General features: G+C 38.8%; 2 protein-coding genes across 4 annotated transcripts; both read left to right on the top strand.

Moving 5' to 3' along the window:
* The first annotated feature begins 1,288 nt into the window (after positions 1 to 1,288).
* On the top strand, positions 1,289 to 65,797 carry dcp1a (decapping mRNA 1A). 3 transcript variants are annotated; one of them, XM_052018836.1, is made up of 10 exons: positions 1,289 to 1,338; positions 1,847 to 1,993; positions 5,320 to 5,360; positions 18,861 to 18,988; positions 34,635 to 34,701; positions 37,237 to 37,375; positions 39,436 to 39,555; positions 41,302 to 42,003; positions 48,633 to 48,842; positions 63,992 to 65,797. In XM_052018836.1, the coding sequence occupies exons 2-10, from the start codon at positions 1,862 to 1,864 to the stop codon at positions 64,067 to 64,069; spliced, it is 1,617 nt and encodes a 538-aa protein (XP_051874796.1). In that variant the 5' UTR covers positions 1,289 to 1,338; positions 1,847 to 1,861; the 3' UTR covers positions 64,070 to 65,797. The 3 variants fall into 3 exon arrangements, with proteins under 3 accessions (XP_051874796.1, XP_051874799.1, XP_051874798.1); XM_052018839.1 differs by lacking the exon at positions 1,289 to 1,338 and adding an exon at positions 12,704 to 12,790 and having other exon boundaries at positions 1,891 to 1,993; XM_052018838.1 differs by lacking the exon at positions 1,289 to 1,338 and adding an exon at positions 12,704 to 12,802 and having other exon boundaries at positions 1,891 to 1,993.
* Positions 65,798 to 80,884: 15,087 nt separating this feature from the next.
* Positions 80,885 to 112,412, top strand: LOC127571736 (transketolase-like). Its single transcript, XM_052018396.1, has 14 exons — positions 80,885 to 81,218; positions 88,682 to 88,799; positions 91,793 to 91,906; positions 92,226 to 92,323; positions 95,067 to 95,258; positions 98,038 to 98,165; positions 99,385 to 99,578; positions 102,365 to 102,529; positions 102,990 to 103,146; positions 103,409 to 103,539; positions 106,133 to 106,216; positions 107,629 to 107,725; positions 109,717 to 109,839; positions 110,834 to 112,412. The coding sequence occupies exons 1-14, from the start codon at positions 80,905 to 80,907 to the stop codon at positions 111,010 to 111,012; spliced, it is 2,094 nt and encodes a 697-aa protein (XP_051874356.1). The 5' UTR covers positions 80,885 to 80,904; the 3' UTR covers positions 111,013 to 112,412.
* The last annotated feature ends 9,484 nt before the right edge of the window (positions 112,413 to 121,896 follow it).

The following is a 121,896-nucleotide window of genomic DNA, read 5'->3' as shown; positions in this document are numbered from 1 at the left end:
ATCCCTCTCTAGTGTCTTGGCCTGTTTCTATCCTTTGAAGCCTCTCTGCATCTTCTTCGTAACTCACATAGCCACACAGATTTGTATCAGCAGATTTTGATATATTAACCTGATCCCTTCATCCAAATTATCTATATAGATTGTGCGCATCTGGCAACCCAATATTCACAGTATTACAACCTGAAATGACCTGTTTATTCATTGTTTTCTGCCCATTAATCAATTCACACCAGTGTATTACCCTCAATCCTACCTGCTCTAAGTTTGCGTAATATATTCTTGTTTGGCCCCTTATCAAAGTCCAAATACACCACATTCACTGGTTCCCCCTTCTCTATTCCACAAGTTACAACCTCTTAAAAACGCTAACAGATTAATCAAACATGATCTTCTATTCATAAATCCATGTTAACTCTGTCTAATCCAATTATTATTTTAGAAGTGCTGTGTTGCCATTTCCTTAATAGATTGTCATATTCACTCTTCTACTGATGATAGTCTGCACTCCCCTTTTTCTTTCTGTCTGTTTTCCTAAATGATGAGGTCACATTTTCTATTTCCAAATTTGTGGCAACCATTCTAGAATCTATAGATTTTTAAAATTTAGATTTCTTGAAAGATTTGGCTGTGAAGATAGTGGATGCCCAGAACTCTTTCAAAACCTTGGGTTGCAGGTCATCAGGTCATGTGTTTTTTTTTTGGCTTTCAGTTCCCCACGAAGTAACACATCATCCTAATTTGGAAATAAATTATCACTCTATCATTCGCAGAGTCAAAAACCAGGAATTCCCTGCATAAAAACACTGAGAACAGAATCACCACATATTCATCAGGTAGTTCAACAAGGGGCAATTGGGGATGTGGACTACAGCCTTACCAGCTGTGCCCAATTCTTATGAATAAAAAAAATAGAGATTTGTATTTCTGTTGGTACCGCACGCACAAATTGAACACGCACATAAGTAATGATTCCAAGTGTGCAAAATTGTAAGGAAAAAGATCATTCATTTCCAAAGAATTTGGCAAGTGGAGGTTGTTACCAGCGCAATGTAATCATCTTGAATTAAACAAAACTGGAAGATTTAATGGTTGAGCAATGATGTCATTCATAATCCATAATCTGTAAACATCAATACTTGATCCATCAAATAGATTGTCAGTTTACACATCAATCAACAGGCACGTATATTACAAGCACTGCTAGCATTTTTCTGTGAGTTACAAGTAGCAAGCAATTTCTAATGGCGATTAGTTGAAACGAATTAAAGAATGAGTTCAACCACGTTTAAATGTTTTATTTGGGACGGGAGGGACAGTATCTTGGATGTCGGATTGAGAGTGAGCACGTCGCAATTTTGGAAATGCCTTCGTGGTTATTTCTGTAAACTGTAGAACAGCGAACAATTAGCAATGTGGGACTAAGATCAATGCTTAGCAAGTAGCATGAATTATACAGCTGATGGTTTAATATAGATTTTTGAATAAAATAATCTTTCTGATGAATGCTAAGTAACAGTTCTCTGAACTGGAGTTAAATAAAACCATCTTAATTTCGCCACCGGTTTGATGCGGGTTGGCGGAATTTTCTGATGCAACACAGAAGCCCGTCCACAATTTTATCCCGAACAGCGCAAGAAAATTACAACAAAAGAATGCTCTTTCGTGTGCAATGAAAATAAACGACATTTCACTTCGCTAAGCGAAAGCACTAATGAGCGTGGATATTTTGGTGCAGTGAAGGTTGTTTCCGGGGGCACGGTGGAAGAGTTAGAGGGGTAGGAACGGTGGCTCTGGGTTGTCGGGCGGGAGGAGCGGTGTTTGAGTTGTGCTTTTCTCCTTTACACAGGTTGGGGAATCCAACATGGAGGCGTTCAGTAAAGGGCGCGATATTAGTCTGTCAGCTCTGAAGCAAAATGACCCTTTCATCTCCAGTATCGTCGATGTGACCAGCCAGGTCGCGCTGTATACTTTTAACCCCAAATCTAGCGAGTGGGTAAGTTGCCACTGTAGTTAAATTTGCGCCAAACGAGAGAGGCTGTGCTCTGTACAAACAGCTGTAACTTCACTGGAAAGCTGTGCACTGAAGTTTTAACACTGGGGCGACTGGTATTTGCTGAAAGCTTACGGCATTTCTTATGCCAGTGTAAACTTGTTAAAGGTCTGATCACTTACCTAAGAGTACTGATGAACACCTGAAGGCTGAAATTAAGGAATTTACAGGAGCATTCGCCGTAAATGGCTATGCTGTTTTTGTACATGTTTCACACGATCCTCCTTGCACTCTACGTTATTCAACCACATCAAGATATTTTCTTCGTGTGTTTATCTAGCTTCCCCTTAATCGTTGAAAATTATTAAAAGTTGAGAAAAGTTCAACGTTCTGAAAGCCATTGGTTCTGCTTAAGAAAGCAAAGTAATGTCATCAGAGGTCAGCCTAGTTGGAATGAGAAATGGAAATGTATTCACATCGTGATAATTAATCTTTTAAATGGCTTTGGGCTTTGCTTTATTTTAAGATTTTAATATCCTTGACTTTTTCTAAATTTTATGCAAAACCTTATGTCAGTAAAGATATTGACTTGACTTAATATTTGGTCTGCATGGATTTACTTTGATAGTTGTGTTTTTACTGTGTAACTCATCATTTAGGATTGTATCGTCTAGTACTTTTGGCAGACGTGGCTTTAATTAAGCCATAAATGCATCTTGGGTAATTACAATGCATACCCTTTGGCTTTTCCAAAATTTTAAAAATCATTATGAAAATTTCACATAAGTAGCATTGTATGGTACTATTTCTGGCCCTTAAGTTTTATCTTACTTTATTTGGCTAAATGTTGGAATTGCTATGAAGTAATGAGGAATTTCTCTGAATATCCACTTAATTCAAATCATGCTAGCTTTATAATAGTGAAACAAGTTTAAATATTGATCATTTCCAAATTGGAAGTTCTTTGGCTTCAGAAAGAGCTCTTTGCTCCTTAAGTTATTAAGCGGTATGTTATTCAGAACCAGCTACCCCTTATTGATATCACATGGGTGGCACCTGAAGAATCATCCATGCCTCTTTCCCTATTCTCGTTTTAGGCATTCTGTTGGAGTTGGGCTTTTATCAGTAACTATTAGCAGAGGTCTGGGATGTTATTTGCCTTTATGGCATTGCTCCATATCCACTGACTCCATCAGCTGTCTTTGATCATACTTCTACCACTCCACTTTCTGTATGGATTCTTCCATTCTCCCAGTAATTATTGCTGATTTTGTCTTTGGTGTTAGTGCTTCTAATGTGTCTTTTCCCCTCTAAAATGTGGTAGGTCACTTGCATTCCTTTTTCCAACCTGTCTCGTGGCTCCTTTCCTCCCAGAAAATTAATAAAGTTCCTCTGACCTGAAATTTCACTCCACCTGTAGTCCAGAATCACCATTAAATAGACCTTGCCCACACCTCTTCTCTGAATTCCTATGAATCACTTCCACATCCTGTCCTATCTTCATCCCCTTCCTACAGAAGCTCAAACAGTGCTTCAAATTTGGACTCTGGGCTCAATGTTTGAGACTGAAGGAAATTTAGATCATTATCTGTCATTCCATTTTTTCTTCTGGCCATTTGCTTTTGATACTGATTTTGCTGTTTCCATATCCTTTGGACCCATTATTTTTCCTTGCCATTCTCTGAACCATTCACTTGGACCATTATCCTTCTGAAGTTTCTCTCCTTCCTTTCACTCCAGCACAGACCTCCTTTTCCTTCATTCTTCCCTTCAATCTGTCTCTACTTCCTTAAATCTGAATCTTCTGTGTTTCCCATTTCAGATGAAAGCACATCAGAACTGATGACCCACCTTAGTTCCTCTGTTCACAGATGTTGTCTGGCCTTGTGAAGAACTAGAACATAGAACAGTACAGGCCCTTTGGCCCACAATGTTGTGCCAATGTTTTATCCTGCTCTAAGATCTATCTAACCCATCCCTCCCACATAACTCCTCATTTCTCTATCAATCATGTGTCTATCTAAGAGTCTCTTAAATGTCCCTAATGTATCTGCCCCCACAACCTCTGCCGGCAGTGAGCTCCATGCACCCACCACCCTCTGTGTGTAAAAAAAAAAACACTTACATCTGGCATCCCCCTAATACCTTCCTCCAATCACCTTAAAATTATGTCCCCTTGTGCTAGCCATTGTTGCCCTGGGAAAAAGTCTCTGACTGTCCACTCGATTTATGCCTCTTATCATCTTGTACACCTCTATGAGGTCGCCTCTCATCATCCTCCTCTCCAAAGAGAAAAGCCCCAGCTCGCTCAACCTATCCTCATAAGACATGCTCTCCAATCCAGGCAACATCCTGGTAAATCTCCTCTGCACCCTCTCTGAAGCTTCCACATCCTTCCTATAATGAGGCGACCAGAACTGAACACACCACTCCAAGTGTGGTCTAACCAGAGTTCTATAGAACTGCAACATCACCTCGCAGCTCTTGAACTCAATACCGTGACTATTGAAGGCCAACACTCCATACGCCTTCTTAACAACCTCTAACAACCTGCGTGGCAACCTTGAGGGATCTATGGACGTGGACCCCAAGATCCCTCTGTTCCTCTGCACTGCTAAGAGTCCTGCCATTAACCTTGTATTCTGCCTTCAGATTCAATCTTCTGAAGTGTATCACTTCACATTTATCTGGGTTGAACTCCATCTCCCACTTCTCAGCCCAGGTCTACATTTTATCAATATCCTGTTGTAATTGACAGCAACCTTCTACACTATCCACTACACCACCAACCTTTGTATCATCAGCAAACTTACTAACCCACCCTTCCACATCCTCATCCAAGTCATTTATAAAAATCATAAAGAGCAGGGGTCCCAGATCTGTCTTCTGTAGTATTTACAGTATTCCTCATAGTCTTTACAATATTTTGCTTTTGAGATTGATTTTTTTTTAAAACTTAAATTCCACATCCAATCTTTCCATCTTTGTCCTTTTTTACCACCTATCAGTTGGGTCACTGATTATGATTTGGCTTCTTTCAATTTATCTAAGTGAGTTACTGAATCAATTTTGGACTATTTTCCTCTGGCACTGTGCAAGGTGGTAGTAAACAGATAAATGATTGGGATCCTACTTTAATGGCTGCCCTGTACTCAACTGTTTGAGCAATTAAACCAGCATGATGATTTGCTTGTTTGGATAATTCTGAAGAAGTTCTCAGTAATTCAAGAGCTTAGAGTATTAAGGCCTGTGGTACAAGATTTTTTTTTCAGATTTGTGGAGATCTTTTGATTAAATAGTTTAACTTAACTTTTTTTTTAAATATATAGGAGAAGACTGATATTGAAGGTACTTTGTTCGTGTACACCAGGTATGTTTATAAATTGCCCAATAAACTGAATTATGGGATTTAACTAAAAACAGAAAGTGCTGGAAACGTTTAGCAGGTCAGACAGCAAGATAAAGAGTTAATGTTTCGGATGGATTACATTTCATCATTTGAGAAAGTTAGCAATGATACAAGTTTTTGCAGTTGTGGGGAAGGGGTGGAAAGAACAAAAGGGAAGGTCTGTGATAGGATGGAGAATCAGGCAAGAGTGAATAACATGCTGTGAAGTAGTGGTGCTGGGTGAAAAAGGCTGGTTAAGGTTGGTGAATTGCAAAAGATATGTTTGAAGGCAGTGTTTAGAAGAGGAGAATTAAATCTGAAATACAGGAAGAAGAGAAAATTATAATGCTTGTAATATAAAATACAAGCCTGGAATAGCTGGTTATCTGAAAGTAATGAGTTCTGAAGGCCGTCATGTGCCAAGTCAAATCCTCTGCCTTGAGTTTAGTTGGAACAGCATGTAGGGCTAAATAAGGATCAAAATGGCTTGGAGAATTAAAGTGATGGGTATTGGAAGCACAGAATGACCTTTATGGACTGTATAGAGGTATTCTGCAAAGCAGTCCCCATGTCTATGTTCAAGTTTCTTAATGTGGGGATCATCACACTATGAGCATTGAATGCAGGGTACAAAATTAGAAGTATAAGAAAATTGCTGGGTTTAATTCTATATTTGATAGCAGGTTGAACGAAAACAAATCATATAGTGTAGTTTAAAAGGGGTGGTGGTGGTGAAAATTTAAAAAAATGAAAATACAAATGACGGAAATTTGAAATAAACAGGAAATGTCAGATACATCTGTGGAAAGAGAAAGAGTTCTTTCCACAGATGCTCCCTGACCTGTTGAGTGTTTCCAATTTTTTTTCTTTTTTTTAAATAGATATTATTTTGAGTATTCATGTGCAAGTGTTTGAAAATGGCAGATGAAGCTAATAAAACAGATGCAATCTTAGACTCGGCCTAAGATTTAAAATTCAGGCAGGAAGTTGTGCTTTAGACTTTGCTGGAGTATTGTATTCAATTATGTGAGCCACTACTTGGGGATATGAAGGCTTTGGAAAGTTCACAGGGAAATTGTAGTTAGTTTGGAATTCACTGTCTGAGAGGACAATGGCTACAGATTCTATAATAACCTAAAAAGGGAATCAGATGACAACTGGAAAGAGCAGAAAAAATATTGGATATATTTAAAGCACGGGGGAATGGGAATAACTGCTCTGCACTTCGAAAGACCTGGTCCAGATGAGAGTTCCATTGGCCTTCCATGTTCATGCTGTTCTTTGATCCTAATAAATAGTGAAAGTTATTTTTAGAGACATGTTTCAACACTCCTCAATATTGGAAGGAAAAGTAATGAAAGACAGCTATGAAAATGTGCCTGACAATCTATCTCAGTGATACATCTAAAATAAGGATTAGGTAATTTTACATTTTAATACCATAGTTAATTTTTAATGTTGCTCAATGGCTTTAATCTGTGCTCCAGCTTCAGCAAGTTACGGAAATTGAAAATAAGAGAAACGTATAAATAGAATTTCAGAGCAGTCCTGGGGAAATGCTGTGCTAAAGATGCCAAGTTTTGTTTACTTTAATTGGAGCAGGATAATTCTCTTGGTTTCCTGGATAATAATATTGCTAACAAAACAAAATAAATGGTTATTTACCTCAATGCTGTTTGTAGGATTTGATTGTGTGAAAACTGACTGCTGTATTTGGCTGCACACCAATGACAGAAACACTTGGGTCTATTTAGATGGACCAATGAACTTGCTGTTCATCATGACAAGCCTTCTTTTTAGGACACACTGATTATAGTCCATTCAAATTAAAAGGTGCAAAGGGTTATCTTCCCAACTATTTATAACTGGAAGTTGAAAACATTTATCATCGAAAAAATGTTATACTCTTTGGTGCCTGCCTGTTATGGACATTGAAAAGACGGAAGTGTGCCTTTCCCTCCCAAGAGTATAGCACTAGGTGAACAAAATTAACTTGTTGTAGACTTTGATCTGTGCTGCAAAATAGATTTTCATAACTTGCCTGTATAAATCGATTATGAAGGAGCATAAATGGAAATGTATTATAAAGCAAATTAAATTGAAAAGAGCTCCTGTAATGTAGAGTATGCACCCTTAAATTCTCTGCTTTAAATTTGAGTTCTGCCTGAGTTGCCACTGCATACGTTGAAAATAGTGACCTTAATTATTGTTCACTTTTCTGCTTATTACCAAATAAAGAATAGCAACTTCATGCTACTGTATATTGTTTTGAACTTTCTCTATAACAATGTGCCACTGTCTTTTCGCAACACAACCTAGCTTAAAAAGAACTAGTATGGCAAGGTTACATCACTGTACCACTTTCTCATATTTGACTTTAATCGACAGCAAGTCAGTAGAAAATATTACCATGCGACAAAGGTCTGTATTGATTGGTGCTGTGGATTATTGACATATTTGTTTAGTAAAATAATTAATGGTGGGGTCTGTAGCCAGATTATGTATAGAAATATTCAGTTAAATTTGTGTACACTATTGATAACCATGCCTTTTTGGTGTATGCAGGACATGAATTAGGAGACATCTCTAGCCTCCTCCACCATTAAATAAAATCATATCTGATCAAATTATATCCTTAATTCTGGATTCCTGTTTACCTACAATAACCTTGCACCACCTTATCAAGAATATTTTTCTTGGTCAGCATGGACGAGTTGGGACGTAGAGCCTGTTTCCATGCTGTATAACTCTATGACTCTAAATATTCAAAAATTGCTTTCGCTGCCTTTTTGAGGAAGAGAATTCCAAAGATTTGCAACACTATGAGAAGATAAAAATCACCCCAACTGTCTTTAATGGATGACACCTTATTAAACAGTACCTCCTAGTTCTAGATTCTCCCACATGGAAGCTTCCAGCTATGTGCACCTTGTCTAGATCCCTCTGATCTTGTATGTTTGAATCAAGTCGCCTTTTGCTCTACTGTCCATCCGTTCCTCAAAAGAGTCTGCCCATTCTAGCTGTTATTTTAGTAAACCTTCTCTGATTTGCTTCCAATGGATTTATTTATCCTTAAATAAGGAGGCCAATAACAATATGTAGCATTCCAGATGTTTCTTTTCTTTAGAACTGGGGGTCACGAATGAAAAGTTGGGGAAGTTGTCCAATTAAGATAGAAATGGGTAATTTTATTTTGTCTGAGGGTCATGAGTCCTTGGAACACTTTCTCAAATAATGACAAGGAGAATCTGTAAATATTTTTCAGTCAGAGGCAGAAAAATACTTCAGAAGTAAGAGGATGAAAGTTTACAATGGTTAGCCGTAATCTTCAGTGGTTGAGCAGGCTTGAGGGTCCTACTCCTAATTTGTACAGAAAAGTGAACAATAACTTTGCCATACTAGTTCTTTTTAAGCTAGGTTGTGCTGCGAAAAGACAGTGGCACATTGTTATAGGGAAAGTTCAAAACAATATACAGTAGCATGAAGTTGCTATTCTTTATTTGTTAATAAGCAGAAAAGTGAACAATAATTAAGGTCACTATTTTCAACGTCTGCAGTGGCAACTCAGGCAGAACTCAAAATTAAAGCAGAGAATTTAAGGGTGCATACTCTACATTACAGGAGCTAAGTGGCACACCACTTGTTACATCTTGCCAATCAGAAAAATACTATTCTGTCTACTGCTTCCTATTAGCCAGCCAATCTTGCATCCCCATCAATATGTTACTTCCTACATCAACAACTTTTATTTATTGTGAAATGCTGCGAAGGTCATTATCGAAATGGAGATCTAAGTATAGTGCATCCACTAGTGGTTCTTTATACACAGCATTTGATACTTTAAAGACTTCCAATAAACTGGTCAAGCAGGATTTCCCTTTCACGTAACAACGTTGACTTTGCCTGATTATATTTAGTTTTTCTAGGTGCTTGGTTATGTGCCTCTTTAACAACAGCTTCCAACGTTTTCCTAATAACATGTGTTAAGCCAACTGGCCTGTAGTTTCCTGCTTACTGTTTCTTTCCCTTTTTGATAAAAATGGTTATACATGCATTATACATTCATCAATCTAATGGAACCTTTCATGAATCTAAGGAATTTTGGAAAATTAAAACAAATGTATCAACTCTCTCTGGACATATAAGACTCGATGATGAAGTCAGTTAGAGCCCAGGTCTTGTTAATTCCAGCCCCACTCATTTGCTCAGTACCACCTCTGGTGACTTGTAATATCCCTCAGTTCCTCCCCTCCCTTCCATTTCCTACATAACAGCTGTTTTGTGGATGTTGTGTGTATTCTGGATAGTGAAAACTGATGCAAAATATTTATTGAATTCATTTGGCATCTCCTTATTTTCCATTAATAATTACACCTAAATACTTTCTATAGGACTAGCAATCACATTGTTAAATTTCTTTTAAAATATATTCTTGTCTTTTTTACATTCCTGGTTAGCTTTATTTTGTACCCAAATTTTTCCTTCCTTATCCATATGTTAGTTATTTCTTGCTTTTTTATACTCTATCCAATCTTCTTACCTGCCACTCTTCTTGCAATTGTATGCCTTTTCTTTAAGTTTTATACTATCATTAACCTTTTTTGTTAACCGTGAATGATATTTCTCATCGGAATATATGTGTATTCTGAAAGATCCCTTTAAGTATCTGCCACTGCATTTCAACTGACTGATCCCTTAACCTAATTTTCCTGTTCATTTTAGCTAGCTCTATTTTCATGTTCTCATAATTGAACTTATTTAAATTTAAAATACTAATCTTGGGCTCATCATTTTTTCCTTCAAATGAAATGAAAAATTCAGTCATGATTGTTTCTACCAAGGGTTACCTTCACAATGAGATCATTATTTAAACCATTTTGTTGAACAATACCAGGTTAAATATCGACTGCTCTTTGTCTCCAGATCATGCTGCTCTTAAATAAAAATATCCCGAAGACCTATGAATTCCTCCACTCCAGGCTACCTTTGCCCATTTGATTTTCTATATGTAGATTAAAATTCCCCATAATTATTCATATATCTTTCTGACAAGCACCCATTCTTTTGTATTGTTCTCCTGTGTGGTAAACGTTTAGGTGGCCTGTACACCAGTAACACAAGTGACATCTTGCCTTTATTATTTTTTTTCTGCCCAAATTGTTTTCTATACCTTAGTTTCCTGAATTTGGGTCATCCTTCTCTATTGCACTTAGCCGTCATTAAGTAACAGAGCCAATCCTCTACCTCTTGCTTCATTTCTTGTCCATTGTAAATGTCATTTGCCTTTAAATATTCATGTCTCAATCCATGTCATCCTGCATCCATCTTTCTCATCCTTGTGTATTTCTGCTTGCATCAAGATAGTATTTTGTTTGTTCACAAAAGACAATAAATGGTACTGATGCTTGAAGTGGGGAGGAAATCTGATTATGACACTGGTACAGCAGAGCCATTCAAGTTGGCGTAGCTTCGTGAATGAATACTTTTCTCTCTGATTGTGAGCATGGATCCCAAAGGCAGTGTTGCTTGCCTGGTGCAAGATTTAATGACACCTCATGACTGGAAGAAATTTAGTGTGTTAGATCCAGTTTCTCAGAATGATATGTTATGAAACCAACCAGGGAGCAGGTGGTTTCAGAATCTGGTCATGTGTAATAGGATGAATTGTAGATCTCATGGTCAAGGAAGAGTGAAAATAATGTGATAGAATTTCACAATGGAAGTGAAAAAAAAACCTAAAAACTTAAATGTAATACAAAGATATGCAGGCAAAATTAGCTGGGAAAATAGGTTAAAATGTATTTACATCAGCAGACATTTAAGGAGACTTCGTAATTCTTAACAAAAATGTACTCCATTGAGAAATAAACTCTACAAAAGATAAACTACATTGGTCAAAAGAGAGAAGAGGTCCTGCAACTTGAACTTGGGAGCTAGGTAGGAGATTAAAAAGCAAGATCTCGAGGTAAATTCTGGATGATTTCTAGTGCCACGGTACTTCTGGGAATAAGAGAATAGGTTGGATGAGTGGATGGCTGAAGAAAAAGGTGCAGGAGGGAGGGTGTTGCATTTCTGGATTATGCTGACTGTTTCCGAGGAAGCCAGGATCTGTACAAGCTTGTGGGGGTGTGCTGGTGCTGTTGAGGCTTTAAACTAATTTGGCAAAGGAATAAGATACAGAATAGGGGTTGGGGAATAGCAAATCATAGAAAGAAAACTCATTCTAGTTGGCATAATATACATAGACTTGATAAAGCACAAAGGAGTAGTGAAGGCTGGATTAAATCTCTTTTAATGCAAAGAGCCTGACAAATGAGACAAACTAAGGGCGTTGATTAGCATATGGAAATATGATGTCAGGCAGATAAATGGTTGAAAGAAGGGTAGGACTGGAACTCAAAATTTCAGGATATAGAATCTTCTGATGTAATGGGTAGATGTAAAAGTGGTGGCAAAGCAAAATTAATCACGGAGTCAATTACCAGTATTTTGTCAGTAATAGTTGGGCCCCACATTACCATGAAAGGGGTGGGGTTGTCGAATTCAGTCAGAGAGAAGACTCAAAAGACTACTGTTCTCGTTCAATCTCTTTATTGCTTGATCCGAGGAGAGAGCACCAAGCCAGGCACCTACATCCCAGAATGGGTAGTCTCTAAGATGCATTGTTCTACATACATTCTTATACTTTTTCAGAGGTGCAAACAATTACCATACAAGGAATGATCATGCATTAGTCAGGCAGCATGGCATTTATTTTCTACATTGTGATTGGTTACAGACAAAGGAATTTACTTTTAAAAAAAGTTACTAAAGCTATAGTTCCTTAATCTTTTCAGACCATCTTGTTCCACCAATTATCTTTGTATACATAAGGTTTCTCATGGTGGGCTCAGGGTCAGTTTAGTGGAGCAAGAGTCAATTGTACAGACTTGCTGAGACAAGAACTGATTGTACTGTATAATCATACCTCAAGGCTGAAGAAAACTAGCTGAAGCAAACAAAATCTCTGAAGCAAGGCACTGCAAAGTGAAGCACAGCTATTTCAAGCAGTCTATTACAGCCATAGTGATGTACCCTTTAATTCACGTTTCAGGGCTCACAATCTTTTACTCTCCTAATACACCTATACCTACACCTACTATACCTTATACACATTATCAGGGTGGGGGGGGGGGTGCAAAGCAGAATTTTTAAAGTGCATCCAGGAGAAATTTCTGAACAAGTTTGTAGATAGTCCTACTCTGAAAAGGCAATGCTGGGAGACCAAGTAGTGGGATAACATTTTGAAGATAATGGCCATAACTAAGTTTTAATATTTGTTACAGGGAAGGACAAAGATGGATCAAGAAAAACTAAGAACCTGATTTGGGAGAAAGGTTGTTTATCTACGCCCCCAAGCCCCAAATGAAATAGTGAGAGTTCAGGTATTCTCTTACAGTAAATGTTAAGGTCAATATGTCCAAGGAACTTTAGGGCATTGAGGATTGAATAAAGAAAAAAAATGTTGCTTGTGGCAGATATAGAGAACTGAAAAGGGAGAGGTCCTACAGGGGTCCAGAAAGTAAAGAAAGGATACTTTTAAAAACAGAAAAAAGGGGAGATTAGCTGGTGGTTAAATTAAGGAAAACCCCAAAAGTAAATTAAAGGTAGGAAGGTAATCAAAGAAAGAGCTGGTCCCATTAGAGACTAAAGTGACTTGCTGCGCATGGAGTCAGAGAATATATGAGAGTCTTAAATTAATACTTCTCGTCTGTTTTCACTATAGAGAAGGAGGTTGCCGGGGTTCAGGGAGGGGGGTGGTGGAATTTTAGAATGAATTACACTGAAAAGGAGGAGGTATTAGATGCTTTAAGCTTAAAGGTTAGATAAATTCGCCAGGGCCTGGTGAGATATGTCCCAGACTGCTATGGGAGTAAGGGAGGAAATTGGGGATGTGACAGAAATTTTCCAATTTTCTCTGACCACCAAAGAGGTGCCAGATGTTTGTAGGGCAGCAAAAGTACCTTTATTCAAAAAGGGCAGTAGGGATAAACTAAGTAATTGCAAGCTGGTCGGTGTAACATCATTGTTGGAGAAATTATTGGAAAAAATTCTGAGAGACGATTCATCTGCACTTGGATGTGCAATAATTAATCACATATAGTCACCATGGCTTGAAGGGGAGATCCTGTCTGACTAATTTGATTTAATTTTTTCAAAGAGATAACTCAGGATGTTGATGAGGGAAGAATGGTTGTTGGAGTCTGAAGAGACTTCAGGAAGGTTTTTAACAAGACCTCACTAAAGTCCGTGGGAGATTGGTCCAAAAGGCAAGAGCCCTTCTGATTCATGGCAATTTGGATCTGAAATTGTCTTGGTTATAGGAAGCAAAGGATGATGGTAGAGGATTACTTTTTTGCACTTGGAAGCCAATGATCAAGGGCATACATCAGGGATTGCTGCTAGGACTCTTGCTGTTTGTTATTTACGTTTAATGATTTGGATGTTAACGTAGGATGTATGATTAGTTAGTTCACAAATGACACAAAAATTTGGGGAATCAAAGATGGTGAGGAGGGTAGTCCACCACTTCCTCTGGCAGCTCATTCCAGATACCAATTACTCTTTGTTTGGTGGGGGTGGGACTGGATAGGCAGGTTTGTTTCCTTGGAGCAGAGAAGGCCAAAGGAGACCTGATTGAGATAGACAAAATTGAATGACATAAATAGGGTAGATATTGAGAAATGTTTTTCCTTACCCAGAGGACATAAGTTTAAGTTAGGGGTTAAGACACCTGGATGGGATTTGAGGAAGAATTCTTTCACTCACTGGGTGGTTGAAATCTGGAGTGCACTGCCCTAGGGGGCTATGGAGGCAGGTATTCCCGAAACATTGAAATATTTAGATGAGCTCTTGAAACATTATGGATTGAGTGCTGGAATTTGGGATTAGTATAGATTAGAATTTGTCTGCATCAGCTATCGTGGTAAGCCAAAGGGTCTAGTTCCATGCTGTATGACTGTGGTCATTCATTTGTCATTAAAGAAGTTATGAAATACAGAATAAAATATGGTGAGGATTCCTGGTAGGATAGAAAATTCAGGAAAATTTTAGAAACCTGTAATAGAAAAGAAGAGTGAAATTGTGAGTAAACTGGCAAGAAAAATAAATATGGGTGTTAAAAGCTTTTGAGTATACAAGGAGAGTGATTTTTTAAAAAAAACATTTTGCCTTGGTGGATAAGGTTGGAGTTAATATTAGAGAAATAAGAAAATGACCGAGACTTGAACAAATATTTCATGCCTTCACACTAGAAGACGCCTGAAAGCGTCCTAATAATAATGGTTGGAAAATTAAGGGGCAAAAGAGAGGGAGAAGCTTAAAATAATCATCACCAGGAGGAAGAAAAAAATAAACTAATAAAATACTGGATCTGTATTCGAGGAATTAAAAAGATGTAGCTGTGGAGATAGTAAAGCTATTGGTTATTATCTTCTAAAATTCCTTGAGATTCTGGAATGGTTGCAACAGATTGGGGAAAACTGCAAATGTAGCTTCCCATTTGAGAGGGAGTGATTCATAAAGCAGGAAACTAAAGCTAGTTAGCTTAACTTGTCTTTGGAAAAAATGCTAGAATCTATTAAGGAAGTAGTAGCAGGACATTTAGATGGTTAATCGTCTGTGACGTTCTGAAAAGAAGAAAATATCAGCAAAAAGATTGATAATGACTTAATCGAATAAATTTCTAGGATTGATTGATCACAGGAGGAAGACATCTGGCATGAAATATGGGGCAATAACTGAGTGCAAGATTCTTGGACAAGTGCATTTCCTCCAACCTCAATATCAGTGAGACCTAAGTGTAGACTAAGCAACAGTTTTGCAGAGCACCTGCACTCTGCAACGGCCTACTTGAGCTTCCATTTCTTGCACTGAACTGTATGTCTTCCACCTTCTCTACTGCCACAGTGAGGCCAAATGCAAACAAGAAGAACAGAACAACATCTTGTATTCTGCTTGGGTAGCCCACATCCCCAATATTCCTTCCCCACTCTCACCAGTCTACATGGATTCTCCTTTCCACTGTTCAGCTTTTTCATCCCCACCCCCCTCATTACCAAGACTCTTCTTTCCCCTCCCCTCCCCCTCCCCACCACTTGGTTCCATCTGCCCCACACCTACATACCGATCAACCTGGGTTTCTTTCTTCTCCCTTGGTTCACCTTTCCTAGGCCCTACCCCAACTGGTTCCATCTGCCCATCATCCCACCTATCACTCAAGCTTCTATCTCAATAGTCCACTCTCCACCTACCCATCATCTGGTCCCACCAATCACCTTCTGTCTTTTTGGTCTTGATGAAGGGAGTTGACCCAAAACGTTGACGATCCCTTTGCCTCTACAAAAGCTGCTTGATGTGCTGAGTTCTTCAACCAGATTGTTTGTTTTTTGCTCCAGATTCCAGCATCTGCAATCTCTTGTGTCTCCAATGCAACATTATCTACTTATCACTAAAAGAGTAAAAACTGAGAAATTAACTCGCTTTACTAAGACTGTCTCAGAGGCCAAATAAATTGGAAACAAGTTGGTGGTCATCTGGGTTGCAGTGAAATAAACAGTCCACATTAAGACATATCCAGTGGCATCTCAAGGCCTCAATGGCAGACAGAAGAGCTGGCTATTACTGTGATAATAAGAGATAACTGGAGGCCCAGACAACAAATAGCAAAATAGCTAGGTGGGAAGACTTATGAGACTTGTGTGTGGAGTGAGATCCTTGTATGAACTGTAAGAAGCAATTGATCCCTTTTTCTTTTGTTGCTTGTGATTGGCTCAGTACCAATAACTAGGATGCTACACAGTTGCAGAAGTTGAGATGCTACTGTAGCAATCAATAGCCCAGATGCAACAGGACAAAGATGGGTGAAATGGGTAGGACCTGGACTGGACTATCGGTGTTGCCTCTCATGGGAGGAAGACAGGAGGAATAGGAGGGAAATGGATCTTGGAAGCCGGATTTAACTCCTTACCAAACCTACATTCACAAGGAGTGACCCCAAGCCTGAGACTTGGACATCAAAGGGAAGCCACAGGTCTGACCGAGACAGATCTCTTTGGTCTCAATGGCAGTATACTGTCCAAGTTGAATGTTTGTGCTTTCACTTTGCAATTAAGAATTTGAATAAAGTTAAGTACATCTTTTACCAGTTGTCGATGTTGTGTTTCTAATAAAGGTGTGAATTTGGCACAACACTACCATGAAATTGGATGCAACATATTTCATTCCTCTGCCATTTCCTTATTTCTCCATTATAAATACTTCTGTTTCTGTAAGGGACCCATATTTGCTCTCTCTGACATATTTTCCTTTTTATGTGCCTTTAGAAGTTGTTACAGTCTGTTTTTGCATTTTCTTGCCAGTTTCCTCATTTTTCTTTCTTCCCTTTTCATTATCAATTTCTTAGCCCTCCTTTGCTGAGTTCTAAAATGTTACAAATTCTAAGACCTGCTGCTATTTCTGGCAGCTTTGTAATCCATAATGTAATATCTTTAACTTCTCTCAGTCACCATCCACTGTGTCTGTTGGATTTTCTGCTTTAAAGAAATAATACTTTTTGCAGATCATGTATAATTTCTTTAAATTCTAATCATTGCTTATCCGCTATAACATCTTTTAATGTAGTTTACAGATTTAAATAATTATTGTAAACAATCTAAATTACAAGTTGTAAATGTTCTGTTTTCCCAGGATTCTTTGGGAAACCACCAAATGAAAGCTATTTGTTTTGGTGTGATTGATAGCAAACAGTAGACAATGACTTCTATTGAAGAAACAGTTTGGTTGCATAAATCTTTCCAGGATCTGTTATGATTGGGTAAGCCTGTCAAGGTGGACCTGACTTGAGTTTCAGTGAAGGTAGAGTTAGATACTATATAAATCCATGCACCCATGCCCCCCCCCCCCCACCTCAATTCAGCTGAAGAATCATCTCATTCTTGTGCACTCAAATCGAACCAATAAAACATTGAACATACACTGCCAAAGTCTCTGGTTTCATGATTGGCAACAGTTCCTCCTGAGGAACTCACTATAATGAGCTAATTTTGTAATTACTGCATGTTGCCTGCCATTAATAGCAATTTCACAATTGGTCGCATTGCTCTAGAGAAAGCAATCCTTGTATGCCTCACATTGAGCAATGAGAATTCCTCAGTTGGCAACTGAGCATCTTCTGGTTGGTGGACAGAAAGGCTGTCACTAATTGGCTGCAAAGGGTTTTTGATACTCTCGCAGCTTGTATAGGATAATTGTGCAGCAACTACTTAGACCTTGAGCCACATTAGAGGTTCTAAAGCAGGCTGGAAAGGGAGGCTCCTTCTTTTGAAAAAAACATAGTTAACTGTTACCTGAAGTTGATTATTAATCTGGTGCTATTGGCCATTTGCTTTCTTCTGACTGTCACTGACCAATGTGAGGAATATTGTTACTCAATGCATTTAAATAGTTTACGTATGAACGAGTGGTACCCATGAGTCATCCTGAAGGTAGAAAAGACATTTCCCAAAAACTCAACCAGTGTAGAATACAATGTGAGAGCCCAAGTTTGGGTGCAATCTAAGAAGATTTGATTAAATATTGATTTTTTTTTAAAGAAAATTCTTAGTGCTGTATTCAAAGTGAGAATATTACTATCAGACTGATAAGAGTGATCAAGGCTGAAAAAATAAGATCCATAATGAAGTTTTACAGAAAATTGGCTATGGTGTCAGGACAGATACAAACTAAAAAGATTATTTCTGTTGCACATGTGTGTATTGGGACTTTTTCCAAAGTATTTCAACCGTGATGCACTAAAGGGTTTGTTTTGTACTTGGCTGTTGTCAACAATATTGTAGCACATCACAGTTGAAGTCCTCTGAGATGGGCTGTCAGGGAGTAAAGTATGTGCACCAAATGTAGGCAAGGTTTGATATAACAGATGGATGCATTGATCAGATTTATTCTGGAAAATGACCCAATTATTAGATTTAAGATGAATATTGAAGGAAAGCTGAGGTAGAAAATTATTTTTCAGACGATTGATTACCCTGTCCCTGCAATTATCATGGCAGTGAAAGTTTCCACTGTCAGGTATTTGCAGTTCCGGATGGTTCAAATTTATTACTGGCAGTATTAAAGTAGAATGGAGACTTTTTGAGGCAAGCCAATTTACATTGTTCCAAAAGTATCCGTACCCATAAAATAAATTTATTCTTTACATTTGGGGATTTAATAACAATGGAAGGAAACTAGAGTGAAAACAAGAGTCAATGAACTATAGCTTTGCTCTTGGCTGCGTACGTTGGGAAAAGACCTGATTTAGATTGGTCAAGAAAGTATTGATAGAAGAAAGGGAAGTATTTATTTCTGTAGAAGTGGTGTTAAATATTGCATTGTCAACATTTTTGTATTCTTCTTGTATCTAGAGTTTAAATCAACATGTACATTAAATTTTATTCGCAGGTCTGCTTCCCCTTACCATGGCTTTACAATCATGAATCGATTAAATATGAAAAACTTAGTCGAACCCATCAACAAAGATCTGGAGTTTCAACTCCAAGACCCATTTCTTCTTTATAGAAATTCGAATTGTAAGTATGTATCTTCAGCTTGCAATGTTAAATTACAGTATTGCAGTTTAATCTGTATTTAACTTGTTCATTGATCAATAGCTAAGTAAATGCAAATGGAAAATAAATATAGGAGAAACAAAGGACTGCAGATGCTGGAATCTAGATGAAAAACACGATAATGCTCAAGGAACTCAGCAGGCCAGGCAGCATCCGTGGAGAAAAGCAGGCGGTTAATGTTTCAGGTCAGGGTTCTTCTTCAGGACTGACGATAGGAAAAGGGGAAGCCCAATATATAGGAGGGAAAAGCAGAGCAATGATAGGTGGACATAAGAGGGGAGGCGGGGTGCGCACAAGGGGGTGATAGGTAGATGCAGGTAAGAGATAGTGATAGGCAAGTGCAGGCAAGGTGGGGAGAGCAGATCCACCAGGGGATGGGTCAAAGGTAAGGAGAGGGGAAAAAAGGGGGATAGAAAAAAGAGAGAGAGGCTAGGCTAGGAAAGGGAAGAAAAGAAGAAAAATGGGGAGGGGGTGTGGGGATTACTTAAAGTGGGAGAATTCAATGTTCATGCTGTTAGGCTGCAAGATTCCAAGACGGAAAATGAGGTGCTGTTCCTCCAGTTTGTGCTTGGAATTCTCCTGGCAGTGGAGGAGGCCGAGGACTGACATATCTGTAATAGTGCGGGAGGGGGAGTTGAAGTGACTGGCAATGGGGAGATGCAGATCGCGGTTACAGGCTGAGCACACAGGTGTTCTGCGAAATGGTCACCTAGTCTGTGGTTGGTCTCACCAATGTAGAGGAGGCCACACTTCGAGCATCGAATGCAGTAGATGATATTAAGGGAGGTACAGGTGAATCTCTGTCTCACCTGAAAGGACTGTTTGGGTCCCTGGATGGAGGTGGTGTAGGGGCAGATGTTGCACCTATGGCGGGGGCAGTGGAAAGTTCTTGGGGTGGGAGCCAGATGGGCAGGGGGATCGCAAGTGCAAACTGGAGGAACAGCACCTCATTTTCCGTCTTGGAACCTTGCAGCCTTACGGCATGAACATTGAATTCTCCCACTTTAAGTAATCCCCACAACCCTTCGTCACACCACCCCCCACCCCCACCATGCTTCTTCTTTTCTTCCCTTTCCTAGCCTATCTCTTTTTTTCTGTCCCCTTTTTCTTTTTTCTCTCCTTACCTTTGACCCATCCCCCGGTGGATCTGCTCTCCCCTCCTCCCCTGCACCTGCCTATCATTATCTCTTACCTACATCTACCTATCACCATCTTGTTCCCACCCCTTCTCCCCTCTTTTGTCCACCTTTTGCTGCTCAGCTTTTCCCTCCTATATATTGGGCTTCCCCTTTTCCTCTCTTCAGTCCTGAAGAAAGGTCCTGACCCGAAACGTTGACTACCTGCTTTTCTCCACGGATGCTGCCAGGCCTGCTGAAGATAAATAGAGTTGAGCTACTTGTCTGATGTATAGTTTGAGAAGAGAGCAGACCTACTCTACATCCCGCTGAAACATACCTAATATGGAAGCACTTGGCTATGACAGAAAGTAGCTAAAATTGAAGGTTTCTGTTCCTCAGTGTGAACATCACATGAGAGCAAAGAATTCAACACTTAATTTTAAAAAGATTTTAAGCACAGAGCAAAGATGTTCACATGTGCACGGCTGATGAGAGCACATTATGCAAGGACTCCGTTTTAAGAGCTGACTCAGATAGTACACATATTCCCAGAAATGCATCCTGAGTTCTAAATGCCAAATTAACCAAAATGGGTAAGGTTTTTAAGTTTATTTGAAACATGCAAGGAAACAGAATTTAGAGTAGGCAGCTACAGTTGAAACACATTAATAGTGAGATACTATTGCAGAAGTTCTACATATGTCCCTAAATTTTATGATGAACATTTGATTTGGAGCTTTTTACGTGTGTGTTTCTCTATGTCAGATTACTTTTCTGAGTTTGTCAAGTCAGTCAGGTAATGTGCTTATATTCATACAATTGTTACCTGTCTATAACCTGGGCTTTGTAGCTACCATTATCATAAAATATAGGATTATCCAAGTACTCTCGGAGGTTTTGAGCCATTTCTTGAGGGTAAAAAGGATAGGCAAAACAAATACATTGAGACATACTGATAAAACTCTGAGGAATATCTTTTAGTTGAAGCTTTGTATAAATAATTGTAGTGCCGATCAAACTAATATTGTCCTGCTGCAGGATTTCGACATGAAACATTGACCATCCCTTTGCCTCCACAGATGCTGCTTGACCTGCTGAGTTCCTCGAGCAGTTTGGTTTTTGCTCCAGATTCCAACATCTGCAGTCTTTCGTGTTTCAACTTTTGTGTTAGAAAAATAGGCTTCTTTACCATTAGCCAATTGGGTTATTTACACTGGCTCATCTCAAGCTATTTATCATGAAAGCTGTCTGGATGACTTGCTGTAAACAGCAAAGAACCATTGGTTCAGCATGTGAAGATGACATTCTTTGTTGCTTTTGCCATAAGAGTGCATCTGCAATAGATTTGGTTTTGATTGGTATTCCATAATCTGGAAGAGTACAGCCCTGCTACTAGGATACTTTGCAAAAGAAATACTGGGCCATGTGCTGTTTATACAAAGGCAAATGTATCATAAAGGTTCTTCTGTTTTTGCTTTTGTTTAAATAAAATTACATTTTTAATTTAAAACTTTTAGTCAGCAGGAAAAACCTATTTGGAGTGACTTTCCTCCTGGATCCCCATCCACCATAATTCAGGAATACTCTACTCTCAACTAGCCTGTTAGTGCAGCTGTGCCAAAACTCAAACAACACTACACCATCCAGGGCAAAGCACCTTGTTCACTGGAACCTTAACTTTCATTTTAAACATTAACTTGCTCCACCAGTGGCAGAGTGACTACATGATACATTGCTACAGCTTACCCTAGCTTCATCAGTGGCTCCCTGACCTTATAATTACTGATAGCTAGAAGAATGAAGATTTGTGCTACTTGGGACCGCCACTGCCTGCATTGGATATATTGACGGTTCTCCTTTCCTCAACAGCATTATAAAACCTTTATTTTGGGCATGGCAGCGACAGTATTCAAAGTGGCTGCTCACTGGTACCTTATCAGGGACAAGTGGCCATGGCCAATAAATGCTGCCATTGTCAGTAATGCTTGTATCTTACGCAGAGAAGTGATTAAAGGGGTACAGTAAGTCAAATATTTAGTGTTTGTTAATGTCTGTTTTACTTTTGTGATGAAGTAATGTACTGTCATAGAAAATAAGAGGAGTAGACCATTTGGAGACAAATGACTGGAGATGCTGGAATCGAGCAAAAAATAAACTGCTGGCAGAACTTGACAAGTCAAGCAGCATCTGTGGAGGCAAAAGAATGGTTGATCTGTCAGGTTGAGACTGCACAGGACCATTTGACCCTTTTGGTCCTGCATCCCCATTCAACACAATCGTGACTTATCATCTTTCTGTTGATCATACCCCTTGATGCCATTTGCATCTCGAAATTTATCTATCTCCTTAAAAGTATACATACAATAACTTGGCATTTTCAGCATCTCGTAGAGTGAATTCTACAGGTTCACCACTCTCTGTATGAAGAAATTTTTCATCTCTGACCTAAATCTCTTGCCCTGTAACATGAGACTGATTCTTAATTCTAGACAGCTAGGGGAAACATCTGCCCCACATTTAGTCTGTCTAGCCCTATCGGAATTATTCTTTTAAGTTCTAGTGAATGTACACTGAGTTGACTTCATCTTTCCTTGTATAACTGTCCTGTCATTTCAGGAATCAGTCTGCTGAACCTTAACTGCACTCCCTATGGCAAGTATAACCCTAGGGAAGTAAAACAAAACTGCATATAATACTTCAGGTGTGGTTTCAATAAGGCCCTCGTATTTGTAGCAGGCATCCTTAAGTGCTCCTGTTATGAAGGCCAATGTACTATTTGCCACCTTAATTGCTTGTTACACCTGCAAGTTTGCATTCAGTGACTGGTGCACAATGACCTCAAGTCTCTGCACATAACACTTCCCAATTCACCACCATCTTTAAAAGAAAATTCACAATTATCCAAGTAGTGCTGTATCTGCTGTATTTTTAACCCTTTACTTGATCTGTCTAAATCCATCCTGAAGCCTTGTTGCATCCTCACAACATAATCCCACCAAGTTTCTTTTTGACTGCAAACTTAGAAACATTACCTTTGGTTCTCTCATCCAAATCATTGATGTATGCTATGAATAGGGGCTCAATTATCAATCCCAGTGGTTATCCCTCCAGTTACTGCCTATCACTCTGAAAAAGGCCCATTTTATTCCTAGTCTCTGTCAACCAGTTTTCAATCCATGGCAATACATTATTCCCAATACCATACAATATCATGAAGACCGACTGTTCCTGATTGAATCATGTCTGGCTTTGTAAATCTCGCCAATGGAAAAGCCTCTCATTGTTCTTAAAGGGTCTCTACTGGATTCAGTGAATTTTTTGGAGGTAAGCAACCACTGGCTTGCCACAGCAGACCTTTCTGTGTGCTTGCTCGTTGCAATATTTTTGTTTGGATATCACCAAACTACCCCCATTGTCTTGCAAACATCTTGATTTGTGTACATGTTGAGTTCTCGTTTGAAAGCTACTGCTGCATCAGTTCATTGCATCACGGATCTAATAAATGGCTGCATTTTGGAATAAAGTCTACATTCCCTCCAAGATTTTTAAACCAATTATCTTAAATGCATGTCCATTGATTACTGATTATCCTGATTTTGATGTGATGTAAATCATCTTTTTCTACCTTGTTAAATCTGCTTAATTTTAAACACCTGTTAAATTGGCCCCTAATCTTACTGTAAGATGAATATTCCCAGTTTCTTTCATCTCTCCATAGAACAAGTCTCTCGTCCTTAGTGATATTCTGATAAACCACCTTGGCACCATTTCCAAATAACATTTTGGCAAGTCTGCACCTGGAGTATAGTGTACAGATTTGGCCTTTTTCTCTGTAATTATGGATTCCAGAATTGTGCATATTTCTCTTATAGTGGCCCAGGCAGTCTTTTAAAAAGACCATGGGTTACTCAAATTCTAGCATATAATTAATAAATTTGGAGTTGCACTTTATTAAGACTATAACTCAATTGCACAGATCAATTTATCTGGTAGTAATTCCCTATTATTCCAAACAAGTACTCAAACTGAATCATTGATTGCTGCAGGATTTAAACAGGCTGGTAGAATGAGCAGACATGTAGCAGATAAATTTAATGTGGAGAAATGTGAGGTGATGCATTTAGTGGGAAGAATGAGGTGAGGCAATGTAGAGAATACAGGATACTGTTCTAAAATGGGTGATGGTTGAGAAAACAAGGCAGAAGCAATTCTGATTTTTATCAATAGAGACACAGAGTATAAAAGCGGGAAGATCATGCATAACTTTTATAAATCATTGGTCAAGTCTCAACTGGAGTATTGTGTTCAATGCTACTTGCCTCATTGTAGAAAGATTAAAAAGGCATTATAGATGTCCAGAAAAGGGAGTGGTTCTGGGGATGAGGGACCACAGTTATAAGGATAGATTTAAGAGGCTGAGACAGTTTTCTGGAGAGATGAGAAGGCTTAGTGGAGACCTACAGGAAGTATTTTAAATGATGAGGGGCCTGAACAGAGTGAGTAGTAGAGAGGCTGTTCCCTTTGATGGAGAGATCAACGACCAGGTGGTCACTGATATAGAAGGGAAGAGAATTAATAGTGAAATGAGGAAGAATTTTTTTTTATATGGCATATAGTGGAAGCAGGTTCCATTGATACCTTCAAGAGGGTATGACATAACTATATGATTAGGACAAATTTGCAAGGCTACGGAGAAGGGGCTGGAGTATGGGACTTGTTAGGTTCTGTGGTCGAGAGCAGGCATGGACATGATGAGCCAAATGCCTGTCTCCTGTGCAATAAACTTCTGCAATTCTATGATCCATCTTCTTGAAAGAACCACACACGCTTGTATAAAAACATGGTGCTGGCAATTAATTCCAGATACAGCACCGTTTAAGCCTCTGGATGATGAAGTGGTTGATAATACTGTTAAGCTTGCCTTCTGTTACAAGAAGAATGCTTACTGTCATGCAAGGCCGATTTGGTTTTTGGATCATGCTTGTTTTTTTATGATTAGAAAATATTCATGTAGCTGTTTAAAAACAAATGTGTTACAAAAACACAGGGTTTGAATTGCTAAATTATCTTCCCCTTGTACACTTTTTAAAATGGAATATTATTCCTATGGTAAAACTAGCATAGTGGTCTTTGTTTTGCAGAGATGTTGATAGTTACATTAACCTACCCAAATGTACTCTAACCTATGTTGCATGTCTGTTTCGTTCATCCAAATCTAATTTACTTTTACCTTAGCCCTATTCTGCAGTGTAGAGTTCCACATTCCAGCCACTGAGTAAGAATTTTCTCTAATATTTCCTAATAAGTTTATTTGTATCTGTATTTATAGGTTCACATTTTGGATTCTTGTAGATATTCAGTTCATTTTAGCCCCTCAAGTCTTTAGTGATGCAGGTTGGACCTTTTTCTTTAGAACATTGTTTTCCAATAGTTGTAAATTCTCAGTTCTGGTACCATCTTTTTAGCTTTTTTGCTTTGCACATTCACCATTTTTGCACTTGCTCCAAATTTTGAGTTCATACCACAAATATTATTCCTGAATGTGCTCTAGCTTCATTATTTGATGTCATTATATAGAGTAACTGAAAATAATGGTATGTAGACATGTAATCATTGTTCAGCATATTATGATGCTTTTGATTCAGGAAGACCATGAATAAAGCATAAATTTAAGTAAAGCAGTTAGCCTGCTTTCACAAAGGGCAAAGGCTTGATGTTTTAATTCAGCAGCTTTAAAACATATTTGACTTTATCTAACTACTCTCTCAATTCCAATCTTAGATTTGGTGTTTTTCAGTTTTATATTACTGATATTAAAAAATTATTTTATTCATCTCTTGTTTCTGCACTTTTGAATTGGTATTGTAGTTCAAATTTGGAATTGGTTTATTATTGTCACTTGTACCAAGGTACAGTAGAAAAACATGCATACTATTCATCCAGTTAAATTCATTACACAGTGCATTGAGGTAGAACAAGGTAAAACAATACAGAATGCAGAGTAAAGTGTCACAGCTATAGAGAAAGTGCAGTGCAGGCAGACAACAAGATGCAAGGTCATAACGAAGTAGATTGTGAGGTCAAGAGTCCATCTTATCGTACTAGGGAATCATTCAATAGTCTAATAACAGTGGGATAGAAGCTGTTCTTGAGCTTGGTGGTACACGTTTTCAGGCCTTTGTGTCTTCTGTCTGATGGGAGAGGGGAAAGAGAGAATATCCCGGGTGGCTGGGGTCTTTGATTATGATGGCTGCTTTCCCGAGGCAGTGAGAAGTATAGACAGAATCCATGGAGGGGAGGCTGGTTTTCGTGATGTGCTGAGCTGTGTCCACAACTCTCTACAGTTCCTCGTGGTCACTGGAAGAGCAGTTCCCATACCAAGCCGTAATGCATCCAGATGGGATACTTTCTTTGGTACATCGATAAAAGTTGGTGAGTGTCAAAGGGGACATGCCAAATTTCTTTAGCCTCCTGAGGATGTAGAGGCGCTGGTGAGCTTTCTTGGTAGTGGCGTCTACATGGTTGGACCAGGACAAGCTATTGGGGATGTTCACTCCTAGGAACTTGAAACTCTCAACCCTCTCGACCTCACCACCCCCCTTCCTGAAGTCAATGACTAGCTCTTTTGTTTTGCTGACATTGAGGGAAAGGTTGTTGTCATGACATCATGCCACTTGACTCTCTATCTCCTTGTACTCCGACTCATTGTAATTTGAGATACAGCCAACTACAGTGGTATCATCTGCAATCTTGTAGACGGAGTTAAAGCGGGATCTGGCCACGCAATCATGAGTGTATAGGGAATAGAGTAGGGGGTTGAGAACACAGCCTTGTGGAGCACCAGTGTTGAAAATAATTGTGGCAGAGATGTTGCTGCCTATCCTTGCTGATTGCAGTCTGTTGGTCAGGAAGTCAAGGATCCAGTTGCACAGGGAGGTGTTGAGTCCCAGGTCTCGGAGTTTGGTAATGAGTTTGCTTGGAATTATAGTATTGAAGGTGGAGCTGTAGCACAGTGACAACTGCCATAATCCTCTTTCAGTAGTTTTAACCATATTATATGATAGTGGCAGACCATTATTCAATGCTTTTGAAATTCATTCCATTATGTATTTGGAGCTATAGACTAGAAATGAATTTATAGGTGCAGATCACTTTAATAACTTTCTTGAAAATCTATTCCATATTATGTGACAGAATTAATCTGTTATCCTTTTGTCAAAGATCCCTTTTTTGTTCTGCCATTTCGTTTATATAGAAAAAAAAATTGTAGAATGGTGGGTCACTGATTTGCAATTTATGAACCTTTTGCAAGTCTGCACATAGTTCACTCTAATTAAACTGCATTAACTTTCTGTGATTTCTTTTTTTCCAGTTATCAGATTTATGGAAGTTGCTATACATAGTTGACATTCACATTTTTGAAACTTTTGTCTTAGATTACAAATAAAATATTTTTGCATTTGTAGGTTAGTGTTAATGTAATGCTCCTGAACTTCTGCTTTTAAAATAAATTTAATACTGTGATTGTAATGATCAGAGCACACAGCTGTTCAAACCCAAGGAGCTTGCTTGTGTTATTTTGAAAAACTGAAGTATAATCTGAAAGCCAAAAGCCACTCCTTTTATTTGTTACACTTTCTAAGTCATACTTTAGATTTTCATGCCTGGTCAGTGGGTAGATTGCATGTTTGTGTTTCGGGTATCCTTGTGAAATCTCAGTTTGGTTGTTCAAATGGAAGGATGTGGTCTGAGAGGAAAGGATTTTTTTTAATCCATTCAGAGTTAGTGACTGAGGGGATTATCATTGTATGATTAAGAAGCTCTCCCACAATTTTTTTTTGTCAATGAATCAAGGTTAATTTGAAGAGAATGTTTTTATATATTACTGCTTTACTGCTGGTGTGATTTTTTTTCTGCAGCCAACAACTTTTAGCTTAGACTGGAGAGCTTGAGTTAGCAGAGATTAGGTAGGCTGGGACTGTCGTCCCTAGACGAAGGAGGCTAAAGGATGACCTTACAGAGGTTTATAAAATTGAGGGGCATAGATGGGGTAGATAGTCACAATCTTTTTCCCAGGGTAGGGGAGTTTAAAGCTAGAGGGTGTATGTTTAAGGTGTGAGGGGAAAGATGTAAAGGGGATCTGAGGGGGAAGGTTTTCCCACACAGAAGATGGTGGGTATATGGACTGAGCAGCCAGAAGTTATGGTAAAGGTGGGTACTATTATAACATTTAAAAGATATTTGGAAAGGTGTGTGGATAGGAAATGTTGAGAGGGATATGGACCAAACACAGGTAAATGGGATTGGTAGAGACAGGCATCTTGGTTGGCATGGACAAGTTGCACTGAAGAGCCATGTTGTATAATTCTATGAATCTAGTGATTATACACTGATCTTTGATCTTAGAAGGTTATAGACTGAAACATCATTTTCTGAAGGCTGCACCACAATGGGTGCAATCTTTCAGCCAGAGATGAACCAAGAGACAATCTGCCCCCTTGTGGATGGGAAAAGATCTTAATTATTATTTGAAGAAGAGCAAATGAATTCTCCCATTGTCCTTGCAGCATTTCTCCAAATCAAAATAGGTTGTTGGATCATTGAATTCATTGGTACTTGTGGGATTTTACTCTCCCCAAATTTGCAGTGTTATTTGTTTGGTATCACAAAAGAGATTAGAGTTTTTAATGGGTACTTTATTAAGTTTGGTGTGTCTTCTGGTCATGGAAGGTGCTGTCGCTACATAAAATGAATGTAACTTGTTTGAGGTACTTGATGGAATCATCAAAAAAAGTTAACATGGAGGATACTTGGCCCATTTTGATTTGTCAAAGAGCAAAGCAGCCTAATCCCATCTTCTAACACTGAGCCTGTTGTACAATAAATTATATCTCTTTCAGTACATGTGCACTTCATAAGTGTGAAGGTTTATCCTCTGGCATTCTTTCAGGCAGTGTGTTTCAGACCTCTACTACCCTCTGGGTTAAGGTTTCTTATCTCCCCTCTAATCCTATCAATTACTTGAAATCTACATTCCTTCTGCTGGAGGAAATGGGGCTAGATAGAGTCAACAGGAAGGACACTTTGTTATTCTACAGATTTCAGTTAAGTCTTCCATCCGCTCCAACCAAAGAAACTCAACCCAGGTTTATATAATTCTTAATGGCCACAATTTTCTATTCCTGCCATGTGTTTATAAATTTCCTCTTTACCTCTCCAGCACCATCATATTTTTCGTGTAATTTGGTGACTACAAGTACTTGAACTATAATCTACTTGATGTCCTGTACAGTTCTAAAATAAGAACCCTTTTCTTGTATTTCTAAACCTCGCCTAAAAAAGGAAGGCATTCCATATCCCTGCTTAACCTTCTTATCAACCTAACCTGCTACTTTTAAAGATCTGTGGTTGTTCCTCTGTCACTCCACACCACTCTATCCTCACATTAGTTGCATATTTGTGTTGCACCAACCCATTATGTTACTTTGCACATCCCTGGACAGCACAGTGATGATTTCCATTTGTTATTTCTTTGTGCATTACCAGACTGTCTATGTCTGAAGCCTAAAACTTCCTTCCTTGTTGTCAACCACATGGCTAATGTCTGTGTCATCTTCAAAATCATGTCCCTCTACAGCATTAGGTGCCAAATCCTGAGATTTGTGGAACACCAATGGTAGCAAAAACCAGTGAGAAAAAAAACACAGGAACCATTACCGTTCACTTCCTGCCAGTTTTGGATCCAATTTTCCTCCTTTTTTTCGATCCTATGAGCTTTCAGGTTTTTAGATCAGCTTGCCATGGTGGGCCTTATCAAAACCCTTGTTACCTTCATCAATGCACAGCCCTTAATGTCCCCATCAAATTCTGTGTCACAGTAAAGAAAGTCTCTAGTTCACTGGTTACGACAGATGTAAATGAATCCTGATATGAGAGAATTTCAAATTGGTGTATGCAAACAGCCAAAGAGGTTTCCAAGAATGTTTTGGCTGTTTTCCTCCTTTAATATGCAATAAACTCCTAATTATGAAAGACAACCATTATAAAGGTAATACATTTAATTTGTGACTTAAGTCATCATTTTTATTGAAGGCTGTCTGTTTCTTTTCCACTTTACCACAAATGTGCAACAGCATGATGCTGGAGGTATTGCATTGTGCTAATTAATGTAAAGTTTGAGTTCTAAAATTGTATATCCTCAGTCTTAAATTCTGTAGTTTTCTCTGATTTTACAGATTTCTCTAGTTTAAAGTATAGTTGCCTTTAATTATGGCCATACAGCATTAATCTTCATTGAATTAGTCACAGTGAGATGCAGCAGATTTGTGTCCTGTGACCTGATATGGTAAGGATGAGCGGTGTGATTAAATGTTTACACCTGTCACTGAATATAGAAACAAATGACAACTGAAACCATTTTATGTTGTCATACATGTAAGGAACTATTCAAAATTAGTTTCAGTTTTGTCACCATTCTTATTGATAATTGGCTGTACCATAGCAAAATAGAAATTGATGTTATTAGTCTTGATACTGTATATGTAATATCCTTTTTTTAATATGGCACTTGTTAGCAAAGACAAAAATAATCCTTGGTACATACGTGAACTGCTGTTTGACGTGGATTGTATACTACTGTATTGAGAACTAAATTTATATGACCATTAACTTTGTTTTGTGGAGGGATAGCTTATCAGTTGGTTGTAAAGTGACTTAAAAACAGCATAGTACATTTCCTCTTCATTCATTTGAACTAACTGAATTAGCCTGTGATTAGATAATGCCCATTCTGTCAAGTTAATGTGTTTAACAGTGTAAGTGTTACTATAAATATAACAAGCCAACTTGGTCCAATATATTAACAGCTGACACATTCCAGAAGAATCCACTTTGGGAAGGCTCTGATAAAATGAATGTTTTTAAATATCTAATTTCTGGTTTCTTTTATTGCTTTGCAGCTTTAAGGTTATTCGCAAAGTTTGTAAACTGCAGCATCGCATTCTAAAGATGAGCATAATACCTGTAGTTTTCAAAATGTAATGGATATAAATGTAATATTTTGATCAAAAGTCTTTAATTCATTGAAAGATTAAACCCTAATGTTAAATCACTAATCAAACAAGAATTTCCCAAACCTAATCCCAGTAAACCTGTTTATGATGCCTTCAAACATTTCAAAAAGTTACTAAATGAGCATGTATAATATGTTATCACTTGAGTGTATTGTACACCCCTTGCAATCATGTACTTTTTTCTTGATGATAAAAGCTTAATAAATGTAATTTTTCAAACTAAAACTGAAATGAAGAAAACACTTACCTGTTATTGTAAAGTATGGCTCTAAATTGCTTTCGCTTACAATGTTTCCTTTATATTTGGGACATGCTTCTTGCTGTGAGTTCCACTTTGTAAAAAGCGACTTTGAAAAATCTTCCATATTCATGAGTATAATATCCCAAGGTTCTCAGTTCAAGAGAAAAATAGAAGGACGAGTTAAAGCCATGGTTCAATCAGATTACTGAAGAATTGTGGAGCACTTAAGTGGAATTCTGTGTTCACTAGGGTACTGATAACAGATGCAAATATCCCATAGCATTCAGTACAGTAACTGGTAGTGGGGTCTTGAAAATACCACTTGCTTCAACTATCAGCCAAGTTTGAAGCCTTTGTGCTTGTACCTCCATCCAAGTGCACTTTGCAAGCAGTACTCGTTACATTTGTTTTAATGCTGGAGACGGGTTGTTGAAGTACTAAATTTTGGTTGGAGTGATGTAGTGTCAGAGTTAATGAATGCCCGATTTTGAGAAACATAGTGGCAGCTGAACTTAGCAGTGACAACAGATATGTGAGGCATTTGCAACTTTTAGTGGTAGAGTTTACTCTGACATTGTTATTGGACTACCTTTTGGGAAGGGATTTGTGGCTGTTGGAAATCAGACAAATTTATACATTGTCATTTAATTTAGCATGATGCTGAATGTAGTGCAATAGACCACCTTGCAATTTATTAGCTAAAGTTGCAAGTGACTGTCTTAGTTTAACTGATAGTGACTGCCTGTCTTAGTTTAACTGATAGTGAGTAACTTTGGATACATTTTTAAAATAGTTTTAAATAGATTTCTTGTAGACCTTGTCCCATAATAAATTTGTAGATAAGAGTGGATTGTATTACATAATTGTGAAACATTGATTTAGTTGATTCTGATGTCCATTGATAAATTAAGCTGGAAAATGAATGGGATAATTGCAAATGTTAATTCTGTACCAAAACTAAATTGTGTAATTTTGTTGAGATCTGCTGGATTAAAAATACTTAGTATGCAGAAATTTAGTTACAAATCAAATTGTTCTATTCCTATATTGTTTAATCAGTACCAAGTTTTAAAAATGTGTAGAATAGACATTGCTGAATCAGATAGGATTTACAAAAAAGTTTCATGGTTACCGTTATTGAGACTCACTTTAGTTAAATTTATGGTTGTTTGCCATGGTGGGATTTGGATTTCTCTTTTTGCATAAATGAACCTTGCTCCTTGTATGTATTTGTGGTGACAATTCTGAGGGTTAGTAAGTAAATGTTAATAAGATCAAGCTGCTGTACCTTCAAATGCACTCGTTTGCACTCCTAATCCAGTAATTATTATTCCATTATCATTTATGAATATAGCAGGTTTTTTTTGATAGTTCTTATTCTTTATTCTCCAATAAAGAGGGAAGAATGTCGGAGCGATGCTGACATGACTATTGATTTCGAGAAATCGAATGAAAGATACTGAGAGGCACAATTTGATAAGAATGCTTTATCCTTTTCTCCTCCTTGTGCTCTCTTCACCAGTAACATCTCTTCTGTGTTGCTTAATTCAACCCAATGAAATGCTCTCGAATAAAGACCTGCCATTTTGAATCAAGTTCTGTAGTAGTCTTCAGAAGATTTTTTGAAATGGCCAAGGATAACCAGCTGGTCCTGGTTGCTGGTGACAGGTTGCAATGTGAAGAGCTGTGGGTATCAATTTGTCCCATCGTACAATATCTTCAAGTATTCCTGAGTAGCCCCTAAAGAATACTGGTAAATGGTACCTTTAAGTACTTCTTGACTTTTTGAACCTGCTTGAGTCAAAATGTTTTTCCGTTATAATGAAAAGGTAAGAGCTTCTGATTTCTCATGACTATCTCTTTTTGTTCATTTGTATGCGTTATAATCCAGTTCTTAAAGTATTTTAAGTTGATTATTTAAAATACAAAACAAGCTGGATAAATGTATAATTTGTCTGCTAATAGCAAATGGAAAATCAAAACTGTTAAGTAATGTCACTGTATAATTGTAATATGCAGGTGAATGTAATTCAGCATGTATATTTCCACTGCAGAACAATACGGATTTTAAATTTTGATCCTGCCAATAAGTTTACCTTTTCCTAATTTTTTTTTGAAATCTTAACCTGTTTTGATGACTTGTTAATTGGAACCATATGGTGTGGCATCTTATAATGACAGGTTTAAAGTAGATTAGATGTGACTATTCTGTGGTATTTTCCAGTGGTTGTCAGAGTTTGATTAAAGTTCATTCTGAAATGAACCTTGTGAATTATTTGCAAGGAAAAAACATTCCAAGCTAAATCATGTCAAATTATTTTGTTGTGCCATTTTGAAAATGTTTGCCAATGAAAACTACAAATTTATGTGCTTTTCAGTGCTGTAGTTGGAACTAATCACAACCCATAAAGATTGATAGCTGGTAACAAACTGAACCATCTGCTATAGCGTGAGATCTTTTGAACTGAAAATGTAGCAAGTGGTTCTTTTAAATAGTATTAGATCAAATGTTGCTGTGCTGTCCATTTTTGATTTTCTATTTTGTGCCACTTTTTAAATGTAGCTTGTTTAATAGCTTATTCGTCCATTGAAGTTAAGATTTTTATACTGCAGAGGTTGGCAGTTTATTTTAACCTTTCCCTTGTATTCTTATTGGTTATCAACCTGAAAATTCGACTGTTTCTTCTGCAGATGTTACCTGAATTGAGTGTTTCCAATGCTTTCTAGTTTTGGATGCATGAGTTAATGCCCACAATTTACAGTAAATGAGTTTAAATCTGAGTTTCTCTTTATCTCCTTTTTTGTTCTAATTCACTTTTTGTGAAGGTGCTTTTTCATGCAACATCAACCACCAATTAAGATGTGCATATGACTTAATCCTTTGTGCTTGCAGCTGCTACTCTCGCATTGAGCTTTAGAGCAGTGAGGGAAATTCAAATCTTTCTGGAAGATGCATCCATAATTGGTAGATTGCAATAAACACCTGATGCAAATTTATATCTTAACAGTTTTGTGTCTGTGTTTATAAATCACCTTGCTTTCCACAGTGCTATTTGTTTGGTAAAGAAGAAAATAATTTATCAATAGCTGTATGGCATTGTCATCAATGACATAATGTTTGAGAAATTTATCACTGGGGGGAAAACTGATTTTTGTTTTTCTTTGTTTTTTGTTAGTGTCAATTTACAGCATCTGGTTTTATGACAAGAATGACTGTCAACGAATTGCACAACTCATGTCAAAGTAAGAACTGAAATTTGCTTGCTTTAAAATCAACCAAAAGTTATAATTATAAGTAGTTTGTCTTAAATTTCATACCAAAATTAGGCTAAAATTTTCTAGTGTTTGGACATTATTCCTAATTTGACAAACCAATAATTCAATGTGCAAATCTTAAATGTTTTCAAAATTACTGTGTTTAAATCCATTAAATAATATCCTCTTACTCTGTTCTTCTCCCCATTTTCATTTTGTAATCTGTTGTGCTTGTCTATTTAATTTTTTTATAACCTGAAAGGAAAATGACATATTTAAACTATACTTCATTAGCAAAATGGAACATAAAGTAAGATCTATTCCATAATAAAGATAAGTCAACCCATAAGAGACTCTGTTAATTATGCAGTCATTTAATCTCCATAACATAAATAATAATGTTGCAGATGACTAATGATACAATTTGGCTTTTTTACTCTGATAAAACCTGAATATTTAGGCACCAGTGCTGCGTGATCACTTTCAAAAATGAAGAAATTTTGTGCATGGAAGGCAAGATCACCAAATGATTACCAGCGTATTTGTAAACTGCATGGAAACCACTGAAGAAATACCAAAATAGCATTTTGTTTTATTCTTTGGGGACATTTATGTCCATTTGCTGATTCGACAGGAGCTTTCACGTTTTTTTAGATTTAACTTGAGCTATGATGGAATGAGCTATTTAAAGGACACTGTAGTCATGTTAGTACACCTGCTCTTGTGGCAGCTGTTGCTGTTTTTATCTCAGGAAGGTCAGCAGTCTCTGGCTGCTTTCCTCAGCAGTCCATGGAGAAGAACACTTTCATAATTTCATTAAAACTTTCATGAAAACTTTCTCAATTTGCTTTAGCATTATTTCAAGTGTGTTCAGTGTAGTCTCAGATGCTGTATTGATGAGAAGGCAACTGCAAGGAGCCACCACCACTTGTTTAACTTGTGGTATTCTGGAATATAAAAATTTAGATGCAGAATTAAGTAGAATGATTGCAGAAAATGGATTATCAAATATCTTTGTACATTGGTCTGTTCTAACAAACTTAAACTTGTTCAGGTGCTGATGTTAATGTTTCTTAATCCTCAAATGATATAAGTTCATAACAATGTTCCTATCTCTGGAATTACAGTGATGAAAAACTTGTTCTGTCATTGATGTAAAGCAGACAGTTGTGAACTGTCAGAGATTGCTATACTGGTGTATCTCGCCAAGATGTAATTGTGCAGCTTTGAAGTAATGTAAATGTTTACCTCCATTGTGAAAACAGTATGTTCTGTAGCTGTATAAGATTACCTTTAAAAACAATCTGGAGGCTTAAAATTAGCCTTGCAAGAACTAAAGCATCAGTGATCTGTAACTACCTGTAATATATAATTGACTAACTGTGGAAAAATGTTGACTTAAAAATTCCAATTTTAAAAATTCTCTGTGGCACAATTTTGTTAATTCTGGGAACCCTGTTGTTTTCTTTTGTCCACGTGGCAGTCTTTGTAGACATCTGTAGTGAGCAGCAAAACTTTCATCCATTTTTCCAGTGCTGACCTGTAAAACTATTGGACCACTTTACAAGTGGTGGAGAAGAGAAATAGAGCAGTAAGCGAAAACAAAACATCTAGGACAGGTTATTAACAAAGGTAGAAGTAAAAGATAGCAAGATGAAGTTATTATTTTCAGTGTAAGTATGATTCAGACACCAATTGTTGCAAGGTTAGCCTCAGGTGCTGAAATAAAGGCATAGATAAGATGGCCAATGTCTCTTCCTGCCCCCCCACCCCCCGGAGTATAAATGTCAGATACTAAAGGACATAGGTTTAAGATAAGGAGGAAAGTTTTATTTTGCACAAAGTGATAGGTGCCTGGCACGTGCTGCCAGGGGAAGGGGAAGAGGAAGAAGCAGGTGCAAGAGCAACATTTGGGAGGCATTTAGACGGACTGTACTTTTTTATGTTTTAAAGAATGTGTCAGTAATTTAGTCAAAAATCTCCAAGTGGATATTTCCCAAATAGAATGGAGCAAGAATACTAAGGGATTTGAAATTTTAAAAAAACTATTTTTTGGAATATGGAGTCCTTGGAGTTGGTGAAATGGAGAGAAACTTTACAGAGGTGAAATCTTGATCCTCGTAATCTTGACCTGACCAGTTTATGAAGAGTGAATGATAAAGTATGACAAGTGAGAATTTTTGTAAACATTTTAATGAAGGAGAATATATCGAACGCTGAAGACATTGTTATAGGTTTTGCTTGTGGATGACTAAGAAAGAGGGAGCAATTCCTTTATTTCTCACTCACCCCAAATGACAAGCACAATTCCTAGCCAGAATCAAAGAATGGTGATCATTGTGGGAACAATACCTCCAATTCTCCTACTTTCTTCTAAAGTTTTGATTCTGGTCCATGCTGAGATGTGTGCAACTTAACACGGACCAGAGATAATTTTGGACCACCTGATTTGAATGAGGTGATAGGATTTAATCCTGATTGTGGTAATTGGTTGGCCTAATACTTGCGCTGCTGCTTCCTCAGGGTGGTGCAAATGGAGGCTCGGAGAGTCCAACAAGAATCTCCAGGGAGAATGACTCCAAATAAAACCAATGGATGTGAAGAAGAAAATGCTATTGATATCCTAGATATGCTCAGTAAAGCCAAGGAAGAGTATGAACAAGTAAGGATTTAAACTATTATGAATAGCGTTTAGAAACACTGAATAATAAAAACTACTATTTTCTGAATCATTAGTTTAATTTCTTAAACGTTACTGTATTGTACTATTTAACATATCTGAACATTCAATTGTCGCAGATATACATGCCTCACTTTGTATCAATAAAATATTTTGCATCTTGCTCTGGAAATTCATAGAGTGAGTTTTTATAATGTTTTGAATTTGCAACACGTGTAGGTTAGGGTGAATTTGTCTTAATCTGCTCTGGATAAGTAGATATTTTGCATATTATTTCTGTATCCTGTTGATGTCCAGTTGTTCAGAGTAAGTAATAAACGTCTAACTCCGTGCCTGTCTACTAAGAAGGAGCTTCATATTTTTATTGTTATAATTCACTGGGTATTAAATACTAATCTTGCTTGTAATCCTGGCTACTTTATATAGATACAGATGTTTGAAGGAAACTTTCCCTGAATCTCAAAGCAAATATAAATACCTTTTAAATACTTTCATAAATTGTAAACCCATTTCAAATGGATTTCAAAAATGCTTTCTTGATGGATTTTACCTGATTTCTAATTTGTTTTGTCACTATAAGGCAGTAAGAAGTAGAAAGCCACACATGCATCCTCTCTCAGCCCAAGGCTGGTGATCATGCTTTTCTAAATTTATTTAATTTTTCCCCCCTATTCTGGCAATAGATATCTGCTTTTGAAATAGTTCTGCAATATTTGTTGGTGACTTTGGTGCAATTTTTAAAAAATCTCAAGGGAAATATTCACACCAAATCTAGTAAACTCTTGATTAAAATATTTGGGGTACTTAGAATTTTATATTTAGTTTTTAATTCATTTGGCCAACAATCCTGTAAACTTTCTTTGGAAACAGTTTGTTATCAATTTTCAGAAAGAGCAGTACAAAATCTTATTTTAAAGTAAAATCTTAACCCAAAGGTGTGACTTGCTGATATTCTCAGCAGGGAAAATTTGGATCAGTTAATAATTATAATCTGATATTTCTGCTTGTCTGACCTCTGTCAGCCTTTGGTCCAGACATGAAGGCAAGAGCTTCTTAATTGCCCTTTAGTTGTTCAAAGTGATTCATAGCCACTTCCAATGTTTCAGACGAGAATGATAGGTTGAAAGAACTCCTGTTTGCATTTAACTCTCAATTATTCCTATCCTGTCTATCAGTATGTTAAAGAGATGTTATTTTTCCCAAAAGATTATTTTTCTTGGGGTGTTACTTTTCTCCAAATTTTCTGAAAAAGCAAAATATTAAAGAAGCATAACTGAACTGAAATACGCATTACACAACAAATGATCTTGTGATTTTTGTTTTGGTATTAATTGTTGATGTACTCAAATATATGTCATAGGAAACTATAGAGGAAACTTAGCAAAATGCACCTTCAAGTTGAAAAGCGTACAAAAATTAGCTGATTGTGACTGGATACGAACACATTCCTATCATTCACAAATACTGTACAAAAGTGTAGACTTCTGTTGGATATTGTTAGAATGGAATTAAATGTATTTCTTTGATCAAATCTGAGGAATTTCTGGTTGAAATTGTGAATTTTTAAGAACACTATTTACTTCAAAAAACATGCCACTCTTCCACCGCCCTCACCATGCCAGCTTTTTAAAGACTAGATCATAGAATTGTGTAAAATACTTTGTTTGAAGTATTGAATATTCCAGTAAGATGCAGCTGAATATTTTAATTGCATCAAGATATCAAATATTGAAAATAATCTTATTTGGTTTGAGTCATTGTGAAATTTAAAGTAAACTGGCATGTATGTTCGTAACTGAAATTGAAAGACAAAGGGGTTTGGTTGCCATCTACAGCTGGCTGTGTGCTATTAAACTAGATATAAGGATTGAAAATTGAGTATCCATTCAAGGTTGTTATTTCTTAAGTCTCAGTTTAAGAATTGTATGTAGTTTGCATTTTTATGGTGGGATTGTTGATTTTCCTGTAGTACCTCAAACTATGAAACTGAATTTTAAGAACCAAACTTGATATCTAACTATCAAAAACATTTTTCTTTTTAGACATATCAATTTGGTGATTCAAGTATTTTATCAAGTTCGCCAGGCATACACAGCACTGTTGGCCTAGCAATGAAAACACAGATAGAGGAATGTACCTCCTCTTCAGCGCACAACCACAAGGTAGATGGACTACATCTTAATTATAACTATTTGCACTTAGTTGACATCATTTTAATGTGATAAGGTTTGGAGAAATGATTGGAGAATGTATTGGAGAAATCTCAGACAAAATTTAACAGAACGACAAGGCAATATCAGGCAGGTCAAGGAGGTAAGCTTTTAACAAGGTCTTATGAAGATATAAAGGCAGGGAATCTTAGAACAGTCAGTTCAGAACAAAAGAACTGGACAGGTATAGTTGCAAATTACTCCATAATTTAAATCTGGGGTGATTCAGAGCACAGAGCTTGGAGGGTTGTAGAACTGGGGAAAAAGAGGTTAATGAGATGAGTGAGGGGCTTGAAAACAAGAATGAGGATATTAAAATTGAGGTGTCGAGCAACTGCAAGCCAATGCAAAGCATGTTGCTATACATTGTGTACATCTGTGCGCACATTGGTAATGGTTGTATGGGACGTGATGTAAATTTGGATACAAGAGCAGTATCTAGGATGAGTTCAGCTTAACAGAAAGTGCAAGTGGATGAAGTTGAGGTAGAAGTAAGCAGTCTTGGTGAATTACGAGATTGGAGTCTTGGTTGATGATCAGATAATCTGCTTCGACCTCAGTGATTTGGAAACTAGATGGGAATTGTTGGGAACAGGGTTTATGGTTGGGCCCAAGGGCGCACCATATTGGTAATTCTTCTGCAGTCTAAAATGGTGCTGTGTGGGGGAACCTACAGGAGTGGATTTATTTTGGGGATGCACAAAGTATTATGTAAAAAAAAAATCATCAATCCTGATTTTGCACAGAAATTGTGCGCAAGCTATGAAGTTGCACGCCATGGCAGGGGCTCTTGAAGCAGTGGTGCCAATGCCATTAAGTTGGAAAGAATGCAAAGAAGATTTACGAGAATGTTGCCAGGATACGAGGTCCTGAATTAAAGGGAGAGGTTGGGCAGGCGAGAACTTTATTCCTTGGAGCATAGAAAACTGAGGGGTGACCTAATAGAGGTGTATAAAATCATGAGGGGCATAGACAAGGTGAACGTACACAGTCTTTTTCCCAGAGAAAAGGAGTCAAAAACTAGAGGGCATAAGTTTAAGGTGAGAAGGGAAAGATTTAAACGAGACCCAAGGGGCAACTTCTCTCAGAGGGTGGTGTGTATATGGAATGAACTGCCATAGAAAGTGGTTGACGAAGATATAATAACAACATTTTAAAAGATATTGGGAAAGGTTTAGAGGGATATGGGCCAATCATGGGCAAATAGGATTAGCTTAGATAGGCATCCTGGTCAACATGGACGAGTTGGGCCAAAGGGCCTGTTTCCGTGCTGTACACTATGACTAAATTCCCAACAGGAATTCCTCACTGGTGACTCAGGTGCAGACAAGCCCTTTAACTTAAGCTGGCACTGGTCTTTGTCCTCTGGTTATTTGTGCTACAATATTTTATCATGCAATACACAATTGTCACCAAAGCTGATTAACAACACTACTGCCTGCCCAGCAGCCTTTCACATAAATGTGACATATCCTCAGCGGATCATATAAAATATACCAGAGAGCACCGAATGTGCACAGTGGTGTCAAGTGGTATGTTTGTTTTATACTCAAAATCAATCATGTGGTGCCTAATGTTGTATGCTGGAATTTCTCGCTTGGTGGTGTTTAGTCTTCACAATATTTAATGAGGGGGAAAAGTCTGCTTCACCAATGCAAACAAACATTTTAACTTTGTCTTTTTAATTACGTCTTCCAGAATGTTCTTCAAGGTGCCAAGCACTTGACTGTAGAGGAATTATTTGGAGCTCCTGTTCCTAAAGAACAAATGACAAACCCTAATCAAGAAATGTTGAAATCTCAGCAAGATGCTAAGTTAGGAAGCCAGAACTTGATGCAACCCTTCACTTATGAGCAATCAACAGAAAAACATCTAGGAAGCCCTGAGAGTCTTAATAGCAAAAATAGTTTTACCCGATTGAATTGCCAGGAAACCACCATGGAAGTTCTAATGACACCAGCTGCACTCCAGAAATCTGACAAAACTAAGCGTGTGTACAATATTTGTACCAGTCCCCACATTCATTCTTCCATGAATGTTGAACCTCTTTCTAATCAGACCACATCCACCATCAGTTCCAATGGTCAAAAGTTGCAACAGGAAGTCAAAACTGTTTCACCACTTATGATGTGCCCACTTTCCTCTGAACCAGCGTGTGTTCATCAGAATCCATCTTCAGGAAGTAACCCAGCTTCACAAAGAATCACAGGTGATAGAAGTACTTTGGATATTGGATCTCAAGGTCATGAACTGCTTCAGAAACTCAAACTAGCACAACAGCATGACCAGCAGCACCAAACTGTCAGCAAACCTTCATTAGCTGCAAATTTTTCTCCGCTACTTGTAACACCAGAGTGCTTTAAAGAACCAAATGTCAAAACTACAGAGGTCTCATTGCAGGTACAAACCACTAACTTATTATTTATACTACAACATATGGCATTGCTACGCTAGGGCTCAAGGCCAAGGTTAGTGTTGAACTTGCAGGATTATGAAATGGAGGTGAAGGAGGGAGAGTGTATGGGAACCATGGACAATGAAGCTGAACAGTGAGCCGTCTCCAATAAGGGCCGGCCCTGTACCTTATGATGCATTGGGCTTGTTATCGGAACAGCTGGGTATGAAAAGCACCAAATGTAGTGGAAGGGGAACTTTTTTGGTGCTGTCTTTGCAGATAGAGATGGAAAGATAGCTTGATAATTAATAGGGACTCATGGTACTAGTTGGCTCTTGATAATTGGCAGTTTGGGTCAGAATCATGCACATCATGGGTGCTGTGCCCAGTGATCTGGTGAGAAAAATGTTCATTCAAGAGGAAAGCATTAAATTGTGTTAGATTGCTTGCAAGAGTATTAAATGAGTGTTCCAGAATATATCAAGAACGGGCAGAATTTGTTAACAGGGAGTCCTTGTTTGCATACAAGGCTAGAAGCACGGAAAAAGCATCAGTAAAAGTACTGGCCCAGAGAGTTTGAAAAGTGGCCCAACTAAACACTTGCCAACCCTGCAGCTAGTTTTATTTCACTGCCTGTTCAGTTTGATAATATTCCAGTCAGTAGCGCATATTGGACCTCTGTATGCAGGGTTAATTGAAGAACTGATGTGAACAACTGTATCATCTCCCTGGATAATGAAATTGAAAAAGACATGAAATTAGATGAAAAAAGGCCAAAAAAAAATTAAAATTTTAATTGAATGCCAGAGAGAATGTTGAAGGCCAAATGATCACCACTTCCTATTACACTTGTTCCCAATCAGCAAACATTTATGCAACTGTATTTTACAAATAAACAAGCTTGTGGTTAACTAGAACTGTATACTTGGTATTTGCCGTCAATGGGCTGACTCTGGTCTTAGAACTTTTACTAGTGTAAATGCAGGATGACTTTACTCATGCACAGTAAGTGCCATGGACTTGGATCCTACAGAACTGCTATAGAATTTGGTGAGTGGAAAAATTCACTATGACGTGGGAGAGGTGTTATTTTGCTATTTGTATTTAAAAAGAGGCGTTGCCCAAGCAAGCAGGACACAGAGCCGAGAGCAGGGATAAAGGTCTGGTTTAAAATAAAAATGGAACAGTGAGCTTCACAAAAAGAGGTGTAACACCACTTGAAGCCAAGGTGACTTTTTCTTGTTTTATAACTCTTGTTATTTCTATTAAATGAGTTCAAACTAATCATGGCTTGCCATGGAGCCTCAGATTCATAGATGAAAACTGCAGGATGCTTCCTATGTCCTACACAATCATGGATACGTGAAATGTCAGCAGCTGGAGGAGCTTGAACTCTGAGCTTTGGAGCTTGAGAAATATTTAATGTCACCACAGCCCATTCTTGAGGCTGAGTGTCTTGTCAAATGACTTTAGGAGGATGGCCACTTTGCAGCTTGAGTATTGGCAGAGAAGGATTGTATGACTAAGGCAGAGAGAGAACAGGGAGGATCAGACCCTTTGTGGTGTACTGTTCTACGTTCTATAAGTTTGCAAGGCCCCTGAGAGCATCTTGCTCTTCAATCTTTCATTCTGAATGTTGATGGGGAGAGGGTGTGCACTTAGAGCATGGATCAGTACGTGGAGGAGTGATTGCTTGAGGTTCCGGGGTTTAGATATCTCAAAAGAGATGGGAAGGAAGGTAGAAGAGGTGAGGGGGGGGGGGGGTGAGGAGTTGGCTTTGCTAATTAGGGATAGTATCACAGCTGTAGGAAGGGAGGACATCACAGAGGGATCATCTATTGAGTTAGTGTGGGTGGAAGTCAGAAACAGGAAGGGAGCAATCACTTCATTGGAAGTATTCTATAGGCCCCCAAATAGCCACCAGGACACTGAGGAGCAGATTTTAGAAAGGTGCAAAAATAACAGGGTTGTTAGGGTGACTTCAACTTTCCCAATATTTATTGGTATCTCCTTAGTACAAAAGGTTTACATGGGGCAGAATTTGTTAGGTGTGTACAGGAAGGATTACTGACACAGTATGCAGACAGGCCAACTAGAGGAGAGGTCATGCTGGATCTGGTACTAGGCACGAACCTGGTCAGGTGACAGACCTCTTGGTGGGAGAGCATTTTGGGGATAGTGACCACAATTCCCTGACCTTTAGCATAGCCGTGGACAAGGACAGGAGCAGACGTTATGGGAAAGTATTTAATTGAGGGAGAGCAAATTACTATGGTATTAGGCATGAACTTGGGAGCGTGAATTGGAAGGAGATGTTCTCTGGTAAATGCGCTACAGAAATATGGAGATTGTTTAGAGACCACTTGCCTGGGGTTCTAGATAGGTTTGTCCCACTGAGACAAGGAAAGGATGGTAGAGTGAAGGAACCATGGTTAACAAGAGAGATGGAAGGTTTAGTCAAGAGGAAGAAGGAAGCTAATTTAAGGTTGAGGAAGCAAAAATCAGTCAGGGTTCTTGAGAGTTATATGGTAGCCAGGAAGGAGCTTAAGATGGGATTTAGGAGAGCTAGATGGGGACGTGAGAAGGCCTTGGCAAGTAGGGTTAAGGAAAACCCTAAGGCGTCCTACACATGTGAAGAACAAGAGGATGACTAGGGTGAGGGTAGGACCACTCAGGGATGGGGTAGAGAAATGTGTCTGGAGGCGAAGGAGGTAGGAGAGGTCCTAAATGAATACTTTGCTTCAGATTTCACCGAGGAGAGGGACTGAGATGAAGGGGAGGTTAGCGTAGAACAGGCAAATGTGTTGGAGCATGCTGAGGTTAAGAAAGAAGCAGTATTGGAGCTACTAAAAAGCATTAGGATAGATAAGTCCCCGGGGTCAGATAGGATATACCCCAGGGTATTATGGGAAGTGAGGGAAGAGATTGCTGGAGTGTTAACAATGACCTTTGAGTCCTCCCTGACCACAGGAGTGGTACCAGAGGGTGGCAAATCTAGTTCCATTATTCAATAAAGGTAAAAGGGATAATCCTGGGAATTATAGACCAGTTAGTCATGCGTCAGTGGTGGGCAAACTGTTGGAGAGGATATGTAGGGACAAGGTATATGAGCATTTGGAGATGCATAATCTTATAAGGGATAGTCAACATGGCTTTGTGAAGGGCAGGTCTTGCCTCACGAGCCTAATAGAGTTTTTCGAGGAAGTGACAAGACAGATTGATGAAGGTAGAGTGGTGGATGTGGTATATATGGATTTTAGCAAGGCATTTGACAAGATTCTCCATGGTAGTCTCATCCAGAAGGTCCTGAGTTATGGGATCCATGGAAAATTGGCTGAATGGATTTGGAATTGGCTTGCCCACAGAAGGCAGAGCATGGTTGTTGAAGGGGAGGTCAGTGACTGGTGGTGTTCCGTGAGGATCTGTTCTGAGACCCCTCCTCTTTGTGATTTTTATAAATGACTCTGATAAAGAAATGGAAGGGTGGGTTGGTAAGTTTGAAGATGACATGAAAGTTGATGGTGTAGTAGATAGTGCAGAAGGTTATCATAGGTTACAACAGCATATTGACAGGATGCAGAGTTGGCAGAGAAGTGGCAGATGGCATTCAATCCAGAGAAGTGTGAAGTAATATACTTTGAAAGATCTAACTTGAAGGCAGAGTACATGGTTATTGACAGGATTCTTAGCAGTGTGGAGGACCAGAGAGATCTTGGGGTTCTAATACATATATCCCTCAAAGTTGCCACACAAATTGATAGGGTGGTTAAGAAGGTGTATGGTGTGCTGGCCTTCATTAGCCAGGGGAGAGCAGAGAGGTAATGTTGCAGCTCTATAAGAGCATCTGGAATATTGTGTTCAGTTCTGGTCGCCACGCTATTGGAAGGATGTGGAAAGGGTGCAGAGGAGATTTACAAGAATGCTGCCTGGATTGGAGAGCACGTCTTATGAGGAGAAGCTGAGCAAGTTAGGGCTTGGAGAGACATGGTGAGAGGAGACTTGATAGAGGTATATAAGATTATGAGAGGCATAGACAGTGGACAGCCAGCATCGTTTCCCCAGGTCAGTAATGGCCAATACTAGAGGTCACCCATTTAAGGCGCATGGAAGAAAGTTCAGGGGGGATGTCAGAGGTAGGTCTTTTCACACAGAGAGTAGTGGGCACCGGGAATGCACTGCCAGGGAAGGTGGTAGGGGCTGATACGATAGGGTCATTTAAGAGACTCTTAGATAAGCACATGGATGAAATAAAAATAGAGGGTTATGGGAGGTGAAGTAGAGAGTGGGGATAGATAAAATGTGGATAAGGTTTATATGGGTCAGCACACATTGTGGGCCAAAGGGCCCATACTGTGCTAGACTTCTTTGTTCTGGAGAGGGAGGATGAAGAGCCAGGTCTATGTAGATACCAACATGGCTGCAAAAGGTGATGAAATCCTGCAGGCAAATTTTAAGGAGTTGAGAGATTTGAGAAGCAGGACCTGTAAAGGTGGTAATATTTGGGTTACACCTGGTGCCATACACCAGAGTGTACAGAAATTGGATAATGTGATTGAATGTGCAGCTGGAGAAGTGCAGCAGAAGAGAGTTTAAACTAAATGGGGCATTGTAGTTGGTTCTGTGGAAGGTGGAAGCTGCCCAAAGCACATGGGCGTGACAGGTGTATTTTTTTCATCTCAAACAGAGCATCGGTGAGCAGGCTATTTGAGCGTAAGTGCAGTATGATAATGCTATCGACAACCCATTATTTTGCTGGTAACTGATTGGGTTGTAATTGGCTTGATTCAATTTGTCCTGCTTTTTGTGAACAGGACCTACCTGGGCAACTTCCCACAGTCTGGGTAGACGCAAGTGTTGAGCAACTTGGGGTAGAATTGCAGCTATTTCTGGAGAGTAGGTTATCAGAACAAAATCTGGAATGTTGTTAGGTGCCAAGCCTATGCTGTATCCGCTGCTTGTGGCCATTTCTTGATGTCACATGGAGTGAATCAAATTGGGTGAAGAATGGCTTTTGCTTTGGTGAGGATCTTGGAAGTAAGCCTGGAGCTGGAAAGTTAAACTTCTTCAAAGATTCCCATTGCTTTAAGGGATTCAGAATAAGCATGCTCCCACAAACTAACGATGGGACTGCTAAATCTAGAGGCGTTTGATGGTGAGATACATAGATTGTAATATGAGGCAAAAGGGGAAGTTTATCAGATACCAAGAGGTCAATAACACAAAAATCCTTGCCACGTGCAAGGTGCAGGAGTGAAAGTGAAAAGATAGTGAGTTGATGGCATGAAAAGATAGCAAGTATGATCTGAAGTTGTTCTGCCAAGTAACCTATACATGGAGCCGGTGTATATGGGCAAAGTTTTTAATGAATGTTTTACAGCTGTCTTCACAAAAGAGGGAGAAGATGCAAACTTTGTAGGTAAAGAAGAACAGTGTGAAATATTGGATGGAATAAACATGGAGGAATTATTAAGGCATTGTGGATATTTGGAGAAATTATTAGGCCTGGGTGAAATATAGCCCAGATTGTTTGAAAAAGTAAGGGAGGAAGTTGCAGAGGCTCTGTGAGTGAATCTTCAATCCTTGCTTAGAACTGAAGTGGTGCCTAAGTGTTGGAGGACTGTTAGTTAAAAAGGCAGGAAGGGAAAAACTTAAGTAATTACAGGCTAGTTTACTTAATGTCTGGGTTGTGCAAATTATTGGAATCCATTCTGAGGTACCTGTTACTCAAGACTAGTCAGTATGGGTTTGTTATGAGAAGGTCATCTGATTAACTTGAATTTTTTGAGTATGTTTCAGTAATTGATAGGCTGTGCTGGTGGATTTCCACATTGTTCAGTATTTGGTCCATGCATTTTGCAGTATGTATTAATATTTTAAACTTAAATTTAGGGGGCACAATGAAGTAGATTACAGATGATGCTGAAACCATCCATACGTTTTACATTTTGCATATTTTGTATGTGTACTTGAAGAGGCCCAACCTGTAGGGCTACAGACCAAGTGTTGGAAGGTGGGATTAAGCTTTGTAACTCTTTTTAAACTGGCACAGATATATGGGCTGAATGGCTGCCTTTTGTATCTTAATTTTTTTTCCCCCTAATATGTGAAATGTGTTCTGCAGCTTCTGTACAATTGTGTGGCTTTGTATAGCACTTGTATAAGCAGGTTACCTCAGGGTGGTGTTTTGTGCAATGCTTTGCAGTATTGTTCTGACCTGTGAAAGCAATTGTATCAGAAGCTACAATTCACATTTGCGGTATATTCAAATATGTAAATTACAACCATTTTACTTTACATACAATGCATTCAAAGTAACAGGGGCTTTCATCCCAGTAGCATGAAATAACAGCAAAACTAATATTTATGAAAATTTTTGATTTTCTGTGCTAATTAGATTTTTAGTTTAAGAATATTCAGATAATGGACTCGCATTCTTCTGCAACAAAATATTTTACCGTTCATTATGCATTTTGTTCAGCACATTAGTATTCCAGACTTCAATATAGTATTTTTGTGATAAACCAAATTCTAACTTGCAACCATGATTAAATAAGATTCCAACAGATTATGGTATAAATTAAATGTTGGTTTTCCATCTTTATTTGGCTATCAGTTCTCATGTGCTCTTTTACAGGTTGTTCTAACACCGACCACCTCTTCAGTTGGCCCGTCTATGCTTTTGTCTCCCAGTATGTTCAAACAGTCAACAGGAATGATTTCAGAAGCTGAAAATAAATATGCTTCTGCTTCTCCTTTAACATTAGCTTCAGAGGCCCGATCATCACCATTACCAACTGTTCTCAGTAAGACACAGCTTCAAGAAACATTAACTCATCTAATAAAGGTAATTTTATTTGCATATAAAGAGTTTTATCTTAACCAGTTATATATGCATGCTCAGAAGGAAAATTACTTGTTCCTCTGCTTCACTTGGGGATCTTTGATATCAGTATGTTTCAGCAGAAAGTGATGACATTCTCTTCAGAGTCAAGCAGCAGACCTCCAAAGGCAGCCAATGTGATCTTTGTCCTATACCCCTCCATGTTTGCTTTGCCTGTTAACATCTTTGTGGAATAACCTGTTGCATTTGATACCTGAAATTATGTATATTCTATGTCACGTATTTCTGATTCTATTCTCCTGGATCTTGTGCAGCTTAAGAATGTGTAATTTTCTTGAGTCTGTTGTACAGATTTTAAATGTCACTTCTGAGATAACTTTTTGTATGATGTCCTGCTTTTACATGTGTACATTGAACAATGACTAGAGAACTGAGAAAGCCTAAAGTAGACTTGTCAATCCTGAGATAGTGGACACCAAGTCATTGTAAAAAAAAATAGAAAATCTGACTTCTGACACCACACCAGTACCACGTCAGTTGCCAGATTATATCGGCTCTCTAAAATCTGTCCCACCTTTTTCATGGTATGGGACTTGGACTGACCTTGATTATCAAAATAAATATCTTTACAGTGCATTTGGGCTTGTGATAGCTTAAAAAGTCTAAATAGGTATGTTCAGTGTTTGTAACAGTGGCACTCCAGCAATTATTTCCATCACCCATAACTATTCAGCAGAGGCTGAGGCATTAGACATTTTATTGTTCAAAATACGCTGGTGGGGGTGGGAGACAGAAAGTGACTGTCAGTCAAGAAGCAGCAGCTGGAATTGTGCAGACAAATTGAGGTAGGTTGTTAGAAAATGGCAGTTTCTGAATCATGTGTTAGTGACTAGGGGGCAATCAGATAAATGAGATTATTGACAATACATTTCAAGTTCATTCAGGGTGTTGGGATGGAGATTAGAGGGTTAAAACTGAAAATGGTGAGGTGTGAGTGCCCCAAGGATCTAGACTAAGTATGGAACGTAAATGTTCCAGTTTATTTTTTCTAAGATGGAGTTGTCTGAGGAATCCCCAGTGACATTCACTCCCAGATTAATGTGCTCCAATTTCCCCCTTTGTGCACCAAAAAGATCATTATTCAGGGGTGGCATGGTAGCGTAGTGGTTAGCGCAACGCTATTACGGCGCCAGCGATTGGGGTTTGATTCCCGTCACTGTCTGTAAGGAGTTTGTACATTCTCCCGTGTCTGCGTGGACTTCCTCCAGGTGCTCCAGTTTCCTCCCACATTCCAAAGACGTACGGGTAGGTTAACTTGGGTTTAAAATGGGCGGTGTGGATTCATTGGGCCGGAAGGGCCTGTTACCACGCTGTAAATAAAATTTAGAAAAAAATTAGAATTTTAGAAATATTTTCTTTCCCCATGCTTGACTGATAAAGAAATCCTGTCAGGCTTGGAGATTTCCAAGTCAAATTCCAGAGTGACATGAAACAACCCAGAAATGGTTTTTACCACATTTGTGTGCGGATAATTGATTTTTCGATCACATAACACTGATAAAATGAAATCCACAATCTCATTTCTAGGCCAGTATCTCCATTTAATATTACACCTCAAGTCTTAAGGAAAAGAGTTGTTCTGTTAAATGAGTTTTTCCCTGATACATGGGGTAATAACTAGGAGAGTGGAAATCAGCATAAATGGATATAAATTACTTGTGTATTCTTAGCTGACTAAAATTTTAATAGTTTTTAGTGCCAAGACATTCAGCTATTAAAAGAAAAGGAGACAGGATGGGATAGCAAACCTGGAGAAAAGAAATGATCACAGATGTGAGACATACTGTATCAGTAAGACATGATTGAACCATAGAACAAAGAACACATTTTTGGAAGTGGACTATAGAACTCTAATCCCTTCAAGAGAGGTAGAAGAAATTTATAGACTAATTTTAGGGCAATAATAGTAGGGGCTTTCAATTGGCCTAATAATATTACCAGTATTACCAGTGATAGAGTCAGTGTAGAGAGTATTCCTTTAATTATTTTTGCCTGTTTGTGGCAAGCCTAAAAGGGGGGTGGGGTGGGCAGCAGGAAGATCAGTTTTGGATTCAGTTTGAGATTTTGGGGAAATGGGTGTATCAGTGAGAGAGCATTATCGTAGAAATGATCATAATACAGTTAGATTCAACATAGTCTATTAATAATGATAAAATAGTGAAATTTCTATATTAAAAGAAAACAAAGTTTACTAGTGCTTTTGCAAAAGCTAACTTTAAACTGCTATTCGAAGGTAAACTGTAGCACAGCTGTGGTGAAACATTCAAGGAGGAGATAGAGGTGAAAGGTGTTGTTGAATTTGTACTAATATTAGAGGTGCATGACTGATAACCGGTATACACTGCAAAGACAAAGTACAAGCACTTAAAGCATGCACAGTATACCACCCATCAAGAAACAAGGTCATCAGTCTTGGTCAGTTCTCCTTTCTGAATGTTAATAATAGGTTCTCACTATCATCCCAGATTCTCATATTTTCCAGAATTTGGTAAGAGGTTAAATCCTCTTTCCAAGATCCATTTCCCTCCTGTTCCTTCTGTTCTCCTCCAGTGAGATAGTATCTCATTGATATTCAAGTGCAGGTCCAAACCATTTTGTCCACCCATATCTCATTGCAGCTGGTCTACGGTATCACCTTTATTTTCTACTGCCAATTGTGTAACATCCTAGTTATTGTTACTGAGCCATTTGGGTACAGAGCAGCATGGAATTGATTGCTCCTGAGTTTTCCTATTTGGGTCTCATTATCAAGTCTCACCATGTTTTCATTGTCTTAACCTTAGCCTCTTGTCTCATTACCATATTAACTAGCTCTTTTGCCTGCTGTTGAGGCTTTGGATGTCAAGGAAGGTGTTTCAGGGTGGACCTGTGGTTTCTTATCTCAATACAGCCAGAGGGCCACTGTTTTGATGTTTTCAATTTATTAGACATTCAAGGCCTGGGTCCCAGCAAAATCGGGTGACTCTCGAATGAAAATAAGAAGAATGACAGAATGTTTCATTGCAGCATTATTTCTTTATCTCATGCAAGTTTAGTTTGTCTGTAGTTATGTCTGTTTCACAATTTAATGGCTTCTCAAAACAGTTCCTGATTAATAATTTTGTGGTCAATCAATATCCAGAAACTTGCTTTTTTTCAATAAGTCATTATCAATCTTATTAGCATTCTCAGAGAACTTCTCGGGCAATTAACCAACATTGTATGTGTCAACCTCCAAATGTTTGTGTAAACTGAAACCATTACCCACTCTTCTATTCCGGGGTGGTTGTTTATAACCCTTTGACTACCACAAAGGTAAAGATCCCACAAAAAAAAAGAAGCTTATGCAAGACACAGTTTAATACAATAAAGCCTACAAGGGTATAGAAAATGCAGGGGTGAACTTAAAAGGGAAAGTAGCTAAGAGTCCCAGGGTAAAAATATTAGCAAGAAAATCCAAAGATGTTTTCCTGGTACATAATAGTAAGAGGATAAGGAAAGCAAAAGCTGAATGTTTTAGGGACCAAATGGGTAATGCAAGTGTGGAGCTGGAGGATGTGGGTAAAGTTCTTAATGAATACTTTGCAACTGTCTTCAAAAAACAGGGATGATATCTATGTTATAGTTGAGGACAAGATGCAGATTGAAAAGGGACAGTAAACTTGGATTTGTTGAGAAAAAGCCATGCTGCCTAATAGGTTGAATTTTTTTTTTGAAGATAAATAGGTTGATGAGGACAGTGCTTTTAATGTAATCTGTGATGATTTTAGAAAGGCTGCAGACAAAATCCCATATACAGGCTGGTTAAAGAAGTAAAAACCCATGGGATTGGAGGGAAAGTGGCAAATGGATGAGTGACATGAAGCAAAAAAAGGATGTTTTTGAACTGGAATGCACCAATGGTGTTCCAAAGGGATCAGCATTTGGTCCTTTGCTTTTTGTAATGATTTCAACTTGTAGTTTGCACATGATTCAAAAAGTGGCCATGTATTTGACATATAATGGGGAAAGATTTGGATTACATATAATGACATATAATGGTAGAAAGTTTCATAAATTGGACAGAAAATTAGAAAATGGAATTTAATCCAATGAAGTGAGGTGATGCATTTGTTGTGATACTACAAGGCAAAGGAATGCGCAATAAATCAGACATTATTGAGTGATGTGGAGAAACAAAAGGAACTTGGATTTTATGAGTAAATTCTTAAAAGTGGCAGGACAGGTAAGTACGGTTGCTTCAAAACCACGCAATTGGGATGTCAGGTTTATTGTCATGTGCACATGTACAGTGAGGTACCGGTACAATGGAAAAACTTGCAGCAGCATGTGAGGCATGTAGGTACAGACAACAGGATATAAATTATACATGAATTATGCAAGCCAGTGAAGAGAGAGGAAAAAAGACTGTACAAAAACATGAGTGCAAAAAAACAAAGACACAATCGTAGACAAGTCCATGGTAATGCAAGAGGTAGTCTGTAGTGTTCTATTGCTGAGGTAGGATTAGGGTTTGCAGGTCAGTTCAAGAACCTGATGGTTGTAGGAAAGTAGTTGTTCCTGAACCTGGTGGTGTGGGACTTTGGGCTTCTGTACCTCCTGCCCGATGGTAGCAGTGAGAAGAGGGCATGACCTGGATGGTGGGGATCCTTGATGATAAAGCCACCACCTTGAGGCTGTGCTTCCTATAGATATTGGCAATGGTGGGGAGGACCAGGCTGTGTCCAGAACTCTCTACGGACTCCTGCGTTCCTGTGCATTGGAATTGCCGTACCAAGCCGTGATACAACCAGTCAGGATATTTTCTCCCATTAGGCGGGCCATAGAATATAAGAACAGGAGGCCTCTGCTAGAACTGTATACATTGTAAATTAGATGACATTTTAAGTATTGCATGCACTTCTGGTCACAATATTGCAGGAAAGATAAAGCTACACTGAAGAGAATAAATCTGTACACTAGGATGTTCCCAGGATTGGAAAATTGTACCCACGAGAAAAGATTTGATAAGCAAGATTTCTTTATCAGAAGGGACTGAGAAAAGTCAGTTGATCGTATCACATTTTGAGGAACCCAAAGAGTGGGAGGGATCTAATTCCTTTAGGAGAGGAATTAAAAACCAGAGGACTCTGGTTTAAAGTAATGGCACAGGTATTAGTGGGGAGATGAGGTATGATTTTTGGGGATGGGAGGGGTCTGGAAGTTGCTATCTGAAAGGGTTCTGAAGGCAGAAGCCTTCATCAGTGGTGGCAATGTAGTGTAGTGGTTAGCCAAATGCTATTACAGTGCCAGCAACCTGGGTTCAATTCTGCCACTGTCTAAGGGGTTTGTGCATTCTCCCTGTGTCTGCATGGGTTTACTTTGGGTGGTCCGGTTTCCTCCCACATTCCAAAGACGTACAGGTTAGGAGCTGTGGGCATGCTATGTTGGTGCTGGAAGAGTGGCGACACTTGCGGGCTGCCCCAAGCACATTCTCAGTAACGCAAAAAGACGTGTTTCACTGTGTGTTTCAATATATATGTGACTAATAACTATCGTATCTTGTCATCACATTTTTAACAACAAGTGTATGAAGAATGTACTCTGATCTAAATGAGCACCTGTTGTACTGGAAATTTTCTATGATCCTATGAGAATGAATGTTGGCATAAGCCAGCTGTCAAAGTCAGTTTGGGAACAGGTTTCCTCACTGTGCTGTCTGAGGCCTTATAACCATGCTGAACCCTGAGATGCAGATGGTTAGCATCCAGCCCAGGTAAGGACAGATATAACAGATCTTTGCTCAAGATTGTGGATTTTAATTGACATTCAGAGACATTAAAAAAAACTCTTAAAATTTGATTAAATAATTAAAAAATCTAAAAAGAGGAGAAGTTAAATGACGTTGAGGTGAAACAGGTTAAATGTAAAGCAACTTATCTTTCTCTTTTACTTCCTAAATATTTACCGTGGAGTCCCCATTGTTATCTATATGGTCTCAGATCACCCCCCAATAAAGCATGATGTTTGGGAATCCCGAGCATGGCACTGCTGGACTTCGTGTCAAAGCCCAGACTTAGTGCAGTAGTCAGCACAATCTGACCACTGCCCACAATCCTACTCCCGCTCTGATCTATCTGTTTGTGGCCTCCTGGCACAAGGTCCAATATAAGCTTAAGGACCAACACCTCACCTTTTGTCTGGACGTGTTGCAGTCTTCTGGGCTCTATATTGAATTATACAACTATGGGTAATTCTCTCTGACTCACTCCATCTGTGATAGGTCCCCATTTTTCTCTCCCCATTAGCATAGCCTACAACCCCAAAGTTTGAAGCTTTTACATTCCATTGTCTGTGTTCTCACTCTCTAATTTCTCCCATTAATGCATTGACCAGATGATCTTGTTTATAGCTTACTCCCAGGGTAACCCTGGCCTCAACCTAACAGATATTCCCTTTGTCCCGTCCATCCCAGTAACTTGCAACTAACTTCTGATGAAAGATCTTTGACCTGATATTTGAATTGTTTCTCTTGCCTGACTTGCTGAGTTTCCGTCATGTGCAGTTTATTTTGATGTTCATAATTCTGGTAACTTGCCTACTTTAAGTTCAACCAAATCTATACTATCAATTTTTAATGTATCTAATGTCTCTCCTCTTATTACTTTGTATGCACTGTCTTCTCTGGTGAAGACAGATGCAAAGTACTCATTTCGTACCTTAATGGTGCCCTCAGCATCCATGTGCAGGTTCCCATATTTGTCCTCATTAGATTCCACTCCTCCATGCACCAGCTCTTTAATTATGTCAGTAAAATGCTTTTAGATTCTCACTTAAGTTGGCAGTTAGAACATTGATCAGCACAGCAAGGGACAGGTCATTCGGCCCACTATGTTGTGCCAATTTTGATGCCAGTTTATATTGCATGTCCTCTTGTGTATCATTCATCCATATCCCTCCATTCCCTTCATATTCATGTATCTATCTAAAAGCCTCTTAAATCCACCAAACTGCCTGCTTCCACTACTACCCCAGGCACCTACCACTCTGTGTTTATTTTAAAAGAAAAATCTTGCCCCTCCACTGCCTTTAAATTCCTCCCCCCACCCAACCTTAAAAGCATGTCCTCTGGTATTTGACATTTCTACAGTCTACTCTAACTATGCCTCTCATAATTTTAAAAACCTCTATCGGGTCTCCCCTCAGCTCCAACACTCTAGGGAGAACAACCCAAGTCTGTCCAACCTTGTAGCTTATACCCTCTAATCCAGGCAGCATCCTGGTGAACCTCTTCTGCACCCTTTCCACAGTCTCCACATCCTTCCTATAATGGGGCGACTAGAACTACACACAATACTCCAAGAGTGGTCTGACTAAAGTTTTATACAACTGCAGCATGACTTCCTTATCTTATACTCAACACTTGCCCAGATTAAATTCCATCTGCCACTACTCTGCTCATATCTGTAACTGATCTATATCCTGCTATTTTTTTTTGATAGTCCTAAACACTGTCCACAACTCTGCCAATCTTGGTGTCATCCACAAACTTGCAAATCCACCTGTCTACATTTTCATCCAAATCATTGATATATATCACAAACAACAGAGCTCCCAGCACCAATCCTTGTGAAACACCACTGTTCGCAGAACACCACTGTTCACGGACCTCCAGCCAGAATATCAGCCTTCCACCCCTACTCTCTGTCTTCTATGGGCAAGCTAGTTCCAAATCCAAACTTGCAATTCACCCTTGATCCCATGCATTTTTATCTTCTGGATCAACCTACCATGAGGGACCTGATCAAATGCCTGACTAAAGTTCATGTAGATACTGTCCACTGCCTTACCCTCATCAGGCTCCTTTGTCACTTCAGAAATCTCAATCAAGTTTGTATGGCATAACCTGCCCCGCACAAAGCCGTGCTGACTCTAAGCAGGCCATTCCTTTCCAAATGTGCATAAATCCTATCCCTTGGTATCCTCTCCAGTAGCTTCCCTACCACTGATGTGAGGATCACTAGCCTATAATTATCTGGATTATCCCTATTTCCCTCCTTGAACAAAATCACAACATTTGCTGCTCTCCAGTCCTCTGGGACCTCGCCTGTAGCTAGTGAGGACACAAAGATCTTTGTCAAAGCCCCAGCAATCTGCTCACTTGCTTCTTTCAATATTCTGGGACATATGCCATCAGGCCCTGGGGACATCCACTTTAACGCTTTTCAGAAGACCCAGCACTATCAATCTGAAAATGTCCCAGCACATTAGCATGCCCCACGCTGCTTTCACTATCCTCCAAATCCTTCTCAGTAAATACCGACACAAAGTACTCATTTGGTACCTCAGCCACTTGCTCTGACTCCAAGCACAAACTCCCTCCTTCATCCTTGAGTAGACCTACCCTCTCCTTAGTTATCCTCTTTCTTAATATAAGTATAAAATGCCTTGGGATTCTCCTTGATCCTGCTCACCAAAGAAATTTCATGGTCCCTTTTGGCCTTCCTAATCACCTGCTTGAGCATTTTCCTGCTATCTTTATATTCTACAAGGGCTCAGTCTGTGAGTTTTAGCTTCCTAAACCTTGTGTATGCCTCCTTTTTCTTCCTGACTAAATTTAGGACCTCTCAGGTCATCGAAGGTTCCTTTACCTTATCATCCTGGTCCTTGCTCCTTACTGGAACATGCCGATCCTGAATTCTGCTCAGCTGGTCTTTAAACAACTTCCACGTGTCAGATATGGACTTGTCTGACAGCAGCTGCTCCCAATCAATGCCTCTTAGCTCCTATCTTATTCTGTCGTAATTTGCACACCCCCAATTTAGTACCCTACCACAAGATCTGATTTTATCCTTGCTCATAACTATCTTAAAACATGAGTTGTGGTCACTATTCCCAAAATGTTCACCCACTATCAGGTCTGTCACCTGGCCTGGTTAATTTCCCAAAACTAGTATGTTCTCTCCTCTAGTTGAACTCTCCACATTCTGTTTCAAGAACCCCTCTTGGATGCACTGAAAAAATTCCACCCCATCTAAGCTCTGAACTTCCAATCAATACTGGGGAAGTTAAAGTCTCCCACTATGACGAATCTGTTGTTTCTGCAGTCTTTCCATAATTGTCTACATATCTGTTCCTCAACCTCTCAGTGGCTTTTGGGGGGGCCTATTAGTATGATCCAATCAGCATAATTGCACCTTTCTTATTTCTGAGCTCTACCCAAATTGCCTCTGGATGAACCCTCCAATACGTCCTCCCTGAATACTGCTGTGACATTATTCCTAATCGATAGTGCAACCCCTCCACCTCTTTTACCCACCTCTCTATCACATCTAAAACATTGTAACCCAGGAATGTTTAGCTGCCAGTCCTGTCCCTCAGACAACCAGGTTTCTATAATGGCAACAACATCATAATTCCATGTACTAATCCAGACACTTACGTTCATCCACTTTAACCATAATACTCCTGGCATTGAAATAAACATATTTCAGCCCATCAGTCCCACCCTGTTTATTAGCCTGCCCCTTGCTGTCCTTCCTTCCAGTCTTACTTGTCATACCATCTTTCTTGCTCTCAACCCTACCACCTATTGCCCTGCTGCTGTGGTTCCCATCCCCCGCCACTCTAGTTTAAACCCCCTCGAGTAGCACCAGCAAACCTCCTGGCGAGGATATTGGTCCCTCACCAGTTCAGATGCAAACTGTCTTGTTTGTACAGGTTCCATCTATCTTGGAAGAAAGCTCAATGATCCATAAATCTGAAGCCCTCCCTCCTGCATCAGCTCCCTGGCCACATATTGAACTGCACTATATATCCATTTCTCACCTCACTAAACGTAGCACAGGTAATAATCCTGAGATTACAACCCTGGAAGTCCTGCTGTTTAACTTTCTACCTAGCTCTCTCAAATCATTTAGCAAGATCTCATCCCTGCTCCTGCCTGTGTCATTGGTACCCTTCTGATTCTGAACCTGAAACAAAATTCTGGAGATATTCAGCAGATCAGGCAGCATCTACGGAGAAAGAAAGTAAGTTAATGTCTTAAGTCAATGACCCTTCAGAATAGAATTGTATAGGATTCTGATTTTTCCTTTTAGTTAGGATTAAAGAAAACTAGGTGATGACCACTGTTTCTAATATCATCGTTGACTTGGAAGTATGTCAAAAAAAAAACAAATGTATACAAAGCCATTGTGTGCTAAATTGAATCAGAAATGTCTTCAATACTGTCCTAGATTTTAAAACATAATAAGGAGCTCTGGGTTTCCTAGTTGTTGCATTTTCTTAGCTCTTCGAGTCTATACCAGCTCTCAGAACTTTCACACAAACCCACTTATTTTCCTGAAACCTATTCTTTGTCGTGCCATTAACAACACCCTAGGGTATTACACCAGGAGTTGGTTGCTTTACAAACAATACATCTTTGAGATATGGGAGGAAACCAGAGCATCCAGGGAAAACCCAAGGAGAACATAACATTCCATACAGCACCTGAGGTCAGAATCAAACCTGGGTTGCTGGAGCCATGAGAAAACTGCATGAGCTGCAATGCCAGTGGACACAAATATCATTAGTTTCTGCACCAATCTCACCAATGAGAATATTTCAGTTTTCTGAGTAGCGTCAGGCTAACCTAAAACACTTTTTTGTCAATCATACAAAAATGCAGTGCAATCAAAAGGAAGACTAATGATTGTGCCTTAGTATCGCTTTTCTCTGCTCTTCTTCACTAATGTAGAATGGAGTTCTTCTTATGCGGAAGGACATTTTGGCTGCTTGTCTTAATCTTCAAGGCATAAAAGAGGCTGCAGGGATTTGATATGTTTCCAGTGCATTAAGATGACAACATTTTGAATGAATAATTCAGATCAAACTAAGAAAAAAAATTAGTCTCCATAAATATTAATAATTGCAACTTTGGACTTTGCACATCTGTTAACTCAAGAATCCCCGCACCTACCTGCCTCCATCACCCACCCAACACCTCCCCTCCCACCCCCAAAAAAAACATTCTTTTGAGACAATGAAAGAGGTAGTGTTAGGTCTCTTGAAGAATATTAAGATGGAATAGACCCCAGGTTATTGAGGGAGGCAAGAGATGAGATTGCTGAGGCCTCGACTAAGATCATTGTGTCCTCTGTAGTCATGGGCAATGTCCTAGAGGACTGGCAAGCAGCTAATGTTCTATTATTCAAAAAGGGAAATGGGGATAATCCTGGAAACTATAGACCAGTGAGTCTTGCATCAGTGGATAGGATTCATGAGCATTTGGAAAACCATGGCCTAATTAGGTATAAGGTCAGCATTGCTTTGTGCGGCGCAAGTCACGTCTTACTAACATGATTGAATTTTTCGAGTAAGTGACAAAGGTGATCAATGAGGTGGAGTTGTGGATATTGTCTACATGGAATTTGGTAAGGTGTTTGACAAGGTCCCTCATGGTAGGCTCATCCAGAAGATTAAGATGCATGGGATTCACAGTGCCTTGGCTGTTTGGATCCAGAATTGGCTCGCCAAAAGAAGACGAGCATAGAGATCGACGGGACTTAGTCTAGCTGGAGGTCTGTGACTAGTGGTGTTCCACAGGGATCTGTACTGGGACCTCTGCTATTTTTGATATATATCAATGACTTGGATGAAAACATGGATGGGTGGATTAGTAGGTTCACAAACAATACAAATATTGGTGGCGTTATGGATAATGTAGAAGATTGCCAAAGGATACAGTGGGATATCAATCAGTTGCAGATATGGGCAGAGAAATGGCAGATAGTATTTAATCTGGGCAAGTGTGAGGTGTTGCACTTCAGGCGATCAAATATAAAGGGGCAGTACAGAGTTAATGGTAGGACCCATCAAAGTGTTGATGTATAGAGGGATCTTAGGGTCCAAGTCCTTAGCTCCCTGAAAGTGGCTGCACAGGTTGATTGGGTGATAAAGAAGGTGTGTGGCATGCTTGCCTTTATTATTCGAGGTATTGAGTTCAAGTGTCAGGAAGTTGTGTTGCAGCTTTATAAAACTCTGGTTAGGCCACATCTGGAGTATTATATTCAATTCTAGTCATTATAGGCAGGATATGGAGGCTTTGGAGAGGGTGCCGAAGAGGTTTACCAGGCTACTGCCTGGATTAGAGGGTATGTGCTGTGAGGAGAGGTTGGACAAACTTGAGTTGTTTTTTTTCTGAAGCAGCAGAGGTGAGGGGAGTCTTGATCGAAGTTTATAAATTTATGAGAAGCATAGACAGCCAGTATCCTTTTCCAAGGGTTGAAATGTCTAATACTAGAGGACATGCATTTAAGGTGAAAGGGAAAGCGTTCAAAGGACATGTGGGGAAGGTGTATTTTTTACATAGTGGTGGGTACCTGGAATGCGCTGCTAGGGGTGGTAGTGAAAGCAAAATGATGGAGGTATTCAAGAGGCTCTTAGATAGGCACATGAATGCACAGAGAATGGAGAGGTATGGACATTGTGTAGGCAGTAAGGATTAGTTTAGTCAAACGTTTAATGAGTTTGGCACATCATGGGCCAAAGAGCCAGTTCCTATGCTGTACTGTTCTATGTTCTAAAACAAGCCATTTGCTCCTGTGTAGTAATGTAAATGAGCAGTGGGATTCATTGGGTGTACCTTGCAGAGTCATAGTGATATATCACACCGAAATGAGCCATTTGGGCCACTGAGACCACATTAACCATTAACCACCCATTTACGTTAATCCCACATTAATCCCTTTTTTATTCTCCCCATTATTATCATCGCCTCATCCCAGATTCTCACTTATGTACACATTTGGGGCAATTTACAGTGGCTAATTATCCTTCCAGTCTGCATGTCTTTGGGATGTGAGAGGATACAGGAGCACCTGAACGAAACCCACACTGTCACAGGGAGAACTCCACACAGAACCCAGGGTCAGGATTGAACCCAGGTCCCTAGGGCTGTGAGGCAGTGGCTGTGGTTGCATCACTGTTTTGCAAATTTTTGTAAAGAGCACGAACAATGAAGGGAATATGGGAATCATGTTTTATCACATTTTGGGATTAAATGAGTTACATGAGAATTAACTTTTAATAAAAGAATGCAGTTTGTTGCTCCACTGTCATGCTATAGTTGTCAAGAATTTTCAGGCAGTAATCCTTCCAAAGGTTTCTAGGTGCTTGCCAGATAATTGTCAAAGAATGTTAAATTCATTGTAATTTGTGGGATTTATCATTAATAATTTCACCTATGTTAAATGTTAACTTTCATGGTCATTTGTAAATATGCAAGAAAATTGGCATTAGCATTAAATCAAGATTCTGGTTTTATGCACAATTGAGAATTCCCAGGAATCTTTGGAAATAGTAATTTCTTACTTTGATTAGTGCTACAGTACAAATGGTATAATCCTGGTTGGCTCAAGCTTTCTAAAGATTTCAGATATTTGGCCAGAAGGTATTGTAGAGTGTAGGCAACCCCATTGCAACAGCCATTCAGGTTACAGAAATTCCCTCTTACAGAATTCGCAAATCACTACCCAGAAATTTGCGATACGGAATTAAATTTGCTCTTGTAGAATTTATTTGGGGTGGTGGGGTGGAAGTAAACAAACACAAAATATTTTTTTTCCAACTTGCGTTTCTTGATGCATGTGCAGATGACAGCTTCTCATTACGGAAGATAACAATCCAGGTCATTTTCTCGTAATGTGATTCTTTCCCCCTGTTCCCACGTAGTGGGGGAGGAGTTGCCTGTAGCGTGTTGTAGCTAGAGTATCTGCATGACAGGCAAAAGACATTTTGAAGCTGAGAGGTAGCAAGCTGTTAGAAAGATGTGACTCCACTGCCAAAAGTGAAAGATGAGTTTGGAACAAGCATGGTGGAACTCTCTCCTCTTCTGAAACTTGGCTTGCTTTTAAAAGTAATTTTTTAATATAAAATTACACTTTTAGAACTGTGGGTTGTCAGCAGTAAGTTTCTATGAACACAACCCATGATTGATAACATTTGTATTCTCTTCATGTCTACAGCATAATGTATGCAGCTGTTAAAAATGATCTCCAGCTGGCCAGAACTTGTCACCATGGTGATCTGTCACTTTGTGTCCATATGTAAGCATGTTAAGTCAGCAGGTGTTCATGAACTCTTGTTTCCTTTGGAGATATTGTCATCAATTTTATTTTTGACATTGATTGTATGAATTTTTGCTACATCTACAAGGTGGGCAACTAAATCCTGATTTTTGTGCGGACAACTTGAATGCTTCTATGTGCATGTTTAAAAAGTATAAAATGCTGTGTGAGCAAAATAAATTGCATTATCCCAATGCAACTTGGATACTAGTGAACAGGTTGTGGGATTTAACATTTGATGATGTCAATAATATCAAGTAAGATTAAAATTCCAAGAATTGTAGCCAAGATTTGGTGAAGCTGCTAGATTAAATGTTCAGTGTGAGATGCACTTAAGTGTTTGGTGTATTGGTCATTTAATGTAGTTGGAATACAGTTCATCCACCTCAATTTGCTAGCCCTGCTGTTTTTAACTCTAAACACATTTCTTATCTTCTTGCTGAAAATTTCTGGGCACAATCCACACCATCATTCATACTACTCTATGCCTACAGTTGTATTAGAAGAATGATTGGATTCTCCATGTTCTGGGTGCCTTTCTCCACAGGAATCCAATCATTCACAACACTTTACAGATTGGATGCTTTATCTTTTGAGCCCAGTTTTTGCTCTAGGATCCAATATAAATTAACAACAAAACCTTCACATCCAGGATAAACAATGCGAGATTCTGCCTTCTGCTTTGCATTTTTCCCCTAAATATCTTTACAAAAAATTTTAAAATTACAGAACTGAGTACTTCCAGGAAGGTTTTGGATAAATATTAAATGGTTAACTCCACATTTCCTCCAAGATCACACAGCAAGAAGGCCACACGTGATCAAAATTGGGAGAGAACAATGAAGCTGAAAGATTGCCAGCTATCTGGTTTCTTCCAGGTGCACGATGGGCCAATCTTTAAAGTTTAAGTGAAACTAAAGTAACAAAAGTCATGGACAAATGCACATCATATAGTTATGCAGCTTAATAAGGTATGGTGTTTAGTTAATTTCATAAGTTGAACTTTTTTTATATCTTCCACAGAATGACTCTGATTTCCTAAACACAATCCATGAAGCTTATCTACAGATTCTTCTAAAGAACGTAGTTAACATTAAGTAATGAAGAGACATATGAGAGTGAACGTGTCTTCAAGTACAAATAATTAAAGGGTTGCCGCAATAAGCAACATGATACTGTGAGAATTCAACATTTACTTCACAATATTAATTGTCAATCTGTACATTTATATATTGTGACCATCAGGCTGTTTACATCTACAAAAATTGCTATTTCTGGTTTAAATATTGTAAGGACTTCTGTGAAAGAGTTTGCCAAAACACAAGTGCGTGTGCATATAGAGATGGTAACATCCTACTTTTAATGCCTTAAGCTACAGTGCAGCTGATCAGCAATAGATGTTTCACTTGTTTTGTCTTTTTCTTTTTCTGTAAGAAACATTAGTAAAATTACTTGATTTTTACATAAGTCTCACTTGTTCCTGTTTGAAAATGTGTCAATGGCTTTGTCACCTTTTAATGCATAAAATAAGCATTCGATTGAGTTTTTCTGTTTTAAAGGTATGACAGTGTTTTAAGAGCAATAATGTGTTATTGCTTAGATGCAGAGGAAGGTGTTTTAATCATTTATTTTAAACATTTTCCAATTAATTTGAAATACTATACAAATTTGTGTAGAAATGACAGAATTGTCCTATAAATAAAGGTAAATGACAAAGTAAACAAGATACTAGCATAAATATGTGGATGGCAACTAAATTTCTCTCCAAATAATTGAGTGTCATCTCTTCAACACTGTCCCTGAATGCTTATTTTGCATTGTAGATTCAGTTATAGATTTAAACAGCGACAATGACATAAGCAGAGTTCAAAGTTACACCATGCTCTAAAAATTAAACTTACCCTTCTTTTGTTGCATTTTATCATCAGTTTCATTTGTTTATTTTGATTATAAAGATTTTTTTGGGGATCAAGCTTGTACCCAGTTTCAACATCACCTCCTGACTTTGTGGATAAACTGGCAGTTTAACATGTGTTTTGGTACAAACAATCAAAAATACATTTTCATAGTTCCTATGATAAATGCATAAAATTGCATGGTTTGTAATAGCCAAATTGAACCCTAATTTTCCCACCAAACTAAGTATTTTAGTCACTTGTGGTCATTGATTTTCAAAATAGTTAATTTGTATATCATTTTGCAACATGTTTAAGTTAATCAAAGCTACAAGTCGAAGTATGTGCACGAGAGATTTTCAATGTAAAGAGGTGATGTGTACTAATTTCTTTTGTGTAGAATATTCAATTAGTGACTGTCTATTCATGGTCTTGCATAAAGACAGTATATTACTGTTAAATTTAATTGATAAAGTGAAACGAAGACTTCAGCTTGAACAGTGTCTAGCTGCATGTATGTCATTTGCTCAATAAACTTTAAACCATTTTGCTATCATATTGACGTTGGCTTTCTTTAGTTAAAATCCAAAGATAGGATAATGTTTTTAGGTTTGTATGAGCTTTATAACTCATTACTTGAAGTTTAGTGAGTTGATAGTTATGATAACGTTAATTAGATAATTGATAGGACTTTACTACTTGTCTGCTTTTAATAGATTGCAAATGTAAAGTTAGCCTTCTAATTTTAGTTTTTTTTTCCTATTAATTGATCTTCATGTCCTTGCCATTCCCCAGGTTTTCCTTTTCCCAGCACAGGTTTCATTCCATATTTAGAGGCCCACGCTGGTCCCATGTCCCTGCCAGTGCTGTGCTGTGAACAGCCATGTTGAAGTACATAACAGCAATCCATGGTAGGATGTGCCTGTACCTGTTGTAACTCCCCGTACTGAAAAATTAGAACCATCTTTGCATTCTGTAGCACAACGTATCAATCTCCATTCCTCCTCAATCTTCACATAATTGTGGTTTGCAGTTCATATGTGAAATGTATGCCATGTTTAGTGGACTTTCACATTTTGTGTATTTTCTTTTAAAGATGCTGTGGATTAATGGTGCTTTGAACTAATTCATCTTTTTGTATTTCTGCAAGTATATTTTTGTAATAAATTTAAGGTGTTTTTGACATTGACAAACTGCAATGGTTCATGATTTTTAAATAACCAATATATTAAATTATTTTGCCATGATCCTATGAATTCTAATTTGTCAAACCACCTGGTTTTGTTTTAATGGCTCAATGTTCTGATCACATCCCATGTTAGTCAAGTGGCATGAGACTACTTCAAGGAAAGAAGCTTATTCTATTTGGAATCTGCACTGAATGCAGTAATTGCAGTCCAATATGGAACAAACTCTTTTTGTTCACCTGAATGTGGAACATCACTAGCAATGTTGGAATTTATTGTCCACTAATTGTTGCTGAATTGAGGAGGCAATTACAAATGGGTCTTCAGTCATGTGTGGGCCAGACAATGGCAAATATCCATCCTTGAAGAATGTTTGTAAACCAGTTGAGTTTTTGACAGTCTGGTAACTTCATGATTGCCATAACTGATGTTAGCATTTCTTAAATTCCATATTTATTTTTCCTTGAATTTAAATCCCCAGTTGCCATCGAGTCTCTGGATCATGGATCCAGAACTCTGGCTGTAATCCAATAACTGAAACAATTGGCTACCCTACTCCTCCATTTAAAATTTGTTTTTAATTTTCTTACTGGGTCTTCAACATTCAAGTTTAGCATTTTGCTGAGCTTCAATGGAGCAGATGTGAACCAACATAAGTCATGCCCATCTGCTATTGTGCAGAAACATTCTGAAACATTTAATGTAGCAACTATTTGAACAGGACCATCAGATAGAAGTGATGGATAAAAATTAACTGAAGCATTTTCTATGATGGATTCCAAGTTTTTTATTACATGCATATCGCTTGCACATCAGCTAATTTAAGGAGAGCTCCTGCCAACTTTTGTACACACATCAAATGTCACTGAAAAAATTGGAGAGCTTCTCTGAGCACTTTGTTCAAGCATATCTTGTTGTTTACTAGGTTCTATTAAATTCAAAAGGTAAATAATGACTAAAAATTTTCCACCATTGTCACGTTTAGTGTTTATTGACTTGAAGTTCAATGTAACAAGAAAGATGAAGTGCAGACTGGTGCACCTAGTAATGCACCTTCACTATTTAACCAGACGTGGTGCAAAGCTACACCAGGTAAGCTTGCTTTTTTAGAGCAATGCCTTAGTTTGGTGTTAGTTACCTTTTAATGATTTTTAAAAAAGCTGACTACCACATTCCATGTGTTTAACAAGCATGCATAGACTTTGCCAATTGATCAGTAATGCAAACAGTGAAAAAATGACTTTTTCCACTTGGTTTACTAGAAACTGCTGATATTTCATGTCATGCATTGTAGATGAAAATACAATAAGCCTGAATTCTCATTGCTGGGAAATTGTTTACTTAATGCTTCATATGAATGTGTGGAATCTGATTTTAGCGTAGTAGGTGATGGGAAAGATAACCAAGCCTGAGAGTTTTTTGTTCTATCTTAAGTAAACAAATCATGGAATCATTATGGCATGGGAAGAAGATGATTGGCCCTTCAAGTCCACACTGGCTCCTTGTGGGGCAATCCAGTCAGTCCCCATTCTCCCTGTTGTCTAGCAAATTATTTTTCCTTACCTCCTTCCCCCACCCACTCTGGTAAGCAGGCCCTTGAACCATCTGTTTAATGTGTATGGCTTCTCACTATTTATCCCATCTAAGCCTATCATGATAGAGTATACCTCTATCAAATCTCTTATCAACCAAGAAAAACAACTCTGGCTGATGTTCCAATTCACGTCCAATTGATGTTTTATTATGGTTCAATGAAATCTCCTTGGTTTTGTTGCTTATGTCTCTATGAAGTCCAGGTTTCCATATGCTTTACAGACTCTCCAAATATTCCTGCTGCTTTCAGAGACTTCTGCACAAACATACCCAGGTTACTCTGCTCTTCCATTCTTTTAGTATTGTGCAATTTAGTTTATTGTCGCTCCTCACTTACTACAAAAATGCATCCGTTCACATTTCTATGTATTAGATTTGATTATCGCTTGTCTGCCCATTTTCCTTGGCCAATTCATGTTCTCTTGAACTTAATTAGTATCCACCTCACTTGGTTACACTTCCAATGTTCTTCCCAAAGGTAGAGGGGAGTATTATTTTCCTTAAAGAAAATTCTCAGAACGTGCTTAGTTTTGACTCACTTTGTTTTTGCCCTTTTGACTTGATTTGCTGTTTTTTATCTTGGAGGCAAAGTGTGGATTTGGAAGTGAAATTAAGGAAGTGTGTATAATAGGATAGGTCTATTCCTTATCTTTCAGTCATCTTTGTGCTAATGATTCACTAATTCACTTTGAATTTTGTACATTTGCCCTCATCTTTTGCTTATAAGTGGTAGCTGGTAAGTGACGTAGTGCAATGGTAAAAAGCTGCATTTTCCTTTGAGTATGGACAGTCCTCATCGTCCACTGAAATATTACCTCATTCCTGCCTGGTCCACTACTTTTTAAGGCTATCCTTCCCCATCCCATCACCTATTTGCCCTTGATGACCCACCTCCTCTTCCCTTTTCCTCTTTCATTATCCCCTTAACTCTCTAATTTCTGATCCTGTTCCGTAGCTATAAATTTCATCCATCCTGACCCAAAGATCAATTTACCAACAAAAATCTGCAAAATCTTAAGTACGTTCTTAGACAAATTGCAAGCATGTCAACTTATTCAGAAGTGTAGCACAGCCCAGTCTGGCCACTGCAGGCAGGCACATGATGGGTGGGTGGAGAACCAATTTAACAGATGGATCAAACAATTACATGCAATGAATGTGATGGGTGAATGAAGTTATTCAGAAATTCAGTGGCAGTTAATGGGTTGTGACAATACTCAATAAAGATACAGTTCTCTTCCTCCAATGCCACTAGAACAAACTAAAGTGAAAATAGATCCTAAAGTGGAGCAACTATATCTAGTGTTTCAAAACTAAAATATGTTGTAAAATAATAAAATGCTGTGTAATGAATTGATCTGTATGAATGGTATGCAAGACAAGTTTTTCACTGTATCATGGTACATGTTACAATAATAAATCAATCCACTAAAAGCCTGAAAGCAAGTATCACCAGCCTCAAAGAAAGCTTCTATCCCACTGTTACAAGACTATTGAACAGACCTCTTGGACATTAAAATGGACTCTTGACCTCAGTCTACATTGTCATAGCCTTGCACCTTATTGTCTGCCTGAACTGCACTTTCTCTGGAACTGTAATACTTTATTCTACATTATGTTATTGTTTTCCCTTGTAGTACCTCAATGTAATGATGTGATGAAATGATCTGTATGGATGGCATGCAAAACAAAATTTTTCACTACCTTGGTACATGTGACAATAATAAACCAATTTACGGCATCCATGCATGCATTGTACTAAAAGTAGTTCTCAGATAATCTGCCTGAATGTGATGCAAAATCATGATGCAGGAAAACAGACAGATGGAAACTTCATTCACGTTACAAGAATTCAAATGCACTATATAAATAATTTGGGATTGTGTCCAAAAACTGTTCATGTTGCCAATGGAACATTTGCTTGTGGAGTGAACAGCTAGTCAGTAGAGACCTTAGTATTATAGTTGGGATTTTGTTAGAACCTGAAGCCTTCATATTTAGTATACTTTCTGATAATGAAACTGCTTGAATCTGTTCATGGTTGGATGTGGGATAGCATAGTTATAGCTTCACTGTATTGGTGCCTTGTTCAAGGATACTTGCACCCTGAACTTCTGCACTTCACATTATACCAGGATTAGTCCCTGAGGGGATAGAGGTGGAAAACTGGAAAGGTTACAGATTACTGTGGTAAATAATTCTGTTGCTACTGATTGCCTGGATGTTTCAGAGATGTTTCCTGTCTGATAAAGCAATAATGCATGAAATATGACTTCATACTTTGTTAGAATTACACTGTTCAGATGTGACTGATTTACTGCATTGCAGAGTAGAAAAAGCAGATATTCTAACTGAAGTTAAAGAAGAAATAAATTTGTAGCCTGGTGGTGTTTCTTTCAGAAACTTGATCAGAGTGCAGTTAAGTCACCTTTAAAATGTTATTTGGATCTGGTGGATGAGATGGTCTTAATTTTGCGCCACATACGAGGTGAAGATTCTTTGAGCTTTAATGAAGTAAATCGACCTCCTTTGTTCTCAATTAAGCAATGTCCATTCCTTGTTGGGTAAGGTGAAACCAAAGGGTTTAATTGTTGGACCAAATGGTTATTTTGTTCCTGCTTTTTACCTGCGAACACCTGAAATGAAATCATATCCAAGTATAGCGTATGTCTAGAACGGGTGAGGGAATTTCAATGGCTTTTCAAGGATGTTGTTAAGGAATGGTTGGCAGGTATATTAGAGATTTGTTTTTATAATCATGTTTTATTATGACGGAAGGTAAACAGATCAAGTTCCCCTCCTCCATGCACTTCTGTCACCATCTCATAACGTGATCTAGAAACAAATTGAGAACTATCAGGACTGCTCCTAGGTAATTGCAAATATCTTAGAAACGGGATGATGATTTGAGAGTCTGCAATGTTGGATGAATGATATTAATTATGCATAATTATCTCAAACTGATAAATCCCTCACCTTTTTTGCTCTGCTATTTTTAAACTTGGTTGCTTTTTATTTTTAATGACAGGCTTGCTGGAGCACTAGGATTCCACAAATTATTTATAGACAACTGGCTAGTGGTGATAGGTATTGAAGTAGAAGGTGGAGTTTCGCTGCAAGTACAGATTGCCAAAATCATTGTGATTCAAGTCCCACTATACCAAATGAGGAAAATGAATTTGGTGTCTGAGTCACTGGTCTAGTGTATTAAACACTAGTTTCTGTAGCATGAAGTATGCCTTGGAGCGAAGGATCTTTCCCTGCATGTGCTTCTTTGTCCTCCTTTTGTGTTATAGAATTTCAGAGATGCTGCATTCCACTTTCTGAATGGTACACTCTGCAAACACAATCCCCGTTGATGGAAACCTTAGGAGTAGTTGATTGCCTACCGTCATGTGGGCTGCTTTGTACTAGAAGGCTCTGAGCTATTTGACTACACTCATTCAGGTAAGTGGAGACCACTTGATCACATTCTTGACTTGTGCTTTGTCAGTGCTGAAAGAGTTTCCAGGAGTTGGGAAGAATATCTCGCTGCAGCCTGCTTAGGAAATTACGGTATTTATGGCTGGTCCAGTTAACAGTGATGCATGTTAAGTTTATGGTGAGAAATCAGATAATAAGAACATCAAGAATGGAAGTAAGCCATGCAAACCATGGGTCTACTCCACCATTCAATAAGATAATGATCTTGTGTCTCCTCAGCTTTGCTGCTCAATGTCCATATCTCTTTGATTCCCTTGGTAGATTCGCCAAAAACTGTGCTGCATTGCACCTGGCCTCCCCGCCATTGGGGTAGGTTGGTGCTCGGTTCAGCCAACATGCCCTTGCCGTGTTCAAGGGGCTTTGGAGGTGTTACAGGTTAGGGTTATTAGAGATGCATTGCCTTTTGTGGCACAAATATTACCACATCAACCTCTGCCGGAACATTATCCAGATCAGGCAGAGGGGGCATGGGTGGCTTCATAATCCTAGAAGCTGCTAGAGAGCAACAGAAAGCTGCAATAACTAATGATAGAAGGTAAATTATCAATTAAATAACTGAAGATGACTGGGTCTATGAATATCTTAAGGGACTTGTGCAGCAATATCTTAAAATTATTGGCTTCCAACAATCACACCATTTTTTGTGCTAACTATGGCCTCAGCACCACCCCTTACTCTCTTTCTCTCATTCTAGTCATTAACTTTACTACTGGGCCATACTTGATCAGATTATGATCAAACCTATCACTCTCACCAAACCTTACAAATTCAATTCTTTTGACCATGTTGGACCAAGACTGTAATCAGGATTGTAGCCAAGTTGCTCTGGTAGAGTGTGACTGAGCATCATTATCTTGCACACTTCTATCAAATCGTTCTGGTGGAAAAACACTGCTCAATTTCTGAGTCAATGACCCTTTTCATCACTCAGTTAATTAATCTACTTTCAATGGGGCAATAATTAGCTAGTTTGGATCTCTCCTGGTTTTTGTGGACAGGTCATGCCGAGACAATGTTGCATGCATGCAGAAGCAAGAGTTGGGAGCTGCACTAGGGCTGGCACAGAAGTATGGCCATTTCTTGATTGCAAGTCTAACTTTAATCTGGGATGTTATAGGACTCCATGGCCATTCCTATATCCAATATACTCGGCCATTTCTTGATTTCATATGGAATGAGTCAAATGTGGCTTTTGTGGGAACTTCAGGAGGATGCCAGGATGGATAATCCACTTTGCTATTCTCACTGAATGTGGTCATGAACTCTCCACCCTTGCCTTTTGCTCTCACAAGCTAAGCACTGCAGACACTAGGGACAGAATGCTTACAGAGCTGCCTCCTTGCTTCATTTGTTTGTTCTGCCGCATCCAGTTATTCAGAGCCTAGCGCTACTCCTGATGTGCTTTGATATTTTTCATTGAACCAAGATTAGCCTCATAGGTAGAGTGAGGAAAATGTTAGTCACAAAGTTGCAGATTGTGATGGAATATAATTCAGGAGCTTCAAAAGTACCACTTTATTGCCCATTTTTGTATTGGTAGTTCTGTTCTCACTTTATAAGGTGAACGTGTCTTATGTTATGAGGGTGTCTGAAGATAGCTCTTTGTCTCCATGTGCACAGCGCAGAATTTGTAGAATATTCTACAAATATTGTCATGAATAGATTCATCTATGACAGGTAGTTTAGTAAGGATAAGGTAAAGAAGATTTCTCCCTTATGTTGTTTCTCCCATTGCTTACTAAATGCCAGTATGGCAGCTACATCTTTCAGAGCTCAGTCAATAGTTGTACTACTGAGCTGCTAAAGTCCCTCCCCCCCAGAATACATTATGTCCTTGCTGCCCTTAACACTTCCAATTGTGTTCAATATACTTGCTCATCAGCTGAGGGTGGGTAATATCTGGTATTTAGCAGGAGTTTTCATGCCTACATCTTAATGCTGTAAGATTTCATGGGGTCTGGAATTGTTTTCAGGAATCCATCCCGACTGTGCTTCTACCTCTGGTGACAATGGAGTCTAAGTCATTGGATGGAAGGTTTTGATTTATATGTCAAAATGTTGCCTTAACTCAGTGGTTTTCAACCTTTTTCATGCTACGACCCCCCAGAACATGTCCTTGTTAGATGGCAGACCCCCAAAGCCCACAAAATCAAACAATCGATAATTCATGCATACAACACTTAAATTACTGCACATAGGCCCTGTTGAAATAGTGACTATTTCAATCACCGATAATTACCAGCGGTTTCTTTCAGTGTTCAGTTCAATGTGAAGGTTGTGCCTGTTTTGCACTGCAGTTTGTCCAAACGTGGTGGTATGTGTGACAAACATATGCATATGTCATCCTCAATATTCAGTCTTGATCTGTATTTGGTTTTCATGGCAGTGACTGCAAAAAATGCTATTTCCCACGAGTAAGTGGTTGCAAATGGTAACAGAACATTGACAGCTTTACCGGACAGCAGTGGATACTCCTGGGAACATGCTATCCAGAACGACAACAGTGACATTCGGTTGAACTGCAAGCGCAAAGTCCTGTCAGATGACAGTTCAGCCAATTCTTTTTGTTCACATCCAGTTAAATCAGTAAGCATGCATTCAAATGGATTTCGAATCCAATCAAACATGCTCGTGTCATCGTCGCAGAAATACTCATGGAAATAACGTGACAGCTGTTGAATATGGTTCAAAACCGTGCTCGCAATGGTCTCTGTCTTAGTCTCGTTCACTGTCAGAAAGTCAGCCAGCAACGGAAACATATCATAGACGCCTTGCTCGTATCTTCCCCTCTAGATACGGAGTTTTTTCTGGAAGGCATTGATTTTGTTATCATTTGAGCCAGGTCCTTGCAATGATAGATTTAAGCTGTTCAAAATGTTGAAAATATCTGCAAGATAAGCTAATCTGGCAACCCACGTCTCATCTGTCAAGAACTGTGCCAATGATCCGTTATGCTCATTTAGAAAAATGAGCAGTTCATCTCGCAATGCATATACACGCTGCACAACACAGCCTAGTGACAGCCATCTGACTTCTGTATGTAGCAACAAATGCTTATGCTCGGCTTCCACTTCATGGCATATGTTTTCAAACAAATGATGATTGAGCGGCCTGGCTTTGATAAAGTTAACTATTTTAATGCACGTGGAAAACACATCTGCAAGATTTTCATCCATATCCTTTGCAGCCAAAGCCTCACGGTGAATCATGCAGTGAATCAATCACTCGTGCGACTGGACCCGACTTCCGTCCCATCATTGCGGCAGCACCATCCGTGCATACTCCAATACACTGTGTCCATGCCAATGCCAATTGTACAAAAAAAGTTTCAAGCACACGGAAAAGTTCTTCACCAGTTGTACGCCCTGGGAGCGCCTTGCAAAACAAAAAGTCTTCCAAAGCCTCTCCTTCCCAGCGATATCGAACATAAACCAACAACTGTGCAGCACTGGCAACGTCAGTGCTTTCATCGAGCTGAATTGCAAATCTGACTTGCTGAAGACGTGCTATCAGCTGGCTCTATATATCTTCCGCCATGTCGCCAATACTTCTACTTACTGTGTTATCAGACAGTGGAATGGCTTTCAGTTTTTGACTGGATTCTTTTCCCAGTACAACTTCGCACATATCTACTGCTGCAGGCAGTATAAGCTGTTCTCCAATTGTGTGAGGCTTTCTGGAACGTGCTATTCGTAATGCTACCAAATATGATGCGTGAAGAGCCTTCTCATTTACAGTGGCGCAGGCTGTCATTTTGCCTTTCTGCTTGAGGTACAGCTCCTTTTGCCACTCAAAGTATTCCTTCAGCTTACTGGCAATATCTGGATGCGCTGTTGTTGAATGGCGCTTCAATTTCGCTGGTTTCATTGCATCGTTGGACAGTGTTTGCAAACACACAACACAGAGGTTGGTCCGCATTTGTCCCCACTGCGATGAAGCCATATGAAATGTATTCTGGATCGTACTTGCGTTGTTTTCTCTTTCGGTCACCCTTATCCCCTTCGTCATCAGAATCTTCCGGTTTCTGGTCAGCTTCTCTCTTCAGAAATTTCTCCATACTCAGCAGTACACGCTGGACAGTTTAATTACTATTACTGATAAACAAAATTAACAAAACTAATCTAAAATTTACACGCTTGCGCACTTTTCGTTTAACAGTGACATCACCGGCATAAGTGCACGGTAAGTAAGCAAGCAAGATTATTAAGGCACACCAACAACGTCACTCACTCTCGCTAACACTACAGTGCACAACAGAATAGTAGTGAATACTACTGACTACACAAATCGAATATTAAGCGGCAGCTTACCAGAAGGGAACACAGTCTAAGTCTCTAAGATTGTCGCCTATAACAGATAGAATAGATATGGCCGATTTTCTGAATAGTGGAAAACTGGAGCAAGCAAGTAAGCTACGTCTTTGTAACAGGTCGCTTTTCCATTTTTTTCTTGGCTTGCTCATGGACCCCCTGGCAACCCGCCACGGACCCCCAGGGGTCCGCGGACCACAGGTTGAAAACCTCTGCCTTAACTAGTTTGTGGATCTGCTCTGCCAGAGGAAGCACAAGTCCCCAGAGACTCTCAAAAAGAACTTTTTATTATTGACTGAGTAGGATATGCCCTTACTGTCACCAATTCAGATTACCTGTCTGGTTTTATTCTTAATACACTTTCCTGTAGCTAGAATAAAGTTTGGGGGCTAGATACGAATGCCATCCAGCCCAACCTAACACAACTAAATTCCACCTAGTCTGAGAGCAGTAGGTCAGGGGTGCCAACATGACTGCCAGTTCATTCCTGACTCCTTTGCTGGAATACACAGAAGTCAGGAATGCACTATCCACAAAGAAAACCTCACTCATTGTTGTCGGTGACTATGGAGCTCAATTATGTCATTTGTGCAGTCTTCATTGGTGATCCCAAGTGTGACTGGCAAGAATGCAGTCAGGAATGCACTACCCCAAAGAAAACCTCAGCAGTGTTTCTCTAAACCACTGACAAAAAGCAAGTATGGATCAGCCCTTTGTTTTATGTACAGTTATGTAAATGTATATTGACTTGACTCAAAATGGAATTGATTATCTGTAAAGCTATATCATTGCTTGTAAGAAATTCCACAAGTATTCAGTATCTTCTTTTCAGAGCAACACAGTTGCAGTGTGGACGGCACAGTGGCACAGCTAGTAGAGCCGCTACCTCGCAGTGCCATAGACCCGGGTTCAATCCTGACCTCAGGTGCCACCTGTATGGAGATTGCATGTTCTTCCTGTGACCACATGGGTTTCCTCTGGGTACTCCAGTTTCCTCCTGCATTACAAAGATAGGAGGTTGGTTGGTTAATTGGCCACAGGTAATTTGCCTCTAATGTGCAGGTAGGTGGTAGAATCCAGCGAGAAGTGATGACAATGTGGGGAGAATTTAAAGAAATAATGTAGGATTGGTGTAAATGAGTGGTTGGTGGTTGCCGTGGACTTGGTAGGTTGAAGCGTTTGCTTCCATACTGCATCTCTCTGACTCTCTAGCAACAGTTTTGATTGCATTTTAACTTTTTGATTTATTGTGACGTTCTCAGACTGATTTTGTCTTGCTTTGAGCCACAATTGCTTCCCAAGACCTGTGCTTGCTTCTCCAGTCCTGTGCTTTAATTTATTCTACATAGAACATACATAGAACATAGAATATTACAGAACAATCCAGGCCCTTTGGCCCACGATGTTGCACCAGCATTTTATCCTGCTCTAAGATCTATCTAACCCTTCCCTCCCACATAGCCCTCAATTTTTCTATAATTCATGTGCCTATCAAAGACTTTCTTAAATGTCCCTAATGTATCTGCCTCCACCACCTCGGCTGCTAGTGCGTTCCACCACACACCCACCAGTCTCTGTGTAAAAAAAAACTTACCTCTGACATCCCCCCTATACCTTCCTCCAAACACCTTAAAATTATGCCCCTCCTGTTAGCCATTTTCGTCCTGGGAAAAAGTCTGACAGTCCACTCGATCTATGCCTCTCACCATCTTGTTCACCTCTATCAAGTAACCTCTCATCCTCCTTCGCTCCAAAGAGAACAGTCCTAGCTCACTCAACCTATCCTCATAAGATGCGCTCACTAATCCACGCAGTATCCTGGTAAATCTACCCTGCACCCTCTCTAAAGCTTCCACATCCCTCCTATAATGAGGTGACCAGAACTGAACACAATACTCCAAGTGTGGTCTAACCAGAGTTTTATAGAACTGCAACTTTACCTCAGGGCTCTTGAATTCAATACACCGACTAATGAAGGTGAACACACCATATGCCTTCTTAACAACCCTATCAACGTGCGCGGAAACCTTGAGGGATCTATGGCCATGGAACCCAAGATCCCTCTGTTCCTCCACACTAATGACTCCCGCCATTAACCTTGTATTCTGCCTTCAAATTCAATTTTCCAAAGTGTATCACTTCACACTTTTCTGGGTTGAACTCCATCTGCCACTTCTCAACCCAGTTCTGCATCCTATCACTGTCCTGTTGTAACCTACAGCAACCTTCCACACTATCCACAACACCACCAACTTTGCGTCATTTGCAAAGTTGCTAACCCACCTTTCCACATCCTCATCCAAGTCATTTATAAAAATCACAAACAGCAGGGGTCTCGGAACATGGAACACCACTGGTCACCGACCTCCAGTCAGAATACGCTCCATCTATACCACCACCCTCTGTCTTCTATGGGCGAGCCAATTCTGAATTCACACATCCGAGTTTCCCTGGATCCCATGCCTCCTGACTTTCTGAATGAGCCTTCCATGAGGAACCTTATCAAATGCCTTACTAAAATCCACGTACGCCACATCCACTGCTCTACCTTCATCAATGTGCTTTGTCACATCCTCAAAGAATTCAATCAGGCTCGTGAGGCACAACCTGCCCCTCACAAAGCCATGCTGACTGTCCCTAATCAGCCTATGCTTCTCCAAATGCCCATAAATCCTGTCTCTAAGAATCTTCTCCAGTAATTTGCCCATCACTGAAGTAAGACTCATTGGTCTCTAATTCCCAAGGTTATCCCTAATTCCCTGTCTTGAACAAAGGAACAACATTTGCCACCCTCCAATCGTCTGGCACTACTCCTGTGGCCAGTGAGCACGCAAAGGTCATCGCCAAAGGCGCAGCAATCTCTTCCCTCGCTTCCCGTAATAACCTTGTGTATCCCATCTGGCCCCAGTGACTTATCTATCCTAATGTTTTTCAAAAGTTTCAGCACATCCCCTTTCCTCACGTCGACATGCCCTAGCGTATCAGCCTGTTGTACGCCATCCTCACAAATGTCAAGGTCTCTCTCACTGGTGAATACTGAAGCAAAATATTCATTAAGGACCTCCCCTACCTCTTCCAACTGCAAGCATGTTTTCTCTTTTATCTCAGATCGGTCCTACCCTCACTCTAGTCATCCTCCTATTCCTCGCATACGTGTAGAACACCTTGGGGTTTTCCTCAATCCTACTCGCTAAGGCCTTCTCATGTGCCCTTCTAGCTCTCCTAAATCCATTCTTAAGCTCCCTCCTGGCTACCTTGTAACTCTCCAGAGCCCTGTCTGATCCTTACTTTCTAAACCTTAGGTAAGCTTCTTTCTTCCTCTTGACAAGATATTCCACTTCTCTGGTTAACCATGGTTCCTTCACTCTACCATCCTTATCCTGCCTCAATGGGTCAAACTTATCCAGAACCCCATGCATGTACTCCCTGAACAACCTCCACATTTCCGTTGTGCACTTCCCCAAGAACATCCATTCCTAATTTACGCTCCCAAGTTCCTGCTTAATGGCATCATAATTCCTCCTCCCCCAATTAAATACTTTCTCATATCATCTGCACCTATCCCTCTCCAAGGCTATGGTAAAGGTCAAGGAGTTATTAAACTCCAAGCATCATATTAAGAATCCAGGGAATTTCTTGACAATTTTGAAAAGAGTTGATTAAAGAAAGGCTGGAGTTCTTACTTGAAATCTTTGTTTGTTTCAAGATAAACAACAGACCAAACCAGGAAATCTCATCTAAGTTCTCCTGCCGAAAGGACAAGGCTGAAACATGCAGATATTAGAGTGTTCCAACGGCAATCTATTAACTATAGAGTAATAGAGTGCCACATGAAAGTTGCTAATGTGTCTTTTCTATTTAATGCTTTCTTAGATAATAGTTTAATGTGAAAACTTTCTACACAAGTATTATCCCAGTACACAAACCCTTTCTAACGCAAATAATTAATGCTTAAATATTTGGCTTGAGTGCAAAGGTCGAGGAGCATACAAGTGATAACATAGTGTAAATATTGCTGGCTGAAGTTCAGAATGCTACCATTGTCCAGTTCTTAATTATTTTCCTCCAAGGACTTGGGTGAAGAATTCACCTTGTGTTCATATAAACATTTTGTTTTGACACGATAGCCATGCGTAATTATGCTGCATTAGCAATATTGCCTGAACCCATTTTGAGATTGGGATCCCAGCCATGGGAAACATTATCCACAAGCAACATCTAGCATCAAGTCCCATGAGAATTCTGTATGTATCATGAGAACATTTCTCATTCTTCTAAACTTGACCGTAGAATCACTTTGCTTAATTACTCCTCATACAACAGACCAGCTATCTCTGAAATAAATATGGTGAACCCTTTTTTGCATTTCCTCTATCATGTTTCTTTCCATAATAGGGAGGACAGACTTGTATATGGCCAGATGTAGTTGGAATAAAAGATACATACTCTTGTACTCAAATTCTCTTGCAATAAAGGACACCATACATTTATCTTCCTAACTTTTTTGTTGCACTTGCACGTGAACTTTAAGGTGATTTGTGTACAAGGGCACTTAGGTCTATGCAAACACAAATGCCTTCCTCACCATTTAAAAATACTGTTTCTACTCTTTCCTAATAGAATGGATGACCTTATTTATCCATATTATATGGCATGGAAGATTGAATATACACATGTTGATATTCCCGGAAGCCTCTCTGAATCCACTTCACAACCCACACTACCACCAGCTTTTATAAAATCAGAATACGTAGATGCAATATTGTACATTTTAATCACTCATTATTTTGTATGCCTCAAACCTTCACATAAATCCTGTCTCTAAGAATCTTCTCCAGTAATTTGTCCATCACTGAAGTTAAGACTCACTAGTCTCTAATTCCCGGGGTTATCCACCACAGTGCACCGTGGTTCTTCAAGTGACAATTTTTCAGTGAAATGCGCTAATTTCAGTGCTAAAACTCGTCTCTCTAAAGAAGGGAAACAAACCATCGCTGATCGCCCCATTCAGCATTTGAAATAAACCCGCTTTTCAGTTGCTTCCCGTAAATGAGGACGAGAGCAAAAATATCAAGTTCCTCAAAAGTAGTAAAACGTCTCCATGCGCTTCAGGGAGTGCTAATGGGCAAATATTGACACAGAACCGAGGAGTTGGAGATATTATGGCAGGTGACCCGTACTGGGATCCCGTTGGATACTTCCTTTTAATCCTTTCATCGGCGTGTGTTTAGAAAATCTTAATAGGTCATACTATTGTTTTCTAATGTGGAAAGTTGAATTATTAACAAAGGAGGACTTCCTTCGAGACCTTCCTGCCTTTGAAATGTGTTCATGCACTTCTGCAAACCTTACTTCCACTTGAATTGCTGACTCCTACCAATCTCTCTCTCTCTCTCTCTCCTAATTATCCTATAAAAGACTGGCTTTCTGTCAGCTTTGGCTAATCCTCCGACGATAGTGCAACTCTAATGCAGAGTTGCGCGCAGCATGGGGCGCGGATTCCTTTGCTCTGCCTGTCAGGTTGCTGGTGGGAAGCCAATAGGCTGAGCCGAGGCCCGCCCCTCCCATGTCAGTGTCGGGTGGACGTCGGTCGGCTTCTTGCGGGCTTCACGTACAGTGAGGAACAGCCGCCAGAAACCTCTCTCCCCTCAGTGCCTACAAGGGACCGACCTACCATGGCGTGCTACCACAGACCCGACGCAAGCACCCTCCAGGCCCTGAAGGACATGGCCAACACACTGAGGATTCACTCCATCACCTCCACCACCGAGGCCGGGTCGGGGTAGGTGTCCGCCCGCCCGAAGAATTCACGCGGTATATGAGCGGCGTTTTCCCGCCGCCGAGGCCGGCCGGCCGGCCGTTCGCCCGCCAGCCGCTGCGAGAAGTTCGAGCGTGTGCAAATTCAGCAAAATTAAACTGCCAAACTGAAGGCGAAGTGGCGGCTACGGGGAACCGGAGGGAAAGGAATCTTCTCACAAAGCGCCAAGTGTGTGAAGTGATTTTTCACGTTGGCGGCGGGCGGCAGCTTCTGCTTCTCGGCCTGAGCCCGCTTGTCGGCAGATGGCGGCCCCCAGACCTCGGTCCTCCACGCTTCTTTTATCCTGCCTTCCATTACGTTTCTGTTCTTTCGCGCTGTTTCCCCCACTCCCCGCAATCTCGAGGTCCCAGGTCGGTGCGGATCAGCAAACCTGATCCTGATCCCGATCCCGCCCTGATGGTAACGATGAATCCGCACCGCCAGTTTATTGTAAATAACCGCTGTGGGTCTGTTGAAAAGTTAAGATAATCAGTTATCTTTGGGCAAATCTTCGCAAAAGTCGGATGGTGACGTAATTTTGATAATCCTGATTTTTAAAACCAAATATTCCAGTACATTTAAATGGCAAACAACTTTACTCAGTTGATTGTATGGATTTAAATGGGAAAGAAATGATGACACGGGGCAAATAACCAACCAGTTCTTATCCAACTTCTCCGAGTATTATTCAATTATCTTCATTGAAACCCATGTTAAAACCGGTATTTCCAGTTATCAAAGTGATGAGCATGAATTCGTGAAAGGATTTTCATTTGGAAGGAATGTTTTATTATTCGTTATTTGAGAAATGGAGCTTCCTTTCAATCAAACGGCGTTGACCTCCTTGTGGCTAAGTGAATAATTAAGCATTCTCTGAGTTGTACAGATAAAATTGGGCTGATCCCTAAATCTGGTTGATTACCTTTGGCGGTACTACATGGCCACTAGTTCCTTATGATTTTACTAGGGGAATGTCTATCGTAGGCACTTCTTGTATTTTTAAGATTAGTTACTTGGGATAGTCAGTATAGCTTTGTGTGGGGAGGTTCTGTCTCTCAATTTTTTTTTGAGGAGGTGACAAAAATGATTGATGAGGGTAGGCCCCTCATGGTAGGCTGGTGCAGGAGATTAAGTCACACTCAATCCACAGTGAGTTGGTAAATAGGATACAAAATTGGCTTGGTCATAGAGGACAGAGGGTTGTTTCTCTGATGGGAGGTCAGTAATCAGTGGTGTTCTGTGAGGTTCAGTGCTAGGACCTGTGCTGATTGCGATTATGTATAAATTGGATGAAAATTAGTATGTTTGTAGATGACACAGAAATTAGTGGAGTTGTGGATAGTGAGGAATGTTGTCAAATGATGGAGCAGGATATAGATCGGTTGGAAATTTGGGCAGAGAAATGATAGATGGAGTTTAATCTGGACAAGTGTGAGGTGGTTCATTTGGGAGGTCAAGTGTCAGAGGAAAGTATATAGTAAATGGCATGACCCTTCAGAGCAATGATGTACAGAGGGATCTTGGGGGTGCAAGTCCATAAGCTCCTTGAGAGTGACAACACAAGTGGATAGAGTGGTAAAGGTGTAGGGCATGCTTCCTCCTATCAATGGGGGCATTGAGTGTAAAAGTTGCCCAGTCATGTTGCAGATGGATAAAACTGGTTAGGCCACATTTGGAGTATTGTGTGCATTTCTGGTCATCACACACAACAGGAAGGATGAGGAGGTTTTGGAGAGGGTGTATAAGAGGTTCACCAGGATGCTGCTTGGATTGGAGTAAATTTGTAAGAAAAGGTCGGACAAGCTTGGATTATTTTCTCTGGGGCATCAAAGATTGAGGGGGGATGTGATAGAAGTATATAATATTATGAAAGGTATAGATAGGGTAGATAGAGTCTGTTTCTCTGTGTGGAGAGGTCAAATACTACAGGACATTGGTTTAAGGTGAGTGGGAACATTTAGAGGAGATTTGCAAGGGAAGTTTTTTTTACAAAGAGAGTGATGGGTGCTTGGAACGAGCTGCCAGGGGAGATGGTAAAAGCAGATACAATAGCAATGTTTAAGAAACACTTAGACAGACACAGGAACAGGCAAGGAATACAGGGATACAAACCATGTGCAGGCAGATGGGATTAGTTAGTTTAGCATCATGGTCAGACGTGGTGGGCTGAAGGGCCTGTTCCTGTGCTGTACATTTCTATGTCCGAATTGAAAACAGGAAAGGTCTCGGCTGTGCTGTTCCTTTAGTAATTGCCTGTTAGCACTTTCTGTCTAGGATTAGACATGAATGAAAAGTAAATGTTTCCTTCAGAAAAAAAACAGAAGTAGTTAAAAAGAATAAGTAGATAATTTTTAATTAATTTGTGAGAGTTGGACAGCTAGCATCAGAAATGGTGACCATGAAACTTCTAGATTGTAAAGATCCCATCCAGTTTATTAACATCCACCGGGGAAAGAAGTCTGCTATCCTTACCCAGTCTCGGCTATATATGACTCCAAACCCTCTGAAATTGCCTAAATGATAAATGCTAATATAGTGAATGCTAGCTTTACCTGCACTGTCCAGCTCTCAGGAGGTGTCTGGAGGTAATTGTGGAAATCTGTTGGAATGAACTTCAGAAAGATGTAGCCTTTGTAGTGGAAAATATATATTCTTAACCACTTCTGAGTTTTCTGCAGGAAAAAATGTTTTTTTAAAGGCAAAAATGCATCTGTGTATATTTTGTAAAAAGCTTCTGGCTTATAACTGTTTTTCCTGAGGGTTTTCTATTTTTTAAAATCTTAATTTTTTTTTCAATCTATAATTAAAAGAAATTGAACAAAGATCTTTGGAGTCTTTAAAGCATGGAAGTGAGTGGGTCTAATTTTGGAACATAATCATTTTTACATGATCTAATTTAGGCAGTACTAATCATAACAAGGAAAATATATAATGTTAATGTGAGAATGTTAAGATTTTGACCCATATTAAGGTTAATTTAATGGTACATTTTAGTAACAAATAGCAGATCTCCATGCCTGTTTCCATATGTGATGCCTGGTAAATGTCAGATTTCTTTTGCAGGAATTGCACCCTATTAGTAAAAAAAAACTTGTTCTCTAAGAGAACATTGTAGGCATTATCCTGGAGAGTAATGGGACGTAACTTTGACTTAAGGGTGGGACTGAAGCCCTTAAGCTGTTTGGATGGAAGCAGTGTTTCAGTCTGGTCCTGGAACTTAATTTCCAGCCCAGGAAGACCAAATTACAGTAAATTTAAAAACATTTGAACTACACTAAGTTACAGAATATCAGTGGAAGTAATGGTTTTCAAATTTGTATCTTAAGTTCATTAATATAGTCAATATTCTTGTTAGTTTTGGAAAAGAATATGGCTTAAAATGAATATGGCTTACACTGCTGTAAAATGAAATTTTACTTCAAGGAAATGTATAGTTTCTATTTTTTGTTGCCTATTTATTTCTCTCCCTTTGCCATTTATAAATACTCTATTTCTTAATGAAATATAGTCCCGTGGATGCTGACAGACTCAGTATCACTACGTATTCGTTTATTATTGTCACTTGTACCGAGGTACAGTGAAAAGCTTGTCTTACAAACTGATGGTACAGGTCAATTCATTACACAGTGTAGTTACATTGAGTCAGTACAGAGTGCATTGATGTAGTACAGGTAAAAACAATAACAGTACAGAGTAAAGTGTCACAGCTACAAAGAAAGTGCAGTGCAATAAGGTGCAAGTGCAATAAGGTGCAAGGTCACAACAAGGTAAATCGTGAGGTCATAGTCCATCTCATCGTATGAGGGAACTGTTCAATAGTCTTATCACAGTGGGGTAGAAGCTGTCCTTAAGTCTGGTGGTACGTGCTTTCAGGCTCCTGCATCTTCTACCCGATGGAAGAGGAGAGAAGAGAGAATGTCCCAGGTGGGTGGGATCTTTGATTATGCTGGCTGCTTTACCAAGACAGCGAGAGGTAAAGACAGAGTCCAAGGAGGGGAGGCTGGTGTCCATGATGTGCTGGGCTGTGTCCACAACTCTGCAGTTTCTTGCGGTCCTGGGCAGAGCAGTTGCCATACCAAGCCGTGATACATCCAGATAGGATGCTTTGTATGGTGCATTGGTAAAAGTTGGTGAGAGTCAAAAGGGACAAACCAAATTTCTTTAGCCTCCTGAGGAAGTAGAGGTGCTGGTGAGCTTTCTTGGCCGTGGCTTCTACATGATTTGACCAGGGCAGGCTGTTGGTGATGTTCACTTCCAGGAACTTGAAGCTCTCAACCTCAGCACCATTGATGTAGACAAGTGCATGTACACCGTCCCCTTTCCCGAAGTCAATGACTAGCTCTTTTGTTGATATTGAGGGAAAGGTTATTGTCATAACACCATTCCACTAAGCTCTCTATCTCCTTGCTGTACTCCACCTCATCGCTGTTTGAGATACGGCCTACAACGGTGGTATCATCTGCAAACTTGTAGATGGAGTTAGAGCAGAATCTGGCCACACAGTCATGAGTGTATTGGGAGTAGAGTAGAGGGCTGAGGACACAGCCTTGTGGGGCGCCAGTGTTGAGAATAATCATGCCAGAGATATTGCTGCCTATCCTCACTGATTGCGGTCTGTTTGTTAGAAAGTCAAGGATCCAGTTACAGAGGGAGGTGTTGAGTCCTAGGTCTCAGAGTTTGAGTTGGCAAATTGGTTGAGGCACCATAGATGAGCTGCCATTCTTGTCCAACTTTTCAAGTGGTGGTTCTAAGATATTGATGACAAGCAGGGATCCTGGCTGATGTGTTGATAGGCATAGAGTTTTACAAGACCGATATGGGCCTTTCAGCCCACCATGTCAATGCCAACTTTTTTTTTGCTCGTTTGCACTAATCCCATTTTCCTGCATTGCAACCATGTTCTTCTCTGCCTTGCCTATTTAAGTATCTGTCTAAATGCCTCTTAAACATAGTGATGGTATCTGATTCCACCATCTCCTCTGGCAGCATGTTCCAGATATAAACCACTCTCTCGGTAGAGGCGGGGGAAAAAACTTGCCCCTCGCATCCCCTTTAAAATTCCTTCCTCTCACCTTAAACCTATGCCCTCTTGTTTTTGATACCCCTACCATGGAAAAGAGATCTTAACTATCTACCCTATCTATTGTCTCTCCTAATCTTGTACACTTCTATCAGATTACCCCCCCTCCCCCAGCCTCCTTTGCTCCAGAGAAAACAAACCCATTCCCATCCAACCTCTCCCCATACCTAAAATGGTCCAATCATGGTGAACTTCCTCTGCAATCTCTCCAGCACAATCACATGCTTCCTACAGTGTGGCGACCAGAACTGCACACAATAATCCAAGTGCTGGCTAACCAGCGTTTTGTAATGTTGCAAGAACCTCACTCAGAACAATGACCTGGCAGCATGATTAAAGTTAACTGACAAAAGGATTAGAGGGAAGATTTTTTTTCTACAATGAATTTAGTACTTGAAAGGGTGGTGGAGGCAGAAATCCTCCCTCATTTAAACTACCGTGAAGAGCTGTGGCCTGAAGGACTACAGATCCAAAGAGCTGAGAAGTGGCATTAGGTTAAAGTCCAGTTTTGGCTAGCATGGATTCTGTACCTGTTATAGGTTTTCAGTTCAATTTCACTGTCCTAATTGAAATCGATGAACTCAGCACAGATTAGAAACCAAGCTTGCACTATTTTCATTTGTTTTACTTTCATGTCTTTCTAACTCAAATCATTGGAGGAAGTATGGTTTCATTTTGGTTTGTTGCCTCCTTCAATATTGAAAAATCTCAGCAACTTGATTCAAGATGTGATACATAGAGCACCAGAATGAGGATGGAATAAAATAAAGTTATTAAAGGTAAATAGAAGCATATATTGTGATTATCTTATTTCAAAAAGAAACAGGTATTCCTGAAAAGCATACACTCTCAAATAAGTTCCAATACTTTTTTTTTCTCTCTTCTGTTATTCATCTCCTATTTGTATCTCCTTTAGGCAAGTCATCTGCAATCACCACCATCTTTTGATCATCATCTCCATAGGTCTCCATTCTCTCACATATATTCCCCTGCTTCCCTCCACCTTTGGTTGGATACAGGTTGGATTTCTAGCTTTTCTCAGTTCCGATAAGCCATAAATCTGAACCATTGACACTGTTTCTTGCTCCATAGATAGTGCCTGACCTGCTGAATATTTCTAACATTACTGTTTTAATGACAGGTTTACTGTTCATAAAATAGGAAATATATTAACTTAACCAAACTGAGTACTGTATCTCTTTCATGTGTAGAATCGATGTCGACCAGAACTTCTCTCTATAAACCAATAAGGAGCTTGCAAGGGAAATAATTGGTCATCTGCTTTAATGTCTAATACAGTGTTTTACTTTGTTCTTATTACCTGTGTATTGTTACAGGTTTAGATCACTTTAACAAGACACAGAATTTGATGAAAACTGGTTAAGTATAGCATGAAAGGTTTGCTCAATATTGGAGCATGTGAAGCATTAATATTTAACATGTGATGTGTCTAAAGTAATCCAGTTCCAATTGGGATTTTATCCGGTGGAACTGATGTTGTGAACAAAATGAATTGTGCTCTAACCTGCATGGAGAATATTTACTAAAAGCAACAGTGGTATGCAGTGCTATTCCAATTTATTAATCTGGTGAAAAAATGTGCAAGTTTTTTATTATGTATTTAACAAATTAATTTTGTTTTCATTAGTTGAAGATGACATGGTTAGTCAGCATTTCCTTTTAAGATACCAGCAAGTAAAAACTGGCAATAAATATTAAGCTTTTGATGGCCAATATATTTTAATGATTTGTATTCAATATGGAGGTTGAAGTAATAAACCGATTAATGACTTGATTTATCCTGTACCATATATCAATTCAAATGTTTGCATTGTCTATTGACAATTTCTCAATATTATTAAAACATTTATTCCTTTGCAGTAAAAGCTTCTGACTTTATAAATGAAGAACACTATATAATAACTTATTCGTTGGAGTAGTAACATTTAAAATAACGATCTTAATAGGGTATGAAGGATACGATCATTTATTATGCTTTGAAACAATGGCCTGCTGTTTGGAAAAGGATGTACTTTTATTTCATACTGAGATAACTAAACAGAAAGATAAACTCATTTTTATTCTATATATTCCCAGACTATCGATTGTTGCCAAAATTATGCATAACTGAGCACAAAAGTCTTGAATTACAATTTTCGTTTTCAAATACTACCTTATTTCAGCAATGCAGTTCTTAAACTGCAGTAAACACAAATGAAATAACTGCTATATTTTGTGGAACAGCAAAGTGAGATTAATCAGATCTAAAGTAATTGCCTACTCTGAAAGGAAATGCTGCAAAATTGAACAGATTATCAATGCCAGATTTGCAATCTTAGAGTTAGCTTGCTGTTTATTTGATTTTCAGCCACCCTACATCATGCTGCAGTGCATCTGAAATCATGTCTGTCCTGTTCTTCCACACCATGAAATACAAAGTACAAGACCCTAGGAATCCCAACAACGATCGCTTTATACTCTCAAAGGTAAAGGTTGATGCTATGAGCAAGAAAACTCGTTCACACAAAGTCTTGTAATATTTGCCATGAATTGTGAGGTTAAACTTTTAGCAGATAATCATACAAACAAACAAGGGCGGAATAGAGTACAATAATACTACATTCTAATGTTGAAAAAATATGCAATAGCATTTTGATTAAGGCCTGTATGTAATAACTTCACAAAATGCACACACAATATGGTTCAAGTCATTATGAGTGCATTTTGATTGCACACTTTGTGCTGATTTTCAGAACTAATCAATTACAGAAACATTTCACTTAAAATCGTATTGGGAATACACTATACACAAAATTATTTGAAGTTGGGTTGGAGATAAGAACGTCTGTGCTACCTACTTTAACTGCTTCTTTGGCTGAAGGACTCACGTGTTCGGCCAGTGCCCCCAAAATCTTGCCTGAACAGATGAAAATAATCAGTATTGTTCATTGATAAAGCTATAATTTTTTAACAAGTTTGAAAGATGAAATTGAATACAGAAACAATTAAATTTGTACTTCATAGCCACTTAGCCATTTGGATTTTTTCAAGTGATGTACATTCAGTATTGATCAGACCAAAGTTGTTGCATGTTAAAAATCTATAGCATCGTTGTCAACTGTAAATTTCTGTTAATTGTAAAGTCTTGTAATTTTTTTTTCATTTACCAGCCATAACGTTCACCTCAGAGGAAGGGGATGTTGACACTGTAGAAAGCGGGAATTCAGCTAACCATTTTTCTTATTTATTTCCTTACAGAATGGAAGGAAGCTATTAGGCCCATCAAGTCATGTTGACTCTGAGCATTCCTATCAATTCTGTTCCACCACTTATGTCCCTATAACTGATTCTCTCTTGCATGTCCATCAACCACTCTGGTTTTCCTACCACCCACCTACACTGGGGTTAATTTGCAGTAACCAATTAACCTACCACCAGCATGTCTTTGGAATGTGGCAGGAAAGCAAGAGTGCCTGGGGGAACCCCTACATTCACAGAATAATGTATAAACTTGCACAAATGGCAGCAGAGGTCAGGAGCAAATCTGGGTCACTGGAGCTGTGAGGCAGTAACGTGACCTACTCCACACTGTGCTCGCCCTTTACTAGCATTTTGCTGGAGTGGTCCTGCTCTCCCCTCGTCTTTCATGGTTTAAAATGTTTACGCACCTTTTGCAAGAAGCCAAGGCAAATAAATGCAATAATCTGCCTGGTTCTCCCTCTGTTATTGCATTATGTTACATCATAAAATGCGTGTACTTTTTGTCTCTACCATCAATGCCACACATACTGGAAGTGGGATACCAGTGATCTCCAATTAACTCCAGTTGGTTTGGCTCTAGGCTGTCAGAATGCACACTGCCAGTATTGAGGCTGATGTTACCAATCTCCTAATAGCCATCAGTCACGAAACAAATTATTTGTCCCAAAGCAAATGGCCAGTCTAAGATAACTTTTCAATTTTCAGCAATAAGGCACATCTCATTGAACAGAGTCAAAATACTATTCCGAACCATCCAGCATACGTTTTCCCTGCCAGACTCGTACAGCACCGAAACAGACCCTTTGGCACACCATGTCCATGCTGACCTTTTTTGCCCATCTACGCTAATCCCATTTACCCACTTTAGGACCATATCCTTCTACGCCTTACCTATTTAAGTGTCTGTCTAAATGTTTCTTCCACCACCTCCACTGGCAGTAAGTTCAACCACTCTCTGTATGTATGTATTTAAAAAAAAACTTGGCCCTCTTGTCTTTGATACCCCTACCCTGGTAAAATTCTGAGTATATATCCTATTTATGCCTCGCCTAATCTTATATACTTCTATCATGTTACCACTCTGCCTCATTGACTCCAAGAGAAACAAGCCCAGCCTATCCAATCTCTCCAGGTGTGGCCGATTCAGTGATTTGTAACGCTGCAACATAATGCCCTAACTCTTGTATTCTGTGCTGTGACCTATTAAAGCAAGCATGCTATATGCCTTTTTCCCCACCCTATTGGCCTCTTTTGCTGCTTTCAGGAAACTATGGACTTGGAATCCCTAGGTCTCTCTGTTTATGAACATTCCTTAATGCCCCACCAATTACTATATAGGTCCTACCCCTATTTGATTTCCCAAAATGCATCAGTTCACACTTGTTGGGATTAAATTCCATCTGAATACTCTACCCAACTTTCCAACTTATCTATATCCTGTTGTAGCCTTATACAACCTTCCTCACTATCCACAGCATCACTAATTTTTGTGTCATCTGCGAAGTTACTAATCATACCTCCTGCATTCACATTCACGTTGTTGGTATACATCAAAAATGACAGGTCCCAGCACCAATCCCTGTGGTACACCATTAGTTACAGACTTCCAATCAGAAAAACATTCTTCTACCACTGCCTTCTGCCTCCTATCACCAAGCCAATTTTGGGTCCAACTAGCCAGCTCCCTGGATCCTATATACCTTAAACTTCTGGACCAGTTTACCATGTGGGTCCTTATCAAATACCTTACTAAAGTCCATATAGACAATGTCTACTGGCCTGCCTTCATGTATCTTCTTTGCTACCTCAGAATACTTGAACAAAATTAGTGAGACAGGATTTCCCTCTTGCAAAGTTATGCTGACTATCCCTAATCAGTCCTGCCTTTCCAAATGTACATCAAGTCCCGTCCTTTAGAATTTTCTCCAATGATTTCCCTACCACTAATGTAAGACTCGGCAGCCTAGCTCCCACTTAACAGATTGCTTGAAAATAGTGGAGGTTGCCTGGCCCTTTAGATTTAGAGCTAAGGCTGATGCACACTGCAGATGGACCAAGCCTTAATTCTTGTGCTTGTGTGTTTTGTGTACTTTCTGATAATCAGCATTATTGCTTTGATGACTTAAGTGTAATTTTATTTATCTTTGTGATGGTAGAGTTTCTATAAAAATACAGCATTCAGCTTTGAGAAATGTATTTTGAAACACTTTTATTCTAGGGTCATGCAGCTCCAATATTGTACGCTGTCTGGGCGGAACTTGGTTACCTGAATCTGGATCAGTTATCAACATTGAGGAAAATGGGTTCCATTCTTGAAGGACACCCTGTTCCAGTGAGTATTAAGGAAATGTTATTTTCATGTACTTTTGGAACATTTGATAGAAAACAAAGTGCACTTTATTTTGGGGAATGGAAACGGATCATGTCTTTTAATTTCACTAGAGTCTGCAACAGCTGTCATTATTAAGGGCCTGATCTTATTCACTTTGGCCGTTTTTAAAAAAAAAAATAAGAATTCCAAAGAAAAGTGAAAGAAGCTGCAAATTTCTTTGGGGGAATATAAACTTCTGTATCCACTTGTCTATTCTTTCCAGGGCATTGCTTTCTGTAATATGTTCCCATGTAGTCTTTTGTATCTTGTCTCTTTTCAGAAACTAGCTTTTGTGGATGTTGCTACTGGATCCTTAGGACAAGGTCTGGGAGCTGCTGCTGGAATGGCTTATACTGGGAAATATTTTGATAAAGCCAGGTGATCATTTTTATATCATTAAGTTCTCCTAAAAGCTATCCATATGGTAATTTAAAATCTTCAACCATGCATACATTTTTTGCTCTTTTTATCATAACCTGTTGCACACATTGATCTTTTATTTTTCAAAATTTGCAGCAGAAGATCATGACATTCAGTCTCTTGCTTATTCAGCCATTCAACCAGATTATGGCTGATCCTGTCATCAACTTTGATTTCTATCAGTTGATTAACTAGAAATTAGTATTTGGCTTGAAATTTTCTTTTGATTCAGTATGTTTTTTGCAAAGAGAGTTCCAAATTTCCACTGAGCTTTATGATCTTGCATCTAAATAGCTGAGCTCCATTTAGTTTCCCCATCAAAAAAAAAGTTTCTCCATATTAACCTGATCAAAAATCTTCCTTTTTAAATCCTTCATTCATACCTGAACCTTGAATATAAATGATATTCATGCAACCTGTGCATGATTTAAATGTTCAAACCCTGGTATCATCATGGTTTTTCTTAAATATTTTCCAATATTAAGACGGATTGTGAAAAAGGTTACTATAGAAATTATAACCCAAGAAAATTGTTTCAATAATTATGCCTCTCCCCTCTTTTGAACATCAGTTGTATATCTGAAATCATTACCTTAATGATTACTTTATACTTCCAAAACTTTGACTAAGGGCCTTTGACTGTCTTGTAAGCTCGATGTCCATGAATGCAAACTTGTGAATTTGTTATGAGACTTCATTTCTCTGCAAGTACATTAATTAAAAAATAATATTCCAGTTTCGTGGATGTGAAACATTACTCTGCCCAAAGATTATCATGGAATGGCTTCTCTGTTAATTAGTCAAAGTGATCCTTTCTCAAAAATTTCTTCCATAATTGCACTTCAGAACAGAGATGCATAAATATATTCCAGGATATATCTGCCTGGCTCGATTCATGCTTGAAAGTTTGCAATGAAACATTCACTTCTACCATGTTTGTAACATTCTTGATTATTGAAGTTTTTGTTCTGTTTTAATGTAGAGCAAATTATCTATTAAACTGGAAAACTAACACCACTTAATTCAGTAGCTCCTTTTCCTGCCTTTTTTTGCCCTCCTCAAATGCAGGTCCAGTTCAGTGGCCATAATAAAGCAAGTGTAGGCCGAGCAACCATTTGAGCTTTAGTAAATATTAATGTAGACCATACTATGGTGCCACTTTATAAAATGGTGATAATGACAGGTTAACCTCTGCAGGAAATTGTAGTAAGCTGCAAAGCAGTTAATGAAATGGAAGATTTTAGTTGATAGGGTATGGCTTAATGTGATTAGGCTGGTGATTGAAATTGCTGAAAACTTCAAGGACAGTTAGGGGATACCAAGTTTGGTTGCTCAGGGTTTACTTCAAACTATGTGCAAAGAAGCTTGCTTCTAGTTGATTTTAAAAGCTTATATTTTCACATAAAACCATGAACAGTTCTCTTTTTTAATTTGTTACCAAATCAGATAAATCCTGAACCATTTGTTTTATTCCTGGAAATTGTCCAGGCATGGATAATGGGTGGGAACTGAAACTAGCAACAAATACTGTAAACTGCTGTGCATGACTATCTGCCCTTCCTTAAAGAAAGGCTGCTTAGTCATAGTGACTTCCATTATTTTCATGTGTACTGCAGATATGCTTTTCACTGGCATAAAACAGCAAACACTCAGTAGGTCAGACAGCATCTGTGCAAAGAGAAATGGTCAACATTCATGTCAAGGACCTTTTGTCAGAACTGAGAGAGATTTTAAAAGAAAATCTTTTTAACTCCTGCCTAGTTCTGAACAAAGGGTCTCTGACCTGAAACATTGACTCTGCCTCTCTTTCCACATATGCTGCCTGATGAGTATTTCCAGCATTTTCTCTCTTTATTTCAGACCCAGCATCTGTTTTTGTTTTTGATTTTCATATGCTTTTCACTTTGCATGACATCATCTTTCTTCTTTAAAAGATGTCCTTTTAAGTACTAGGCAGCATTTCTGATGGTAAATTATTTTTTGACAGGTGTTTGCATGTATTTAAAGGAATCAGTTATCTAAGCATCACCATTGATTCTGATAAATAGCTAATTATTACATTCAAATAACACTACTGTAGCATATATTCAATAAACATAATTCATCAGTTAAATGTTTTTTAAAGATTATGTTCCAAAGATACTGTTTGTTGTGGGTTGTAAATAATTACTTTACCTCATTTTTTAAAAAAAATGTACAAGCATTCTCAAACTACGCAGGCTGCGCATGCATTAATAATTAGGATCAGAGTCTTGTTTCAGAACAGTTTGTTCATTTAGAATTATGGTTGTATGTTATTTTGGTTGCATATTTGCTTACCTGTATCCAACTTCAGTATTTTAATCAAACTTTAATTTTGAATATTGTGGCTACAGTACTAGGCATCCAACTAACAATATGAAAAAATGCCCAAATATGCACACAAATAAAGAATGGCATCAATCCAGTCAATTACCAGTCCATCTGCCTGGTCTTAATATGCCAAGTGGTCTTGATATCTAGGCACCCTTTGACTCTGTTATCAAGGTTCCCTAATTAAATTAATTTTGGATTAAAGTTTTTAGGTGAGTGTTCAGAAAACAGTAATTTTACTGCCTTTATTGGCTCTTCATAAAATTACCTCTATTTTTCAAACAAATGTTGATGTCAGAGATGAATAACCTGGGAACTTTATAGATGTTTCTTTTTTCTCTGCTTATAGTTACCGTGTATATTGCTTATTGGGAGATGGAGAATCATCTGAAGGTTCTGTCTGGGAGGCCATGGCATTTGCTTCTTACTACAAACTTGACAACTTAATGGCTATTTTGGATGTGAACCGCTTGGGTCAAAGTGAACCAGCTCCACTGCAGCATAAAGTTGAAATCTATCGCAAACGTTGTGAATCTTTTGGGTAAGTTTTCAATTTTGAACTTCAGATGTGGAACTTCAAGTGTTGGCTGCTAAAAGAGGGCAGACATAATGATCTTTTGCCTTTTAAATATCAGTACTTGAACAGGATCAATAAATAAATAAATATCAATAAATACTGATTGTGTCAGCAACATTCCCTTAAATGCAAAAAGAGAACCATGAGCTTATTTCTTCATTAGACTGGGGGAAGATGTGCCTTTTGAAGGTACTTTTTTTTATTCAAGATGTTAAAATAAGGTCCCTTACACTGCTTCGTGAACAAGAAAGATTAAACAGCACTATTTGACAAAAAGCATGGGTGTACTGTCAATGTTTATCAATGTTTATACCTCAACTAATATTTAAGGTAGATGAATCACTGGTTGCTAAGATATTTGCTAGTTCTGGACATTGCTGTGTGCAGTTTGAGCTGCAGGGCTCCAAACATCACAAGTGATCACATCAAGGCTGTAAGTCACATGGGAGCATCTTGAAGTTCTGAAAGATGCTATCTAAATTTTGTTTTCTCATAAAAATAAAATTAATTATTCTACCTACCAAGTGTCAATGGGTCCTTGGTTTTTCTTGATCTATATCAATTATTTAGGCTTAAATATAGAGGATAAGATTAAGAACTTTGCAGACAACATAAAGATTAGCCATCTCATTGAAGAGAGGAAGACTAGAGAGGAGACTTCTAGCCTATGAGAAGTTGTCATCATACTGGTTCAATATGCAGAAAAATGACAAGATAGGATCCAGTTTGGAGGAGTGTAAAGGAATCCATTGTGGGCAGCCAACCAGATGAGGGAATATATGATAAATGGTAGAACATTGAGCAGAGTTGAGGGACAGAATGAATTTTGAGTGCCATTTCACATATACCTGATAAGTGTTTAAAAGGTTCGTGTCCCTTTTGGGGGGTGCGTGGAATACAGGTCATTCTAGGACTGCTAAATCCAAATCATAATTAAAGCATTGCACACATTCCTGAGCACCACATTTACAGGAAGAGTTTTATGAGGATGTTGCCAGAGGATATTTGAGAATTATGGTTAAGAGGAACAACTAGCTACTTGAGATTGTTTTCTTTGAAACAAAGGAGACTAAATGGAGATTTAGTAGTGCATAAATGTATGAAAATTATATAAACAAGAGTTTGTATAGAATAAATACAACAGATTTCCCTTGAGAAGAGACCAACAACTGGAAGCTTATATTTAAGATTGGTAGATCAGTTTGATCATCACTGGGGGAGTAATGGAGGTAGTGATCCTGAAAGAACAATAGAGACAGACATTCGTCACATTTTAAGAAGTACCTGGATGAGCTCTTCAAGGGCTGTAACCTACAATGATACTGACTATTTGCTGAGAATCAGGATTAATCTTAATAACTTTTCTGACTGGGGTGAACACAGTGAGCTTTAAATTTCTTTGTTTTAATTTTCTGTGCTTCACTGCTTGAATCATCTAATTCCAAAATTGTCAAACTGAGCAGAATTTGTAAGATCAAATCAGCAGAGTGTTCTTATTTACAGTGTTACTAAAGTTTTAATTTGCACCTATTACAGTTTCCATTTATTTAGTGGCTGTAAAATGTAACATGAAACATTTCTAAAAATTCTCTGTGAATGCAAAACTGTTTAAAAATGGCAAACCCAAAAAAAATTGGCAGATGTAACGAAAAGCTGGTCAAAGTGGATTTACAGGGAGAAAATAATTAAGAGGATGTGGTACCGATGAAGCAGAGAGGTTTTTTTGGTAGGGTATTGCATAGCATATGCCTGAGGCAAAGTGCGTGGGGGTAAAGATGAGGATTCTAGCAGCAGATGGGCTGAAGTAGAAGTAAAAGCAAGGCCATTTTATGAAGAAGGAAGATGACGTTGTCCTGACAGAATATGAGATCAGAGGCTGCACTTGGGGTCAGATTGATGCTGGAGCAGCATATATTGAACAAAGGCAGGAGGGGATACCATTGTATCAGAATGAAAAGTAGAATTTGGTATAGAAGCTGAAAATGACTTGCCTTTTCATATTTATATCTTGTAACAATTAAAGTAACCTGTAGCAAGTAGTCAGTTACATGTTGGGCCAGAACTTGCTGATTATTGCTGGTTATTGAAATGGAACTGCTGACCTTCAGTAGTGGTAGTAAGTTCCACTGTGGAATTGCATTTTAGCACAACATCCTGTTCATTTTAATAGGAATTATAGGGCCAAGATTTAGGAGGCAGATGGAAAGGAAAATTGCTTTAAATTGCTACTATTAATGTTTTTAACTATTTGTATATTACATGATAGGTAATTTTAAAATATTTCATTTAACAAAATTTTAAGTTTAAATTTAGTTAAGTTTCAATAATTTTAAATGTCTCTGACTGTCAGACATTTTTTTTAAATCTTCAAAAAGAAATCATTAACAATTTTTATCGCCAGCAAAGTTGGGGGTGAGGATTCTGAATGCCTTGTCGCTCTTCAGACCTTGCTGCTGGAGTCCTGGATGCCAAGGGCAGCATTTAATCCTCTGCAACTGGATCAGTAAAGTGAGGGCATGGGCAGGCTACAGGCAGTGATTCTCGTGTCTTTGGCACCAGCTCAGTGAGTGTCAGCCCATTGCTTTAATTGACCAAATAACTTTCTTGCAAACTAATTTGTACAAATACAATGAATAATTCTTTTGAAACCAACTAAATTACTGTGTCCTCATATTAGCTGCTTGAATTGGTATTTGTGTTGGTTATTATGATTTAATGATAAGTTTTAAACTTTTCTATTCAGCTGGCATACTGAAGTGGTGGATGGACACAGTGTTGAGGAACTCTGCAAAGCTTTTTGGCAGGCTAGCATGGTCAACAACAAACCAACTGTTATTATTGCTAAGACTATTAAAGGAAAAGGCATCGAAGGTATCTTAACTTTTTTTTAATTGAAATTCTATTTTATTTTTGTCTTGGTGAGCACAGAGGTCTATATTTGAGTACATGGAAATCAAAACTGTTATGCAAAGAGAGCAGGTCAGTGACACTGTGTAGGAGTACTAATAGTAACACAAGTTCAGATTCAAATTCCCATTGTGTGAAGCTCATTCATGCAATGTTTTTTGTTAATCTAGATATTTCCACAGGGATGGGGAAATTGAAAAGCAAAAGCTGAAGGGTAACCCAATAGATGTCTTTCCATCTACATCATCTCATTTTTTTTCCATCTATTTTATCCCATCGTAATTTTGGAGATGTTTGCACATAGGAAATCCAGTGTAATGGGTTATAAATACAAGTCACTAGTAAACCACAGGGAGTAATTGAGGTAAATAGCATAATTACTTTCAACGGGAAGTTGGATACGACTTTGTGGGTGCACTGATGAACAGATTAATTGATACAATTAGATGAAAAAGTGGGAGAAGGATGAACAGAGCATAAACACTAGCAAAGGCAAATTGGGCCAAATGAGTTTGCTGTGAACTTTACGTAATTCATGTCTAAGAACGGCTAATTGTTAGTCAGGTTCTTGGAAGCAATCTGAAATCCTGAAATATAAAAGCTAAGGGACAGCTATGATCAGGTCAGCTGCTAGCAGTGTTTGGCTACAAGTTTATTAGATTGTGTCATTTCTACATTATGGTGCTGCTGCATTTGCTAATTCTCTGAAAGTCTAAGTTGCATATTTGTGCTTCATGTCTGGAGTAGAATTTTTATGGCTGGAATGTACCATAGCTCTGGTGTAGCCTGACTGGCCTTGAATCTTTCTTGTCTTTATATTTCTTCTGGAAGTCCAAATGAAGAGCAATTCCTATGGAGAAACCCAATGTAGTTATATTACTGATAGCCACAAAGGATCCTGGAAATCACAATAGGAAAAAAAAACAGAAATAATTGAGAATTCTTCACTGATTTTCTTTTTACTTGGCTGTTTAACTGAATCTGTTAACTCAGTTGCAAACAATCTTGTGTGCTAATTTTGTATTCTGTGTTTACTAAAAACTGAGGATGGAGTGAGAAATTCTCCATGCTGCATCATAGCAGTTCTAGCAAGATTGCTGATCTGTGGGTTTTAAGCTCCTAAGCCTGTTGGACTTTGTGGAAGTATGTTGTGTGTTGCCTTCTAAGTTTGAAATATTTTCAGGTGTTGAAGATCAAGAAAATTGGCATGGCAAACCCATTCCAAAAGATAAAGTGGAAGGAATTATTAACTCAATCAAATCTGGCATCATGAACAGCAAGAAGCTTACTCCGGGGCAGCCAGTAGAGGATGCACCAACTGTATCTATTGAAAATATTAAACTGAACTCTCCACCCAAATACAAACATCAGGAGAAGGTAAACAATCCCACTGATATCACTGATCCTGGTCAGGAACTCTAGTCAATGTGTTCTCGAAATTAGAAGGCAATTACCGATGCACTCTAGGCTTTTGGAGAGTGGAGTGGGTGGCAGCTTAAGCATCAGATCATAGTTGGTGGGGTTGGGATGGAGGAGACGCAACCCAAACCAGCTTTTTTTTTCTGTAATGTTACTATCGAAACAGATTTAGTAGTAACTAACAAAAAGGTATGGGTGAATACTTGAGAGTCATTTCCAAGACTTGGGGGAAGTCATAAGGTAGTGTTTAAGAAGATGACTCTTCACCACATCCTCAATGTCAATTGGGAATGAGAATTGAATTTTGAAAAGGGAAATTGAGGGAAACAACTCATTTAACATTGAATCTGTTAATTCTGAAGTACCTCCTATGTGCCCTCTATATAATGTTTGTCATGTTATTCACTGGTCCAAGGAGAGTCCACAAACTCTTTATCAACTTGCATTTCCAGCAACTCTGTGGTATTTCTTTCTCCATGTAGAAGAATGAACAAGTTTACTGAACAGGACACTCCATAATATATATCCATTGATTTTTGCTGCCTGATTTATATTATTGTTGGTTGATTAAATAAAGATATTAATTTCAAAATTAATGTAATTGGAACAATTAGGTTAAAGGAGGAATGAAACAGTTTGAGGAAATGAACATTTCAGTTACTAAACAAAGTAGTTGATCAACACAGTTTTATCATTCTCATATTAACTCCTGCCATCCGGCTTGTTACAATGCTATCAGTAGTCACTAGTTAAATATCTTTAATATCAAGCTGATGTCAAGATTATTTGGATTTCTTTGCGTATCTTTTTCTAAAGATGTTTAGATTGTTATATTCTATCCAAGAATGTCACAATAGCCACTTTAATAAATTGCCAATTTAGGAATAGTTATAGAACTGAAATTATATTTGACCATCTGTACCTGTCTCTTTAAATTGCTTCCCAGTTGCTTGACTGTTCATGTATTTGTTCTGGTCCAGATTCCAAAACTGGATTAGAGTCTAATATCCTGAGATTTAAGATCATTTGGAATGAATTTGCTGTAAATTGCAATTAGAATGCTGAATAAAAATCAATAAACTGCAGAAGTTAAATCTGATGTAAAAACTGGAAATGCTGAAAATAGTCAGTATGTCGGGCAGCTACTGTGAAAAGAGAAACAGAGTTAACCTTTTAGGTCTAAGACCTTTCGTCAGAACTGGGCAAGAGAGAAAACAAGTTAGTTTTATGTTGTTGAGAAAGTATGGATGAAGCAATCTACTTTCTAGATTTTAAGGGCAATTAGAGAGAGAGGGAGGGAGAAAAACAACACAAAGGGACATATAAAGGTTGTGAAATGCAGACACATGGTAAGTACTCAGCAGTTCATGCTGTGCTAGGGAAGAGAGGACAAACTGAACCAATATTACAGATGGATGACCTACAGCAGACCTCACCTGTTCTGATGCAAACAGAAAGAGAGTTACCAGAAATTGTTGAATTTAAAAGTGAATCCTGAAGGCTGCAGCATGCCCAGATGGGAGATGAGGTATTATTCCTCTAGCTAGCTCTCTGTATTGTTATAACAATGCAGGAGTCCACAAACTGAATGACAGAGTATGAGTTGGATGAATAAATAAAGTGACAGACAACTGGAGGCTTTGGGTTGCTCCTGTGGACAGAATGCAGGTGCTGCACAAAGTAGTCATCCAATCTGCACTTGGTTTATCGAGTGTAGAGGAGATCACATCCAAATACAGAATGTAGTACACTAGACAGGAAGAAATGCAAGTGAATCACTTCTTCACTTGGAAAGACTGGGTCCCTAAATTGTTGGAAGGGAAGATATTAAAAAAAACTGGTGTTGCATCTCATGTGGTTGCATGGGAAAGTGCCTTGAGAAGTGGGAGTGGTTGGTGAAGATGGAGAAACAGAGTAGGGAATCACCAGTGGAGTGGGGACAGGTGGGTTGCAGGATGGTCCTTCCTGAGTGCTAAAAGTGGAGGGAAAGGGAAGATGTGTTTGGTCATGGAATCTTGTTGAAGCAGAAACTGCAAAAGATGATTTGTTGAATGCGAAGGCTGGCTCCAACTATTTAGTGACAGAGAAAAATTTGTGCCAAGCTGCACCTCTATTGCTGGTATATTTAACATCTGTTTGCACAATATTGTTAACCTTGATTTTTTTTATGAGCATGGCCCTAAATTGCTTGGCCTTTGGGTTTCTTTTGTGTTGCTCAAGTACAATTGTACTTAAAACTATTAATGTGCTTTCTTGTTATTCCTGTTTTTGATTGATGTTCCTACAGTTGAGAAAATGCTGTACAAGATGCACAGGGGTGAAGCCTGACTCTGGGTAGGAAAGTAGATGATAGTTTTAGGATAAAACGAACTTTTCTCTAACATCCTTGTCCCAGCTGCTCAAACCAACAAGAAACATCTATTCACAAGATCACAAGACAAGGGAGCAGAAGCAGGCCATTTGGCCCATCGAGTCTGCTCCAAGGAAAGGGAAATAGAAATGAGAAATGGGGAATGGGGGAAGAAGAAAAAAACTATTCTAATCCCAATTACCAGCCTTATCCCCATATCCCTTGATATCCTGACTATTTAGATATCTATCTATCTCCTCCTTGAACGCCCCCACTGATCTGGCCTCCACTGCTGTAAGTGGCAAGGAGTTCCACAATTTCATCACCAATTAGGCATAGTCTGTGTGTTATTTAGATTATTTTTAATGAGCTATTTATTTGGAATTTTTTTCAGGTAGCTACACGGAAAGCATATGGAACTGCACTGGCAAAGTTGGGTCATGGCAATAAGCATGTGATTGCTTTAGATGGTGATACAAAGAACTCCACTTTTTCGGAGTTGTTCAAGAAAGAACATCCTACACGTTTCGTTGAATGTTTCATTGCAGAGCAGAACATGGTAACTTGTAGTATTTGTGCATGAAAATAAAAGCGGAAGTTAGGATAAATTGTGCCTAATGATAAAATTGAGACTGACTTTTAATGTGTTGCCGGGATAGTTTAATATTTTCATCTCACTGTTACTGTACCAGTCAAGCCTATTTGCTCCTGGGTTACCACCAGTATACTCTTAGCTATTTGCGAATTTTTTTGTTGCTGGAGTATTTAGACTGGTAGCAGGAATTCGCTGTTGTCATTGTTTATAGTATAAACATTCTCTATAAGATAAAATGGCATCCTTAATGATCTTTGATTAAATAATTCAGAGGTGCAATTTTTTTGGGTCACTTACATTTTTTGCCTTATTTGACAGTCTATAGAGGGTAGAAAATGCAAGAAAATGAAAGCAAAAAGAATTTTTATTTTTACAACTGCAGTTGTCTAAGTACTGACTATCAACCCCGTACATTTCTTTGCAGGTGAGTGTCGGTGTGGGCTGTTGTGCACGGAACAGGACCGTTGTGTTTGCCAGCACTTTTGCAACTTTCTTCTGCCGAGCATTTGATCAGATTCGTATGGCAGCAATTTCTGAGAGTAATATTAATCTTGTTGGATCCCACTGTGGTGTCTCAATTGGTGAGTTTAATCTAAATATTTCTAAAATAATTCCCAATTCATCTGGAAGCTTTCCTTTATTGTTCTTTGCATCATTCTTCCTGTTCTGGATACAGGCTTGCATAAGTCTTTCAATACCTTGTGTAAGTGGTCATACTTTTACCTATGAGTATAGAGAAGCATCAGATGATAGTTCATTCATCTTTGTCTTACCTTAGAATCCAAACGTACATTTCCCTCGGAGGGTAGTGGAATATTTTCTAACGCTGCTAATTCTTTTTAGGTGAGGATGGGCCTTCACAAATGGGTCTGGAAGATTTGGCTCTGTTTCGTGCCATTCCCTCCTCAACAGTCTTCTATCCAAGCGATGCTGTCTCAACTGAACGGGCAGTGGAACTAGCTGCTAACACCAAGGTATAGGCTGCAAAGCTTAATTCAGCACCTTTTTACAACCGCATAGCTCCTAACAGCAGAGCAATTCTTAACATTTTTTAAGACCAGTTCTCCCCACACGCCTTTATCACCATCTGCTCCCATCCTGGTCATCCTGAGAATTGACAACAGTATCAACTTGGGGATGACATTTTTTTTGAAAATCAAAAAAAACTGTAGGTGCTGAAATTCTGAAAGTGAATTCCAAAGGGACCATTCCCTGATCAGCTCTTTTATCTCCACTAATCACTCCCCTTGTAACAATTGCTTTTTTTTAACGTCATCACATTCACCAGCTAGTAACCCAAGTAGTCCTTTCAGATGAAGCAACAATTCACCTGCATTTCTTCCGATCAAGATATGCCTGGTTGAATGTTCTCACACTGAATGACTTCTTCAACTCCGCCCAATGTTCTCCCAAGCTCTAACTATCTTCCTGTAGGATACATGGAACATCCCTAGTTTCAGTCCTACTTGGGCTCCTTGCCTCAACTCTTTTTCTGCTACATTGATGACTGTATTGGTGCTGCTTCTGTCACTCATACAGAACTCAAAGTTCATTACTTTTACTGTAAGTATCCACTTTGCTCCTCCTTCACATGGTCCATCTCTTCCCTTTCCTTTCTAGGTCACTTGGTCCCTGTCTACAGGGAGCTTAGTGATGTTCACTGAAAGTCCTCTGATTTCCACAGCGACTTCAACTGTACTTTCTCTCACCCAGCCTCCTAAACAAATTCTATTATCCCAGGGTAGCATAGTAGCATGGTGTTTGGTGCTGCTACCTCATAGCTCAAGGGGACCCAGTATGATCCTGAGTGTGCTGAATGCACATTCTCCCTTTTAGCACATATTCTTTCCTGTGTGTTTCTGTTTCCTCCCACTGTGCCACATTTAAAGCCTGCATCTCAGCTCTGAACCCCTCTCCTCCAAGACAGAGCAAGGTTAGAGTTCCCCTGGTCCTTGCCTTCTACTCCATTAGCCTCGCACATTCAATAAATCATCCTTCTCAATTTCTGCCACCTTCAACAAGATTACACCGTCAGACGTGCCTTCCCCGCCCAACCCCTTTTCAGCATTCTGTGACTCCCTGGTCCAATCTTTCATGTGTACCAATCTCATTCTTTGCAGTACTTTCCCATAGACAGCAGGGGATTCAACACCAGTTCTTTTGCCTTATCTGTTCACATTATCCAGGGTCTCAAACAGCTCATTTGGGTGACGCAGCAATTCACTTCAATCAAGTATATTGCATTCATTGCTCACAATATGGTCTCCTCTACAATGGAGGTACCAAATGCAGGTTGGGTGACCATTCTGTGGAGCATCTTTGTTCAATTGCTTGTCATTTTAATCCTCTATTCCACTTCCATCTCTCTGTGGCTTCCTGCAGCATTCCAATGTGGCCTAATGTATGCTTGAGGAACAGAACCTCATCTTCCATCTGGGTATGTTGTAGCCTTCTGGGTTGGATATTGAGTTCAACAATTTCAGGGAACTTGCATTCTCTGGCCACTTCTGCTGTAGCTTATCCATCTGTTATAACAACTCAGTTTTTCTCTCTCCACTAACACTGCTGACCTGCTGGCAATTCCTACAGCTCTGACCTATATTGTACAGGTTTTACATGTCCTTTTTGTTTACTTTCTCTCTCTCTAACTTATTAATCTATCATCCAGATGGCTTCATCAACAGCAAATCACCATAGCAATACAAACCCAATCCAATCACAGGTATTCCCATTGTCCTCTCCATTCCTCTGTCACCCTCTGTGTAACTTAAAACTAACTTCTTTTCTCTCTTTCCTGAGTTCTGATCAAGAGTCTTCAACCTGAAACGTTAACTTTTATTCTCTTTCTACAGATGCTGCCTAACCTCCTGAATGTTTCCAGCATTTTCTGCTTTTATGGACTTTATATTTCCAACAGTGGCAAGGCTTTGCTTGAAACCATTCCACAGCTCATGAGCTGAAGATGTTAATTTTTTTTTCTCTCTCCACAGATGCTGCCTGATGTATTTTTAGCATTTACTGTTTTTACTTCAGGACTCTAGCATCAGCAGTTTTTTTTTTCTTTTTTCACAACCAGTGTATTTGGAAGGAGTTGAACTGAATTCTTGCTCTGCCTTGCAGCAATACATTAAGAGGCTAACTTCACAGCACAGCAGATTTGCAGCTAAGTTAACAGAAAATAATTTGGAGTTGCAATATAAATTTCTTTGTAAAGTTAAAATTTGGTTTGATTGTGGTCCTGTACAGTCATGATGGGTTTATTTTGATTAAGACTCTACTTTGATTTACAAGTATGGCACTCGATCTTGTTTAGAAGAAAATATGAACTTGATCATGGTTATAAGATCTCCCGAAGTGCTTCACGATGTGGTTTTGCACACAGTATATAATCTGTGCTGAAGTGTCAGTTAAGATATGTCCTCCATCCCCAGATGGAGCTGAACCTTGATCTTGAATCAGATGCATCAGTCTTTCCTTCGTGATGTCTAGTGCAGGGTTTTTGAAATATTTTCTGTGGATATAGCAATATTTCAATTCTTAACTGAAATCTTGGTTTCTCCTTTCTAGGGTATCTGCTTCATTCGAACCAGTCGTCCAGAGACTACAATAATTTATAAAAATACTGAAATATTTGAAGTTGGAAAAGCTAAGGTAAGCAGCATAGCAAAAATTATTCATGAAAATTCATGGAGTAGCTTCTCATTTTATCCTAATGTTTGAATGAACATACCACTCCAGCTGTAGGCAAGCAAGCTTGATTAGAAGTATCTTTTTTTCCATGAGATGATTGTACTTTTTTGGTGGTTTATTTTATTTGATTGTCCAGTTGGAAATAACCACTTATGGCCTGCAATACCCATTTTGTGTTGCATTCTGTTTCCTACCCTGTTAAAGTTTGATGCTGTGCTGTACCAACCAAGTTATCCACAGTACCATTAATTTGGAGAATTCAAGGACTTGTATGATCATCAATAAGCAATATCTAACACATCAAGATTTTTCATATTGTACACTCATCTATTTTAGTTTAAATAGTTAAGAATTGGTCCCAGTCCTGCTGGAGTAATCTTGATGCAAAATGGGCTTGCATTTGTAGTCACCTCAAGTGCAGAATTATCCACAGTACCAGATAAAAATGCAAATACAGGTAGTTGTGCCATAACGTGTGTTTCTATAGTTTTGAACAGGAACTAGAGAACTGCTTAAAAGTTACTTTGGAAATTGACAAGGAGAGAAGAAGGCTGTCTTGGAGGGGGGAAAACAGTCTTTGAAACAAAAGCTGTTTAACATGTAACCTCCTCACAGTAATCAGACACCATTGTCTCACAAGAACACAGGCTGCTAGTTTCATTAGGCCATTGGAAATTGACAAGCAATCGCTTCTCTTGATATTTGTGCAAAGATACTTTATTAAACAATGTAACATACAGCTTTTAGTATTTTTAGCTTGCAGTACCAAAATAAACTTTTATAGCTATTAAAAATACCTTTATGAAAAGATGGGTTAAAAAAGCACCATTTTTTTGAAAATCCAGTTTGGGGGGGAGGGGAGAATAACTTTGTTATTCAGTCTTAGCCCCTAACCCCCTCTTTTCTCATTGACACAATTGTTTCTATAATGCAGTTTCCTATAATATCAGGTTTCTTAGGAATGGAACTATCGCTTAATCGCAGAACTATATGTATTCTGATTAGCTCATGAGTGGTGGGGTAAGAAAGATGGTATGCAAGTAAAGTTTAACAGGATAGATGCAGTTAAACATGAGTATTCCATAAGGGTTCAGAAAGTATTTCTAAAGTCTCATGGAAATATCTCAACTCATTGACAAAAATATTGAGAAATTAGTAAACTAAAAAAATACTTTGGTCATTACAGGCTAGCTGGATTCAAGATTTATGTTCTGAAAATGGTAGCGCAGTGTATCCTAGTTGCTAATCTGTTCTTTGTTTACACTGTAGAGGCTACAGATGGTGATCTTAATAGACTCTAATTCTGCTTAAGGTTAAATGACATTAATAAAAGGTAGTTCTGACAGTTTAAAGAAAGTTGTACATTTTGGCAGGTTCTGCGGAAGACTGATAAGGATGTGCTCACTATCATTGCCGCTGGGGTGACAATGCGCGAGGCATTGGCTGCAGCCACTCAACTGGCTGAAGAGGGTAAATATAAAACTGCTGAAACCACAAGTCCTTCTCCAGAACAGGCTCTTTCTTTCAGTATACTGTTTTCTATCACAAATGATTACATAGCTTTTACAAATTTTGTAAATGTAACTGCAATGCATTTTACATTGTGATTGAATTGCTCTTATAAAGTTACACCCTCCCTCGCTTGCTCATTCAATACTTTAATGGAATGCAAAGGATTTAATAGATATTGAATGAATTGGTGTGTTAGGAATATGGTTGAATTGTGAAATCTCCAACCGTGCACTATTCTCTTTATTATGACATCCAGGTTTCAACCCACGCCATCTTTAGAAGATATAGATAAGGGTTAAAAGCAATGCTTTTGACTCTGTATTTGAAACAAATATTACTACAATAGTCAAGGATGAGTTTTTTTGAGTGGAAATGAGCATCAGCATGTTATTCAAATAATTTCTGCACATTAAAGCATTGACTAGCAATCATTTAAATGTTTTGATTCTAATGCAAAAAATCCACCATATTTCAGAAGATTAAACTGATTGGAGTTTTTGTTGGGATTTACATTGTGATTAAATTAAGGTGAAAGAAAGAAGCTTTAGATTTGGAATGCTAACATAAGAATGAAGCTTAAAAGATTTCTGGGGAATCAGTTTTGCTCTCCTTTATTACTTACCAAGTTGGATCAATTAAGGTGAGGCCTGAGGGGAGGAAAAATAGCAAGCACATTGGGAATACAGAAGACAGCATCATAAATGAGTATTTAACTAGAGGCAGTATATTAGTTATGAACTGTAGCAGACAAATTATCACGTTAATATAATTATCAACAATTTATCCCTGTTGGTCATTTCAAAGTTGTCAAGATTAAAATAGTGCAGTGAAATTAAGGGAAGAACCTTGTTAACATTAAAGGTTGTTAATATTTGGAGTTACTCGGTATATGTTTTCCATTTGCTGATTATAGCAAAGATTTAGACCAAGTGTGAACAGAAAATATTCACTCTAGGTTCACTTACTCTCTGCAATAAACACACCAAGGAACATGCATTGCAATTTTTTTTTAAATGCAGATGCTAGAAATCTGTAAATTGGAAATGCTCGTCAGTTCAAACAGCATCTGTGGAGAGAGAAACAATTGATGTTTCAAGTTGAAGATCCTTCATCAGCACATTTATTATTTGGTTGAAATAAACAGTAAACCATCCTGGAAGCAAATATAAATGTAAATTTGTGATTTTATGCCACAATGTGGATGCTGATTGACTGTGCAAATCAGAAGTTTGTATTTCGTACAAGCGGTATTCTAGCCATTATTACTTACCAAGTTGGGCACATTCAGGAAATGGGTAAACTTTCAGGATGTTAATGGAGTTCAATGCTTTATGATTTGCTAATTCATTATTACTCTAATTTTTGTAGCTTAAACACAGCTTAGGAATCAAAATAAACAATATAAATTGTGATAATTTTACCCTTTTTGAAAATTGTTGAATGTGAAGAAATGAGCAAATAAATCGCAATGGTAGAGACCAGGGATTGAAAATAATATTCTGTACTATTAATGATATGAAAAGAGTATTACCAGAACATATGTTAATCCTTCTGCCCACCAAAGGAACATTGTAGAATTGGTTCAAATGAGGAGAATTAATGGAAGAAATTCCAGGTAGAATAAGCAAGACAGTTCACTTATAGTGAGGTGGAGGAAGAAGGAATGTACTGAGGAAACATGCAATATTTTGGAAGGGAAATATGATAATGCAGGAGAAGGTGAGATTTTTGCAGGATGGGACAATGTCATGATGAAATTTACTGATGAGGATTTCAAAGAATTAGAGGATCTCTGCAACTGGGATAGGCAGCAAATTATAAAGCTTTCAAACTATTCACATTCTTCTTGTTTTCTTGCCTTTAAAGAATAAAGAATATTTTTGAATCTATATTTGAAATGATTTAGATATTTGCATTGTGTGTAATAAAATTTGCATCTGATATTCCAGGTGTGTATGTTCGAGTGATTGATCCATTTACTATCAAACCGATCGATGATAAAACAATCGTTTCTTGTACTAAAGGCACCAAAACTAAGCAGATTATCACTGTGGAGGACCACTATTATGAAGGTATGGTCTTAAAATGCATTTGAGCCAGCAAAGGCATGATTGGATGAAACACTTGCTTTGGAGCTAATTGTATAGTTTATAGGATGGGCCAAATGTTTGCATTTTTGTAGTTAAATTGAAAGTGGAGAGTTGGGAGTTGCATTTTATTCTCTATAATTTAGCTTCTCATTTGCAGCAGCATGCAGCTGAGGTTTGTGGGGTTGCTTCTGCCCATATAACAATGCATCTTACAAATAGGAGGGCCTATCGAGTGTAAGTCATGTGAGGAAAATGGAACATTCCTAGATGAAATACAAAGTTCTTCAAAAAAAAATTTACTTCACCCCAACTTCAAATATCTGCTCAAAATACAGCCATAAATATTCTTTTTCCAATTCCAACTATTTTTCTAGGCTGACAAAATTGTTTTTTCCCTTGTGTCTATGAGACTTTGGGAAGACTGCATTTAGATCCAAATTTGAGTTGTCAGCAAAACTTGGAGCCAAACTTCAAAACCAACTGAGATGATATGGGAGTGTGTAAACCTCCTGTGTAGTGTGCTGCACCTAGATCCATGAAAGCAATGCATGTCTATCTCTGTGGGCAGTAATACAACCTAGTGTATTTGATATGCATGGCTGGCCACTGGTGGAGTCTTCTGATAGAAATGGGTCTTCAATGCCAGCTGTTGGAGAGCAGCAGACAGAAGGCCCATGTTTTAATATCCTATTGATTTACCCTTTGGCAATAATTTGGTATCATGGGCTGAAGGTCCTATTCTATGTTCTAATATCCTTTTCAAATTGTTTATTGCCCTGCCTCAGAATCTCATAAGAACGAGCTGGAATGAGCGCCATTTCTAGTTGGTCTAGTTGTTCACATGCCCCACCCCCCATCTTTTACAGTCATGGTCTTAAGATGTTTGATTAAATTAAACAAGCTTAGTATGACTAAATCACTTAAAATGTAGATTCTTACAGCCATAAGGATAACTAGATTTTCTGTCTGGTTGCAGGTGGTCTTGGTGAAGCAGTGGCAGCTGCTGTTGCTTTGGATCCTAGTATTAAAGTGCACCGCATGGCAGTATCTGGTGTACCATTTAGTGCAACGTCAGCTGAGCTACTGGAAAAGTTTGAGATTGATGCAAATGCAATAATGAAAAACGTGAAATACATTGTTGAAAATCAGCAGTAGTCCCTACATTGTGAATGTGGGATGAAGTTTGAAAATTTTCACTGATTTGTTTATATTAGAAAAATGCTTTATGTATTTCTTGGATTTACGTAATTGTAAACTTTAAAATGAACTATGAAAGTTACCTTGAGAAATATTTGAAGTAGTCCCTTTAGTGACATTTGTTGTCTCCAATTGTTTTACAGCCACTGGGAATGTTCTCTGTTCCAGTGCTGTGCTAATATTCACAAAGCATGTCTATTTAATGGTGTGCAGATAGTTACAGCCCAGGTTTGGTTTAAAGTACTACTTGTGGAAAGCCATCCTTTGCCAGTCTGTTTTCCCATCAAAAGGGCTCCTTGAAGACACTTGTGGTTGGAATATGTTCAACTTTTAACCAATGGTAACCACTCCAACATCCACCCAAGCTGCTAACTCATTGAACCCACTAACTCGAATTTCAGCATGATATTTAACAGTGTATTGGTTTCAATTATTCATTCTCTATGTCACAAAGACTTACCTACTTCCCTCTATGTCCTTGTCAACTTCTGGCTTTCTCTCAATTATGAAGTCATTTACAACATCTTTTATCATTTTCGGACCCTTTAAACCTGTGCTCTCTTGCCCATCCTTCTTGCTAATGCACTGCATTAACTACCGCTCACCCAAAACTGTGCTTGCCTTATCCCATCCGATGTATCCTGCTTTGTTATTAAACTGTCCTTGCCAAGCCACCTTGACTTTCTTGAGTTTAAATCCCTTTATAGCTTTGCTCTTCAGCATGACCATGTAGCTCTACATCCCCCCTGCCCCCTCCCCCCCTTTTAATCTGACCTCTCAAGTAGTCCTTTTCAATATGCCTTTGGTGACTATCCTTCAACTGATGTGGCTCCATGTTTTGAAATATCCTGCTTAAACCATCCCTTTCCAACATCTAAGATGCTATATAAATGTAAACTACTGTTGTTCATCTGTTAGTTGCTGGTACTGATTACTAGACCCTGATAGATTTTAATTCATTGAAGTTCAATTAGAACCCTTTCACCATATTATATTTCTCTCCCCTCACCAGATGGTGCTCAAATAGTGACTGCAAAATTAATGGTTAATTTTTAGAATCTTGTAAACTGCTTGCAGTGGTAAAATAAACCAAAGTAACACTGAAAATTTGGCTGCTATTTACAACAAATAAATTGGTTTTATGCCAGTCAGGTGCATTTATAATGCTGCTTTACTTTTTTTCTGCTGGGATAATTTTTTAAAAATTGTTGAAAGGATTTTAATTAACAAAGTTCTTTTTAATGTTGCTTCAGAAACTTTTGAATATACAATGATTTTCAACTTAAGTTCATAGTTCAGAAATGCAAGTTTTCTTTTGGAAATGCTCTGACACAGCAAGGTAATAAAATTTTTACAAACAGTAAAAGAAAGAGTTTCTGAAGTTTTCTTGTGGCTGCCATCAATGAATTTGGTTTCCAGGTGTTGGTTTAAATCAAGCTGTTCTGTCAGATGAAAGATACAGTTGGCATGAATGGATGGTCAGAAGCTAGCTGCTGTACTTGCAATGTGGTTTAGAAAAATCATCACAATTAGAACAAAGAACATAAGTTTGGGTTAAGATGAGTTTCTACAGTTGTGATGGGTCCATTTTGTTTAATAATTTTTTTTTGCAATAACCCCTGGCCAAAATAAGTATTAGATATATTTAAGATGCTCTCAGAGCAGTATAGTGAGCTGAACATTTCCCACAACTTCAAAGCAGTAATATTAGTTTTTGATTTGTATGTGCAGTTCAAAGCAGTCTCTATTCTGCCCAAATATGTCTTCAGTTCAGAGTACCCCCTTGGTTGAATTCCTATCTTCCAAATGATAAAATAATCTGTTGCATGTAGAATTATTCTGAAAGATAGCTACTCCAACAATTGTTAATGAATGGCTTTGGGTTAGCAGGATCAGATCTGATCCTATGAAGCACTGTAGGCTTGTTGAAAATTATTTGCCAAAAAGGCCTCCTTTTCCTTCCTGTATCACTCCCATTCTCTCTCAAAAAGTGGAACTGGACTTGAGTCTTGATCATTACACTGGAATCTATACTGCTCAACTTTAAGATTTAATTGGTTTTCTTGATGGCGCTATGTCCTTGGATGGTCTTCGGTAGATGGTGAGTTCCTGCTTCTGGTTGTTAATGTTGATTATGGTTTTTAACAGGGAGGCATCTAAGCTAAACTCCATAATGACTCTAAATGTACAGATTTTCTTGGATATTTAGAATCCTGGCCATGTTTTACATTCCACATCACTAACCTGCACTAGAAATACTGCAAGGTGGTGGTTAATTTAATCTGGCTGCACATCTACCCACATTCCTGACCCTGGCTCTGGTCACCATCTTTTCTGATCTCTGGCTACACACTTACCCATGTTCCTGGAATCTGCCCGCACATCAGGCTTGCATTTCTGACTTCAATCAGACCCCTGTATCTAGAGGGCCAATGCTCAGAAAAGGCAAACACTGATGAAATTCAGCCATGCCTTCAATGTGCCAACACAGCCCTTGGTCATTGAGGAAAGGGGTTTGAGAAAAAGCAACACACACAAAATGCTGGAGGAACTCAGCAGGTCAGGCAGTATCTATTGGGTATCTATTGGAGGAAAATGAACAGTCGATGTTTCAGGCTAAGACCCTTCATCAGGACTCCAGTTTTAACAAACTTTCCAATTTATTTTGCATTTTTATTAAAAGCTTTCAAAAATTTCCATTCATTTCAATGCTTATCTCTCTTGGCTGTCATTGCTGAATTTGCAGATGTACCTTCTATTAATTTTGTCTGATCTTGAGTCCAAGATGACATTTCCAACCATGTTTAGCACTGAATGGGAGAAGATGCAGTGATGAATTCTCCAACCTCTCCCCCTCAGTTTTTGTCTGAAGTCAGATGATGCATTTCTTTGAGGTCAACGTTGAATACTGTCATCTTGCTGCTGAACAAGTGTGCACATTAGATTTTGAATGGAAAGCCTGGTTTTTATTCCATCCAAAATTGTTATATTTGCTTATCTTGGAATTTGGAGCCACTAACCAATTGTGTGGGTCACTGTCATTTCCAGATCTGGGATTTCAGGGGCTGTGTCTGTCGTACTAAGATTGGGGGGGGGAAAACTGATAATGCAAAACAGTTTATTAACTTGGAATAACAAGGACAAGCAGAACAGCAGTTCTGTGAGAAAGTGCCAACAAAGACAGGAAATGGGAGCAGATGTTTGCTCATATGGCTGGGGAGGGTTTAAACAAATTTGCCGGGGGAACGGGGCCTGGAGTTGAAGTGGTGTAGTCAGATATTGAAGAGAAATTAAATCAATCCAATAGACAGAGCAAACATGGGCATAAAACAACCAAAATACTACAGCTAGGAGAACTTCCAATTTTACTGATTCTGTTTCAGTTTCAGTAACTTCATCATATCTTCCCCTTAGTTTACCCCATGTTTAAGATGGAGATTGATAGGTATCTAATTAGGCTATCAAGGGATATGGGGAAAAAGGCCAGGAATTGGGGCTAGATGGGAGAATAGTTTAGCTCATGGTGAAGTGGCAGAGCAGACTCGATGGGCTGAATGGCCTACTTCTGCTCCTTTGTCTTGTGATGTTTTGCCTTTAGCCTATGAACGAATAATTATTAAGCATATAGATTAACAACAGCACAACTTACTGGCATATACTATCTGCACTTAGAATATAACAAGACTCACAAGTCTCAAAATAAGGGTTAACTGTTTAGACTTGAAATGAGGGAAAATTTCTTCACTCAAGAGTGGTGACTCTTTGGAATTTTCTACCAGAAGGCTGTGGAAGCTCAGTCATTGATTGCATTCAAAATAAATATATTTCAGGGTATTAAAGGAATCGAGAGATATGCGGGATGGGGCAGGGAAATAGTGTTGAGGTAGTAGATCAGTCACAATCTTGGTGACTGGCAGATTTGGCTCAAGGGGCTGAATGGCCTACTCCTGCTTGTATTTCTTAAATTCTTACCCAACTTAAATTATCCATATTTTGCAGTTGAAATCAAATGTTACTTTATTTTTTTAAAAAACTAAACTATTGTCATCGTTTTCAATATTGATTTGTAATATCTTTGCAACATGTTTGTAAAATCTTTATTCTTTACCAAGTTAAGAATTGCATAATTAAGAAACATGCCAATTCAAGCCACAAGCATTCAGAAGCAATATAACACAGGAAGATTAAAGAAGTGGAAATGAAAGTAAAAAATCAGACCATTATGGAGCAAATTAAATTTATAATCTCCATTTGCTGGGAAATTATAATTACAGTTTTCAAACACTAGGTGGTATCAATGAGTTTACAAAGGTCAATTAACATATTTATGCAGCATTTAAGGATGCAGGCCATCCCTGGGTAATGAAAGGGTTCTGTTTTTACAGAAATCGATTTTGTCTGTGAGTCAGCAAATACACAAAAATCACTCTGTGGTACCATGCCTCCACACTATAGTAATGGATGGCATCAAAATCACATAAGGCAAATAAGAAAGAACTACTAACAGTGCACAGAGGGAGGAAACTAGTTCTTCCGTTCATAGGAACGAACATAAGTATGTACATTGACTTTTGAAGTTAATAATATTATGGGAACTCATCCATATGTAGAAGTGCCCATAAGTCGGGCGTTTGCAACTCGGGCAGCTTGTCATCCAAAATGCTCTTGTATGTTCCCAGAGGATACTCTGAGTCTAAAAATTAGAAGTAGCATTTTTAGGAATGGTTTGGAAATACTTCTTACATGGAGATGTTGGTTGAAATTTTTAACTCTGTTCCATTAATGGCAAGTGATGCTTGGAGATTGTTAATTACTAATATGACAGTTAACCAAGTTGTAGAAAGTTAATCAAGTTTAGGATATACAGCAAAAACAGGAGTAAAGAATTCATTTCCAGATCAGCCGTTCTCATTGAATGGTGTTCAGACTCAAGACGTTAAACGGCCCACTCCTGTTGTGGTGTTTCTATGTTCCTACAGAGGCTGAAACAAGTTTAGAATTCAATATGGGCTTGAGGTAACTACATTCACTGTAACAAAAGTAAAAACAACAAATGATGCTTTAGCATTAGTTGTTATAAGTGGTAAGCTTTTGTCATTCCTCTTTGTAGCTTGTAAGTAACTATCCACCTGTGTTGGTCATTTATTCATCGGACATGTCCACAACCAACCAACAACAAGAGTTTCAGAGTGGAAGCAGCAAATCGATTATTATGTACAATACTAGTACTGCACAAAGGAATGTAAAAATCTTTCATTATTAATATATCCTTTATCTTTATTCTTTCATTGCGTGTAAAATTAAGTATCAGCTTATTAAGTATCAGTATGAGAAAAAATGCATTTTATACTGCTTTTCATTATCTCAGGGTGCCTCAAAGCATTTTACAGCCAATTAAGAACTTTTGAAGTATGGTCACTGTTGGAATATGGGGAATTTATTAATAATTTTGCAATCTCACACCAACAACAATGTGATAATCAACAGGCAGTCTGCTCTAGTGATAAGAATTGGATAAGTACTGGAGATGAGTGCCCTCCCCCTGTTCAAGTTAATGCTAGGGGAAATGTCAGGTAGTCCTTTGGCTACTCCTTCAACAACAACAGCATCACCTGATTATTCTACTGGAATATCAGCCTACGTTTTTGTATTCAAGTGTTTAGGGGGACCCATAGCCTCCAGAGGCAATTATATGCCACAACTAAAACACAGATGAGCAAAAGGGAGACACAAGAGACTGCAGATGCTGGAACCTGGAGCAACAAACAAGATGCTGGAGGAACTCAGCGGGTCAGGGAGCATCTTTGGAGGGAAATGGACAGTTGACATTTTGAGTCGAGACCCTTCATCTGGACTGAGAGATAGAGGGGAGATAGTCAGTATAAAAAGGTGAGGGGGAGGGGTGGAGCAAGAGCTGGCAAGTGATAGTTGGATCCAGGTGAGAAGAGGTGATAGGCAGATGGTGGAGGGGAGAGTGGAAATAGCGACAGCAGCTGGGAGGTGACAGGTGGAGGTGACAAAGGGCTGCAGATGACGGAACCCGGTAGGAGCGTGGAATCAAGTGAGGGAGGTGGGGTAAGTAGATGGGAACGGTGGAGGGAGGAGTGTGTGGGTGGTGGGCAGAAGGAATAGGTGGAGAAGGCAGAAGAAGCGGGGTGATAGGGGGCTTGGGTGTGTGTAGGATGAACCGGGTAGATCAGGAGGAGAGAGAGAAGTGATGGTGGTGGGGGGGGGGGGAAGCAGGTTACCTGAAAATGTAGGATTTGATGTTCATTTTGTCGGGTTGTAGATTACCCAGGCAGAATATGAGGTGCTGTTCCTCTAGTTTGCACTGTGGCAGCGGAGGAGGCCAAAGACAGACTTTTCAGTGTGGGATCGGGGAGGAGAATTAAACTGGCTGGCAGCCGGGAGTCCCAGAAGACCATGATGGACGGAGCCCAGGTGCTCAGCAAAGCGGATGCCCAGTCTGCACCTGGTCTCACTGATGTAGAGGAGGCCACAACAGGAGCGCTGGATGCAGTAAATAAGGCCGGAGGAGGTGCATGTGAATGTCTGCCTCAGCTGGAAGGGCTGTTTAGGTCCCTATATGATAGAGAGGGAGGAGGTGTGGGGACATGTTACACCTCGTACACTTGCGGCTGAAAGTGCCTGGGGAGGGGAAGGGGAGAAATGAGCAAAATCTGATTAAAGTCTTGGCTATCACTTCTCAAAGCAAGATAGTGCTATCTTGTGGGTGAACTTTCTCACTGAGGTGGGCTCTCTGTTAGACCCCAATAAGGCTTCAAGGTTAGTGGTAAATGAAATTGCTTCCCAGCTGACGAGAAAATTCAGGCCAAGATCTTTGTGTCAGAAAATGAACAGGTAACCTTTTTGCTTCAGTTAGATCCCATAATTTCTACAGCAGCGAGATTATGATTTCCTGTAACTGTTGAAACCTAAGGGCATGTTGCTAATGTTGACATATTCCTGAAGACCACAGTCATAAATTCAGAAAGATTTTGTCAGCTGTTAAAAGGAAAACATTGCCAAGAACATGTTTAATTGGTAGGTGGCTATTGAAATGCACTGTTAAAAGATGAAGAACTACAGTTAAGTCAGACATTTGATGGCCACAAAACCTCACTTGCAATCTTTTTCAGACATCATAGGATTTAAGAACCAATATCTGAAAATCATGAGAGCTACTGTTAAAATAACTCATAAACAAAAGGTGAATATTAAATGGATGGAAGCATTTCTGTAAGGAAAGGGCTCTTAAAAGGTGTTTGAGTGACTTAACATGCCTGCATTGTGAAGGCATTGCAAAAGAACACGCAGCAGAAGACAGATTACCCTGGCCAACAAAACAAGTCCAGGTCATCTGAAGATCATTTTCAATAACTGCATATGTTATCTTGAGGACAAAGGGAGAATACAAATGTCCATTAATCATGGACTGTATTCATCAGATCCTACTGTTGACAACCTACCACCCCAGAGTTGTGTTTCTGTGTTAAAAAGGGCTTTTAAGAGTTAGGCAGGTTTCAGAATGAAGAAGGGATGTTTGGCAGTGAAATCCCATCAAGGATCTACCTAACTGTGCGCTATCTCATAGCTTCATGCCTCAATGCAGTGCACAGATTGCAATGTGAATCAGGTTACGGCATTCTTCACAAAACCTTGAAGTCTTCAGACAAGCTTGAGCCAAACATGATCATATAATTTGCATTAAAGAATTAATCTTTCTTTTTCAATCTTTTTATTAATTTCAAATTAGTATACATAACAATAGTAATTATACACATGATATAAAGAGATCGGGATTACAATAATAACAGTTAACATATACAAATGTAAAGAGTAAAATATGTAATCTAAACCTCCCAATCTCTTAATAATTGAACATGAAAAAAATTTAAAAGGAATTTGATTATATGAGAAAAAAAACCCAAACTAAAAAAAAGTAACAAAACAAAATGAATAGTAATAATAAACAAAAACTAACCAAGAACTAAACAAAAGCTGGGCTGTCATATTTCATCGATTAAAAAAAAATTATGTCATTAACTCCGCTCCTCTATATTCGAATAGAAAGTTATTGAAAAGGATTCGGAAAAGGTCAGGTTACATCATTTGAAAATGCTGGATAAATGGGCTCCAAGTTTCTTCAAATTTAAGCGAAGGATCAATAGTACCACTCCTAATTTTTTCCAAGTTTAAACATGTTATAGTTTGGGAAAACCATTGGAATGTAGTAGGAGGTTTAAGATCTTTCCATTTAAATAGGAAGGATCTTCCGGCTATTAATGTAACAAATGCAATCATACATATCATGTACCAGCAACAAAAGAAACACACCGAGTCATGTATAAGTGTTAAAAACTATTTTATTAATAACCACTTATGATAATAAGAAAAATAAAAGTAAAAATGTTAGAATGTCAGAAGTAAAAATGTTAAATCTTAAACATTAACCCCAAAAACTAAACTTGAAGTGTGTGTGTGGCAAATTCCCAAACTCCAAGTCCAGGAATAGTTCTCAAAGCTCAGTTCAGCAAGCCATAAGGTGAAACGTGAGCAAAGGCTTCTTCAACAACCACCGTTGACTGAAGACAAAACATAGAGAGAAAATAGAGAGTAATTACAAAATCCAAATGTTCCACTTTGGAACCCATACGACACCTCAGTGTCTACTCAGCAGTGACCATTCCACCGCTTTGTTCCGAAGTACCTGCCACCCCGAAAGACATTCAAATCATGGCCATCCACACAAATACCTGTTTCCTTCTACAGGTTAACGACAAAGTGGACTCCACCGGATTATTCCAAAAATCCTTATGTGGATTGTAGTGACAGGCACAGTTATTGTTTTCCATCCATCGATAGAGACTAGCAGGTTGGTGTCTCTCTCTCTCTCTCTCTCTTCTCCTCTGACTGACCCCGACTGTCTGCTCCACCAACGTCATTACGTCCTTATCTTCTGTTGATGTCATCACGCCATACACACACACACACACACACACACACACACACACAACAATGCTCTATCTTAAAGGGACATTCACCAATAGTAACCTGGTCCGTAACACACGAAAAAACTGAGGCAGATAAATGGCCGGAATCCATCATTGGTAACCCAAGAATTGCAGTAATAGGATGTGGTTGTAAATCAATATTCAATACCACTGAAATGATATAAAAAATGTCAATAGACAATAGACAATAGGAGCAGAAGTAGACCATTTGGCCCTTCGAGTCTGCACCGCCATTTTGAGATCATGGCTGATCCTCAACAATCAATATCCTGTTCCTGCCTTGTCCCCATATCCCTTGATTCCCCTATCTATAAGAAACCTATCTAGCTCCTTCTTGAAAGTGCCCAGAGAATTGGCCTCCACTGCCCTCTGAGGCAGTGCATTCCACAAATTCACAACCCTCTGGGAGAAGAAGTTTTGCCTCACCTCTGTCCTAAATGGCCTAGCCCTTATTCTTAAATCATGCCCCCTGGTCCTGGACTTCCCCAACATCTGGAACATATTTCCTGTCTCTATCTTGTCCAATCCCTTAATAATCCTGTATGTTTCAATCAGATCCCCTCTCAATCTTCTCAATTCCAGCGTGTACAATCCCAGTCTCTCCAACCTCTCAGCATAAGACAGTCCCGACATCCCCGGAATTAACCTCGTAAACCTACGCTGCACGCCCTCTATAGCCAGGATATCCTTCCTTAACCCTGGAGACCAAAACTGTACACAATACTCCAGGAGTGGTCTCACCGGGGCCCTGTACAAATGCAAAAGAATCTCTTTGCTTTTGTACTCAATTTCCCTTTTAATACAGGCCAACATTCCATTAGCCTTCATCACTGCCTGCTGCACTTGCTCATTCACTTTCAGTGACTGATGAACAAGGACTCCTAGATCCCTTTGTATTTCCTCCTTACCTAATACTTTTCCAAAAGAGGGCAGGACCCAAACATATGTGTCAGGGAAGCCACCTCCAAATTACATCTATCACAGATAAGATTTACATGGTTATAAAAGCGAGTTAACTTGCCCTTAGACATATGGGTCCTATGAACCACCTTAAACTGTATTAGAGAGTGTCTAGCACACATTGAAGAAGTATTAACTAATTGGAGAATTTTCTTCCATGTCTCTATAGGTAGAGGTATCTGAAGTTCTCTTTCCCATTCATTCTTAATTTTATCCGGTATCCCTAGACATATTTTCATTATCAAATCATAAATTACTGCTATCAAGCCCTTCTGATAAGGGTTAAACCTTAAAATTTTCCTGTAATTTCAATTTGATGTGGTATCAGGAAAGTAGGTAGAGTAACATTTAAAAAGTTTCTAATCTGTAAATATCTAAAAAAAAATGTGATCTAGGCAAATTGTATTTATTAGACAACTGTTCAAAAGACAAAAAACAGTTATTAACGAATAGATCACGAAAACATGTTATTCCCTTCATTTTCCATAAAAGAAAAGCTAGATCAATTCTGGATGATTGAAAGAAAAAATGAGATAGAATAGGACTTGATAAGATAAATACATTCAGTCCAAAAAATTTACGAAATTGAAACCATATTCGTATTGTGTGTTTAGTTATTGGATTAATCATTTGTTTATATAATTTAGTAAGTGCAAAGGGGAGCGAAGCCCCTAAGACAGAAGCCAATGAAAACCCTTGCACTGACTCACACTTGAGATACACCCATCGTGGACATTGAGTTACATCTAAACCTTGTGTCCAAAAAATTAAATCTCGAATATTAATTGCCCAATAGTAAAATCTAAAATTAGGCAAAGCCATACCGCCATCCTTTTTTAATTTCTGTAAATATTTCTTACTTAACCTT

Source organism: Pristis pectinata, chromosome 6 (genome assembly GCF_009764475.1).
Source record: "Pristis pectinata isolate sPriPec2 chromosome 6, sPriPec2.1.pri, whole genome shotgun sequence".
Lineage (NCBI taxonomy): Eukaryota > Metazoa > Chordata > Chondrichthyes > Rhinopristiformes > Pristidae > Pristis > Pristis pectinata.
The sequence above is the reverse complement of the archived record's forward strand: the minus strand, read 5'-3'. Positions and strand labels throughout refer to the sequence as shown.

Excerpts from the sequence above, each read along its gene's own strand:
- LOC127571736 (XM_052018396.1), top strand. The coding sequence starts at position 80,905 with ATGCAGAGTTGCGCGCAGCATGGGGCGCGGATTCCTTTGCTCTGCCTG. Across the intron at positions 102,530-102,989 it reads TCATTGCAGAGCAGAACATG|GTGAGTGTCGGTGTGGGCTG; the intron begins GTAACTTGTAGT and ends ATTTCTTTGCAG. Across the intron at positions 103,540-106,132 it reads AACTAGCTGCTAACACCAAG|GGTATCTGCTTCATTCGAAC; the intron begins GTATAGGCTGCA and ends TCTCCTTTCTAG.
- dcp1a (XM_052018836.1), top strand. The coding sequence starts at position 1,862 with ATGGAGGCGTTCAGTAAAGGGCGCGATATTAGTCTGTCAGCTCTGAAG. Across the intron at positions 37,376-39,435 it reads CCAAGGAAGAGTATGAACAA|ACATATCAATTTGGTGATTC; the intron begins GTAAGGATTTAA and ends TTTTCTTTTTAG. Across the intron at positions 39,556-41,301 it reads CTTCAGCGCACAACCACAAG|AATGTTCTTCAAGGTGCCAA; the intron begins GTAGATGGACTA and ends TACGTCTTCCAG.